Source organism: Diuraphis noxia, unplaced genomic scaffold, assembly GCF_037042655.1.
Source record: "Diuraphis noxia isolate RWA-SAM2 unplaced genomic scaffold, SU_Dnox_SAM2 contig0001, whole genome shotgun sequence".
NCBI lineage: Eukaryota > Metazoa > Arthropoda > Insecta > Hemiptera > Aphididae > Diuraphis > Diuraphis noxia.
Genome location: NW_028301711.1, coordinates 64370346 through 64514524, shown reverse-complemented (window position 1 = coordinate 64514524; position 144179 = coordinate 64370346). Strand labels below are relative to the sequence as shown.

The 144179-nt window shown below is 27.6% G+C and overlaps 13 protein-coding genes, 1 long non-coding RNA gene and 3 pseudogenes across 23 annotated transcripts; 8 read left to right on the top strand and 9 right to left on the bottom strand.

Annotated features, from left to right (window-relative positions):
- Positions 1-5629: 5629 nt before the first annotated feature.
- Positions 5630-12917, top strand: LOC107169937 (FAD-dependent oxidoreductase domain-containing protein 1-like). 2 transcript variants are annotated; one of them, XM_089218985.1, is made up of 9 exons: positions 5630-6313; positions 8536-8765; positions 8822-8935; positions 9009-9171; positions 9276-9421; positions 9626-9709; positions 10056-10209; positions 12527-12641; positions 12707-12917. In XM_089218985.1, the coding sequence occupies exons 1-9, from the start codon at positions 5966-5968 to the stop codon at positions 12844-12846; spliced, it is 1494 nt and encodes a 497-aa protein (XP_089075111.1). In that variant the 5' UTR covers positions 5630-5965; the 3' UTR covers positions 12847-12917. The 2 variants fall into 2 exon arrangements, with proteins under 2 accessions (XP_089075111.1, XP_089075108.1); XM_089218982.1 differs by having other exon boundaries at positions 5630-6343.
- PGAP5 (Per1-like protein PGAP5) lies at positions 12014-17605 on the bottom strand. Its single transcript, XM_089219020.1, has 9 exons — positions 17084-17605; positions 16871-16986; positions 16293-16363; positions 16067-16208; positions 15836-16002; positions 15680-15765; positions 14055-14177; positions 13177-13317; positions 12014-13059 (listed from the first exon to the last, which is right to left on the bottom strand). The coding sequence occupies exons 1-9, from the start codon at positions 17192-17194 to the stop codon at positions 12946-12948; spliced, it is 1071 nt and encodes a 356-aa protein (XP_089075146.1). The 5' UTR covers positions 17195-17605; the 3' UTR covers positions 12014-12945.
- Positions 17606-21774: 4169 nt separating this feature from the next.
- On the bottom strand, positions 21775-27767 carry eIF5B (eukaryotic translation initiation factor 5B). Of its 3 annotated transcripts, XM_015519911.2 has the most exons (3): positions 27614-27747; positions 26648-26739; positions 21775-24153 (listed from the first exon to the last, which is right to left on the bottom strand). In XM_015519911.2, exon 3 carries the CDS (start codon positions 24126-24128, stop codon positions 21837-21839), a length of 2292 nt encoding a protein of 763 aa, XP_015375397.1. In that variant the 5' UTR covers positions 24129-24153; positions 26648-26739; positions 27614-27747; the 3' UTR covers positions 21775-21836. The 3 variants fall into 3 exon arrangements, with proteins under 3 accessions (XP_015375397.1, XP_015375396.1, XP_089075101.1); XM_015519910.2 differs by lacking the exon at positions 26648-26739 and having other exon boundaries at positions 27614-27767; XM_089218975.1 differs by lacking the exons at positions 26648-26739; positions 27614-27747 and adding an exon at positions 27431-27581.
- Positions 27742-31832, top strand: LOC149061280 (uncharacterized). Of its 4 annotated transcripts, none has more exons than XR_016190193.1 (4): positions 27742-27883; positions 28008-28098; positions 30299-30547; positions 30613-31832. It is a non-coding gene; the product is annotated as an uncharacterized LOC149061280 (long non-coding RNA). The 4 variants fall into 4 exon arrangements; XR_016190192.1 differs by having other exon boundaries at positions 28008-28128; XR_016190191.1 differs by having other exon boundaries at positions 28008-29625.
- Positions 31833-32086: 254 nt separating this feature from the next.
- Atg3 (Autophagy-related protein 3) lies at positions 32087-38091 on the bottom strand. The gene is made up of 7 exons (XM_015519918.2): positions 37653-38091; positions 37192-37380; positions 36964-37092; positions 35949-36143; positions 34735-34881; positions 34258-34385; positions 32087-32771 (listed from the first exon to the last, which is right to left on the bottom strand). The coding sequence occupies exons 1-7, from the start codon at positions 37722-37724 to the stop codon at positions 32621-32623; spliced, it is 1011 nt and encodes a 336-aa protein (XP_015375404.1). The 5' UTR covers positions 37725-38091; the 3' UTR covers positions 32087-32620.
- Positions 38092-40663: 2572 nt separating this feature from the next.
- LOC107169939 (uncharacterized) lies at positions 40664-50269 on the top strand. The gene is made up of 10 exons (XM_015519908.2): positions 40664-40727; positions 41686-41836; positions 41907-42045; positions 42152-42308; positions 42721-42823; positions 42882-42966; positions 43037-43219; positions 43281-43511; positions 43592-43740; positions 50005-50269. The coding sequence occupies exons 1-10, from the start codon at positions 40664-40666 to the stop codon at positions 50129-50131; spliced, it is 1389 nt and encodes a 462-aa protein (XP_015375394.1). The 3' UTR covers positions 50132-50269.
- A 1616-nt stretch (positions 50270-51885) lies between these two features.
- Polr3E (RNA polymerase III subunit E) lies at positions 51886-60459 on the top strand. Of its 4 annotated transcripts, XM_089218993.1 has the most exons (11): positions 51886-52080; positions 52173-52274; positions 52954-53090; positions 53305-53492; positions 53565-53728; positions 54642-54828; positions 55596-55813; positions 56383-56546; positions 57486-57590; positions 60244-60290; positions 60348-60448. In XM_089218993.1, exons 1-11 carry the CDS (start codon positions 52042-52044, stop codon positions 60431-60433), a joined length of 1437 nt encoding a protein of 478 aa, XP_089075119.1. In that variant the 5' UTR covers positions 51886-52041; the 3' UTR covers positions 60434-60448. The 4 variants fall into 4 exon arrangements, with proteins under 4 accessions (XP_089075119.1, XP_089075125.1, XP_089075130.1 ...); XM_089218999.1 differs by lacking the exon at positions 60244-60290 and having other exon boundaries at positions 51887-52080; positions 60348-60459; XM_089219004.1 differs by lacking the exons at positions 60244-60290; positions 60348-60448 and adding an exon at positions 59875-60163 and having other exon boundaries at positions 51888-52080.
- A 4116-nt stretch (positions 60460-64575) lies between these two features.
- LOC149061279 (uncharacterized) lies at positions 64576-65179 on the top strand (annotated as a pseudogene).
- A 3724-nt stretch (positions 65180-68903) lies between these two features.
- LOC149061278 (uncharacterized) lies at positions 68904-69517 on the bottom strand (annotated as a pseudogene).
- Positions 69518-70475: 958 nt separating this feature from the next.
- Positions 70476-72682, top strand: LOC149061277 (uncharacterized). Its single transcript, XM_089230911.1, has 6 exons — positions 70476-70565; positions 70619-70725; positions 71322-71488; positions 71590-71667; positions 71751-71855; positions 71942-72682. The coding sequence occupies exons 1-6, from the start codon at positions 70476-70478 to the stop codon at positions 72238-72240; spliced, it is 846 nt and encodes a 281-aa protein (XP_089087037.1). The 3' UTR covers positions 72241-72682.
- A 7204-nt stretch (positions 72683-79886) lies between these two features.
- On the bottom strand, positions 79887-83963 carry LOC107172092 (uncharacterized). The gene is made up of 4 exons (XM_089230910.1): positions 83951-83963; positions 83391-83525; positions 83122-83255; positions 79887-80183 (listed from the first exon to the last, which is right to left on the bottom strand). The coding sequence occupies exons 1-4, from the start codon at positions 83961-83963 to the stop codon at positions 80160-80162; spliced, it is 306 nt and encodes a 101-aa protein (XP_089087036.1). The 3' UTR covers positions 79887-80159.
- A 2497-nt stretch (positions 83964-86460) lies between these two features.
- Positions 86461-87832, bottom strand: LOC149061276 (uncharacterized). Its single transcript, XM_089230908.1, has 3 exons — positions 87662-87832; positions 86890-87166; positions 86461-86828 (listed from the first exon to the last, which is right to left on the bottom strand). Exons 1-3 carry the CDS (start codon positions 87830-87832, stop codon positions 86461-86463), a joined length of 816 nt encoding a protein of 271 aa, XP_089087034.1.
- Positions 87833-100083: 12251 nt separating this feature from the next.
- LOC107169842 (zinc finger MYM-type protein 1-like) lies at positions 100084-102099 on the top strand. The gene has a single exon (XM_089230907.1). It carries the CDS (start codon positions 100084-100086, stop codon positions 102097-102099), a length of 2016 nt encoding a protein of 671 aa, XP_089087033.1.
- Positions 102100-103332: 1233 nt separating this feature from the next.
- LOC149061275 (uncharacterized) lies at positions 103333-106233 on the bottom strand. The gene is made up of 3 exons (XM_089230906.1): positions 106098-106233; positions 103683-103908; positions 103333-103539 (listed from the first exon to the last, which is right to left on the bottom strand). The coding sequence occupies exons 2-3, from the start codon at positions 103830-103832 to the stop codon at positions 103333-103335; spliced, it is 357 nt and encodes a 118-aa protein (XP_089087032.1). The 5' UTR covers positions 103833-103908; positions 106098-106233.
- Positions 106234-115528: 9295 nt separating this feature from the next.
- On the bottom strand, positions 115529-124639 carry LOC149061274 (uncharacterized; annotated as a pseudogene).
- Positions 124640-129784: 5145 nt separating this feature from the next.
- Positions 129785-131773, top strand: LOC149061273 (uncharacterized). Its single transcript, XM_089230905.1, has 3 exons — positions 129785-131088; positions 131404-131683; positions 131764-131773. Exons 1-3 carry the CDS (start codon positions 129807-129809, stop codon positions 131771-131773), a joined length of 1572 nt encoding a protein of 523 aa, XP_089087031.1. The 5' UTR covers positions 129785-129806.
- A 1123-nt stretch (positions 131774-132896) lies between these two features.
- LOC149061272 (uncharacterized) lies at positions 132897-134601 on the bottom strand. Its single transcript, XM_089230904.1, has 2 exons — positions 133413-134601; positions 132897-133338 (listed from the first exon to the last, which is right to left on the bottom strand). The coding sequence occupies exons 1-2, from the start codon at positions 134396-134398 to the stop codon at positions 132897-132899; spliced, it is 1428 nt and encodes a 475-aa protein (XP_089087030.1). The 5' UTR covers positions 134399-134601.
- Positions 134602-144179: the final 9578 nt, after the last annotated feature.

Sequence of the window (144179 nt, the reverse complement as noted above, 5' to 3'; positions counted from 1 at the left end):
TACCTACTAGTAAGGAATAGATTGTTGCTTCATTATTTAATGAAAGTATATAATTTCCAGACATTTATCTTTTAGAAGTATTTCAAGTATTGATTTAAAAAAATTATGTTTCTCATTTTAGAATCAAGAGCTAATGACATTTTATGTCAAAAAATCAGGCTTCTTTTACTGATTCCTGCAAAGTTATCTATTGATCTATCATCAAACTTTTATCTGAGACCATTATATGTGGTTGAGCGCTGACTTTTAAACAATATTTTAATTCTGAAGCGAGATTTGAGCATTTTTAATAAATTTTTATACACATATCTTGCTTGAGAATGAAAATACCGAAAAATCGTCGATGCTCAGCACAGATACTTTACTTAATAGTTTGATAATAATTCAATTTACATTAATATCCAAATTAACTGCAGCATACTTGAAACTAGTGAACAAAAAAGCCCTATTAGATATATGAAGATTTTAGATATTTTTAACTACACAATAATTCGCTTATTTTCGTGATTTTCTCAAAATTTGAACTTAATTGATTATAAAAAAAATCGTTTTTATACCTATATATCAATAATAATTTTAATTTTTAAATAGCAATTTATTGAAGGAACTTTTGAGAAATCTTATATTTTTAAACTTTTTGATCGACATTTATTAAAAAACAAAACTAAATCTAAGGGATGGGCTGGCATTCAGGTAAATAATAAGGTAACTAAACAATTATTTTAATAGCAGTATTTAAAAAAAATATTTGTTTATCCCGATTGTTTTTTAAAAATACAAATTATTTTCAATTTTTACCTCCCTAAAGTACCAACTAAATCAAATATCTTACCAGTGGCAAGGAACCCCCCACCCACCTAACAAGTATTGTTTAAATAATAGCTTAAATTGGTGGGTGATCCTAGGAGCTTAGCCCCTAATGGTCATAAGGACCTTAAAATTGCTCATATAACATAGATAGTATCATAAAGTAATATAATATAGTACAATAATAATCTTGGTTTGAATATTTTTGTTGGGTGGTACCATTTGAAAATAAATTTGACAATAGTACCTACCTACTTTTTTTAGAGCTCGGCGCCTCTGTTTGCTACCATGAAATAAAACGTCGGTTTAAGTTTATGATAAGTGCTTTTTTATTTTTTATAACTACAAAAAGTATTTTCAAACAAAAAACACACATTTTAAATTTAATACATTCATTGCTAAGCTCAGAATCTAAAATTTCAGATTTCAAATATGGGGTCCATACGTATAGATATGTCTTTAATAAGGGGCAATATTTAGGCAATATGCATTTTTTATACCACTAAACTATAGATCATACAATTTTTTAACAGAACCTATTAGATATCTCTTTACTAGTCTTATGATGTATCGAAGATCGCAGTTAAAGAGAATCTCTTCAACTATAAGTCTATAAAAAAAAGAGTAAAATTAAATTAAACATCGTAGATACAATAATAACAAAACAGTTATAATAATGATACATTATTGGACATTTAATTTTGGTCCTACCTACTACGGGCGTCCTCGGGGAGGCAAGAAGGCATTTTTACACAACTGCTTTAAAATACGAAATAATTAGTTACAACTTGAAAATATGTAAGAAAAAATACGGCAGTAGCCAATAATTCCAATACAATCATTATTATAGAATGGGTCACAGGAAAGGGCCCACCAAGCCTGTATTTATAAAAAAAAAAAGCTGGGTAGGTATCGCTCTGCTGTATATTGAGGGTGGGGTGGACCTCTGACTAGGGTAGGTTAAATTTGAATGCAATGATAGGTATCATAATAATCATAACATCCCTTATTTTATATTCTTATCATTATATTGTAAACAATGGTGCATGAATTTATATATTATACATAAAATTTTGTTCAAAAAAATAAGAAATTCGATTTTTATTATAATAATAATAAAAAAAGCGGGTAAGTTGTGGATGTCGCTCTGCTGTACAGTTGGTTACTAGGGGGTTGCTTTAATGGATGGAATTAAATTTGAATCCAATGATATTATATCATTGTATACGAAAAACGATTCTGAACGGAGACAGTTTATCTGTCTAGGATATGTTATAGATTATTCAAAATTTTCAAATCTTAGATTTAAAAAGAACATTTTCTATGAATTTCTAGCTTAAAATAATTTGCAAATTTTCGTGATTTTCGCAATTTTTACATAATATGTTGTCAAAATTCAAATTTTGAATGCTTATAAAAAAAAAAATTGTGACTAAGTGTTCCTTTTATTTTGCAACTGCTATTGTAAAAATATGTTAGGAGCCTTGTATTAAATTTTCAAATCTTAGAATTAAAAAGAAAAACTTTTATGAATTTCTATCTAAGATAATTTGAACATTGCCGTAATTTTTATGTGTTTAGTCAAAATTTGAACTTTAAATGCTTATAAAAAAAAACTATGCCTACGTATTTTTAATATTTTTTAACTGCTATTGTTACAAGTTGTTATAAGCCTTGTATTAAATTTTCAAGCTTTTCTACCGAACAAATAATTTTTATCGATATCTATAGAAAAAAAAACTAAAAAAGTTGAAAAATTAAAATGTCAGTAAACAGCTCAAAATATCAAAATATCAAAATATTTTGAAAATTTTATCAAATATATAAAATGCCTATATAAATATTCAGTCAAAATTTCAAGTATCTGCAGTCATTTGTTTTAGAGTTACACCAAAATAAGGAAATCGTTAAAAGTGAAAACCCAATGTTGTAAAAATTTAAATTTCAAATGCTCATAAAAATATAATTTGAATTTCCGGTGGACTTTTTATTTGTGATAAAGATTGAAAAACTTGTAAGGAATCTTGTATTAAATTTTGAAATCTTAGATTGAAAAGGAAAATTTTTTATGAATTTCTAGCTTAAAATAATTTGTGAATTTTCGTGATTTTTACGTATTTTGTCAAAATTCAAACTTTGAATGCTTAAAAAAAAAAATTGTGACTATGAATTTATTTTATTTTTCAACTGCTTTTGTAACAATATATCAAGAGCCTTGTATTAAATTTTCAAGCTTTTTTTCCAAACAAATAATTTTTTATCGATATTAATTTTAAAAAAACTAATAATGATCGAAAATTTCGACTGCTTATGAATAGTTCAACTTAAGTCGAAATTTTTTGAGAATTGCATGGTGGATAGAATATACTTATAAAAACAATCGGTGAAAATTTTATGTATCTATGGTCATTCGTTTTAAAGTTACATTAAAAACCAAAATCGATTTTGTCGAAAAATGAGTGTGCGAAAAATTTCCCGTTTTTCCCTTAATTTTTAGTTTGTTTTTCTCGATTATTTAGAAAAGGATTAAGAATTTTTTACTTTTGACCCCCTAAAGTACCAACTAGATTCACTTTCTGATCGAACGAGGTACTGAAGTCAAAAATCGAAGCATTTTTACTGCCCCAAAACGTGATGACAGACAAAAAAAAAAAACACACACACATCATGGTAAAATCAATACATTCATCGCTCCGCTCAGAATCTAAAATGTATATTGTTAAAAAAAAAAATATGACAAACAAAAAGAGCATATTATTAGGTAAAGACGTATAGTATTATACTAAACTAAAGTATCGACTATTACACGACGGCAATTGAAACCGTTCTTAATTGAAACCGATTTTATTATGAGTCGACCTATATTTCCTGACCTGTTTACACAATTACACGTGATAATACTAAATCGGTATGTTATAATATTCATTATTCTGAAAAATATGTTATCACTTATCAAAACAAAAGTGATCGGTTTAGAGTAGGTATGTTTACATATTGTACAAAAATACAGCCGACTTTATTTATTAAACCGATTTAATTTGGTTAAACCACATATTCAAGCATCATTAAAATAAAAACGATTTATGTTATTAAGGTCGCTTTAAAGCGTTTACATGATGCATGATTAGACCGCTTTAGATTTTAAACCAACTTTAATTGTGCATATAAACGTAGTACCTATTATATGTTTTGATGTTTTGACTTTTGAAGAACCTATAAAGCTATACATAAACTATACTATTATAAAAATTAATATATTATATTATTATTTTATTATGTTCAATACATAAATTGCGTAGCACGCATTTCTGTACGGACTACGGGAATACTAAGAATATAGAATATATACTAATAGAAATTTTTGTTATAAAGTTTTGTGAAATTATTACTCCCCCCTCCTCAAACCAAGATTCTTGATGAGCCTCCACTGATAGATCGCTTCGACTACAACCAAATAAATAGTTGTGAATAAGTCTATTATGAATTACCTAGGTACTGTTAAGCAATTAATTATTCCTTAAAAGTTAAAGTTAAATATTACTTGGCTAAAAAAAAATGTTCTTTACATTTATAATCTAGATTCTAGATTTTATCTATGAATTATGTTTTTAAGTACAATTTAAATAATAAACAATTAATATAAGTATTAGTAGTATTGCGTCTAATAAATTTAAATTAAAAAACATTTATATCCTGTTTATTATGGTGATTATAGTAAGTTACCTAAAATCAAAGTTTTAATAATGTAGGGCGCATTAGGACCGTTTGTTTTTCATGAAATAGTGGGCCGAATGCGGAATGGGTCCTAGATTCCAAACCTACTAACTTCGTGTAGAAAATGTCCCAGTGAAAAAAAATCTCGATTAGCACATAAACCATATAGCAAACAGATTCTTTAACTCACTTACGGACTCAAATGGTGCTGCTCACTATAACTTACACGAAGCCCTCCAAAAATTCGTCGTCTCAAAATAGGAAGACCCCTCGACCGCAGAAAATGACATGTACCACTAATTACCGCAATATCGAATGCATCATGCCAGAAAATTACTAGCTTAAACCTTAAACCTACTACTTAATATTTAATTATTATATCGCAATTATGTATGAAAGAAAAATTGTTAAAAAAAACTCTAAAAATTTGTATATATCAGTAGGCTTACTGGCTTATCTAGGAATGCTTTAATAATATATAAAAATAAAAATAATCAGTAAGTTATAAGATCTTTAAGTGCTATAAATTATAATAATGTTATAGACTATAGCTATATCATAGATAAATGCTAAGTAAATTCATCAGCATTGGAGTACCTAGGTGAACCAATTTTGTTTCAAAAATGTGTTCACTTTTCTAGAAATCATATACTCAATATAGTACATAAAATAACGCGAAGATAATAAATAAAAGGCATTAGAACGTCATTATAATTTATAATGGATATTTTTACGTTTGTCGAAATAATTTGTTTAAACAAAATAAGCGTACTTTAATTGAATTTACTTGGCATTTTTTTTTTATTCTTATACGTAATTTTATTTTCAAATACTTCATGTTTCATATTTTAATGTAGTGGACTAGTTTTTTTTTTTTTTGCTTGTTACTTGCTGACTAGTGACTTGCCAGTTTGCCACTTTACCAGTTGCCGACTTGCCGTTGCCTAGTGCTTTGGCTTTTGAGGCTATGGCTTAATGGCGTATTAATTGTCGTCGATCGCTTGGATGTTATCTACCTACGGACGTCCTTGATTTTTATTATGAAATGATAACAATAAGAACTTAATAGATAAGAATTCAACATGCCGGCTAATGCAATGTTTAAAGTTTATAAGGCAATTAAATTTAATAAAACTGTTTTACCACTTTAATCGCTGATTTTATAATTTTAGATTACAATAACTGTATAATATGTTTTATACTCTTCCTAATAACGTGCGTTTTTATTAATCTTATCATCAACAAAACAAAGTTAACATTATACATTCGTTTCACAAGTGCTAATTTAATTTTTCTAGTAGTATTTCAATAACAGCAATTAGTAATACCGTTTACATTAAAATATTTTGAAGATAAGGAAATGCGATGAACCATTAACATTTACATGTTAACTGAGAATACGCTTTTACGCATTTCAGTTGTGTTTTAGTCAGTACTTTCCAATATGTATACGCGTAAGGTTGGTCTTATTGTTCGGCATAATTTTAAATATTTCCTTTGTGTCAGACACAAGAGCGATTTACCCACAAGACAACCAGATAACTTTTATGATCCGGATGCTATTCATGAGAATCCATTAGAAAGATGTAAGAGGTTTATCAAAAGGGACATAAATGAATTGTGGAAAAAAGCTAATGATCCATTTGAACAGTATGAAGATAATAAAATATTCCCAAAAACCGTTGACATTTTAATTGTTGGCGGAGGTGTAATTGGTTCATCCATTGCTTATTGGCTCCAAAATAAATGTAGAGATGGATTAACTATTGCTGTTATTGAAAAAGATTTATCGGTAAACAAATCAGTTTTATCTACTCAAGAGGTATTATAGTTGATTAAATATTTGTTGCATACATGGTAACAGTATTAATTGTTTTGATATTAAGATACTTAAATTTGTAGGTATCTGCTTATGATTTATATTGAAAGTTAGAACAAATAAATCTAATAAATATTAAAACAAATAAATAATAATAAATAAATATAAACAATTAAATTTTTTAGGTATATCACATTTTTTTTTTTTGTAAATTACTAAATTTGAATTTTGATTTGTACACCCTTTATATATCTAAGTTAGTCTATGGAATAATTAAATTAATTTATTTTGATAATTATATAAATCAATCTCAACTTAAAAACCTTTTCATAATTTCCAAAGTCAAATTTTCTTTCTTTAATTTTTTTACTTAAGTAAAAGTATTCAAATATGTATTTAAGTTAATTTTAAATACAATTCTTGCTCAACTTACTTTAAATACTTACTCAAAATATCAAGTAATTTAAATATGTCTTCTTTTTAGTTTATGTATTTTATATTTTTAATTTAATCATGTAAAATCTTTTACCAGACTAGACTATCAAGTTATAAAATAATTATGAATTTAGAATAAAGTTTAGTTAAGTATTTCTTCCTTATAGTTTTTGTAGTTAGCTAATTAGGGCTATGATTTATATGAATTAATTGCAAGCTGTTTTTCTTAAGTTCAAAGTGATTGGTTGTCTGATTTGTCCACAATTCGTCTTATTATCAATAAAAAAAAAATTTTGCGTGTTTTCAACATAATGCATATAGTTGCATAATTATAGATTTGTGTAAATTTTGTAGATTTTTAACCTTAACCTTTTTTTTTTTAAAGCATACTTTTGATGAAGGCATAAAAGTTATTTTAAATGTAAAAGATAAACTGTAAACATGTAACGGGAGAGTTGTAGAATTGGTAAAAACTACATCGTTTTAGGTTCTAAAGAAGGATAAAGGATTCAAAAGATTTTTAAAAATGTGTAGCATTATAAAAACAAAGAATATGAAAAAAAAAGAAAAAGATATTACTTTCGGGATAAATCCCGTCATTTAAATATGCTCCAAAAAACATTGTGTGACATGGAAAGGAGTTTTAGTTTATAGAAATCTATTCTAAATTCAAATCACTAATTGTTCGTATTTGAAAATATGAAACAAAATGTCATAGCAACATATATTAATATTTAATGTAATAACAAATTATGATAAATAATAATTCTAGAAATAATAAAAAATTGTTTTTGCATATTTTGGTAAATGAAATGCATATTTTACAATTTTTTTTATTGCATATAAATCCTAGCCCTGCTTATAATATATAATTTGGTTATTTCAATATTTTAACAAATTATAGTCAATTTAAAATACTAAAATACAGTAAACATAGTATATGCCATACATTTTTAGATGACTGCTAAATGCTAGTTGATTTTCATTCCGAAATGATAATTTTCTCCTAGGATATTTGAGCCTTGCATATATTATTTTTCTATTAAAATGATGTAATACAGTTTCGGATAAAGAAGGTATCATCCTACTGAGCTTTAGAATTTCTAACTTTAAATTTTTATGTTTGACAAAATACAGTATGTGGAATTATAACTTACCCAGTTATCAGACCAAAATAGGTTTTCATCTATTAAAAAGTTACAGTGGGGAACTGGTCACCACCTGCACGACGAGGTACATTTTTATTCTCCTCAGAGTACAGCTATAGCTTCTGTATGGTTAAACTATTTGATTCAATTATACTTTCTTTAAAATTATTTTTGTACTAATTTTTTCGCTAACTTATAAAAATAAAATTATGACCAAACACTCATGACTTGTTTATATTTTGAGTGGCTCACCGAGATTTTTTCATTAACTAACCAACCCAATGTGGGCTTGGTATTGTGTAGTTGTGAAAACTGAGTATTATTCGTAGTTAAATTGCCAAATTCTTATATCAAAAAGACTATTATTAAAAGTAAATAATATGATATCTTTGATAGTGTTCTATTTTTCTATATCATTAATACATGTTATATCAAACAATTATTATACACAATTTTGTATAATTTATTATGGTACAAACTAATAGTTACATAATGATCTATCACAAACACAGGAACTCTCATTGATTTGTACAGTACACAATTTTAATTTTTCTTAAGCTGTGTTAAATTAAAATATGTATTTAATTAATAATATTTATTTTAATATTATAGTATGCTAAAGCATCTTCAGTACTTTCTTGCGGAGGAATTCGTCAACAGTTTTCACTAAAAGAAAACATTGAATTATCTCAATTCAGTGCTGAATTTCTTCGAGATATTAAAGATTACTTGACTATCCCAGAACAGCAACCACCAGAAATAAATTTTAATCCATCAGGCTATTTATTTTTAGCTACAAAAAATGGTGTGGATACAATGTTAAAAAATCATAAATTACAGAAGTATGATCTTTCCAATTTATGAAAATGGTTATTTTAATTTTTTTATTACTTTTTAGGGAATTGAATGCTAATGTTGAGCTTTTATCAAAAGATATGATGAAAACTAAATTTCCTTGGTTAAATGTAGATGATATTGAATTAGGAAGTCTTGGAACATTAAACTCAGGATGGTAAATTGTATAAATTATTGATTAGTTTTTTTTATTTTATTTAATTAATTTTTTGTATAATCATATTGTATAGGTTTGATCCTTGGTCCTTGTTGAATGCATTAAGAAATAAAGCTAAATCACTAGGGACATATTATATTGAGGGTGAAGTAGAAAATTTTGGTTTTAAAGTAGATACAAGCATAGTGGTAGAAGAAGATCCTAATAAAGAATATGAAGGGATCAATAGCGTAAAAGTATGTATGAGTGTTATATTTACGATTATAGTTTTAAATTTATTTATTTATATTTGATACATATTACACATTAAATATAACTTGTATAATTTTTAATTTCGTAGGTAAAATTAAAAGATGGCAAAACCCAACAAATAGTATTTGGTGTATGTATTGTAGCAGCTGGCGCTGAATCAGGAAATGTTGCCCGAATGGCTAAAGTTGGAAATGGAAAAGGATTTTTATCTACACCTTTGCCTATTGAACCTCGGTAATTAAAAAATAATATTAACTTTTTAGGATATATAAATACAGCAGGATCTTGATAATCTGAAAGACATGGTAATCCGAATGGGCTTGAGAATTATCTTATCCCCTCAAATTACCACAGATTACTGAGGCCCTAATGTATATATATATATGTTATGTATAAATATATATTTTTAATCAGCTCTTTATTAAACTTTTTTTACAGTAAACGTTTCGTGTATTATTACCATGCTCCTAAAGGTCCTTCGATGTCGCCAATGGTAATTGATCCATCTGGAATTTATTTTAGGTACCAAACTTTAAATATGTATTTATATTTTGTGGTGTCTAATGACATAATATTGTATAATGCATTATAATATTTAGATAAAAAATTTTGAAGTCAATATGTAAATATTATAATTTAATAGTGTTTAATTATTTGATGTAAGATGTATTATAAGCTATAATACATATTCTCATCAAGATAGGACTTATTTGCCTTTACTTACTAAAATTCAAAACATTTTTCTATATGCAAACATACATTAATTTTCAAAGTAAATATTTTAATTTGTGGCTTTTTGTTAACATATTTGTGTTATATTCTCAATTACATAAAATAATAATAAGTTTTTTAAACTATTGTTTTGTAGGCCTGACAGCTTTAACAACCATTATATATGTGGTAAATCACCATGTGATGCAGAAGAACCAGAAACAGCCAATTTAGATGTAGATCATGATTTTTTTGAAAAGGAGATCTGGGCAATGCTTGCACACAGAGTACCTGCATTTGAAGAAGCAAAAGTAATTAAAAACTGTTTCACTATAAATATTTTATTTCAATTAATTATAAAGTAAATAAAAAACTAGTCATATTATCAAAAATAAATTTAAAAAATAAAATAAATGTCAATATGTATTTAACACATTGAACTTCAATATAAACACATAGTTGACATTGTTGATATTCGTTAATCAGTGCCCGTGGCTAATATAAACACATTGTCGACATGCATTAACCTGTTTTGTATCAAGTCTTTATACCCATTCATAATTTAAATTTTTATTAGTCGTTCGTTATCATATTGATATTATTCAGTAGATTCTGCCTATTTTACAAATAGCAACGACATTGTTTAAATAAGAATATTTGTATTTTAAGTCATTCTCCATTTGCAAGAGGTATTTATAATTATAAAATATTTTTACACTAAGGTTAATTATGTACCTAGTATCTTGTACATGAAGTGGCTTAACTATATATCTATGATGGTCTTTTGTTGTTATTATGCTTGTTTAAAAAATATTAATAAGTTCAGCTTAAGCCAGATTCACAGCTACATACAATGTCTTGTTATGCGAGAGGGTATGTTAGGTATAGTTATAACTAGTATTCATTTTAGTTTAAAAATTAAGCTGTAATGAATTCTTAGTAATGAAACTTGGTTATTACATGATAATAAAAAAAATAACGTCCAATCACAATGCGATTTGATTGAAACTACAGGAGACAATATTGCTGTGAATTTCCCTTTATATTATTGAATGGGATTATTCATGAAATAACTGGGTACCTCATTTCCAGAATTTTTAAGTCAATTAAACCTTTAATTTACAATTTAAGAGGGTACTTAATTAAGTCCCTATAATTTGTTTAGTAGAATTGTGTACATGTTTTTAAAATAATATTGCATTGATTTTTTTAGCTTAAATTTTTTTACCTTTATTCATAGCTATGTTGTTTTGTTGTCTGTCATATTTCTCTAAAATGCAAAAATTGAGCTCTGCCCAGGTTTTGAAATGTCCTTGCTTTGTGGTCAGTGATTGAATGACAAAGAATGATACCATGATTACATCCGTCAATTAGAATACAATAAAAGGCACTCAACACAATAGGTAACATAGATAGAATCTGGCTCAAATCCTAATACTCTTTAACTATTTATTCGTGTATGATGTAAATTTATCGCAGAGTCCAGAATACCTATATCTTTATCTTTAGTCAATACATGTTAAACATGCATAGTTTTTATAATTTTCATACAATATTAAATTTGCCACCAATCAAAGTACGAGTACATGTGATAAAATTGTGTGTGTAAAGCTGTTACAATCAGTTTTGCATTAATACATCAGGAATCATAAAGATATAAATAATAATTCTGAAAAGTCCTCTTATTTTTTAAAACAGTAAAAATGTAATAAATTATAATCGTAAAAATAATAAAAATTATTAACTTGTTTCTTGGTATTTCTTATTTTAAAATTAAAATAAAACATTAATGATATAGTTGTGACGTATGCAACTATATATTATAGTGAGTTAATATTAGTTTTTTTAATTTTAACTTCACATCCAAGTAATAATTATTTTTAATTTACCTGCACACTTTTTTATTAATAAATTATGTAAATACTTAAACTATTCACAATCTAGAATTTTTATGGAATAACTAGTTTTAACACAAAATTTATGATGGAGTATTTATTTAATATTGTTAATACTTTTATAATTTATTACAAAATTTAATATTTGTTAAATATATATAATATCAACTAAAATAGAATATATATTGTAGGCTTATTACAAATTTAAAACTATTCCAAATAAAAAAATAAAGTTAAATTTATTTATTTTGATTTAACTATAATGTCGGCGTTCACATAAAACAAATCATATCTTACACTAATAAGAATACATTTTTATTTAATAAAATAATTTTTTTTTAATTTTAACTGCTTAGTAACATAATATTCTACTTAATAATTTATTATGCATATGCTGAGTTGCATGAAAAATATAATGGTTCAATAAAATTATTATGGAACTATCATGATCTACTAAATCATGTTTAAGGGACCATTGGCTCACTATTGATTCAATAAAGTGTTAGGTGATTGTTCATGCAACCCAGTAATAAAATATATTTTCTCAAGTGTTTATACATATTTAATATTATATTCTATAAAATAAAATACAATAGATACATTTACATAATGTGTTTATTTCAATTTCAAAATATGTATTATCATAGAACGATTTCACTATTTAAATTAGGTATGCCTTATTGTATGCTATCACAATTGATGATCATTTTTAATGATTAAAATTACTTCACAGGTGAAAAGTAGCTGGGCTGGATTTTATGATTATAATTGGTATGATCAAAATGCTGTTATTGGATCTCATCCAAGTTATTTCAACTTATTTTTTGCTGCTGGTTTTAGTGGACATGGTATGAAATATAAACATTTAAATTTAATTTGTTCAATTTAATCAACTTATATTTTTTAATATTAGGTATACAACAAGCACCAGCTATTGGCCGAGCTGTAATGGAAATGATTACTGAGAGTGGATATAACACAATAGATCTTTCTAGGTTAGGGTTTGGCCGGTTGATTGCTGAACAACCATTATATGAAGAAAACATTGTCTAACAGCTTAAAAATCAATTATAGTATATTAATGATTTGATTTTTATGTTTAAATAGATGATGATCATTGTTAATATGTTTTTTTTTTTAAATTTAATTATTTTAAATTTTTAAAAATATAAATATTATAATAGATGTTAAATAAATAAATACTATTGTATGTTCTTGAGGCATATTACAGGTTACAATGGAATAACTATCCATACTAAATAATGCCTGAAAAAGAACAATGTTCATATTAATTGTTAAGAAACTATGCTTTAAAACAACTGTTAATATAGTTAATTTAATTTCACATATTTATCATCACTCCCATTATTGTATTATACTTACAAGCATGTAACTTGGATTATATTTATTTCTCCAGTTAAATGATGATATGCTATATTCATGAACTCCATTTGTATGTTTAATATGACAACCATGATGAGTATGACCACCAAAGACTAGACGAGGTTGCACCGCTTTCAACAACTAATTAAATAGAAACAAAAATTATTTTTATCTAAAAATAATAATAGTTTGTGTATTTATGTTACCAACATTACACAACAATAATATTTAGTTATTTGACATACAACAGTTTAATTATGAAAATAGTTAGAAAATAATATTTTAAACCAAATTTAATTTCAGTAAATATTTAATTTAATTTATTTTTTTTATAGAATTCTTTATTTCATATATTATGACCAGTTTTACAAAATTTACCTAACAATGTCAACACAATTAATTGAAAAAAGTACTATACAAAAAAATTGTGAAAATATTTCTTAATGGGTTGTTTTTATATCAGTTTTATAATGGCCATCATTAAGTTTCATCATTTTTTCTCGTCAGCATAGAGTAGTATATGTGAGTGAAATTCTTGCCACTAATTTTCTATTTGTATGGCTATTGGAACACATAATGTTATACGACTATATATAAAAGTACTTAATTTTGAGCAACCCTGTCCCTCGAGGTATATTATAATGTATACAAAATTGATCATTAAAAGCCTATAAGAAACCTTATTAATTCTTATATTAAAGTTTGATAACAATCAGTCTGTTATATATTTACATATAATATTTATTTATTAATGTTAAAATAATAATGATGATATAATATACGAAATTAAGTACAAATATCTTAAATATGAAAATAACTTTCTAATGTCATTGAATATTTAAAAAATTTTTATAATAGAAAATAATATTTATTTGTACCTTATCTGTAGCATCTTTGCGCAGACAATCCAAGCCCTCGCGAAATGGTTTTTCTTTTTCATTTAATGAGGCTGAATCCGGTTCATTGCAAGCCATATCATTCTTTCTGTACAAAGGAAAATGCTGAAATTTAAATAATTTAAAAATGGTTTAGTTAAATTAATCCTAAAAAAAGCAGGCAAGTAAGTGGGTGTCGCTCTGCTAATATACAGTGGGTTACTGTAATGGATGGTATTCAATTTGAATTCAATGATATAATATAATTTTATACAAAAAATGATTCTGAGCGAAAACGGTTTGTTAGTCTAGTATATTTTATACTATATTAATTATATTGTTATTATTAAAAAAAAAAAGAATATAGATCAAATGAATCAAATTCATTATGTATACGACTCACTCAATCATTCACAGAAGGTATATAAAATTTATTATAAAGTAAAGAGAATGCCACACCCGCATGTGTTGTATCCGTCTTACAAGTACATAACATCTTTATTATTTAATAATAATTTATAATTTTAGCCGTTACTCCATCGACTTTTATTTTTATTTCTCTGGTTAGATTATCGAACGGAACTATTATATATTTGGTTCGGTTCGATTATTTGGAATTTCCAGTTCGGTTTTCGAACAATTTGGAAAAACGAACATTTCGTAACATCTCAAGTAATTTCATCTAAATTTGAACTTAAGATAACTATAAGAAAGTATTAACTACTTATGTGGAACCTTATTTTAAAATTTCCAACCCTAAACTATAAAAGTTAAACATTTAGTACATTTTTAACAGCCAAAGAATATGTAAATTTTCAATTAAATAAATTTTGTCAACATTTGAACTTTAAACGGTTATAAAAAAAACTCGGCAATGTATTTTTAATATTTTCCAACTGCTATTATATCAACTTGTGGGGAATTTTGTATTCAATTTTCAAACTTTTTGATTCAATGAATACAATTTTATTGACATTTATAGAATAAAAGATTTTAAAAAACAGAAAATTTTAAATTTTAATAAATAACTTAAAAATAGTTTAAATATTTTGAAAATGTTATCAGGTATAAGAATTGATAATATAAACATAATATGGTGAAAATTTAAAGTTACTACAGTGATTTGTTTTGTAAAAACAACAATATAAGAATTTCAGTACAAGAGAAATTGAGTGAATAACCGATGTTGTAATTCAAATTTTCTGGTGCTTTTGAAAACTACTGGGAATTTCAAAATTTGACTTCCTCAATGTACCAACTAGATTCACTTTCCAACTGAAAAAGCTACTGAAGTTGAAAATCAAAAATAAAGAAAGAAAAAAAATCAGAATCTAAAATTTAAAAAAATAAAGAATTATTCAGAATGTAAACATACTATAATCTACCTTTAAACTTAGCACATTTAACATATTTATGATTAAGAATTGGATACAGAAATTGATGAAATATAATAATAATGGCTTTAAAATTATTACCATGACATCTTTAAATGGTCATCAAATATTATACTGTATAAAAAACAACAATATAAAAACAATTAATAATTAAAATTTAAAAAAAATTGCCTACACAATATTGGTTGATGTATTATATAAACATAATGGTTTCGAATTTAGAGTATTAATTACTTGTAACAGTATAGGTTTACTATAATTTCCTTGTAGCATCATATTTTTTGAACATTTATTTTCACCTTGGCTGCATTTTAACCGATCTAAAATTCAGAATTTATGCATATTTATTCAATATGTTTTAGGATGATAAAATAATAACTTTTAACATACTTGAAATTTCATTTAGTTTTAATTTAGCAGAATAGCATAAAAAACATCCATCCATTTCCATAGCCATACTATTAATTGTTACAAAATGAACATTACGTCTACTGATCAATTCTACTGGACCAGTATTAAACACTTTATTAAATCTTTTTTCAAGATGTGGTGTTATGCTATACCATAAAATTAATTGGATTATTCTTATTAAGCATAAACAAATAGATGAATTATTTATACCTATAATGGAATCCGATATCATGATTACCAACAATAGCATATAATTGTATATCTGATGGTACTGAAAACAAATATTTAAATGTTTCAACGTATGAGTTGAAATCTTTTTCACTACTCCATAATCCTTCATCAAATAAATCACCTATTAAAAATACAAATAATTTTTTTTTTCAATATACCTAAGAACAAATAAATATATATTTTTAAATCAACAAAATTAATTTACCTAAAACAAAAACAAGTTCTGGTTTATGTAATTTGATAGCAGTTTGAAAAGCACATCCCATTTCCCACTCTCTATAATAATTTTAGAAATACATAATTTCTTTAATCATAATAAGTTTAAATTGCATATATATGCGTGTGAGTGTGTGTGTATTTTACATAATAACTAATATAAGGAAATAATATTTTTTACTCCCAACTTATGAAAAATCTGTCAAATACAATTTTTTTAAATAATAATCAAACATTTTGTTAAATTATACATTTTTATCGACTAAATTATGAAATCAAGGAATATTTATTTAATTATTTTTCACTTAAAATCATTGTATACACCATATAACATTAATTGACAAAAACAACTTATTAATTAATTTTAACTTAGGTAAGTTATTACAATAAATACTTGAAATTGCAAAATTAATTTGATGGTTAATTTAAGATATTGATTTTTTTATACTTTTTAACAAAATTTTTCATGAATCTGCTTATTTAATATGTTATTACTATTAATAAATAGTAAAAAAAAATTTCAAATTATACTTATTTCAAAATATTTGTAGGAACATTTTAAATTACCGTATCATTTTATCAAGCCAATGTCCTTTCCTAGTACCAAGTAAATGTGTATCAGCTATAAACATTACTTTAACAGGTTGCTCCGATAACATGTTACTATCTGACGGCCAATTGCACTAGAAATTGTTGTATAATCATTTTAAAAATGATGTGACCATAAGCTATAACTTTAGAGTAAACATTGAGTAAAACAATAACAATTTAAATCCTTACTTGAGATAACACAACGTAATAAATGCCATATTCACAAAAAAATATTAATCCAATGATACATGTTGAATATTTTATGAATTTCTTTGAAATCAGCCTATGCAATTTAATCATTATGGTCTTCCTGAATTTTCCTAACTAAAGGGTAACAATGAATATCAACTGTCGATAAACTATTAACACAGGACGTAAAATAATTTGATATTCATGCAGTTCACATAATTCTAGTAGTTTTTAAGTTTCCAAGAATCTAACGACAGCTAACTAAGAAAATTATTCGATTTTATATTATACATAATTAGTGTCGACAAAACACCAGATATTTATCAATTACCCTCAGACTACTAAATACTAATATTAATAATTAACATTTATTAATGTAGTTATTTAAAAAAAAATGTAAAATACTAAACACAGAATAAGAACTCAGGCTTAATAGTCGGTAGTCACTGTCTATATAGTCTATCTCTCTACTCTCAAGTCGAAAAGTCGATCAACACAAGTAGGTACCTAAATCTCACGTCCTTATCAATCACAACAAATATGTTATCAACATAAATGCATACACTAACTTTACTTTAGACCACGGACTAAGATATATTATATATATATATCAGTCTAGGATATATTATATTTAAATATTGTCATATTATTATATTCTGTTTTGAAACAAATATATTATTTTTCAATTAGGGCGCATTTCGAATAAGGCATGGTTAATCAGGAAACATTGCATGTAGTTATCATAATTCATAATACCTTATATTATCATAGATATAACATACTAACATACATAAACCGGGTTTGAGGATAAATCGTTATCATTACGCGATTTCATAAAAATTTAAAACTCAAACGCTCAAAACAATTTTCCTATAATGAAGCTTCAAATTTTCTCTATACCTATTTGAAGCAAAACTTATGGAAAACTTAGTGTTGAATTTTATAACCTTAGATATAACTATAAACAATATTATGAATTATGAACTACAAAATAATTTGCAAATATTCATGGTTTTGACGAATTTTTGTCAATATTTGAAATTCAAATGCTAATAAAAATTTAATTTGAATTATCGGTGGACATTTTTTTTGTGATAAAGATTGACAAATTTGTAAGGAACTTTGTATTAAATTTTCAAATCTTAAAGTTAAAAAGAAATTTTTTTATGAATTTCTAGTTTAAAACAATTTGTGAATTTTTGTGATATTTACGTATTTTGTCAAAATTCAAAATTTTAATGCTTTTAAAAAAGAAATGTGACTATGGCTTTCTTTTAATTTTCAACAGCTATTGTATCAATATGTTAAGAGCCTTGTATTAAATTTTCGAATCTTAGATTTAAAAATAAAATCTTTTATGAATTTTTATCTAAGATAATTTGAACATTGCTGTTATTTTTACGTATTTAGTCAAAATTTGAACTTTTAATGATTATAAAAAAAAATCGAGACTATGTATTTTTAATATTTTTCAACTGCTATTTTTACAATTTGTTAGAAGCCTTTTATTAAATTTTCAAGATTTTCTACCCAACAAATAAATTTTTATCGATATTGTATTAAACAATTTTTTCAAATAATTGTATATGATTAATAGGACAAAAACTGTTAAAAAAGAATACTAATAAGCTTATGCATCATATTTACTATTGAAATTAAAATATCTAATTAAAAAAAATAACTTAATTTTTATTAATATCCACTATTTAAAAAAGTTTTTAAAATTATTTATAATTGGATATTTTGTTCAATGTAGTTCAAGATAACAAAATTACATTATTGTAATGGTGATTCTCTTGGGGGCAGATAAATTAGCTAATTTTCGAGGAATTTTAGTTTAAGGTTTTATTTATTTTTAACTTGATTTGTTTCGTCCAACATTTAAAAAACAGCAGTATCAGCTCTATTCTGTAAAAAATATTTTGAGATAGTGCATTAAAGTTATTCTTAAGAGGTTGCACCTGCATGCGTTATCTCCATCTCACACAAGTACCTACTACATGGCAAATTTTCTTTCACTAGTTTCAATATATACCTAGTGTGTTGTTAGTTTTGGTATTAGAGTGAATTGATCCATTGTCAAAATTTTAGGTACGAACATTATCTGTGGTTCTCTCGTTGGTTTTTTACAATATTTTAATTTTAAAATGAGGTTTGAGTATGGCATGAATTTTAAAACATAATAAATAACCAAAAAAGTGGAAAATTGTTTTAAGAAAGCAAAAATGAAGCATATTTATTTTTAAGAAAGTGGGAAAGTGGGTGTCGCTCTGCTGTATAGTAGCCAGTAGGTTACAAGTGGGTTACTATAATGGATGGAATTAAATTTGAATTCATTGTCCCATTGATATTTTATCATTGTATACAATAAACGATTCTGAGCGGACACAAATACACAATTTCTCTGTCAAGGATATATGTTATATGTTACTATTACTTATTATTAATAAGTACTTATTGAAATATTTGACTTTCCGGTGGACATTTTTTTTTTTTTTTTGATAAAGGTAGACAAACTTATAAGGAATCTTGAATTAAATTTTCAAATCTTAAATTTTAAAAGAAATTTGTTATGTAGAATAATTTGCGAATTTTCAGGATTTTTACGTATTTCGTCAAAATTCACACTTTAAATGCTTATAATAAAAAATATTGTGACTATGTATTTCTTTTATTTTTCAACTGCTATTGTAGCATTAAGTTAGGAGCCTTGTATTAAATGTTCAAGCTTTTCTACCCAACAAATGCATTTTTATCGATATTAATTTTTAAAAAAACTAATAATTATCGAAAATTGTATAATGTGCCTATAAATAGTTGAACTTAAGTCAAAATGTATGGTGGATAGAATATCCTTATATAAACATTCGGTGAAAATATCATGTATCTATCTATCTATGGTCATTTGTTTTTAAGTTACATCGAAAATCAAAATCGATTTTGTTGAAAACTGATTATGTGTAAAAATCCCTGTTTTTCCTTAATTTTTAATTTGTTTATCGAATTATTTTTACTGCCCTAAAATGAGTAAAATGTAATGACAGACACAAAAAAAACACACATCATTATAAAATCAAATTGATTTAATCAATACATTCCTAGCTCGGCTCAAAATCTAAAAATCAAAATTAAAGCATGACCAAAATTTAACATCAATTAGTTGTTAAATTGAATAAAAATAATTGAATGATTAACCTAAATTTAAAACTCACTACCTTATAGGTATTTGACAAGATTTTCAGTAGTGAAACTGACTCTGTCCGAGTCTGTCGTCTAACATGTTTTTATACATGTAGAAAATCATACAATATAACTATTTAGTCCGTACTACATATTCCGAATTTACTTATTAATTAAATTAAATTTTTTTTATTACTATAAAATAATAAACATAATATACAAATTCCACAGCTGGAATAACTGGAAAAAGCAAAAAAAGTATTTACACAAAAAAAAAAGTCAAAATAAATTGATTTGGAATGAGAATGTTAAAAGAATTTATGTATAAAATTGAATTTCTACCTCATATATATAAAAAAAAAGTGTTTGCTTTGAAATTAAAGCCCTAGTTATGAATATCAAGTATGTAAAGTATAAATATTTTAAAATGTACATCTCATTTAAAAATTAAAATATCCTAAAAAACCAACGAAAGAACATGAATAATGTACTTACCTAAATGTTTGATAAGGGTCAATTCACTCTAAAACCAAAACTAACATCATACTATTGGGACTAGTAAACGAAAATTTGACATGTAGTATGTGTACAAGACATTGACAACATATGAGGAGGGCGTCCTCTTGATTTTCTGGGTTTAACTAATAATCTAATATCCAACTCTTACCTAAATATTGTGCCCTTGAAGTTTGTATACCTGACAACTAAAGCTATAACAATCTTATTATGAAGTCATTATGACTTACATACACACAAGATCTTTTATTAATGTAGTCATCATACATCCATTTACAGTTACTAATTCAGCAAATATTGTGACAAAGACAATATTTACAATACTATAAGTATATACATTCTTTATCCTTCAAAAATAAATTGTTTGTTCATGAATAACAAGTAACAATTAAATTTATAAATGAAACACTTTATGTTAGTATGTATTATTTTGAACAATTATAAGAAAAATTTCCAATTGAATTATCTATGTATACTTGAGTAGTTAATGTGTTGTCTATAAGTCATATTTTTTTATACTCAATTCTCAAGCATGAAGTAAAATTAATATAATTATATTTTTGTTAATACTAAACATGTTTAAAAATTAGAACATTATATTTTTCAAAACAATATTTTATAAAAGAAAATGATTCTAAAAATAGCATATTATACAATAATATGTAACAATTTAATTTTTATAAAAATCAATTATTATTTTTTTAGTCTGCTTAATGTAGAATACAATTTTTTATCACCATATTTGTTACAAGTTTTATTTAATAATCTGCTTTTACTTAGATGTTAAACTTTTAATTACCATACATTTATTGAATAATTCCTCTTGTTTTTTTTAAAAAGTAACTGCTTATGACCGTTTTAACTATGAACTATTAGTTCATCTTCAATAATTAATGGTAAATTATACTTAAATATCTATTGTGATAAAAAAATCCATTATTTATATTAATAGATAATCATTTTAATCAGAGAATAATTATAAAAAATATTTCCAATTTGGAATAATCAATTTGTTTTATTTCATAGAAAAAAAAATATATTAGCTATAAAATTTTTATCATAAAATTTCAAATAATTTCTTGAGCTCAACCATCAACTGCCAATCAGTCTTCAATAAATCATCTCTAAAATGATCTTTGCATGCATCAATCGACTGTCTGGATATTTTGCTCACCAACATATCTTTTTCATCAAAATGCCTTCCAAACATTTTTGGCGCATCACCTGGTATTGGCTCAATTTTTATACAAATTTCTTGTCCTTTTCTAGCAGTTTCAACAGCTTTGTGGTTGTTTTCTATGCTGGTCACAATGCCCAAATCTACAAATTCCTTGCTAGGGACACATATAGGAGTACCTTCTTTTACAATTCCAGACTCCACCATTACTCCCATAACAATTGGATCTCTTGAATTAAATACAAATTGTGGTAAGACTTTAAGTTTACAAGGAAATACTGCTATAGACTTGAACTGATCTCGGTTTTTCTTCTTAAGATCATCTTGATACGCGATAAACTTATCAAATAAATGGTATATAATATCAGCTTGGAATATTTTAACATTTAAAGTATCTGCTAATTCTTGTGCATCTCTCTCAACTTTAACATCAAAAGCTAATATAGTAGCATATAAAGGAGAATGTTCCAACATTATTGATGCTTTCATAACATCTTTTTTAACAACGGGACCAATTCGTATATTGCTATACGGTATTTTACTAGATCTTAAGAAGTCCAACAAAGCTTCTAATGAACCTAATGTCGAAGCTTGAACATAAACACCTCTATCTTGTAATTTTATAGTACTTAAAGCAGACTTTAATTCTTTTGCTACCACCTCTTTAAGTCGTTCTACTTCATCTGCTTTGTTAGCAACATAAATATTTAAGCCTGCTATAGCTTTTTCTAAATCTTTAGCAGCAATTTTAACACCTTGAGCCGCTTTGATTTCTTTATACTCAATATAAGCATTCTTCACTCTAAGTTCTTTTAGAGGTTGAGGCATTAATAATGATCTAATCTGAGTGACAACAGGCCCATCAGTGCCTGCTACGACAATTGTATCTCCTTCTTTAAGGTAACCATTTACTAAAATAGTATCAATAGTAGTTCCTAAGCCAGTTATAGCTTTTACTTCCAATACAGTGGCTTGAAGCTCTGTATTGAAAACAAGTCTTTTATATAAATGCGTTTGACAATTTTCAACAATAAGATCTAATAAATTTCCCATTCCTTCACCGGTAATAGCTGATGTAGGTACCAAAGATACATACGATTTTGGATCAGGATTTTCAAAGAATAAAGCAGCATTTAAACCTTGTTCGGCAAATTGTAATATAACGTTTTGGGATCTTGTTTTAAATTCATTTTGAGTATTTGAATGCTGAGAAGTCAATATATCTCTTACATCCTTACGTGGATTAGTCTGCCAATCATACAATCGATCAATTTTATTTAAAGCAACAATAAATGGTGTTTTTTTAGATTTAAGTATATTAATAGATTCTATAGTTTGTGGTTCTAAACCATGCATAATGTCAACTACTAAAATAGCAATATCACATAATGATGAGCCTCTGTTACGGAGGTTGCTAAAAGATTCGTGACCGGGTGTATCAATAATTAATAAACCTGGAACTAAAAACTTTTTATCTGCATAACCATTTACAACTTTAGTTTGTTCTTTTATAGCATGAAGTGGAACATTTGTAGCTCCTATTTGTTGAGTAATACCTCCAGCTTCACCATCTTGAACATTAGTTCTACGAAGCTTATCTAATATTTTAGTTTTACCAGTATCTACATGACCCAAAACACATACAACAGCAGCTCGTAGATCAGATTCCTCTTCATTTGACAAATCTTCATTTTGGGTTTGAACTTTTACAGCCTTAGCTACATTTTTATTGTTCTCAGGATTGTCATTAGTTTCTTCGTCTGATTCTTCAGTTTCATCATTTTCATCTTCTTTGTCTACAGCTGATGGATTTAATAATGCTTCTCTTTGTGCTTTATAAGTTTCTAAAAGTAGTTGTGCTCGAGCTCTATCAGCTTTTTGTTTAGGAGTTAAAAATTTTCCTTCAGCTTTTAGTCTTTCCTTTTTTTCTTTTTCTTTTTGTTTTTTCTTTTCTTTCTTTTCTTGTTCTAATTTTAGTTTTTCTTCTTTTTGTTTCTCAAGTTCCGCTAAACGTTTTTCTTCTTCTTCTTCTTCCCTACGAAGTTTCTCCTCTTCTTCTTTTTGTTGTTGTAATACTTCTTTTAAAGCTGCAATAGCCTTTTTACCAGGTCCTTTCTTATCTTTGACTGGGACAACTGGCTTCTTCTTCTTTTTTGCATCATTAGTCGACATTCTTTAAACAATTGTGAAATTGACACTGAAACAAAAAAATCCAATGCAACATAATGAACATAAAATATAGGTACTGATAAGCAAAAAGTAATACATTTTAACACAACCAAAATTCTAAGAAATACCTTAAGTAGATAAAAGTAGATAAGTTAAATAAAAAGTACATAATTTTAAGCATTTATGAATATTATATTTTTTTCAAATTCAAATTATCCTGTAGCATTCTTTATGGGCATTTATAGTATATAATTGCAATTTGTATGAATGGATAATAAATACATATTAAACAATTTTTAAATTTTATTAAAATCAAGACATATATGCATCAAAATTTCTCTATAAAATAAACACATATCTTAAAATGTATTTATTTAAGTACAATTATTTTTTTATTAATAGCTTCAAGTTACAACTAATACAGCTCAACAACTATGCAATAATAGAGTATAAATTAATTAAATTAAAACACAAAGATACTATATAATAAAGCCAGCATCCAAAATAAATTTAGTAATAATTTAAATAGTGAAGAGCAATAATTAGTATAGAGAATAGAGGGGAGATTAGGGTTATTAAGAGTTATAAGAGGATTAATTAAGACTTGACGTTAAATTAATGTAATTATAATTGTTAATGCAATATTTACCTATATTAATCTTTTATTAGAATTTTTCTTTGTTTTAAAAAGTTAATAATACATATTTTTTTTAAATAGATCGAAAGAAGATATCTTATTGTTATAAGATTTGACAACATAATATCTTATCCAATTACAGTAGACTCTCGATAATTCAAAGTAAATAAATGCTTGGTCACTTGAAAATCAAGCAGTAATTAGAATAAAAACAAAACAATTATATACACTCGGTAATTCGAAGTTAAATGTTGGGAAAACTGACCACTACTACTTGACCAATTCGAAATATCATCGGTTCAATGCTTGGTAATTCAAAGTATATACACCAAATGTAGTAAATTATGAAAATATGAAACTAAATTCGATGAAGCAGAAATCCATTAGAGATTTCTTCAAAAATAATAATCTTTTATTATCAAAATTTAATTTACATATAGTATAATTATTACATAGTTTAATTTACAATTTAAAAACAGTATATAACTTTAATATGTGCTACCTAATTTGCTGATATAATTAATAATTATGTACAATAACAAAAAAATTTTTTTTTCTCTCTCGTTATTTTGAACTTTTGGTGATTCAAAATTTTTCAGCAGTCCTGTTAATTTCGAATTATCGAGAGTCAACTTCATATTTTAATTATTTAACAAAACATATAATATCATAATATGGTGAATTTATAAATATTATTTACCAAATAAAATAAATCTTATTCAATGGATGGTCTTAGATAGAATGTAATATTTTGTACAAATATATTTGTTTACATAAATTAACTAAGCTTATTCATAAAATAAAATGTAAAGAATTAACTATACATTGTTAGGAATATTCAAAAAATAATATCTTAAAGGTAGTCAAGTATAACCAAACATATATAATATTAGTTTTTGTTCAAAAACATAAATTATAATTTTTAGGTAGTACCTATAATAGAATTGCAAATTAGTATTGCTTTAAAAATGTTTTTAACTTAATTGAATTATTAGAAATAAAAATATAAAAGTATGTTTTAATTATTTGTTATCAATATGATTGGAATAGACAAGTCACATTTATTAATAAGTAGTCATAGTTAAATATTTACATACGGGTAAATTTTTGTAAAATTCATTAAATTACAAAAGGTATAACAACATAATATAAATTATATTTTGAATGTACAGCATTATTATTAAGGATGAAATTGAATGTTATATCTATATTCTATATGCAATTGATCAATTCACATAAGTTCTGAATTATTAATTAAAATATCTGATATCTGACTAAATAAAACAGCAGTTTTTCGTGTAAATGAATAGAGTTCATTAAACTAATATCATTTATCAATAATATCTCATATCTGTTATGTTTGTTGAACATATTTAATTCTTTTATTAAATACAATATTACAAATAAAAAATAATTTATCGATTTTCAAAGTGTAAAAGATAAATGTTTCAATAATATTTTTCAAATATTTATACAGATGTTAGATATTTAATGTAAAATACACATTGTACACACTATACAGTAATATTTTAATATAAACTTGAGTAGACAAAAATTATATATATTTTTAATGTGACATTCATTTTATAATTAGTGTTTATTGTAATAATTTTGAAGTTAATTGTATACACATATTACTGTCAATGATGTACATAATTTACAATAATAATCTAAGTTTCTAGCCAATAACATGAATAGACAATAAATAATGCATAAGCATTCTTCTGAGAAAGTTTCAATTATTTACTTCAAACTAAATGTACCACTCTCTTACCTAAAACTATTTTTATTTTTTTAATTTTCGTTAATTTTACTAACATTATATTCAGAAACAAACTTATTTTTATTGATGATTGTTAAATATGGCTGAATTTATAATCATTACCTAGGAAATTTTTCCTAATGTATCATTACATTAAAATCATGTCCATCAGGCGCATTAAGGTTATATCAAAGTCAACACCATACATCACCAAACTTAAACAGAAATGTTATTATTAATTAGTAATTATGTTATAATTTTATTTTTTAACAGTAACATATTCTAATGAGCATAGGCGCAAATAGACAAATTATTTTGGGGGGACTAAAGCCCCTCCTATAATATTTTCTAAAAATTATATATGCTCATATGTACTAATTACTGACTTTTGAACTGGTGAGACTTGCGCCAATGCTAATGAATATTTTTAATTGATAAAGGGATTTAATTTAACCTAGTAAAAAATAAAACAATAAACCATTTCTATGGTATTGTCATATTGTATATTAAACCTAATCGATTAGTTTCATTTACCACAGCATTTACACTGATTAAAATACAACTTATTAAGATGAAGTTTGGTAAATTGAATTAGATGGTTGTTTTAAATAGACAGTGAAATCCACTGAACTGCTATAAAAAAATACATCATGAAATTAATTTTCAATATGTCAGTCAAGAAATTTGTTGAAACATAAATCATAGAAATTAAAGTTTACTTAGATATAAACCTATAATTTTATTAATATTGCATTTTGTAAATGATATGAATAGGTAATCTGTATTATGTATAATCCACGAAATACAGATGATAGTTATGACCAACCTAAGCTCAGCTGAGCTCACATTTAGGCACCGTTGGACACATTTTGAGATTTACGTTTTGGCAGACGGTCTAATACTGACCATAAATGTACGCCAAATGGATACTCGTCGACCCGGGCCACAAGTCCAACGTCAGAAGGCAATCCAAAAGCGTGTGGCTATGTGGCAGAGCAACAGCATTACATAACGATAGTGTACGTGACGGATGTTGTGCGAGACACGATCGCATGCGATATACGATATCATACAAAACAATTTACTCACCGATGTAAGTCCAAGAAAAATCAGTTGGTATGCAGTCGTAAGAAACGATTCTGTTTTGGAAATTGTATGTAGGTGCAAATGACAAGAACTCTGGACGCAGACAATAAGATTATCGCTATTCGCTAATAGCCGTGTTTATCTCCACCCGTCACACGGTACTTCTTATCACATGCTGTTATCAACGGACGTGGTGGTGCCATAGAATATATTATTATTATTAACAAATAGCGCGTACGCTACGTTGCGACTGTACGAGTGTACGACACCCCAGTAAGTTCTTCACATCGGTTATCCCCCCCCCCCCACCGACCACAAACGGCTCTCGCCACCTTAGGGCTTAGACGTATAAATAAATATGTAATAATATTGTTATTTGTTATTATGTATTTAATAGATATGCTCAGGTTTCAAGTTTCAACTTCAGGTGTTGTGCCTTGTGCGCCGCCACCGCTCTCGTTTGAAGACGTGACACCTGCCACCTGCGGGTACTCGTTTAACACGGACTGACAATAATTGTATATTTTTATTATTATTATTATTAATTAGTAATTGATGCTGTGGCTACGGATTGTGTAAAGCTATAGTAAATGGATAATAATTATTAATGTTTATGATTGCAGTAGGTTATTATTAATAATATATTATTGGAATGCACCAATGTGTAATTTCAGACTGTAAATGCTGTTGAGGAAGGTTTCGAACCACACTTTATGCTCAATTCCAATAATGTCACAAAAATCCATACAATTTAAAAATCATAGCCATATTATATAATTATTACCTACACGATCAGTGTGATATTTCCGGTAAAAACTATAAGAACGTGCGACGTGCTTACAGCGGACATTTTTTGGTGCAGAAAATACGAATTCCTAGGCATACAATAATATACACCTGTTTTAGTATTTTTCTCGTGCACAAATTATATATTTTATCAGCGAGTTTTATTTTCCTAGAAATGTATCTTACCTATGTGAATCTAGGACAAAATATTCAAATGTATGCGTTTTTCCGAAAATAAGTCCATTACACTTTATTTTATAATAAATATAAATATATTTTATTACAATACACAAACTGATAAACTAATAAAACAATATGAAATAAAATGTTAGATTAATTAATCAATTTTTCCGAAAATAAGTGCATTACACTTTACTTGCTATAATAAAATTAGCTAAAATACTCAAATAATATAAGCATTTTGACAAGAAAAATAGAATTCTATAAGAAAAAAAAAATGTATAATATAATAGAAAACGATCTAGGAACAGATCCGGTTTCTATATAATTCCATATATAGCTCACCCAATCCACCCCTGAGTTGAGCTTTTAATTGTTGTTACTTGTTTATATATATAAATATATCAGGGGCGTATCTAGAAATGTCTTATTGGGTGTGGGGGGGGGGGGGTACAAACAAAAGGCTCAAATTTGCGTAGTAAAATATCTTATATAATAAAAAAATACGCCGTTGTATAAGCATAATATATTATATTTATGACAATATAATATTAATAAAGTTCGCCAAGCTCAGTTCATGGATTGACGCGCTGTATACATAGTAACATACACGCATCTACGAATTACGATAAAGATAAAATGTAATAATACACATATAATAATAATTGTATTTCAACCTGGAAATTTCACGAGATGCTAATACGCTATGCTATATATAATATTACGTATCTTATCGTTAACATTCTCGATAAGACAAGTGTGATGTGTGAGTGACTATAATTATTTTATCGGATTATTATTTATTACTTATTAGATTTTGTTATATTGTACCTATACGGCTATACGGACTATAAGCTGTGACTGTACCTATATTTAGTGCGTCTGTTTTCCAAACTCCGACAAATTACAGTTATCATCGCCTATAAATCTAAAATACGTCATTATTGTCTTCATCGTCGTCAACGTTGTTCGGTTTTCGTGTTATAGTGAAATGCAGTTTATAAATTTATTAAAAATGAATAATATGGAAGTAACGAGTTCAAACAAAGGTGGTTTGAAAGTCTTATTTAGTGGGCATACATATATATACTATTAGCTATTAAATATAAAGGTATCAAAAAAATATCGTGGCGCTGCGTGAAATCAAATGTACCTATTAAAATGTCCAGGAATTTTACAATCTGAGTTGGACTATTCTGAACCACACGTAATAAAAAATTAAAAACACATCTGATGAAACGCACCAAAAACACAGAGAAAATCAATGTAGCAAAATGTGTAAATGAAAAGCTCCAACTTGCTAAAGATAGTGAAAAAAAGCCAGTACATATAATTTATTAAAAAACTATTTAAATTAAAAGTAAATTTGAAGAAAGTAACGAGTTAATTAACTTAACGTTTTAACTTTTAACTCGTTTACTTATTAAATAAATATTATTTAAAATTAACAAGATTCTCAACAATAATAAGTTATTAATTTATTATATTATATTCGAGGCTCGTCTTTATAGAAATTCGAATTATGTCACACAAAATTCAATACATATATATAGAAAAATTTAATTTAGCATTTTTTTTTTCGTTTTTTGGTCATTAATCCTTACTTATGAGTAATAACATTGTATTACATTTTTAAACTGAGTCGATGAATATTTTTTTACGGATATTTATAGAAAAAAGAATAAAAATTGATTTATTGAAAAATCATTGATTTTTTTCAAGGTTAATCATATTTATAAAATGCCATGCCTGTATAAGCCACAGATTTGGTCGAATATTTTGAGCGCACGTATATAGGGTCCTATAAAAGAGTCGGAAACGGGCAATCGGAGACACGTATAAAATTTCGAAAAACATCTCCTCATTTTCCACCATCTGTCTGGAATGTAAATGATGCAACATTAAATACAGAGATCGGTTTAACAATGTATGTGACTCTGTGAGGGATGGAATAATCGATTTTCAAACTTGGTAAGTGTTTATTATTAGGAATTACAATTAAATTATTCAATATAATTTATTTAATGTTGAATTAGGTGAATCACAAGCACCCAACAATGTGGACATTAATAACCAAGATGCGGCATGAAAATGCTGCAGACGAAACTAAAGTCGCACAACGTCAACTGGGTACCATTGGACCACCAACGAAAAAGAAAAAAAAAGATTTATTAAAACATATTTGTGAAGAATTCAATGATGGCACTAAGGATATTATTCCAAATTTATTAAATGCTATTGCTAATTTTATTCGACAATAAGATACAATTTTCTATTTTAAAAAACATTTCTAAATTTTTAGTTGTGATTTTAGTATACTGTATTACTATATATATATATTTTTTTTATTTGACGAAACATTATATTTACAATCTGTATTTACAGTTATACAATAAGTAAATGTGATGGTGATTGATTGGCAGGAAGGGGAAGTCGCCCAGTGAAGGCACCCCGTAAAATACTGTATATATAAAAACAATTATTTGACATTTTATTTTGTATTATTTTTATTATTTGACTATTATTGTGTGTATACTAGCTGTATTTATAAAAACAAATTATATTATATTCTTTGACTAATGTGTGTGCAATATATTTATGTTCAGTATAATAGGTATATTTAAATTTTATTAGATTTATTAGAAAATAAAGTGTAATGGACATATTTTCGGAAAAACGGATACATTTGGATATTTTGACCGATTACCTACCTATGTATGTGTTATGTCAACAATATTATCCAGCAGTTGGAGTTTAGATTACATTAAACTTAGTTAATACACGGATGATGTAATCGTCATAGGCTCACTCTCAACACCGTTAAAATTATTACTACTACATTATTTGTAAACACAGTAAAAATGAAATGAAATAAGTTTTTTTTTATATAGTATATTTGAAATAATATAATATTTGTGTCTAATTCAAAACACAATCGTACGCTGTCGTGTTACATGTTATTGGAAGAAGGAGCTTCGTTTTTTAACACAATTTAACATCTCTACTCATTTTTTTATGTAACAACTCGATGTTGGAATATTTTAAAATCAAATTTTGAACAAGGTAAGAACAGTCCTAAAGCTCTGTGGTCTGCTTTAGCATGAATTATGCGATAGCTGGTCCAAAAATTGGTACGGTATAATGAAAGTTTTAAACATTTTAGAAGAAGATAATTCAGAGAAAAAAAATAGTACACTATGAAGCATTTGGATTAAGATGTCAATTTGGTCATTTTGAAATAGTTTTTATAACAATATTGGATCTATTTATTTCATCATGTTTCATTGTATATTTAAAAAATCTTGCAAGCCACATTTGTAATAAAAACCTGTATACATGCAAAAATACATGTTATGTTTAAAATGTGTTTGTGTGGCTTAAATAAGAACAATTCAGGCCCATTGCAAGTGTAGAGTATAAATTGAAGTTTCTGCAGTATACAGAAGTTAAAGCAACTATTTGTTTGGCTAGGCCAACATTGACTAAGATAAAATTAATATAAACAAAATATGTGTTATTATATTTTATAATCAACAATAGATTAAAAATAGACTATAAACAAATGGCATTTATTTCAACAATGAAAACTTAAAAAAAACATAACAACAAGGATTTTATAGAAATATTTTAAATAATTTGTAATTTTAATTAAAAAGTCAACCGAAAAAAAATTAAATACATATTATGTCATAGTAAATATCTTTTACATAAATTGAAATCTCATAAATTATCAATTTAAAAATAAGTACAAATAATATTTTCACCTTTAAAGTAAAAGTAATAAATACATTAGTAAAAATGTTTTCTTTTACTGTTTTTTATTGCTAATAAAAACTTTCCAATTAAAATAAATTTTTTTGCTAAAAATTTGAATTTATATTTCTTCTTATTAATATAAATTAGTAACTTAAATAATGATGGCTTATTAATTTTAATTGGATCAATTATCAATTAATTGTTTGTATAGAATTAATTTTGATTTAAAATAAATTTTATACTCTGATAGTTTCATAGAATCATATTAATTGAACAACTTAACTCTAACTATAAATTAATATTTTGAGTGTAATCATAATCTATAGTCGGTATGACTGATTGAACAAATTTCAAAAATATAATTAAGTACATGTGTACTCCTAAATCTCCCCCACCGTCAGTCACCATTTGGATTAGCTTTTTCATAATATCTGCATGCCTGTAAATATTTAAAAATCATTATTTATTTGCTAAAAAACTTTATGTAATAATTGTGTTTAAATTATACTTTCAAATCAATATTAATTGTTATTTTATGCATATGTACATGTCTACAGGGAAGATACCATGATGGATTTTTCACTCCAAATTCAGTGGTCCAAAATATTAATTATCTAAATTCAATGATGTATTTATCAGAAGAAATAAAAATGTTCTAATTGATATTATCATTAATTCATGAAATCCAATTTTAATGATAGGTACACAATAGAAAAATCTCTGAGGTCACCATAGGAAAATTAAACTCTGCCCCGTGTCCACTAAAAGAACTAAAAGAGATATCATTATATGTATATTAATGCAGTGGTATTTAGAAATGTCTGCCAACTAGAGGTGTCCATAAACAGATGTTTCACTGTATTATATTATTATGTAAATGTAATTTTCATCAAATTCATTTAAAACATTTTATCGAATGGTTAGTGTCAGACACAAGTGTATTATAATTTAAATTTTTTTAAGTTGGCCAGTATCTAACAATTTCAAATCATGATTCCACTATAATATCATTTACACTTAATAGTTATTACTTAACATAAACATTGTATTATGAAAAAGTTGATAATATATGATCCTATTACCATTGCATATACATACTCATTTAATATTTTCTACATATGCTACTATTTGTAATATACTAATATATAGGTATTGTGAATAAAAATGTTATGCTAATATGCAGATAATAATCATCATATTTTTTTTTTATTTAGCATTCATTTATATTTTATTGAGATATTTAAAATAACATAACATAAATAAAATTATAAAAAAAGTTTTAAATTTATAAAGTTTAGAGGTTTTATTTATTTTGTTATGATAACCAAAATTGTGATATCTTACAGTTTTATAGGTAATGTATAAATTGTGAACCTAAAATAATTTGAACCTTTTTTATTTATTCATTCTTTTTTTAAGGTTTCTCTGATTATGATGTGGACCCCAAAAGCTTTAAAAAATCTGGATAAATCATTGATATTAATGTAGTCTCCTTCAATATTTATAATGTAAAAACATTGTTGGGATTTACAGTATTTGTTAAATAATAATAATAATATAAAAAAAGAAATTATAAACAACTTATTTGTAAGTGAAATAATTTTTCATAGGTGTATCTGATTTTTACAATGCCTCTTTTCAATTTCATTAACAACAAAATTTTTATTATTTTTATAATTCTTGATCATAAATACTATTAAGCATTCATTTTATTTTGTCAATTTTGTCAAGTCAGTATGCTGGTAGCACATTAAAAGCATGACCAAAGCATATCACGCTAAATTGTCTATCGGGCAAATATAGTTATATAGAACTAGATGTTATGGATATTAATATGAAAAAATAAAAATGAATAATAATCAAACAAATAAAAAGACAATACCTTCCTTATTATGAAAACCTAGCTCAATTAAAAATTTACATACTTGCAGGGATGTATTGAAGCCATAGAAGGACCTGGAACATGTGGGTGTGATTCCATGGTAACAGTTTTCTTTGCATAATCTTGACTTACATCTTCATACATTTCTTCAACACTTAATGGTCCTTGATTCTAGAATTCATAAACAATTATTTTTATTATAAAACAAGGAAAACTAGTTGTATAATGAAGACGAAAATATTTTAGAATATTTTAGTGGAAATACAACTTAATAATTATCCAATTATTTAAATTTAGACAGTATTGGCACTACATGTTATATTGTGTTAAGACTGACATTTTTTAAATCCTAATATGAACCTTATAATATAAAAATTATACTTAAACATAGACTATGTTAACAAAAATGAAATGGTGTTAATTTAATTTTATAAAAACATAACAATTTCACAGAAAATTTAAAAAGTTTTAAAAACAACTCAGTTTTATTTTGAATAAAATACAATTTTAAAATACTTACTTCATTATAACCATAAAGCCACAGTCTTGGAGTTTGGTAGAATTTGTCATAAGTAATATGTAAATCGTATGTTCTGGTTTTTAATATTTCATCAACCGATGAGTTTGATAACTTTTTATTTTTTGTATGTTTTGGATAAATAGTCACCTATAAAGACAAAGCAGTTGCAAAATTCAACTTCATATTTTCTTTTTTAAATCAATCAAAACAGTTACCTAACCATTTGAAAATTAAATTATAATTCATAATTTACAATTCTAAAATAATTTATTTCAGAATTTAAATTCTTTTTCAACTCAAAGTGTAATTTATAATAGCAAAATGTATAAGCAAACAATAGAAGTTGTTGAAGTAATGAGTGTTGTTCGATAAAAGAATCACATGGTATAATATACTATTATACTAATATTAGTATTTATTATTATATTTTCATTTTATTCTATACATATTTGCACATTTAGATAAAACATTGCAATTAACTATTTGTAATTTCATTTTCATTTTCCCACATTATTTTGGGAATTTTGGAACCTACTCATTGGCTTTATGTACTTAATGCAAATTAAAAGGTATGATTAAAAAGTTTGAAGAAATCTGTAATGGTTTTCTACTTCATCGAATTTAGTTTCACTTTTTCATATTTTCTTACAATAAAATATACTTTGAATTACTGAGCGTTGAATGGAAGATACTTTAAATTGTCACGTGTTAGTGATTAGTTTTTCCAAAATGTAATTTAGAAACACCAAGACGTATACTAAATGCATTATTTTTATTCGAATTATCGCATGATTTTCAAGGGACTGAACATTTACTTAGAATTACCAAAGGTTAGGTTTCGTATGATTTAACTTTTGAACTAATGAGAGTCAACTGTATTTACATACTATAAAAAGAATAGTGAATCAAATAAATTTTCAATAGAAAAACTTAAATTAGAAAATTTCAATATGTATCCATGTTTAACCAAATTTTTTTAACTTATTTGATATGAAAATAGTTGTTAGTTCTTGTCTTACAACCTAGAAGAAATTCTCATAATTTAAATAAATTTTATTTTTATTTTATAATGTCATATTTGAATATTTTAAAGGTTTTATTTTTTAGCCATATTTGCATGCATATTTAAGAGTTTATAAGATTAAAAATATCCCAACCCTACAACCAAAAGAAAACTTTAAGAATAGATATTATCATGTATGAAAAAAACTAACCGAATCGTCTTCAAGCAAACCACTTTCTACAAATGCATCCATATCTACAGCATCGCCTTCTTCCTCGTCATTTTCGTCATCATTATCATCCGTACAATCATTAATATTTCTTACATTTAAGTTTTCATTAGTTGCACTGTTTAAAGCATTATTATCCTTGTTAAGACTTGTAACATTTACATTGTTCAGGTTTACCTACAAACATTCAAATATTAAAATTACAAAGTAGAGCATTTATTTAATAAAAAAATAAAAATATTTTGTATTAAATTAAACAGTTGATTAAACCATATTTATGAACTTCTTGATTAATATTAGAAGAAAAACTTAGCTTTGATTAAAAATATATTTTTGTTATAATAATAACATGTGCAATAATATAAAACTAAAAACATCATGGTCACAGATATTTTTTATTTGGAATTAACTTTTAATTAGCATTTGGGATGGAATTTAAATGTAAATAAATTAATAATGATTAATGCGGCTTTGTATTTAGAGTTTAAATTATTATAAATCACACAAGATTGTACTAAAACTAGTAATTTGAACAGAGGTGTTGCTAATGCACTAAAACCTTAAAAGTTTATTAATCCAACAACAATAAATAGTGTGAATATATGTAAGGAAATATACTCTTAAAGAATCGACTAGCAAAAACTCTCAATTATTATTTAATAAATTGGACCTATTCAGAAATATTGAAATCTCATGGGTAGTAAAACACTTTAAAGAATTATAAATACTATGGCTACTAAAAAGTAAAACTTAGTGTATGATGTTAAGGAAATTCATATAAGCAAATCTTTCGATCATCAATACATGAATTACTTAAATTCTACTTATTTAACACTAAGCATATTAATACCAAAAAGAATACAATAACAAAAGTCCTGATAGTTATTGTTATTAGGAACTTTTATGACTTCATCATGATTTTGTGTTTAAAAAATATTTTTGAGTTACCATCTACTTATTTGAATACTAAATTATTTTAAGTTTTAGTCATATATACTTCTAATGATATTTCAGATATTTTTTCACTCAAAGATGAGAGTACACAATCAAAATGATGTGTCTCAACCCATCCTTCATTTCCATCTTCAGATTCCACAATATTTTCTTGAACTTCGCAGTTCTCAATCTAAAAGAAAATTGTTTTTATAATCTAATTAGGTATTAACTCAGGTATAATAACATAATATTATATTTATTTTGAAGTCAGTCATATCAAATTATTTACTTGTTTACATCGGCGTACACATGGAACATTTCTTGTAATTAAATATTGTTTGTTTTTTGGTAAATAAGATTTAGTCTTGCACTCATCACCACAAGCCCATTCCCATGTTGGACATGTATGAACCAAGTGGTCACCAGCAATAATAAACTCATGTGGAGTCACTACACCAGTTTCTTTAAATTTTGATTCCTATTAAATACACAGATAAACATACAGAATAAATATAAATTTCAACAGTCATTGGCGCGATATACTTTAAACGTTGTAACTATTACAAATTTCTCAGTAAATACTTAACCATAGTGCACTCAGTAGAGATGTTATATTATTATGCTTTTTGTATATCACTCATTCAAGAAAACATGACAAAAATTAAAATTTGGAAGCAAGGCATGATTCCATTAAAATATTTATTTAAGTCCATCGAAACATCTATAATTACACGAAAAAATAGTAAATACCTTCAAGACTGGAGTCAAAAATCCGGCAAACCCTAACGCAGTGCCCTTCACGCTGTTGATAACGTTTTGCATGGTAGTATTTGTGCGGATACAACTTTCAATTTGATGACTAGATGTACATATGTGCTGAGTATGAGATTGAAATTAACCAGTTTGATTCAAGTCGCCAAAAAAAAATTGCTCGGGGTAAACAAATACGTAAATTATTGTGATAACTGATACACTACACAGAAACGCAAACAATTAACAATAAACGAACGGAAACATACAATTCAATGAATCTCTACAAAAATGCGTAATGCTATTGTTCGATAATTCGGCAGTTGGTCAGTGGATCCTTTATATAAAATACGTAGTAATTATAATATTAGATAGATGCGAAACAGTACATCAAATATTGCGAAAACTTTTGTAATGCGATTAATAAATAATATTATGTGATAACTGATAGTATGTGTCATGTGTGTGTGTGTGTTATAACTGATAAGGAATAATATTTAAAATACGTTTTACGCAATAAAAGTTCAATGACCCTGAAAAAATAATTGTAATAACGACAGAATATTGTGTAACTAATTACTACTCGCAGACACAATTAAAGATAAACGGATAATATTGCATCTTGCGCGTGATAGATTTCAGTGCACAACACGGCATAACTTCATAATAAAATAATAGTATCATTAATCGTGACCAACTGACATTGAACAATAATAAATGATGATATAAAATCATTAGAATCTATATCTAAATCTACAATCTTCATTTATATCTATATCTTAATCCAGGGGTGTCCAACCCGCGGCCCCTTGTAGATTTTGATGCGGCCCTCACTTCAATATAAAAACCATGAATTAATTGTATATAATAATATTATATTAATATTACGAGAACAAATTTATTTTAAGAATATAAAATTATAAAATATCAAATAAACTGTAAAGGCCGATGCACACGTTTATTATAAATAATTACATTTTTCTGTGCTCTTATAATTAAATATTAATACTTGTAAAATAATTTCTGCTTATTATTTGCCATAGTAAAATTACTTTAATTCTAGATAGCATATTCCATCATTGATTGCTTCGACGCGTTTAGGTAGAAGTTGTCGCTTATAACAAATCCAATCCCTGCTTGATGATCCAGTCCACCACTGTAAAAGTAGGTCCAATTATTTGTTTTTAGGTTTCCTTGCCCTGGCCCAGTGGCGTCGAAGTCCTAAAAATCTAGTAGGGCGAAAAATATTTCAAGAGGCCCAACATCTTAATATGGGAAAAAATGGCATGCCGCGTTGAAGAAAATGATCAATATGAAGCGGCCCTATCTTAAATTTTCAAAATATGTCGGGCCATGGCCCGACCTTAACATAGTGTTCGGCGCCACTGCGGCCTGGCCATCTAGTTTCTTGAATCGCAGCTATATTCAGTTCATATCGTTCAAGAATCGATATCATTGTCGTCAAATGTCCGGCCCTATACAACGATCTTACATTCCACTATTCCAGGTTCCCATCGAGAAGTCCTTTAGCTCCACATAATATTTCATCCGAGGCGATTTTAGTTGAGTCGTAACGATGTGTTTTTCCGTGTAGGGTTGTTAGCCCTATGACAACCTCCATTAATAGAGGGCCCTACAGGTTTGAAGTTGCTTCTGATTTTCTGAGTATAGGTATACACCTTACTGACCTGAGACGTCAGCTATGTCTATGTGGCCTTCAGGCTGCAACCTCAACTAACTAGGGTCCGCGAGTTCGTTGGCCCGTTCCTCTTTACAGAGTACCCTTGCGATAAAAGTTATGAGGTTGCTGAAATGCTGACTAAAAATGTATTAAGAGTATAAAGTTTAAAAAATGGAGTTTATAAGTGTTGGGCTTGCATAGACCATAGTATATGGTTGCAGGTGTTATTGATATTAAGTTTGTAAATGCGAGTTGATAAAGCACAAAAACTCGGTTGGCCGAATTTGTCCAATCCTGCCTTATTGTGCGATGGTAATAAATTATGGAGAGATAATGCCTTTTGCGATTAATGCATTTAGAACTGAAGAAAGAAGTGAAATTAATTGACTAATAAGATTTGTTATAAAGATTGAAAAGGTATAGGTAAGACGTAAGAGATTTGGTCAATATTCATATTTTAACTGTTGGTGGCTTCTGCATATGATTTGTTTCTGGGTTGAGTATAGAGATTAGGGCTTTGACAGGTTGAATGCTGGACATTCCTTGAAGTTCGTGGTGTGGTCTAAGGTAAATAGATTTAAACTCATAAATGTTTATTTAGGTATTAATTTTATGTAAATAATAACATTATTTATGTTTTATAAATAAAATGCAATACTTCATTAGGTAGATAAGCAATATTATCATAGGTAATTAAATAGCATTGAATAATACTAATTTGTAAAAACAATTTAGTATGCTTAGTATTTGTGTTTATAAAAGAATTTGTTGAGCAACCAAAAATAAACGTTTCTTATCCATAAAGAAATTTCATTACCTCTCTATGCAGCTGCCTGTTTTTATTCCATACATTTGACACTGGCTTTAGCATTAGCTACATGAAATAGACATTTTTAATTTCAGGATTTCTTATGTAGAAAATCATGTTGCCAATTAATTTTATAAGCACTATATTAGTTGGAACAAATAAGAAGCATTATAATTTTATAAATCACTATTAATTTAAAAAATGTCTTCTTGCACCAAGTACCTGACCTATAAATGAGTTGTAAAAAAATTAATGTGTTTTTGAAATATAAATACTGAATTAAATAAAAAAATTGTAATTTAACATTGTGGCCACTAATAATATAATGTATTGTTTATTCAAAGTTGATGCATTATCTATCATGTAGGTATTGATATTAACAATAATAAATTCTGTATTTCCTAGTGATATAAACATTTAATTTTACTGTATGATATTTACAATCTAGAATGTAATGTTTAAATAAATATAATTCAATTAATTTATTAATAGCTATAATATTCTGAAACAACAGAATTAAATATGGATAATCAACTTCAAAGTTTGAATTGCATGGATAAAACGATAACTTTACAAATAACATCAGGTTTAAACATTGAAATATAAATTCTAAATCATATTATGGAGTATAACAAACTGAATTGTATATTATTATTACTTGAAACTTGATTTCACTCAACTATTATTACTATAAATAATATTACAGCCTACAGATTAAAAAAAATGATAAATAATTAATAAATTTGTAAAAATAATATGTGGTAATTAGAAAAAATAAATATGAGCTGAAACATTATGTTATTTTGTTGTTATGGAAACTACTAACACTGAAATATGCGGTAACGTAAATTTCTAAAAACCATGAAGTTAATAAATTATAATATGACATAACTATAAAACTATTTAATTAATATTATTATTATTAATATATAAGTCATCTTACCAAGATATATATTATTACATAATTGTTGATTTAATAAAAGAGTTTATTTATTCTGATAGTCTGTTTATAACATATTGCAACAGTTTTGAACCTGTGGTCCAAGGCAGCTTTAACACTTAACACAAGTCAATACCTACGTGATATGAGTGCATTATCACAGTATTTTGGGATTATTATTATTATTTTATTTATTTTTTCATATAAAATATATCTTATATTGTAAGAGATAAACCTATGCCTACTTCCTATAACTCGTAATATAAAATAATAATTATATTTTTATGATAGCATACAATGTTTTATAAAAAAAACAGTTATTAGACAAAAAATTGGTAGGGGTCCACAATTTCTAAAAACCTTTTACCAGGAGTCTGTGTTCTACAAAAAGTTAATAACTACTGACATATAACAATCATTGAAATTTATTAACATATTTTAGTTAATAATTTTTTTAATGTAATAATTTAATTTATGAACAAGAAATCTGAAAGAAATTTATCATAAGATATTTAAAAAAATTATTAATATAAATAATAAACATCAATTACTCATATTTATTATTATATCTATGTAATTATGTATGTACAATTTTATTTTTAAGCTTATGGATTCGGTTTGCTTAAAGGATCTATTGTAATACATGCAACGTTCTTGAATAAAAAAAATATAACACCAGAAATTCCAATAAATCAAAATGTATTGAAAATTACCTCAGATATTATATGGTACATGAATAATGCTACTTTGAAAAAGTAAAAATTATTTATTGATTTGCCTACATAATTCTTACTAATAAATTAATATTTTTTGATATTACTTTAGGTCAAAAATGTCTAATACATCGATAAAAATTGAATGTTATAATGTTCCAATAAACAAATCTAGTTCAAATAAAATGCTTGGTTATCTATTATTAAAACTGAAAGGGGCACAAACTATTAATCCAACTTCCAATGATCGAGTAAGTAATAGTTATTTCAGATTTCCATACATGAGCATATATTATTATTTAATAATTTGTTGCTCATTAAATACCTATAGTTTTAAAATTAATTTTTGAATTTTAGATTGAAAATAAATCATACAAATTAATAGGATCAAAAACTGGTAGTTATCATTTAAATTTATCATTGCGAATTGAAGATAACAATGTTAAATCTGTTGACAAATTTACAGAAAAAAATAAAAATTTAAATCCAAAAATTAAAGAGAATTTAAAAAAAGGTACCAACTATCAATTTAAAAACAAAAAATTATATTTATTGTTTGACAGTTATTGTCATATATAGCATTTTAAAATAATATTACAACAAAATTCTAGACATTCCAAATATCCGTATAAGTAGAAACTTATCATCACTACTCCTATTATAACATTTTTTTTTGTGCCGGTATCGTAACACTGTAGAGGAGAACTTTTCTTTGTCGGTAATACTACTATAGTATTTAACTATAATGATAAGTAAATGCTTACATAGATTTAATATATTATAAAATATTGATATTTAACACCGTTTAAAAAATGGTCTGGCATTACAACATCTATCTATACCTAATTCACAAATACAATAAATTAATTTTATCAGTATTAATATATTAAATGCCATTATATCTTTATTATTTATTTTTTTTTCAGAAGAAGAAATTAAATATCATGATAAAAACGTTGAATTAGTTTTACCAAAATCTGTTAATATCCCCTCAGAACAAATAAGTTTACCAGAAAATGATAATCCCCAGTAAGTTTTAAATATAATTATCAAGATATATAAATTATTATATAATATTTTGCTTTAGAAAGATATTCACGAATATTCAACAAAAATTAATTGAAGAATTAGAAGACTGGAAAGACAAACAAATGCTATTATTTAATGAAAAGGTTATTATTTTATTGATATGGTCCATTATATTTACATTACAATGTATTTTATTTTGTTTAATTTACACAGATGAAAACAAAAGAAGAACAACTATTAAAAGATTTTAATGATAAATGGTCAGATAATAGAAAACAATCCGAAGAGAAATTAACCAACGCTATGTTAAAGTGTAAAGAATTAGCTAAAGATTTGGAAAAAAAGTCTGATATGTTAAAAGAAAGGGATACTATAGTTACAGCCAAAGAATTAGAAGTATGATAATTGATTTCATATTTTTAATTTTTTTTAAATAAAGTTAATTGAGGTTTTGTAGTTCACAAGCCAAAAAGATAATATGGAAAATAAATACATTGATTTAGTTCAAAATATGCAATTTTCAAATACGCAAACAATTAATGAGTTGAATAATAAATTTTCTGAAGTGGAGGCTAATTTGCATACATCAGAAAAACTTAATATTTTATTAAGAAAAGAAAATGAAGCGTTGAAATATGATATCGATACCAATTGTGGCTTTCAAGTACAAGAATTAGAAAAAAAAATTGTATGTTTATCAAATTATATAAGTTATAAAGATAATTTTTTATATATTTTTTAAATAGTATAAATAAGTATAATTTTTAGGCAAATTTAGAGTATAAAATTGAAGAAGCTAATAAGTCTCGTGTGTTCTTCAAAGAGCGATGGATAGCATCTGTAAAAAAAATTAACCAAATGTACACCAAATTTCACGAAACTAAAATCAATAAGCATTTATTTAACAATAAACAAAAGTAAATAATTAAAATATTTTTGATATTTTAAAAATTAACATAATATTGACTTCCACGCAATACTGTCGCGTCTACATATAGAATATAGTAGGTATAAAAATGCAGAGGCGCTCGTAGATAGGGGCCAGTGGGTGCCATTGTACCTGAACATACTCATCCACTGACACACCGTTTGTCTGTATAGTGTATTTTGGACTAAATGTCAAACGTTTATCATTTCTATAATACTATTTGATTCATATTTCATGCATATTAATATATTATGAATAATACCTATATGTTTAAAATTGTATTATAATTTGTATACTTGTATTATAAATTTTTTCGTATTACATTTGGAGTTGGCCCGTATAAATCTGGAATTTAAATACCTGGACCACACAATTCTGGACAATACAAATATGGATAGAACATATTTGGACTGCACAAATCTGGAATGTACAAATCAGGAACTCCAAATTTACAAACCTGGAATGTACAAATCTGGATTTTAAAAATTTTTAAAACTGAACTACACAAATCTGGAATGTACAAATTAGGAACTCCAAATTTCACAAGTAAAATCATTTAATGGTACTTAAATTCTTTCAAAGGTACTTCGGAAATATTCTAATTACAGACAATATATATTACATTATTGTTATAATATGTAATAAATAGAGCAGAGTACTTGTAGCATTTGCATTTTTTTTGTGCACACTGTGCACAGCAGTCATAAAAATACCGTTGTTTCATGTTTCCACGAAGCTATAGTTTTGAAATTTTATTTGCATATAAACGCATATTTTGAGTTATTTTAGTTTTTATGTCATATGTCTCCCATTTTGTACTTTTTGATGCGTATTCAAAATAATTTATTGTTTCATCAACATTTTTATTTGTTTATTTATACAACCAATGAACCAAAGTAATATTAAAAACACCTTATTATTCAATTCAACTTCCAAGGTGAAAATGTGTGTTAATCATTTAAAATTTGAAACTAAATTTTTTGTCAATTAAGTTTTTGAAGTTGAAACATTAATTTGTAGAAGGTTCTGAATCCCATAAATTAAAATAATTCAATACTTATTGTAATTTTTTTTTTTTTTCATAAATATTCATTTCAAAATTTTTATTTTTAACTCTATTTTGCTTTAGTGATTTTCAAGATTTTTTAGAGCTACAAGGGTCATCGTAATAATTAATAATGCATGTTTACATAAATACACACATGACACATCTATACTATGATAATATTTAGGTTAGGACGGTTAGGTTTTTAGTTCTGTGGTAATAATCTTAGATAATTATATAATATAGATATATACATTTATGTTACAGCTAAAGTGTTGAATTCCGATATTTAATGAAATAACTAGGGGTACTTCATGAATTACCTACGAATGTTAGTTAGAGTATGAAATAATACATGAACATTTTACTTTAACTATTTATTTCATAGAATATCTAGTTATTCTATACAATTTCAATTCGACATCCTTATAAAATACATTATGTAATTATTACACTACTAGTGCACTTAAAAAAACCCTGACCAGTTCCCAGTGACTGCGCAGTTGCCGCAGATCTTAATGCATTACTTTCATTTGGAACAGTTTCTACAGCTAACAAATTTTCTGAACTTACTGTGAACTAGGATCGAGAGTATAGTAGTTGTTTTAACACTCTTGTGATTATAATGTGTAGGTGGGTTCTAATCTGATTTAATATGTTATATTAAATTGTTGAAAATATTAGAACTATATTTATTTATTATGATATTTTGTTATTTACAATTTGACACATTAACGATGTGATGCCAGGGAATGTATAAAATAACTAGTTAAAGTATAAATTATAATAATTATATACATTACCTACAAGCTTTAGTTATTTTATAAATGACCTAATTGGCAGAGCAGCAAAATTGTTAATATTGCTAGAAATTAGAAATAAGGTAGTGTTTATGCCTCTACAATTATTATTGTTTTCTAACCTATTTATTTATAGATATTTTTTGTATATAATATCTGGAATATTAATAGTTATCCACATTGATGTACTAATGACATAAAAATAATTACTAATTATTATATAGCTATTAACAAGTTTTATATTAATAAATATTATACCTAACATATTGTATTCCTTTCACCTATATAATTAATAGATACTACCAGTTTCCTGTGTATTATATTATTATTCCTTAATTTAAAGACATTTAATTGAACAAATATTAGTGAAGTATAATATTAAACTTAGTTGTGTCAAAGTATTTTAACTTTTTAACTTAAAATGATATTAAATATTATACATTATAAAATTTAATTTATGTGAATAGAACGTTTTGTAAAAAATTTGATCAAAACATACTATTTGTGTTAAAGCAAAATGTACTATTTGGTGCAAATAGTACGTTTTGATCCAATTAAAAATGTGATAAGCTGTATTTAAGTAAGAAAAATACATGTTAAAATACTTTTGAATACAGTCTAATACAATCTCAATTATTGAATGCACAGTAGAAAATGACCTCCTCTGAAAAATATGTAGAACGCAAAAAGTACATTTCGCATTGTCAACCCACAATTGGGTAGTGAAAAAGGGAAACTGTGCTCAATCAGGTTACAGCCATCAAAATCACACCGATTTTTTGTTGATTTAACATGCTTCTTCATTACCTACTTCACTGATATTTTTTTCTTGGTGAGGGAGAGAAAACGTTATTTCATGGTAGGATTTTTTTTAAACTGGTATTTTCCCAAAAATTTGAATCTTAGGTGGGTTTAAAATGGTTAAAAGTGGTAAAAAGGGGCAAAATATTTCGATTAAATATGAAATCTTGAGAACTACTTGCCCTATAAGCTGAAGTTTGATAGGTATATGGTAGTGTGTAGGTAGGAAATATCCTCAAAGAACGGATTTTGAAACATTCAACCCCCAAGGGGGTTAAAAAGAGTTATGTGGATAAAACAAAAAAGGCTTTACTACCAATATTTTTTAATTTTGGTATACACACTTTGTAATACAAATAATGAAACGTCTTTCACCGCTTTTTTCAAAATCAAACACCAAAGGGTATAAAGCGGATAAAAATGAAAACGATTTTTTTTATTTGGGCGTAAATACATATTTTGTATAAAAACCACTTTCGTTGTCAATTACCTATAATGTTTAGTTCAGATATGATTAGAAACAAAAATGTGGTAATAAATTAGCCTATTGGCTTGAAACCGTTGAAACCGAAATCCAAAATTGAGTATGCTAAACCTTCACAAGAGAAAATTTGAGTTCATTGTACAATTTGGGTTAAATCCAGATACATCCAGGTTTTTAAATTTGGAGTTCCTGATTTGTACATTCATGATTCGTACATTCCAGATTTGTGTAGTTCAGTTTTAAAAATTTTTAAAATCCAGATTTGTACATTCCAGGTTTTTAAATCTGGAGTTCCTGATTTGTACATTCCTGATTCGTACATTCCAGATTTGTACATTCCAGGTTTTTAAATTTGGAGTTCCTGATTTGTACATTCCAGATTTGTGTAGTCCAATATGTTCTATCCATATTTGTATTGTCCATAATTGTGTGTACCAGGTATTTAAATTCCAGATTTATACAGGCGTCCCATTTGGAGTTATGTTTATTACGTAGATGTATAGCCAAATACATAATAATATGAATATATAAAATGCATTTAATTTTTCACCCACTGGGCACTGAGTTGATTTTAAGCGGGCGCCTCTGTCAGAATGTAAAAGTATATATATGCAGCAGCTGTTGAACCTATTTACAATTTTTTGTTTGTTGAACTAATGATGAATATTTATGGTTCGAATTTTGCATCAAATGTTACGGTGACTTACTTACGGATTGGTTCAGTGAACAACTCTCCTCTTTGATATTTTCATACTTTATGTATATGAATACAATTTTAAAAATATTTGTATGTATACCTGTACATACAATTTTTTTATAGGAACGGAAAAAAGTCTCAGTGGAAAAAAAAATTATAAAATTTAGTACATTTTAAATAAAACATCTTTACTTTTTTGATAGCATTAACCAATAATATTTAATACTTAAATTAAAAAAGCTGGTAAGTAAATTTTGCTCTGTTGTTAAATTGTTAAACATTATATGTTCATTCATGCATAATGAGTATCATTCTACAATTAGAATTAATTTAAATAGCCACACACTATTCACTATTGTTTAAATAAAATGACAAAATTAAACTAAAAACATTTATAACCTTTATTAAAATATTTAATATACAAAAGAAAAATAATTCTTAAAAACAACTTAATTATTCCAAACAAAAATTTAACCGCCTAGATTTTGTACTCATCTCATTAATGACTTCATCAGTATTTATTTTAATGTCTCGATGAATGTTCATCAGAGCTAAGCCGTTTAATCTTGCTTGTCCAATAGAATATATAAATGTTTATAAATGTCTATGGTAATATACTAATATCTAATAAGTTGAAGTCAACAAAAAAAAGCGGGTAAGTCGTGGATGTCGCTCTGCTGTACAGTAGGTTACTGTAATGGATGGTATTATTTCAATGAATTCAAATTTAATTATAATATTATTGTATACGAAAAACAATTCTGAGCAATATAGTTTTATACTATATTAATTATATATTGCTATTATTTCGACAAAAAAATGTAGGTTCTTATAAAATAAATTCTTAATTAATTAAATTAAATTTATTATGTACCCGACTAAATCAGTCATCCATCGGATTCGTATATTATTATTATATACAATTTATTATCAACTATCAAGTATTAATTTACATATAAGTCATTAACGAAATTAACTATAACTTTTAGAATATAAATAATACTCTAGAAATTTTAAGTTCCCATGAATAGTATTTTTAAACTACAATAATATAACTAAAATTGTTATTTTTGGTTATTTAATATATAATTTCATCCAAATTTGAACATAAAATAACTATAAAACAAAAGTGTTAGTATAGGTTTTAGATTTTTTTTTTACTGCAGTATTACCTACTTACGCGGAACCTTTGAAAGTTTAAAACAATTGTTTTAAGTTTTTAATCCTTAGATATAAAAGTTAAACGTTGTATACATTTTTAACAACCAAAGAATTTGCAAATTTTCAATTAAATACATTTTGCCAAATTTGAACTTCAAATGGTTATAAAAAAAAAAACGTGACAAGTATTTTTAATATTTTATAATTGCTATTATATCAACTTATAACTTTATAAATAACCTTGTATTCAATTTTCAAGTTTTTTGACCCAATGAATAAAATTTCATTGACATTTATAGAATAAAAAATTTAAAAAATGGATAATTTCAAACATCTATAAATATTAAATAACTTATGAATTTTTGTTGAAATATTTTGAAAATTTTATCAAATACCTATAGAAAATACCAGTATAAACATTCAGTGAAAATTTCAATGGCTACGATAATTTGTTTTAGAGTTACACTCATATCAAAATTCGACTTTCTCAAAAATTGATTTTGCATAAAATTTCCCTTTTTTTCTTATTTTTTTTTTTTTCCCGGTAATTTTGAAAACTATACTGTGAAATTCAAAATTTGACCTCCCCAGTACACCAAATAGATTCACTTTTCAACCAGATAAGCTGCTGAAGTTAAAATCGAAGTATTATTTGACAACCTATCGTGTACATATGCAAAAAAAAACAGTACATTGTAAAATTAATACATTCATTGCTCCGCTCAGCATCTAAAAACATAAAACTTATATAAGATGATAACTTTGACTTTAAGTATTAATGACATTAATGTTATCAAAAAATAAAAAACTGTTGCACGGATAAAGTTTTTTCCTATATGTTTTATGGAATTTTTTCAGTTTTTGTAATCCTATACTATTAACACAGAGAGAATACAGTTGGTGTCCCGTACATAGTAGTTTTTGCTAAGATGTAATTTTTAAAACAGACAACACTTTAAGGTTTGGATTTTTGGCGTCCTCTTAATCTTAACTATACACTTAAAAATGTATTAAATATTATAATACAAATTATGTAACGATTAAAAAAACTTATTTATTTCACAATGCATAATACTAAAATTAAAACACTGGCATATTGTATGTAAAATAGTCATCTGCTCATAAGCAATCACATAGCACTATAGCAGTCAATGTATTAGAGATTTTATTAACCTTAAGTTTTTTTTATAATTTAATTTTAGTTTTTACATTAAGAACAAAAAAAAATACCTATATTATATTGTTTTTTTTTCAATATTTTTCAGGATTCATAACGTATTAACTGATAAATTAGAAGAATGGCAACAAGACAAACAACAAATAAGATCACTATTAAATGATTTAAGTAAATTACGGCAGGATATGACCAACATTAATTATTTGGACTTTTGAAAAACTTATGTTGTAGAACAAATTATTAAGGCCTTATTATATTGTTTATAGAAAAACAAATTATTTAAAGTTTATCATAACTTTTTTTATTGATAATCTGGGTTTTAATACATTTTGTTGTTTTTAAATATTTTTAAATTAAGCACTTTTTTAAAACAAGTATTCAATCTTCATATAATTTAAATATCAATCAATATTACAGAAATATATTATAGTCCTTGAAGGCCTGAACAAAAATATGTAAAAGTATTTTATTTCTTTAAAAGTTAATAAGATAAATATGTTGTGTAATGCTTCTATCAACATATTCTATTCTTATCCAATCATCAAGAGCTGTTCAAAGTAAATATATGCTGAAAAACTTGTATTTGTGGTGTAAAAGTTAAAAATAAGTGAGTAAAATTTGCTGTAAATACACAGGGCATAAGTACAATTAATTTCTGTTTTAATCATTTTATTTATATTAATGTTTGTTGCAATTTCCAGGGCTAACATAATACAATAATATACACCTTGTTAAAAATAAAAATGTGTAACTTATACCCATAAAATAATATCAGTGTTCACTGTTTAGGGTCTGATTTGAAGGTGATATACATTGATAATTCCTATAAATCTGCTCATCTGCTGTAACTAAATTATCAAGGTCAACAAATATCATTATCTATTAGGATAGTGGATACCTACCTTTTAAGATATTGTAAGGGCAATGCACATGAACTTAGGTACTGTTTAATGATTTAGTTTTTAATTATTAGGTTCATTAATATATAATTGATGCCATATGAAAACTTGATAGGTACTATTTTTGGACATAATATATCAAAATCACTTTGATTCATATGCATCATAGATGACATATGATTATGTATAATATACATATAATGTAGGCTACAATATTATTCAATAGTTTTGACAACTTCTGTAATAAATTAATTTTTCTTTATAAATCATGTGTTCCAAATAGATAACACATTATTAAAATAAAAATTTTCAATCACAATATGTATTGCAAACAAGTAATAAATAAGGCTATTAACCATTATATGTAAAAATAATTAAAGCGCAAAATTAATGCATTTACTGTATTTGAATAATTTGAATAGAACAACAGATTGAAAATTTTCGTACTGTTGATTGCCCCGAGTAATGGTTGTAACCATAATAAATTAGTAAATTTGCATAAATATAATATCTTAAGCTACATGAAAAATTCATTGTATACCTACTACATATTGATACCTGGCTACCTGCTGTTTATTGGTTCGACAAAAATTTGTTTTGAATATCATGATAAAGCTCCAGCTATATTATGTTGTAGGTATCGTATCGTACATTATACGCATATGAAGTATAATAGAATTATGGATATTATATCATGATAAAAAAAATAAAGTTACCTATTTATTTATTAGCAATTTTTAGCATTGTCCATTTGATACAACTTGCTTAATATTTTTGTTTAAACTAATTAGACAAATGTACCTATATGCATTTATGAAATATAGATATTAATTGACATTATTATAATAATAAGTAGGTAAACCAAAAAAAAATTAAATTAAATTAAATTAAATTTTTTGTGATATGTTCAACTCAGTTCAAGTGGTTCAAGTGATATGTTGGTTAAAAGTCGAACCCAGATAATATTTTTTTCCATGATAATGATATTAACTGTAATTCTTTTAGTTCTTTTTTTATTGTTCTGTGTGTTTACCGTCTGGTTCTTTAATGATGTGTCTGATAAGTGATTACTCTGATAAGGAATTTAAAAATCAACAGCCGGCTGTAGAGTATAGACTACAAAGAACAAGTTACAACCGATTAGAGAGTTCTTCAATTTTGAAAATCGTTAGTTTCTACTATCTAATTATTTTGAATCTTCAGTTGAGTCTTGAGCTTCTGTTGCGATGAAGAGTGAACAGGATGACGATGAAGTAATTAAAGAAGTAAGTGTAGTGTAGTCCAAGTCAACATTATTAAAATACCTATTTAGTGTCTTATGTTATCTGATCTAATAGAAATTAAATATTTTATTTAGATACCTGTATTTCTGAGCGATGATGCAATGCAATTATTGTTGTTACACTATCCTACAAGATTGTCTAATAATGATCAATTACTGTCGTCGAATGTCACCCAGGTATGTTCATTAATAGGTATCGGAACTTGTTTGTTATTGCCTTACTACTGCACTATCCATCGTACTCAGACATTTTTTTGTGTTCCTAGCTTAACAAAATTTTCAATTTTCAATTAAATGAAAATAGTATGTTGTCTGCAATATATTGTAACATAGTCGATAATTATTATTAAATAATATTTTATATTTACATGTTAATTATCATAAAAATATAAAACTCTAATTATCACACATTTTATTTGTTTAAACCATATGTTTTTGTTTAATCAAATCTTAACAGTAAATTACTCATTGAACCTAATTTTTAGCAATATTTTTAAGTAATGTGTTATAATATAGGTATGTGTTTGAGACAGTATTCCCCCTGAATAAATGAAACTTTCCTTGTTTATTCAAATCTTATTTTATTATTCAAGTTAAATGTTATATATAAGTAAAATAATTTACCAATGTAATTAAGTAGTACGCATTTTATAATTTTATTCAATAGATATTGGTAATGTTTAAAAATATAGTGTTCTCCTTTTTCAGATTACACTACCTAATTTTTTAGTAGTAAGGGCATAATGAGTTTATAATTTACATTGTATGGATCTATGGTCAGGGGTAACAGGGGGTCAACTAATTGTAGTATCTTAGAATTTGTTCTGTGTTAATCTATGCGTGTTATTTTTTATAGTGCAGATATAAATCAGAATGCGAAGAGTTGGAGATATCTTACGCGCTTGATACTGATCAAAATTATGACAAAGGCCATGGACAAGATTTAGCTATCGAAATAGATAAAACATCTAAAGATAAAAGCAGCTATCCAAGGTTTAAACATAAAGTTTATTGTATATTATAATATAAAAACATATTATGTATTTATCCAGACAAATATAGATTAATATTGAAATTGTAAATTGTAATAGAGTTTTTAATTAGTCGAATAATTTATATGTTATACATTCATTGTGCTTGTTTAGCCTGATATATTATTTTAATTGTACAAGCTAAACTTGAAATTATATTTGTTTTATTAATCTAGCGGTATGGTTGATCACTTAAGCTTTGAATCCCACAATACATCATCAAATACAACTGATATGATAATGTATACATCCGGAAAAAGTATTCATTTATGTCCATTGAAGAAAACAGTGAACATGCTCCCTAAATTATCTCACATTGATAAGATTGACCCAAAGGATGAAAATAAAAAATCTACTCAAAACGGTAAAACAGCTATGAAATCCTTAATCTTTAAAATTGTGTATTCATTTTTTCTAAAAATCATTATTGTTTTAGAGTCTGAAGAGGAAGAAGAAGAAAGTGAACAGATTATGGCAAAATTTAAAGATAGACCTGGTAAAAAAAGTGAAAAGAAAAAAATGCAAGAGATGGTTCAACAAAGAGCAATGGAACCTTGGATTGATTTAAATTTTGTACCAAATGGACAATACTTTTCTAGGGTAATAACTTATAACATTGATTCTACTCAAATATATTTTTTAAGTTATCATGACTTAGATACATTTAAACCTAGTACTAATGCATTACTAATTGATTTATGTTATATTAAATAGTATATATTATGTTTAATTTGTGGAATCTGGTCACTATTCAGCATTATTAATTATGGTGGTCTGTGTATAATATGAACATTGCTCAGGCATAGTACACAGAACAGATATTTTTTATACTTAAGTGATTTTATTATTTATTTTATCATGACTTGCTTTTTATTTGTGTGGCACTAATCAGATTTATCAGTTATAAAAATTATATTATTTGGTGCTTCTAATATATTTAAAATTGGTTTTTTAATGGTTGATTAGTGGTATTTAATAATATACATTTTAACTGCATATGCCGACATAGTATGAAACATTTAAAACTGACACGGTTCTCTTTGCCAATATTTGACAGCACTACATATTGACTATAGCATATGCGGAAATATTATATCATTCAATCCAATTAACATATATAAATATAATACTTTACATTTTTTGTAGTTATCCACAGTTTTATGTTAGACTGACAATAATATTCTGTATATTGTCAAAAATGAACAATTGCTTTGTATTACTGGTATTAAAAGATGGAGTAGTTAATAGTATTTATGGTTTTAACTGAGTTGCTAATATTTGCTGTTCTCAAAATTATTAAGATTTAGAATAAATTGTTCTTTTGTAAAAGAAACAGAATAATAAACTGCTACTATTTTAAATTCTCAGACTTAAAAATAACTAGCTGATGCAAAAACGATTTTTTCTCTGTATTTACTAAATTTTATATAAACCATCTATAACCGGTTTATTTTGAAATTATTATTCATCATAATTACTATTATTTTTACTGTTATATTTTTTTTTTTTTCAGGAAGAATTAGATAAGTTTATGTTGCCACATCATGAAACTGATCAAAAAGATCCTGATATAGTAATACCTAAAGTTGAAAAAGAAGTAATCAATGAAAATATTAATGCCATTAGAGCCCGTCAGTTATCTCAAAATGAAATAAAGTCATATTCACTTGCAAATAAAATAAAAATACTTTTATTTAACGGTAAGTTATTATTTGTTATTTCAGATTTTGAACACTTAAATACAAATTAAATTTCAGTATTGTGATATCTAAAATATGATAAACTATGCATCACAATATGTTTATATTGAACACTTGTGTGTATACTATAATTTAGCATTTCCAGATGTCCTGTGCTGACTAAAATAGTCCCAGTTTCATGGGCACACCCAGTGTCCCAATTAGTTGTCAATTTTTTTGTGGCCAAAATAGCATAATAATATTATATTATATTTCATTCACCTTGAGTTTATCTTACTATAAAGAATTCCTTTCAGCCCATAAAATGTATACAAATGAAATATTAAACATTTTTACAACAAAATTAAGTATAAAATAATGATTAAAAAAAAAATCACAATAAAAGTTATGAGTTAAAGTAGTTGTACATGTTTATTAAGTTTAAATTAAATGTAATTTAAAAAAAAATATATTTTTTTATTATTTAATTAATTTAAAAATACAGCAATCTAACTACAATGTTATCTAGTTAACTTGCAATTTCATTATTTTAATCTATCATATACTTAATAAACCAATTAATTATTTACAAATCAAAATACTTTTTTTTATAACCCCATTAATGATAACTGTGATATAAATCCTATTATATAATTGTCATTAATTTATAATGTGAAATAATTCAGTATATATATAAAAAAAAACTTAACTTAAATATTATTGATTACATATAAAAAATACTAATATATGTGATGTATCGTTGGATTTAACTTATATAATATTTTTAGCAAAAATGATATCTACGAAAATGTTAATGAATCTACTGCATAAATGTGGTGTGCCAAATGATGAAAGTGTAACAACAATTTTGACTCATTTAAAAGAAATCGCCGTTTTAGTTAGTGGTAATTGGGTCATAAAGAGTGAAGAACTTTATCCAGATAATACTATATCCTCACACTTTGGCTTGAGTTTTGAAGTCATGCGCATTTTAAGAGATTATGTTGTAAGATATTATATAAATATTGTATTAATCATTTTATATATTAGTTAGAAATTATTCCAATATATCATTTTCAATATACACAAAACTAATTAAATATTATAATGTAATATATTTCAGTGATAATTATCTTGTCTGTTTATATATAAACTGTACATACACAATGTATGTATAAGTACTTGTATAAAATACTCATTTCCACTTATTGAAAAATCATTTAAAATAATTATATAATGTTAGTAGTTAATTTTCTCTGACGCGCAGATGTAAATTTTAATTTGGTAGAGTCATAGATGTTTTATAACTTCAGATTAAAAACTGCTATTTTTTGTCTAATATAACATAATGTCTTCATAAATATTTTATTATGTATGATAAGAACAACAATTTTGTCTAGTTATGAACAAAATATGTTACTTTTTTTGTAGTATGTTCTTTAATCTTTAACTTACAACATAAACTACATATTACGACATAATTTGTATTTGTCTACCCAAATTAACCTTTAATACATTAAAATATATTAAATTATAACAATATTAATTTATGCATTTATCCGTTATTTTTTTAAGATTTACTTGTTGGATTCTGGCCAGATTGTCAATCGTAAAAATATTGGGAAAATGTTTAATGCACCACCAGAAGAAGTTAAGGATGTTTTGACCTCTATAGCAGTACTGGATCAAACTAAAACTTGGAAACTGCTTGTTACCGACAATGATGGATTTTTAGAAACGTATGCCCAAACAATTTATCAAAGAATAATTAATTTCAAACATAAATTTTGATGTATGCCTCAATTCAAAAGATGGGATTCATAAAATATAATAATTAAAATTATTAGTAGTATTAAAAGTTTAGACAGTTAAATAAATATTGATGATTATCAATTTTTTTTTGGTAGCAAGAAGTGCATTAATTGTATCAATTATTAGACTCATTACAAGTTAAAAATGATTATAACCAGGTCTTGGAGAAATAAGCAAATATATATATATATATATTTTAGAGGAGAGGGGGTAAACCTTATAACATTAAAGTAAAATATAATTTGTTTTAAACTTCCTTAATGTTTGAAACAAATTTTTATTTTCCTAATTTTGGCATATTAACAGTTTTAGTGCTATTTTAAGTGTATCATATACAAATGGAGTTAAACACTTAATTGAATTTTTTATATTTGCTCATATTGATAAAATCAATAAAATTAGAATTTTAGTTCTTGAAAATTTATCGTAAACAATCATTTATTGAAGTGAATTATTATTTTAGTCAAGAAACAGCCAGTACCTAATTGTTGAGTTATGATCACTTTTTATCTACAATATATTTAGGGTATAATATGTTATGCTATTATACTGATATACATAAATTATGATTACAAAAAGGTATTTAAAGAATAAAAATGAAAAAACAGAAATGGTTTTTTTAAATTATATTTTCCAATTTTTATTTATTTCAACACATATTTTGAATTTTTTTTAGTGCTATAACTTCCAAGCCGCCCTGGTTATAATAATGTATTTAATGTCTGTACAGTATTTAGTTCCCTTACTGGTTTGTTTATGAACTAAGCTTTGTAATTTTAATTTATAATTAATTAATAACTAATAACTATTGTTTTATTGATGACCTTAAACTAATAATTTATATTTATTTTTTTTTTTCATACCAGTTTGGACAATTATAATGAAATATGCAAAGAACAAAGTGATTGGTGGACAACAAGAATAAGGCAAATCAATACCTGGCTTGAACAGAAACCAAAAAAAAATTCAATGTAAATTGTATTTATTAAATACTATTATGTTTTGTTTTTTAAAATTAAATATAAATCTTATTGTAAGTGTGTACCTAATTAACTTCATGGCGATATAGCGATTCAATAGTTTTATCTTAGTCATAACTTCATAAGGTTAAAAATTAAATTGATAGTTATTTTTACTTTATAAAATACTCGTTCTTAAGTCTTAGTTCTTACAATTTATAAAATATACAATTGCTTAATATTTCAAGCCTTGTTCTAGACCAACAGAAGATATCCGCTTATTGTATGTTCCAAGTGGTATGCTATTTCAAGCTATCTGGTACTTAATCGATTTGCAATAATAATCAAAGTCGAAAGACCTTTAATAGAGTAAACAATATAACACCCACCCATCCTCTTGGCTACTTAAGAATTAATTTAGCAATAATTAACCTACCAGATAAAACGTACTACCAACAACAATGATGTTGGTCCCCAATTTTAAGAGTTTATAAATGTTGTATTTAAAATAACATTATTTATTTAAGGTGATCATAATGTTAATAAATTGTATAAATATAATATAATAACAAATAATATTGGTTACCTATATGCAATAGCCATCAAGTGTCAATTAAATGATAGGCAACATAACACGTGGAGCAGTGAAACATTTTAACAATTTTTAAGGGGGGTTTCAGCAATATACCGTGTGTCCCAAAAAACAGGGGCCACTTTACCACTCATTACCATGAAAATATTTTTCAATTCTGTTTGCGGGACATTAAACTAGACTAATGGATCATAAATTTCTATGACTTACAATTTTTTTAACTCGTGTATCTTGTGCATAATATCATTATAATATACAGGGTGATTCTTTTATCAAACAACACTCATTATTTAAAAAAGTATTGACTTTTTTCAATTTTTTTTTTTTTCAAAATTGTAGATTTACACTCTTCTTGAATTGTTTATTATTTTTATATTTTTCACCCTTATATTTATTATATACACCACCATCAACTTTTGATTTTCAAATGGTAACCTATACTTCAAATTTCATAAATTAATAAAGCTATTTTTTTAATTAATTATTACGTTAAAATTTTGAATTTAGCACTAGTAGTTTATGAGTTATAGGTATTTAAAGTTTAGATCGGCAGAGTGGAGTGGTACGGGGTTACCCCGCAAAATGTTTGTCCACTACTCCGCTTGTCTAAACTTTAAATACTTATAACTCATAAACTACTAGTCCTAAATTCGATTTTTATGTATCAAAATTTTTAGAAAAATATTCTGCTTTGGAATATGAAATTAAAAAACTATGTTGCCATTCAAAAAAGTAAAAAACTTAAAAAATGATAAGGATAAAAAATATAATTTTTTAATAAAAGCGTTGGTTTTTTAACAACTTGAAACTATGTAAAACAATATTTTGAAAAAAGTCAATACTTTTATAAATAATGAGTGTTGTTTGATAAACGAATCACCCTGTATATCATAATAATTCATAAGAGACCATTCTTCAAATGAAAATTTAAAAGATCCTTCAAAACACTTAAAATCATGGTTGTCATATTGTTTTGGAAATTGATTTTTTGTTTCCAAAGGTAGTACAACACCAGACTTTACAGGCGTTTTCTTATAGAAGGCTTTCCTGAGCGGGCTTGGAACATGTTTTTTGGTAGTTATTTTACTCGGGGTAACAAAAACAGATACATCGGTTATGTTTTCTGGTAGAAATATAGATAATACTACTAGGTATTAGTGGATCTCTTTTAGTCTGAATGAAATCAATTTCTGGCGATCCATGAAACATGAAACATTGTCACTTTGTAGAAGTTCAGACTCTGTGTGCACAGAGTAAGAAGTACAATTTTCAAAAGTATCGTTATCATTAACAGAATTTTCATTAAAACAAAAACTATTGGAATCAATTTTTTCTGTGTTATCCATCGGTAGAATATGCCTGAAATAGTAATTTAACAACACTTTAGTATGCCTGAATAGTAATTCAACGACACTTTTGTATATCTTAGCCGTCTACAATTAACTTTCTTAACCTTAGACAGCTACACCTAACACTAAAAAAAAAGAAAAGAAAAACAATGTTAAAAAATGATCTAATAATAAAACAACACTATAAAAAATGAAAACTAAAAATAATAAAAACACAATTAAAACCAATAAAAAATGTAAATTTCTAACAATTTAATGTTTAGAATTAGCACTTTTCAGAATAACCGTAGAAAACAAAAGTAAATGCGCTTGGAATAAATAGAATAATTAGTATTTCTAACAATTAAATGTTTAGAATTAGCACATGGTACAAACACTGAAGTGAGTGCGCAAGGAAAATGCAGCGGAAAACCGAATTGAAAATGTGAAGAAAAACGCGAATCACTTGCGCCTGAAAAATACACAGTTTAATTTTATAATAACCTATAAATATTAACATATTCAATAATATTCTACACTTTTAGAAATCATCATTAAACTTCTGACAATGCCACTATAGCTATATATTTACACAATATTGTAGCTGTATATTATTAATATATATATAATAGTATACTATTAAATACCATAAGTAATGACAAAAACATTTATATGTAGTTTATTATTTATAAGTATGAAACATCCAGTCACAGTTCTATCATTGAAGAAGTGTTCATGTTTTTAGTATTTCAGCTCGCAAGGTGTTGATGACTAGATTTCATGACACGATAAGTAAATAGAACTTTCTCTTGTACTTCCCATTGTATTTATTTTCCCATCCATTTTCAGGTGGCATGCAGTTTACATTTACTGTTGTACTCAAGATTGGATTATTGCATTTATTATTGAACTCAGTATTGTTGTATCCTTTTTAGACTTAATTTAATTTAATTATTAAAATGATACATGTGTAATATTTATTGTTTGAATATTTAATATTTGGTAAGTGACAATCGTCAGCACAGGCTACAGGCATCATAGAATTAATAATTGTTCTACAAAAAATAATTATGAAGAAACTAAAGATTAATTTTAAAATTTAAGTTCGTTTTCATAATAACATAATTTTATAACAAGTAATACTTTTTTTTTTTAAATTTAAAATTATCATGTCTTTAATATTTTTGTTCTCTTAAAATAATATCTTAATTTATTATCCATGTGTGCCAGTAATAAAGCTATAATGTTGTGAAAAAATATATATACAATATTGTGGAAACGTTTTATGTCCTGCCAAAAAATATTTTTTAAATTTTTTAAAACATTCTGACCATCTAAATAAAATATTTTAATGTTCGCAAAAAAATATTTACACAATATTTTGAAAATATAATTTTGCTGTGTGGGTAACGAATACTCAATTAAAAAAGACATTTTTTTTTTACCCTTTTATTGAATGAAATATTTCAAATATAAACCATTATAGTATGTATGAATATGACTTAAGTATGTTTTAAGTTAATACTGAGGCCACTTAAGACCTAGAATCTGAATAATCAATTACATTAACTATTTGAATAATATATTTTAAAATTAATATCTTATAATTTTTTTTTTATGTCAAGAGAATCTCAAATACATTTAATAATTAATATTGAAAACTTAAATACTTAGAACTTTAATACAATACTACCTTACATATAGAAATAGTTTCAGTTATTCTAAAACCTATTAAAAACTATTTCTCATCATGAAAATTATTTCTTTACCTATATGTTTTTACAGTTATACAAACAAGTAACAACTTTGATATAAGTCATAATTTGATACATATTATTATTTATTATATATTTTACTTACAAAAATAAATAATTGTATAAACTCCAAATGTCCATCCATCTTTTTAATGTACCTAGAATATTTCTAATACATAATAGTAAAATATTGGGTAGTAAACACATCCCTACCAAACTAACTGTCACATGTGTGTAACACAAACATATTTTACTGTCTGTATCATAATATTTATAACAGCTAATTAATAAATGTATAAAAATGATATAAACACAATTAAAATATAATATAATTTTATTTGATATTGTATATTGTGACATTAGATACCTACTAGTCGGTATTAGCTCTGTACGTTACCTTAAAGACATGAATATCACATAGTCTCCACATACTATTATTTTTATAGGTGTTGAATTTAATTTTTACATTTATGACAAATAAATGTATTAATATTAATTATAACTTAGGCAATTGTTTCTACAATACATATAGTTTTTTGAAAAATGGTTGTATAAACTGTAATGTTACAATCGATATTTATTTTAAGGAAGGTAGGTCACTAAACAATAGTGTCTGAGCAATGAGCATAATATTATGTATTATATGCATAATAAGTATTTCTTAAATTAATGATATTATACACAATTAAAATCTACCTACAGAGGAGCAAGTTTATTATTTCAATAATTACATGATATAGTGATGATCACAAACGAGATTCAAACATTAATTAAAATTTACCATTAAATAAAAACAATTAACATAACATAATTACATAATTGTTAAGCTGCAGTATGGTGTACTACTACGGTAGTTAACTTACCTTTTTCCGAAAAGTGTGATCTCTAACAAATGATATCGTTAAACAGTTTAAACTTTTAATTAGTTATGTAAACTGTAAAAGTAATAATGAACTATGTACATTTGTTAGAACGTGTGTTCGAATTTAGAGAGATTTATAACCTAACTTTCAATTAATATTGGTTTGTCATAAGCATAATGTAATTATGACAATAATATGTTCGGTATAATTATCGTGGTAACGACGCCAATATAATTTAATATTTATTTATATACTTTTGAAACAAATTATTATTAAGTGACATAGAGCGACATCTACTTTATAGTTTCGATGCAACATAAACTAACACAAACTAGGTTTGGCACCCTTGAAATTTAAAGAACGCAACTCAACGTACAAGGTTTTTTTTATCACTACCCGCCCGAAAAGTAGTCACCTCATAGACCTTAAGGTGGATTCACACACGAGCGTCTGGAGACAGCACCCTCGGAGCAGTTTCCCTTATCACAATACCATTATCACATAACCAACCAAGATACCGGTTACAATGTTTAATACCATTTCTTTGGTTAATACTTTATCAGTATAGTTGATATTAAATTATTTAAATTATTACCATAACACAGCGATTCCCAACCTCGGGTCTCGACCCAAATTAGGGTCGCAGAGGTTTTTATGGAGGGTCGCGAAATTATGATTTTTTTTACGGGGGGGGGGGGGTCACCAAAAGTTAAATTAAAAATATTAGGGTCACGTTTACAGTGGCGTGCCCGTGAAATTTCAATGGGGGGGATATATTTTATAAATTTTTTGGTAAAAGTACATTTAAATTAACTATGGTTATCCAAATACAAAAATTGTTAAACATTATATGTTCATTCATGCATAATGAGTATCATTCTACAATTAGAATTAATTTAAATAGCCACACACTATTCACTATTGTTTAAATAAAATGACAAAATTAAACTAAAAACATTTATAACCTTTATTAAAATATTTAATATACAAAAGAAAAATAATTCTTAAAAACAACTTAATTATTCCAAACAAAAATTTAACCGCCTAGATTTTGTACTCATCTCATTAATGACTTCATCAGTATTTATTTTAATGTCTCGATGAATGTTCATCAGAGCTAAGCCGTTTAATCTTGCTTGTCCAATAGAATATATAAATGTTTATAAATGTCTATGGTAATATACTAATATCTAATAAGTTGAAGTCAACAAAAAAAAGTCAATGGGGGGGGGGGGATATAACCCTTAACCTCCCCCCCTTGGGCACGCTACTGCACGTTTATAAAAGGTTGGGAACCGCTGGCATAACAGCATAACTTCTATAACAAAATATACATAATTATTTTGTCATGATTATTAGTTACTACAAATTACAATACAATGGCAAAACAGGACACATTAAATTTAATTTAATAAGGCACGTTTCCCTATATTTTTACTATGAAATACATAATTATATACATAATTTAATTTTATCCCTCTGTGTTGAACAACTTTAGTAGATGAGCATATTTATTCCCTCTCTTTCCAATCATTAAATACTACAATTAATTAACAAAATATTTATATATAATTTTAATACTTCATCGTAAATATAATATACATTGTCAAAAATAATCTAAATTATAATATTTTTGAAATAACACATACCTATTTCACACTATCCAATAATTTTTATGGCACGTTTCCCTATATTTTTTCTATTATTACCTAAAATAGTTATGTACTGCATTGTCTGCAGTCTCAAATAAGATTACTAATTTAGTAATTTAAACAATTTTAATTTTAGACTTCAATGAAGAATAATTATTTTTTATATTTTTTTAATGAATTACCATATTTATTAATGTGAGTTTAGTGTTTAGTAAAACAATGTTGAATTATTATACAAAATTGAAATAAGTATTGTAATTTGTAGTAACTAATAATCATGACAAAATGACAAAATAATTATATAATATCAATAAGTATTGGTATTTTGTTAAAGTCGCTAAAAACGTTAATATGCCCTTATGGTAATAAATAATAATTTAAATTTAATATCAATTATACTGATAAAGTATTAACCAAAGGAATGGTATTAAACATCGTAACCGGTATCTTGGTTGGTTATGTGATAATGGTATTGTGATAAGGGAAACTGCTCCGAGGGTGCTGTCTTCAGACGTTCGTGATTCACACTGCTCCGTTAAGGTGGATTCACACTGCTCCGTTATCCGTGATCCGTGATTTCCGGAAAAACAATATCTGTGATTTCTCAAAACTAAATTTTTCATTTTTGAGGTGAACATAACGATAAGTAGTGGTAACTGGTAATTTGTTTATTGTTATCACAATCACACCATCTTTATCACCTATCTGTTATCAGTTATTGATATTTAAAAATATAATAATTATTATTACATTACAATATTAAAAAGTCACTAAAATAAAGACATTGCACTATATACAATAGCACAGAATAACATATGAAGAGTGAATACTATTAGAACAATTTAGCTAACTGTTCTGTTGTAAATAATATTATAATGAATAGTAATTATGAATATGAAAAAGCCTTGTGGAGAAGAAAAGTGTTAATAATTTGTGCAATGAGACTACTGGCAAAGAGGCATGTGTATAATCTAATAACTATACTTTAAATACTTGTCTGATTATTTATCAAATATTATAAAATGTAAAATAAATTTAATTTGATAGGAATTCCAAAAAGAGATGGTATGTGCGGCCAATTTTTCAAGAAAGAAGGAACTTGGATCACCACACTTTATTAATTAAATAATATCAATTAAACAATTCTGCTAAATTTTATAATTTTATGAGAATGAGTTCTTCCAATTTTGAAGATTTACTTAGTATGGTTGGTTCATTAGTGTACCGAATTCCAACACGACCTGATGTTTTGTCTCCAGGTGAAATTTTGTCTGCAACTATAAGGTAATTGCTTCATATACATTGTGATTTCTTATACATGCTCACTCCTATTTTTCCCTTAATATTAAGTTTATTCAAATTCTGATTTTTAGCATTTTTAAGTATTGGTAGTAGGTTAAATTAAAGTTCTAAAAAGTAGTTTCTGAGTTATTAAAATGTTTGTAATTAGAATAATATTATATTATATTATTATACGGATAACGGAGCAGTGTGAATCCGCCTTTATCCGTGATCCGTGATTTCCAGAAAAACAATTCCGCACTGTGATTGGCTGAATCTTGTGGTTACCTAGCGGTTAACCACAATGTTTATAAGTAAATACCAAGTTATTTTGCAGATACCAGATAAAAGGATCAAATCCTATTCAAGTCAAATGTTTAAAATTTTGTGGTTACTGGTTACCAAAACAATTATCAAATAAAAATATTAATAGAATGCCGAAATTAATTATTGTTGTTATTATTTAATATTTATCATTATGTTTTAAAAAACTTATATTTTTATTTTAAAAATTAAAAATATAAATTATAAATGTTATTCGAAAACATGAATTCTCGAGCTCAAGATAAATCCCAAGTTGTAGTTAGTATTCGGCGATACAATCATACAAAAACTACACAAATGTCATGAACTAATTCACATTCAAAATATGTATTTATTTTAGGGCCGGATATGTGCGCTGTGCAAAATGTTTGTTTTAGCTACAAATGACAAACATGTCTGCCACAACTCTGCATCGCCTAAAGGTTAGTACTAGTTAGTAGTCATAAAATATTCAAAATTTAATAGAAAAAAACTTCTATTTTAATTATTTTGAACAAAAAATAATCAATAAATACAAAACTGTTATTTTGTTATTAGTTGTGACTATCTTTAATATTTAAATGTAATAGTAGTAGGTAAGTGTTAATATCTTTAATATATGGTATTATTAATTTTATTGAATAGAGATGCCAAAATGTCAATCTATAAAGCCTCGGACCGTTGCCACCACAAGCTCCTTTAGACATTTGATGCAAGAATTTAATGATGAAGCGGACAAAGAGCTTGAAATACAAAATACATCTGTTGTAGAAGAGGAAACCAAACTATTAGATTTTAGTACTCAATTGATTATTGAAGTTGAAAAAAGAAGACCTCTTTGGGTTGGAAGGCTTCCAAAGGCTGACAGATATCCTCAAATTATTCACAGATTATGGATGGAAATAATAAATGTACTGAATTGTAAGTATTGAATATTAAATTTCAATTTAGTTTGATTTAGGCTGGGATTTCTGTACCTACTTTTTTTGTCTGTAATTTTTCCAGTGGAATTATATAATATGATGATTGTATAAATGTTAAAAATATTAAATTTATTACTTTTTTGTTTAATCATTGCATATTTATACAATTATGAAAACTTCTTTTTAACTGACATAACCTAATATTTTTCTCCACAATAATTTCAAACATTTAGGTTTAAACATTGTTTGTTAACTATTAGCTTATAGTTTAATCTTGATGTCCTTAATGTTTTTTTTAACTTAATCAATTCATATTAATTTTTTGCTTGAACCCTTGTAATACATGTAATATTTTAAAGATTTTGTATCCTTAAGGTGGTTCTCTTTATAAAATTGTACTATTTCTAATATTGAAGAATCTGAACCAGAAAATAATGCCATCAACAACACAAATAAGGACAATGAATCTTATACTTCAACCGCTGGACTTAGCTCAAAAAAAAGTAACAAATCAATTTAGATATTAGAATGTATTATGTTATTTTATACCAATATCAAAAACTTCAGGAAAATCATTAGTTTGTTCGGATGTTTTTGGAGAATCGTTGCTTGAAGAATTAAAAGCATCAAGACCGAAGAGCCCACCACCCCTTCAAAAGCTTAGTAGCGATGAATCATTCTGTTCGTACTTGGGAAGTCTGATGTCCGACTTACCAACAACTTCAAAAAGAAGGCTACAAGGTGAATTTATTTCCACAGTCATCAGTGAACTCAATTATTAAATTTTAAAAGTAATACATTTTTAATTAATAAAAGTTATGTTTTCATTTTGTTAATAATTTTTTTATTATATTCTATCATATTGAAATTCCACATTGCCTTCATTCATAAGATGAAACTTTAATTTTTCCCTGACTTCTTTGGCATCAATCCCATAATGGTTAGATCCTACAGGACCAATTGGCTCCAAAGCTCCATTGATTTCAAAAGTTCTTGGGATATTATGGTCATCTTGTGGTGGAGGACAATACATAAAAATGCCTATTAACACACACATTTTATATTGCTATATATTATTAGTCATTTCACAAGAAGAATTTATTATTTATAGCTTATTATACCTTGGGTTTTCTCATATTTTTTAATATAATTGTATAGTACAACTGTTGCTTGTACTATAGCAACTACTGTTTTTTCTCCAGCTATAATTGGACGACGAAAGATCCGCCATTTGGCAGCCATAATACCAAATGTGTTCTCAATACATCTGCGAGCCCGGCTTAATCTAAAGTTATAGATTTAACTTAGTTATTTATATTTTAAATAGAGAATTGGGTTACATACCTATAATTAAAAATTGCTTTGTCGACTGGTAAATTTCCTTTAGCTCGGCCAGGATAAGGTCGCATAACATTTGGCAGTAGCATAAAGGCTTCATCTGCCACTAAATAGTAAGGTATTGGTCCAACTGCGGTATCGATTGGCGTGGGGTTTGGAAATTTGATATCATTATTAATTATTTTTTTACCCAAAGTACTTTGCCTAAATACACCTCCATCACTATTACGACCTGGTGCACCAATGTCAACTAATAAATAGTTGTAATCGGCATCACAAACAGCAAGAAGCACTATACTATGGACACCTTTATAGTTGTAGTACACAGACCCAGTATTAGCAAATGCCTTTTAAATATAAGTATATTTTTAATATATAAGATAATTTTAAGTAATATTATTATTTAGATAAGCACCTGGTGGACAACATGTTTTCCATCCATAGCGCCTATACAATTAGGCATGTTCCAATTATTATGGAATTCATTTGCTTTTTGTATCCAACCTTGTTTACTTGGGGTAAATAAAACCTAGATTAAAGAAAAAATATATAATTTAAATTGTAAAAGATGTAAGGTTATATACGTCTATTGTCTAGCTAAAAAATAATATAAATTAATCTTAAGTTTAATTTCAAAATTGTTTTATAGAATGTTGACAACCTAAATTTCATTAACTGACAACTGTTCAACCAATGAATACATCATTTTTTTTAATGGAATATTATACTTATAGTTTATTGTTTTATAAAATAGAATTAACTTTTAATTTCAAGACTTTCCATATTGCCAAACAACATTCTCTAACAATAATTGACACTGTTGATTCTCCTATTCGGAAAGCATACATAATACTTGACATGCTATCACCACTAGCCAAATACCTAAGCACAATTAATAATTACAAACTTTTTGAACATTAAAGTTATTTTACTGAGAGCAATATATTTATAGTGATAATTTATATCTATACAATATATACAGGGTGATTCTTTAAGCATGTTCACCTTATTTTTAAGCTTTTTTTATACATTCAAATTCTGATTTCAAATTTGAGCATGTAGTTTTTGAGCTGTATAACTTTGTGTATTAAGGACAATATGTCTATGGACTATGGCAATGGGTTAGGCAGATTTGGGGCTTAGATGATTAGAACATTGATCTATCAATCAGGCACACAGCCAGTAAATTTCTATTTGGGGGCCCAACAATATTGGGCCCTTGTGTCATTTTTCATAACTATTTATTAATATATTAATATTATTCTAATTACAAACATTTTAATAACTCAGAAACTACTTTTTAGAACTTTAATTTAACCTACTACCAATACTTAAAAATGCTAAAAATCAGAATTTGAATAAACTTAATATTAAGGGAAAAATAGGAGTGAGCATGTATAAGAAATCACAATGTATATGAAGCAATTACCTTATAGTTGCAGACAAAATTTCACCTGGAGACAAAACATCAGGTCGTGTTGGAATTCGGTACACTAATGGACCAACCATACTAAGTAAATCTTCAAAATTGGAAGAACTCATTCTCATAAAATTATAAAATTTAGCAGAATTGTTTAATTGATATTATTTAATTAATAAAGTGTGGTGATCCAAGTTCCTTCTTTCTTGAAAAATTGGCCGCACATACCATCTCTTTTTGGAATTCCTATCAAATTAAATTTATTTTACATTTTATAATATTTGATAAATAATCAGACAAGTATTTAAAGTATAGTTATTAGATTATACACATGCCTCTTTGCCAGTAGTCTCATTGCACAAATTATTAACACTTTTCTTCTCCACAAGGCTTTTTCATATTCATAATTACTATTCATTATAATATTATTTACAACAGAACAGTTAGCTAAATTGTTCTAATAGTATTCACTCTTCATATGTTATTCTGTGCTATTGTATATAGTGCAATGTCTTTATTTTAGTGACTTTTTAATATTGTAATGTAATAATAATTATTATATTTTTAAATATCAATAACTGATAACAGATAGGTGATAAAGATGGTGTGATTGTGATAACAATAAACAAATTACCAGTTACCACTACTTATCGTTATGTTCACCTCAAAAATGAAAAATTTAGTTTTGAGAAATCACAGATATTGTTTTTCCGGAAATCACGGATCACGGATAACGGAGCAGTGTGAATCATAGAGTATATACTAGTATATACTCTATGGTGTGAATCCACCTTTATACTCATAGACGGAGCAAGCTAGTAGTTCCCGCGGTAATCGGTGGCTGCGCTGCACACGTTGTTTCATACTTCTGCGCATGTGCGTAGGACAAACCAGGTTGTGCATAAAACGCTTATTATTATCGTATCGTATTATCAATAGTATCGTGATAATAAAATGTCAGCAATCAACAACAACAACATTTGAATAGTTGTCACTTGTGACTTGTCAGACGTAAGTTGTTTGCTTGTTTGTCAATACTCAATTGTGAATATGTTAATTGTTTTTACTTTTTAATATTATACTGTTATTATACCGTGTATTAACAATGACGAGAAAATGTGTTGTTTGTCAAAAATTGTATTCTAAGACATCAGAGAAATCGTTTCATTCGTGGGTACAATCTGTTATGGCTTAATTTAAATTTATTAAATTCTCCAGCCGTGATTATATGTTATTTTATTTGTTAAATGTATTATTTGTATTATCTTTGCTGCGTGCAGTGTTATCAATTATTTGGCTCAATTTATATTTTATAGTATCTCTATAACACTGTACGTACCTAAAAGTAAAAAGGCTGGACGCACCAGCTCCGTTTTGTTTTTTTTTTTGTTCCTTCTTCTTCTATATACTTCGTCGGTGTGAAGACGTTTCATCGTCTATTCAATGTTTGTAAAAAGCACATGTGCTAAGCAATTAAGATTATTTGCAGCATCAAATATCAATTCATTTTGGCTAGTCTTATTATTAAGTAACGTATTGTTCCAAGAATTATTATTTTCATTGTTGTAATTTATTTTCCCCAGCAGGGTGATCAAATCATTATTAGTATTCAAGTTGTGTGGTGCTTGTTCCTGTGGCCCTATGGTTGTGATTTGCGCGTCAGCGGTTACAATAAAGCGGTCGCACGTGTGCGGTTGTTATATTATTATTTTAGTATTATTATTATTATTATTATTATTATTATTACATACGTCACCGGCACGGTCGCGTGGGAGAAATCCACCGCTTTATGTAACCGCCTGTATCATGTATTGTGATTTGTGAGTAGTCTTTATGTATTATTTATATTCTGGGCTGAGTGCCTATGTAGTCTTTTTTATTATATTCATTGTATTATTCTAGCCAACAGACAGATATTGTATCACCTTTTTTATTATATTCATTTGTATTATTCTAGCCAACAGGCAGATATTGTATCACCTTTTTTATTATATTCATTGTATTATTCTAGCCAACAGGCAGATATTGTATCACCTTTTTTATTATATTAATTTGTATTATTCTAGCCAACAGGCAGATATTGTATCACCTTCTTTATTATATTCATTGTATTATTCTAGCCCCCTGAGGCAGATTGTATTAATTTTATATTCACGAAATACAGTCCACTTAAAATAAAAACTCAATCAAAGCAAGCCTAACCGCTCTTTGTAATTAAACACAATCATTTGTATTAGAAGATTTAAAATATTCAATTTGCATTAAATGTTTGGTGTTATATTATTTTAGTTTTCCTAAAAATGAAGATCGTAAGCTATTGTGGTTAAAAGCTTGTAATTTAAAATTGTGCTTACCATCTTACAAGATATGCGATGATCATTTTTTGCCAGAAAATTATCTACCAAGCGGGTATCTAAAAAATAATGCTGTTCCATTCCTAGCATCTGCATGTACAGGTTTGTATCAATATATTCATTATAAAACATTATTTGCAATAAATATAACATAACAGTCTTAATGTATTAATATTATTAAATTTAAGATATCAAACTTTTAGACTATCATAGTACATCTAGCCACTGTCCAAGTCCTATGAAACGGCCATGTGTTGAACCCAAAGCTTCTACGAATACAGGTATGCATAAATTTATTAATTATCCAACATTATTTTCATATATAACATAACAGTCTTAATGTATTAATATTATTTATTTTAAGATATTGAATCTTTGGACTATCATGGTACTGGTACATCTAGCTCTTGTCCAAGTCCTATGAAACGGACATGTGTCAAACTCGAACCTAAAGCTTCTACGAGTACAGGCATGTATCAATACATTTATTATCAAACATTATTTTAATGCATAACATATCAGTCTAAATGTATTAATTGAATTATTTAATTTTAGATATTGACCATGATTATTTAAGTCATTGTCAAAGTCCTATAAAAGGCAAGGTGTTAAATGCCAATTCAATTGGAGTTTTATCACTAAGTCATTTTAGAACTCCGAGAAAGGCAAAGCGACATTTAAACATGGTAAAGAACAAATATAGGGAAAAGCGAATTGAAAATGAAAACCTCAAAAAACGATTAAAAAGACTAACAGAAAAACTTAATACTTACGATGATCTTGTTCTGAAATTACATCAAAAACAATTTTTAACTGAGGATGCATCTGCAGTCCACTTGCAGGTAAATTGTTGATCTACTTATATATACAGTGTGTTCACCAATTAAGGGACCACTGAATTTTTTTGGAATTAATCGATTTTTTTTACAAACTGGTGGTATATAAATACACATTTTTCGATACATTTCAAAATTTTTAAAATTTGTATTTATATACCACCAGTTTGTAAAAAAAAAATCCGGCCGAGAAATTTAGTGTTCCCTAAATTGGTGAACACACTAAGGGCGCACCCAAGGGGGTGGCTAACGGGCTTTAGCCCCCCCCCCCCCTAATGGCTAGCCCCAAACATTTTGATAATTTTATTAGGTTTATTGACAATTGATATTTGACTTTAAATTATTATAAAAAAGAATTATCAACTATTGAAATTGAAACATTTATAGCAACCGAAAAGACATATACATGTACCTTACAATTGTATAAAATGTTATAATAAATATATAATATAATAAATAATTTTGTTTTTATTTCATTCTTTTATTTAGTCTATTGGTTCTGAATCATTGCGTACTTTAGTTGAACTTAATATGAAGGGTAAAAAGCTTCCATTTACACCAGAAATGAGGAAATTTGCCTTAACTTTACAATTTTACTCAAATAAGGCTTATAATTTTGTGAGAAAGAGTTTTATAAATGTACTCCCACATCCCAAAACAATAAGTAAATGGTATAAAGTTGTGAATGGGGACCCAGGTTTTACTCAAGAAGCATTCCAATGTATAGAGGAGAAAGCAAAGAATGAGACTGTAATTTGCAACATTGTTTTAGATGAGATGAGCATAAGAGAAAAAATTGAATGGGATGGAACAAAAATGCATGGTTTTGTTGATATGGGTACTAATATTGACACAGAGAACGATAACTCGGTTCACGCAAAAAATGCACTAGTTTTTATGGCTGTAGGAGTTAATGGACACTGGAAAATGCCCATAGGTTATTTTCTTGTTGCGGGACTAAATGGAACTGAAAGAAGTAACTTATTAAAACAGTGTTTAATTCTCATGGGTGATACGGGTGCCAAAGTTCATTCAATCACTTTTGATGGAGCTTATAGTAATGGTAAAATGTGTTCAAATCTTGGTGCTTCATTTGATATGAATGACGAATTAAGTTTTGAAAATCCATATAATAATGAGCCTATATATATATTTTATGATGCTTGCCATATGATCAAGTTGGTTAGAAACACTTTGGGAGATATGGGGTGTCTATTTAATCAAGAAGGAAAGAGAATAAGTTGGGACCATATTAAAATGTTGTACTTCAAAGAAAAAAAATGAAGGTTTAAAAGCAGCCACAAAATTGACGAATAAACATATATACTATTACAACGAGAAAATGAATGCCAAGTTAGCAACACAGGTGTTGAGTTATAGTGTTGGAAATGGTCTGAAATTTTGCAAATCTTTAGGATGTGATGAATTTAACGATATTGATGCTACAGCAGAGTTTTGTTTGATGATGAATGATGCATTTGATATACTCAATTGCAGAAGTAAATATTCTAAAAATTCCTACTGCCTGGCACTTGATGAAAAACAATTTGAAAAATATGAACATTTTAGCAAGAAGTTTTATAACTATGTATTAGGTTTATCGTTGCCCAATGGCAAAAGGGTAATAGAATCGGGAAGAAAAACTGGCTTTGTTGGACTTATAAAAGCATTAGATATTATATTAAAATTTTATACTTGTTTACAAAAAAAATATTCTCTTGCTTACTTATTGTCTTTTAAATTGTCTCAAAACCACACAGAGACATTTTTTAGTTCAATAAGACAAAGAGGTGGGTTTAACAACAACCCATCTTGTAAACAATTTAAATCGGCTTATAAAAAATTACTGGTCCATAATGAAATTAACGGTTCACAGTATGGCAATTGTGTTGCAATACTTGATAGCACTCAAATGTCTGTGGTTAATGTGGGCCCAGATTCTATCATAAATAATGATATTGAAGAAGATTTAAATGTAGTTGAACAAGATCATGATTATTTACAATCTTTAAGTAGACTGACACCATTTTTTGATGAGATAACAAATTATATTGCTGGTTTTGTGGTAAAAAAAATAAAAAATAAAATAACTTGTGATATATGTCACCCATTTTTAATTGATTGCTTAAATCATAATTTCAAATTAATAAAGGAAAAATATCGAAATAACGCTTTCATAAAACCCAGTCAGGATGTAGTAGAAATATGTCATGAAGTAGAAAGAACTTTTCGATCTTTTAATGTTTTTTTACCAAATATTAAACACAAAATGTTTAATAAAATAAAACACAAAATATACCAGAAACCAAATATTTTCAATGAATTAAATGACCATTGTAAAGGCCAACAATTATTTAAAACACATAGGGATCAAATAATAAGTTTGGCTATTCTCACATATCTAAATATTCGTTTTCACCATGCTGCTGCATCAATAGAAAAAAAATATAGCAATTCTATGAGGAAAAAATTTACAAAAATTGTTTTATTTCGAAATGAGTAAAAATGTAAAATTTAATACATGACGTGTAAATTGTAAATAGGTACCTAATGACATTAGTTTTTTTTTTATTATTTAACCTATTTTAGCAGAAGATATCTGCAATTTTGTTTACATGTATATATATTTTTATGTTGACTACCTTTATGTAAATTGTATAAATTTAAATTTTCTATAAATAAGCATTTTAAGTTTGAATAAAAATATGAATTTTTGAAATATCAAAATCGGATTACACTAAAATTTCTTACAATCAAATACCTATATAGCTATAATACATGGATTAAATTTTAGTATAACTATACCTACACCACTTAAAATTATAACTTGCGTTAGACTACAGACAAATATATATTCAGTCTAGACTATTTTTTATAATAATTAGCAGGGCTTTGGACTTTGGACTATGTGCTTAAAATCAAAAATATATGTACCTATTTAAGCATCCAACAATATAAAATGTGTGTTAATGTAAGTTATTCACAATTTATAGAAGACATAAATCATGAGTATGCTTTAAATATCAAAAAATCTATCACCGTTAACTTTTTTTTACTTTGGTTAGGTATAATATAGGTATTTATAATGGTTTTTGTCTTTAAGTATCATTAGTTTAAATGCTGTCCTTAAAAACAAATACTTATACAGAAAATTGAATTTCATAATTGTATTAATAATTTTTATGCATATACAAAATGAATTTATTATGTAAATAATTAAAAAAATTCCAATTTATAAAAAAAGATAAAATATGCAGTATAAATTTAAAAAAATATGCATATATAGGAAAAAGTTGGAAATAGGTAGGTATGCTTAAATATGTGCAAAAAACTTTTAAATTTCAAATCCAGACACCCCAAAACAAATTTATAATGAATCAGATTTATTCTATTTGCTTTCTGGACAAATGTTTTGCAAATTTGAAATTTGCAAATGCATAATCCCGAGCCCTAATAATTATGTTACAACATTAATATCTTAATAATATAAATAAATAAACATATTTTATGTTATCAGAAATGACAACACTGCTAAGGTGATAGCTATGACCGCCCCACCCAACCCCGCCAACCAGTGATGCTCCGTCTATGAGTATAAGGTCTATGAGTCACCTAGCTTTGGTCACCCAACTTCACACACATATTTGTTCAAAATATTTGAATTGACATTTGGCTCGTCGTGTTGTAAACAAATTTTTATTTTGTGGACAATTTTAGAGTTTTTTGAAACCAAGTGTATGAATTTGAAATTTTATTTTAAGATTTTAAGATTTTTACACCAACATGGTTTTTAAATAAATATAACAGATTATAAGTAGGTACTCCTAATTCGTATTATATTATCGGAAAAGGTTTGAGTAACTTTTTATTGTAATTTATACTAAAATTATTAAAAATTAAAAAATTTGTAGATTTATTGCCATTTTTTAGGGCATTTTTCGGGGTTTTTAGGGCATTATTTTGAGTTTTTAGGTCATAAAAGCATTTTTTTTAGGACATTTTTCGTGGTTTTCGAGGGCATTAAAATCCCAGCCCTAGTTATAGCACAGACTATAGGAAATATAGTATACTATACTATAGGTACTAAACTATTTTCATATAGCCTTTATAGTCATAGAGTTTAAAAATCTAATTTCATGAAATTTAATATTGAAACAAAACTTTCGAAATTGAGTATATAATATTATATACTCAATGTTAACGATTTTCCAACAAACAGATTTGGTTTTTCGATTGTAATTCAAAAGATAAATACTGTAGAAAGTACAGGAAACATATCCCCATTAATATTCTTATTTACTAAACACAAGCTAGTAGGCAGGCATTTGCATTGATTACACATAATTCATAGTACTATATTACTTTGTATAATCAATGGTAGTACTAATAGATAATAATAAATATAAACATAAATAATATATTTGTAATATCATTATTATGTATAATAAATGATATTAGATAATATTAAGCCATTTACAAATTACAACTAAGGTACTTGATATCTTATATTTTGTTCAATTTTAATTTTTCAGATTCTAAGGTAATGAATCAGGCATGTATTACTCTTGGTCTGTTCAAAATTAGGAATATTCTTGGCGACTACCACCAACATTCTATTACTAATTGTATTTTACATAAAAATATTTTAATCTATTTTTTTTTACTGTTTTTTAATGATAATTTAATATACTTATTTCTTACAAAGTTATAATTACAAATATGGATTTTATAAAGTTCTAAGGTTCTGGAGTTAATCATCGTACACATTATTCATTGTAAATAGCTGATCTATTTGCATATTTTATTACGATTCATGATATTATTATTAACTTATAACTTAAAATATAAAACAAATCACTGGGAGAAAAAGAAAACAGAATTGTATTTTATTGAATAGGTACCAATATAATATTTTATTCAGTTACACTCAGGATTTGTTTCTGGGGGGAGGGAGGGGGGCTTAAACTTCCATACTTAACTCCATAGGAAAATAGGATATAATTTTAAAACATATATATATATATATATGCTATTTAATGTATTATGCATTTAATACATTTATGTAAATTGTCACAATTTTAAATCTAAGTTCACTCGTCATTGTTATTATATTATATGATATGAACCCTTCATTACTAATTACTAAAAAATATATTTCACCCAAGATTATATGACAAATAATGAAAAATTTTAATAATTGGATTCACAGCTATATTTCTTCTATCGTCTTATTTTTGTGTATTAATATTTGTAATCTGTATTATAAGGTAAGTAGGCTTCATATGCGTAGGGTGATCAAATATATCGGGGGGGCTGCAAAAATAATAATACTTAATAAGAAAAAAAAAACACTAAACTAAATGAAAATAAGACATTTATTTGTTTTCAACTATAATTCCAAGCGTCTAATAGTTTTTGAATAGATATTTAATATATCATTAGAATCAATATTATTTGAAATATCTCTTTCAATATTTAGTATTGCCAGTGAGGAAAAACGGTCTTGAGTCATAGTTGACCGTATATATGTATTGATACGTCTCATTGTCGAAAATGACCTCTCACACGATGCTGAAGAAATTGGTAAGGTCAATAATTACAAGAGTGATCATTTTAGTATTATCATTCATTCATTCGTCACAAGTTCAATATAATAAGCACAATAATTTATATTTAACTATTTTAACTCGACGAAATAATCAAAAATAATACAAATAATTCTGGGGGGGCTAATATTCGCACTGGGGGGGACTAAGCCCCCCAAGCCCCCCTAGATACGCCTATGGTAGGCTTCAATGTCTTTTTTACATTATTGGTGGCTCAAAGAACTAAAACTTTTAGAAACATTTTAAATGCCATAAGAATATTGTACATAAATGGGACATCCAGGCCCGTCGCTAGAGCATAAGCAGGTTAGGCTATTGCCTAAGGGCGGAAACATTTTCAATGAAACTGGGGCGGCATTTTTTTATGATGGAAAATTCGTTGTATTAAATTGTTTTAGTTGTTGGCAATCAATAATAAATCCGAAAGATGGATATCACATTTCAAAACAATACTATAGTGACATATAAAAGCAATTTGAGTAGTGAGTATCTATTATCAGAGCCGTGTTAAGGGGGGGGGGGGGCAAAGGAGGAAATTGCCCCCGGGCGCCGTAGTTTGTAAAAAAATGGGGCGCCTTTATTTGCGCTTAATATACTACCTGTGACTCCGAAAACCAAATATGTTATAATTTTATTATTATATAATATATTTTAGTATTTTAAGGTCTATTTTAAAAGCATGTGCCATGTATAATAATATGGTACTGTCTGTGCCAAATATAGATTACCTTGGCGACGGCGCGCGGCGAGTGATAAAGAAAAACCCATTTCTCCGTATTTAGATATTATTACCGATTATAGCTAAATATTTTTAAATTGATATTAGTGATAATATTTTTATATTACCATAGAACAATATGTCTGTTCTAACCGTTACTAACTGACGACTATATACACAGTGCTCAATTATTCACTATTGGACAGTTGTAGTTATAAGTTGTCACATTGTGCGCGTTTTATTTTTATAATTGACGTAGGTAAATTACAATTGCTAATAATTTGGTAAGTTTTTACAGTTTAATTTGTATTATAATTATGCTTTTTTATGACTTGGGTAATTTGGCTTATAAATTATATTTTATTTATATTGGCTAATGGCTTGTTGATAACTACTTATAGTTAAGTATTTGCACGTTGAATTATTCCTAATTTTCGTTATGAAGTCAGTAAATGAAGTTGGAAAAAAGAAAGCTAGTGGCTGTAAAAATAGGAAGAGAGCAAAAGAAAATGCTCAAAGAAATGATTTGATTGTTTCGAAAATACCTAAATTGCAAAATGATTTTTTTAAATTAAAGACAGGTGGGTACAAAAATATAATTTAATACATCTATAAAGTCTACTTAATAAAGTCATATTTAATTTAATTGTGGACCTATATTTGTTATAATTACTTAATTTATTGTTTAGTTGAGACTGAATGTTTGGGAAATAATATTGATGATCCAGATCCAATTTAAATTTCTAGTTTTTGTGGAATGTACTATGACCTACCTTATATTGTATGAATATTCAATTTTTTAATTTTATAAACATTTTTAATTTTAATTTTAATCTATCCGTGTTATGCATTGTAAAAAAAATTGTAATCCTGTTTTTATTTTTAGTTGATACTGGATTGAGAAATATTGATGATCAAATGCTCATTTCTGGTTCTGGTAATAATTCATTGAAAAAAAAATTTATATTTAATTTTTTTAATTAATGCCCCTAATAAAAATAAAGAGTTGGTGAATTTTAATGTACAAACATCAGAATTTAATAATCTAGATGAGATTGACATACACAATGTAAGTATATTTAATAATTGATGTGTTTAATGCAGCGGTTCCCAACCTTTTTGAGACTATTACTCAAAAGTCAGGTTAGATATTCCCAAATACCCCCCGACCCAAAAAAAAGTTGAGTAAAAAAAAAAACAAAAACAAAATATATATTATGATGATAATTATAATTTATTTAATTTTTGCAAACAAAGAAAATTAGTTTTTATTACGATTTAACATTAATGAGACGGTTGATATTGTTTTTTTCTAACAATTTCTTTAATGTTCGGTTCAGTTTCGGCCAATGCACATCTTAGGTCGTGTTCCAAGTTTATTCGGTTTCTTGCTTTTGTTTTCATTGTTACCATTGTTGAAAATCCACTTTCACACCTGTACGTTGTGGAAAAAGGGATCAGTATTTTCAAGGCTTTTTCTGATAATAATGGATACTCGCCACCAATTTTTCGCCAAAATGTTGCTAGTTGTGTGTTTTCAAAATCTATTTGAGGGGCGCGAAAAAATGTTGCCCCAGGGCGCTGGAAAGCTTGACACGGCTCTGTCTATTATCCTATCTATTGTTGTATATTATATCCTATTGTTGTACACAATATATTATTATTCTATATTTATCTATATATAATACCAGTGGCACCGAGTCCTATAAATTTAAGTGGAGCAAAATCAAATTAATTACACACCCACCCACCCACCTACCACAATAATATTTAAGTTTGATTACCTATTTCAATTCCCATGCCAGTTTTTTAATATTTTTATCCTGTAGTGGTAGCTATTATAATTATATTACATTTAATATTTTTATCATAGGACCATAAATGTTACATAACAAAAATGTATATATAAATGATTATTACATTGAAAATAATAATAGAAAATTTAATAATAAAAATTAATTGTCAAACATAACATCAAAAACTTAAGTATAACTAAGTATATTATGTTAAGATTTTATTACAAAATACAAAATACAAATTACAATAACAATTTTGCAGTGCAGAACTGTTGGATGCAAACATATTAATTACAGTTCCAACATCAATAGGAACATTTAATTCACAAGAAGTTATCATTAATGCTTCAAGTCTCTCTTCATTCATAGTTGATCGTAAACGATTTTTAATTAATTTAAGCTTTGAAAAAGCACGTTCCGGAGAAGCACTAGATAGCAACGTCACAGCTATGCTTAAAGCAGTATACATGTGAGGAAAGATTTCTTTTAAACCAAACGACCGACATATTTTGAAAATTTTTTCTATTGATTCACAATTTTCTTCCTTTTTATTTTGACTTGGTACATTAGGCTCTTCATCGCTTTCTTCAGTTTCCTCTTCAAATTCATTTAGTAATGCATCATTGAGTAGATTTTGTGGTAAAATCATTATTTTTTCAAAATGAGAATAGTAACTGGAAAATTGAATATATTCTTTTCTTAATGTATCCAAATCAACAAACTGACCGTAAACATCACAAAATGCTTTAAATGCATCATCTGAGATATAAGATGTTTTAGCTACTTCTTCAAGCCTTTTGTGTGAGAACAGGGATAAATCTTTAAATAAAGGAACTGAATAATCATTAAATCGATCTGATATTTGTGTTGATACAATATCTATGATTGTAAAATAGACATTAATTTTAAAATTTTGGATTGGATTAATTATTGGCTCATCAGAAGATATTTCTCCAGCTATATTTTTTACACGGCGCACACGTTTTGAAGGTAAAGGAATAAATGCTATATATTCTTTAGATTCAATGAAATTTTCTTTTTCATCTAGTAGTTTGTTGAATTCTTCATCACATCGGAACTTTTTAATTTTTTCTAGACTATTTTGCATATAATTTATAGCAGCCAATAAATCAATGTCTACATTTTGAAGACATTTACTTAAAATACTAGTGGTATCAAAAATATTTTTAAAACATAAGGCAGTCAACAAAAAACGTTCTTGAAACAAATAATGAAGTAATCCTCCAGCCTGAATACTTGATACTCTATCCGTTGTAGAATCATTTTTTAATTCATCTAAAGCGTCAACTATTGCTTCATAAGTACAAAATACAGTCTTAAGTGCACTTGAATGAGACGACCAACGTGTAGTTTCAACTCGTTTAAGTCTACGTAAAGGTTTTCCTGGATATCTCAATTTCTGATGTTTAGTGAAGCAATGTGAACGTTTCTTACTACTTCCCATAAAAGTGTACAAAATTTCTAAATTACCAAAAAGATCTCGAGCTTCTGAGCAACAACAAACCGCATCTACAATAACTAAATTAAAACGGTGAGCCCAACACCAAACATATGTGGCACTTGGATTTTGCTGTTTGATCAAAGCCTGAAGACCATTATAAGACCCTCGCATAGATGCTGCGCCATCATACGACTGTCCAATGAGGTTGGTTTTCCAATTTAAATTCATTCCTGAACAAATGCCATTGAACATTGTCAATAAATGCTGTCCAGAAGTTAGAACAGTTTCACGTATGCCAATTAACCTCTCACACACATTTCCATTATCTTGATTTATGTACCGAATCACTAAAGATAACTGTTCCTTTTTAGATAAATCAAACGTTGTATCTAGTGAACAACAAAAAAAAACTGAATTTGTAATCTCACTTTTTATAATATCTTGTATGTGCTTTGAAATGGCTAGAATCAATTGATTTTGTCGCTCCCATGATATAAAGTTCACTATTTTCCTACCTTTTAACTTGAGAGTTGATGCATATGATGATAACGCAGGGGAATACTTTGTCAACAGTAACACAAGATCTTTAAAATTCCCTTTATTATTTTCGTCCCAGCCTTCTTTATGCCCACGAAAAGGCAAGGAATGACGTCCTAAAAACAATGTTACATCAATCAAATGTCTGACTACTTCTTGGTTAAATGCAACATTAGCAACAGCTGCCTCCTTTAATGATGGTATGATTGGAAACGCAGCTTCTCTGTAAGCAACTTTTATTGAAGCCAAAATATGTGGTTCAGATGTTTCATGTACAGTTATACTGAATGCTCCTTTTCTAAAATTACAAAATCCGATTTTTGACCAATTTTCTTTACATCCACGACCAAATAATGCACAATAAAGACAATACAATTTGTTCTCAGTTATAGTGTAAGATAAACATTTTCTACGTGTTATTTCACCACTAGGTAACTTTATCCAATACCAGGATTCATGGAAACGTCTGCCTGATTTTAATAAAAATGTTTTTATAACATATTAATTATTATGATGGTTTTTAAAATTAATTTTTATTATATAATTCTACAGTGTTGGAGATTTATATATTTAGTTTATTTGTATAACTTATATTGTCCTATCTTTATCTAGGTACCTACTAACAATGTTAAAAACAACTTTTCTTAAGAAAAAAAAAACATTCAAGTAGAATACAATTAAATTTAAACTTCAATAAGGTAATATCAACAATGTATATAAGTACAAAAATTCTAATTAATTCAATGAACCATTAAATCAATATTTTATTTATTTAGTTACCTTTATAGGTACAGACGTTTTATTAATGCCATTTTCTAAAGAAATGCTGAGTTGATCACCACCATTATTTGTAATATCATAGTTTAAAGGTTCGACACTAACTTGAACTGCACTTCTTTCTGTTTGATTATAATCTTTAAGCAAAAAAAAATCAATATTACTTAAAAATATACACCTATTTAAGTAATTTCAATTGTATATTTAAGTACAAAAATTCTTATAAGGTCAATGAATCATTAAATTAATATTATATTTATTTATCGAGTTACCTTTGGGTACAGATGTTTTATTAATGTCACTTTCTAAAGATTTAATGTTGACTTGATCACCACCATTATTTGTAATATCATCGTTTAAAGGTTTGGCACTGACTTGAACTGCACTTCTTTCTGTTTGATTATAATCTTTAAGCAAAAAAGTTTAAAAGTTCATATTCTGGTTTGTAAAAACAATAAAAAAAAAGGAATATTTATTAAAATTAAACAATCAATATTACTTAAAAATATACACCTATTTAAGTATTTAAGTAATTTCAATTGTGTATTTAAGTACAAAAATGTAAAAATCTTTAAGCAAAAACACATTTTGCTATTATAATTTAAAAATACTAAAAATTTAAATTTGCCTTATTAGTTAATTCACTTACCATTGAATGCAATTTGTTTGGAGATAGGTTTCTTATTGAAGAATGATTTAGGGCCGTATTTATAATCGATTCTTAAGAATAAGTATTGCTTAAGTCATGCTTATGACTTAAATGAGATTCATAAATAGTACTCGAGCTTAAGAAAATGAAAAGTATGACTTATTCAGAAGATTTTAAAAAGACTGGTCTTGACCATGCTTAAGAAATTCTTTTAATAATAATGATATTGTATACGAGGTACGTTCATGATTTTTTTTTGTTTTTGATCATATCACATTGATTAGTTTTATAAAAATTGAAAATATGGATATAATACACTTTGTAGAATTAGTTAATTTTTACAACCGTGCTGAAGAAAATAATGAACGTGTTCCTAAACGATATATTAGAGACATGCAAAATCCAATTGATTTTTATGACGATAAAGAATTTTTTAACAGATTCAGGTAAGTGAAATAATTTTCAATAGAAATCACCATATTATATGGTCATATGGAGGTCATTTATTTTATTTTTATTTATGCCTAAAGCCTAAGTTAAAATAAAAATATTCCAAATGGTAATTTATTATCATGTGAGTAAATTTATTATAATAAATAAAAATCAAATGATAACCTACCTAGGTATTAATAAAACAATATTTTTTTTTAATATTCACTTTTTACAGTTTAATTTGTTGAACACATTTTATTAATACGAAAATATTCATAGTATGAAAAAAAAATTGTAGAGTAATAAAGTGCTTATCCTAACTACCACATAAGCATGCTTATGAATAGCATATATTATAATATAATATCCAAAAAATAATTAAAATGCATTTATACAGACCGATTATTTTTAGCTATGGACATAATTCTACCTATATAAATTAAAATATTTACAACAGAAATTATAATTCATAATATCATCTCACTAAAATGCAATTTAAATTTAAATTTAATAGATTTTCTAAAACTACAGTATTGCAAAGTTTAATGCTCCTCGTATTTAATGACATTGAAGCCGAATTCAATGACTATTCAATGAGAGGCCTTCCAATTCCACCATTATTGAAACTACTTGCAGTGTTACGGTATTATGGAACTGGAAATTTCCAAGTGAGTAGGTAAATTGAGTGAGTAATGATAGTGATCTACTCTATTTTTCATTACAGATAGTTACTGGTGATTTGGTTGGTATTAGCCAACCAACTATAAGTAGATGTGTAAAAGATATTTCAAGAATAATAGCAAGTAAGTTACCGACTTTTGTAAAGTTTCCTGCTACCCTAGAAGGAAAAATACATAATCAAGTGTTATTTTTAAATATTGCTGGTAATTTCAAAATAATTTGTTTATTATGCTTTAAATAAGTATATACACAGTTGAAAAATTATTTTTATTCAGGATTTGTTGGTGTTGATGGTGCAATAGACTGTACCCATATACCAATACTAAATCCTGGAGGTGACCAAGGGGAAAATTTCAGGAACAGAAAAGGGATATTTTCAATAAATCTACAGATTGTGAGTGGACCTAGATGTGAAATACTGGATATTGTAGCTAGGTGGCCAGGATCTGTTCATGATAGTCGTATTTTTAGGTACAAACATGTTTTGTTATAATAATTCTGGGTATATTTTTTTAACTCTAGACTTTTTTAGAATAAAGAATGTATTTAAGTTGTAAAAACTGAAATACTCAAAATATATAAAATATATTCCTTAAGTAATCACATATTATATGTTGTTTATTTATAGCAACAGTAATATCAATATAATTTATGAACAAAAACAATTACCAGGACGTCTCTTAGGTGATGGTGGTTATCCACAATTGGGATATTTGTTTACTCCTGTGCGCAATCCACAAAATAGAGCTGAAGAAAGATACAATAAAGCTCATATAGCCACAAGAAATACCGTAGAACGACTAAATGGAATAATCAAAAGAAGATTTAGTTGTTTATCTAGGAAGTTAGCTACTAAACTAAGTACAACATTGTTAATAATATCAGCATGTGCAGTGTTACACAACATTGCAATATTTAGATATGAAAACCTACCACACACAGATGAAGTTTTGAATAACAACCAAATGTTTCATCAAGAATATAATGGACCACCTAATTTGTATGGAAATATAGTTAGATCAGAATTCATAAATATGCATTTTTCTTAGAATATTATTTAATGATATAATTTGTGAAAATCAACAGAAATACAGCTAATAAACAAATTATAAAACTTATTGAACAAGTATTATATTATATATCAGTCTCATAAAAAAGTATATTAAAAAAAAATGGTTACCTTTTAAAAAATTGACTGAAAAGCTTAAAAAATATTTATATAATAATAGTCATAACTAATGCTAAAATACAATTTAATATAGTATCATAACTTTTGATACTAGAGAAAACAAATTTTAACAATTGACTGTAAAGCATAACAAATATGAAATATTTATATAATAATAGTCATACCTAATTAATAAAATATAATTTATACTTTATACTTTATAGTATCATAACTTTTGATAATAGAGAAAACAAATTTTAACAAATTAAATATTTAAAAATTGATTGTAAAGCACAACAAATATTTATGTAATAATAGTCATACCTAATTAATAAAATACAATTTAATACAGTATCATAACTTTTGTTACTAGAGAAAACAAATTTTAACAAATTAAACAATCTTATCAAGTTTAACAATATACAAAATATATTAGGTATATATTATTTTTAATAGTTCTTTTTAATAATTCCATTTCTGTTAAATGTTTCTCTTTACGAAAAATTAAATCATTAGAAGCGACTTCAGTTTCAATTTTTCTTCGTTTCAGAAGTTCTCTCTCATTTTCTATTTTTAAAAGTAATTCTTCCTTTAACAAGTTATGTATCTCTTCATCATTAATTTTTTGAATCTCAACTCGTTGAACACGGCTTGTCGCTTCAGCTGACAAGTTTGATCTTTTGTTTTTTAAATACTGCCTTGGTAATTCCACTTGTTTTTCTATAGATTTACTTGGGACAGCATTTGTAAAATTTGCATCAGTATCATTAATATTTGAATCTATAAAATAATTTTGTTTTTGAATTTTTACATCTAATTTTAACATTAATTTTGTTATTACCAAATAAATTATCATCACTAGGTTGGATATTAAACTCCAAATATCCATCAGATGTAGTTACACATGTAATATTGTGACTAGCGATTGTATCACTGTCAATGGCCCCAGGAATTTCACATGCTATGTTAGCAAATTCATCGATCAATGGATTCTCTACTAATTTTTCAACTGCTGGTCCACCTCCAGTTCTCAAAACCGCTTGTTTATCAGAAGTTATTTCAGATTTTCTTTTTGTTTTGATGTTGTGCCAGCATTTTTTAACTTGACTTACAGTTCTCTATAAAATTAGTAAATAGTAAAAAAATTGAAAATATGCTAATTTTACTATAGTAGACTACTAACATATAAAATGTAACAAAAATGTTGGAAGTTCCTAAAATAATGTATTATTTGTATATGCAGTTTGCAAGATTGATTCCAAAAAAATTATAAATAAATAATAAATTGTTAAAATCAAATAAATTAATAATATAATTGTTTTAAAATAATGATGGGGTGTGAAATTAATTTTAACAAATTGTTCGTATCACTAATAGAAAACTACCATGGTTTACCATATTATATTATATAAATAATTGGTAACAAATTAATCTTAGAAGTAGATACAACAATTATATAATACCATCAATAGGAACTTAGCAAGCTGTCTAAATATTATTTTTGATAATCAAAATAGGTATAGTCCCTATCTAATACACGTCTTCTACTTCAGAATACTAAAAACGTTAAACAATGATTAAACATAAAATATAATATTTAAAATTCAACTCACTTTTGGATGATCACCACTCGCATTGAAAGTTTTGGTAATACTTTCCCATGCTTTGTTTTTATCGTGAATGCTAAATGCATCGGTTTTCTTATTTTCCACCACTTTATTTAATTGTATCAATTCAATAATTAAAGATTTTTCGGATGCTGAATAGGCAAGTCCTTTACCCATTTTGACTAGTCGTATTTAAAAAAATGATATTTTTTTGAAAATGTATTTACATAAAAACGAATATCGTATAATAATATACAATTCGTGAGTGATAACAGTGATAATGAGTGATAACAATCTATAACCATGTGTGACCATGACTTTGGTTATCAAAATAAGAATAAGAATTACTTTTGCTTATAACTTTTAAAAGTATGACTTAAGCCTGTTTATGAATACTTATGATTAAGCATTACTTTTAAAAGTAAAAGATAAGAATAGACTTGGGAATTGATTATAAATATTTAAACACTTTTGTTTTGACTTAACACTTTTACACGCTTGAATATGACGCAACCAATTGGTAAGATTTATCCCAAGTTGTTTTTTGCCATACACGCATACAATATTTTTTGGTGAAGACATCACGAAGTAAAAGTACTCAGAAATTTTATAAGTCACTGACAAAACTCTCAAATACAACAGGTAACTGCTATTTTGTTTATGTGTTACACTGTAACATCAATAACGAACACGTACTTCGTACACGGAAAACAGAATAAAAACATTAAAAACAAAGTTCATAAAATCGACCAATAACGTATTAACGTAGGTTACGTATGGGTATGACTCGTATAATAATCGCGCCGTGCTGTAGTGAGGGTTTGGCGGTGTCATTTCACATAATATACACAATCTCATTAGTTGACATCGAGCACGGCGAGCATCGTCTAGTTCTAAAAATAAAATGGTTTTTCATAAGGTTCCTTCGGCGGGCTACGGCGAATTCGCGGATAAGAAGATAACAAATTAGAGCCGATAGAATTATAGAACTCCAAGACCAAAGTCAAAATAATCCATAATATTAACATTTATTAATTTATTTAATTTATTAGGTATAGTGTTATAAATAAATATTTGTTTAGTATGTTATTGTTATATGTAGTACCTATATACTATGGCTAGGATCACACTATGGCACTATGCGTTTTATAGGTTGTCGATAAAGGGTATTACACACTATAGGCGATTCGAACGCGCGTGTCCGCGTTTTTAGAACGTCGCTTTAAATCGTTCAAAATTAAACATAGTTTTATAAGGGTGTATTCACGTGCATAAATGAGACGCGCGTTCGGTTGTGCCGAAACGCGCATGTTTAATTTTGAGCGTTCGGTTGCGATTTTCAGCAATAATTAAACAATATTTTCCCAATGAATTTCTGATTTTACATTATACACAGACGTTTTAAACGTCGCGATTGCCCGCGTATATTTACATTCATTCATATTTCATAATTCGTCTGTCGCAACCGATCGGTAAATGACTGCAACATCTATGATTATATAAAAACGTGTTATCGGGGCCAGACTAGACAACCCGATTTAACCCGTAGTCAGAGGCGCAAACTAATTAAAATTATGGGGGGCAAAACAAAAGTATTCAATACCCACCTATTAAAAAAAAAATTTTCACTGTGCTCACTTACATATAAATAATAATATTAAAATATATCAAATAAAAATATAATATAATATAATTACATTGTGAGATAACAGTATTCACCAAATTTATTTTAAAAGAATAACCATTAAAATGCTTCGATTTTTGACTTCAGTACCTCGTTCGATCAGATAGTGAATCTAGTTGGTACTTTGGGGGGGTCAAAAGTAAAAAATTCTTAATACTTTTCTAAATAATTGAGAAAAACAAACTAAAAATTAAGGGAAAAACGGGAAATTTTACGCACACTCATTTTTCGACAAAATCGATTTTGATTTTTGATGTAACTTTAAAACAAATGACCATAGATACATGAAATTTTCACCTAATGTTTATATAAGTATATTCTATCCACCATGCAATTTTCAAAAAATTTCGACTTAAGTTGAACTATTCATAGGCATTTAAAATTTTTGATCATTATTAGTTTTTTTAAAATTAATATCGATAAAAATTTATTTGTTAGGCAGAAAAGCTTGAAAATTTAATACAAGGCTCTTAACATATTGTTACAATAGCAGTTGAAAAATGAAAGAAATCCATAGTCACAATTTTTTTTTATAAGCATTCAAAGTTTAAATTTTGACAAAATACGTAAAAATCACGAAAATTATTTTAAGCTAGAAATTCATAAAAAATTTTCTTTTTAAATCTAAGATTTAAAAATTTAATACAAGATTCCTTACAAGTTTTTCAATTTTTATCACAAATAAAAATTCCACCGGAAATTCAAATTAAATTTTTATGAGCATTTGAAATTTAAATTTTTACAAACATTGGATTTTCACTTTTAGCGATTTCCTTATTTTGGTGTAACTCTAAAACAAATTACCACAGATACTTGAAATTTTGACTGAATGTTTATATAGGCGTTTTATATATTTGATAACATTTTCAAAATATTTAGATTTGTTTTGAGCTGTTTACTGACATTTTAATTTTTCAACTTTTTTAGTTTTTTTTTCTATAAATATCGATAAAAATTTATTTGTTCGGTAGAAAAGCTTGAAAATGTAATACAAGGCTTTTAACACATTGTAACAATAGCAGTTAAAAAATATTAAAAATTCGCAGGCACGATTTTTTTTTATAAGCATTTAAAGTTCAAATTTTGACTAAATACGTAAAAATTACGGCAATGTTCAAATTATCTTAGATAGAAATTCATAAAAGTTTTCCTTTTTAATTCTAAGATTTGAAAATTTAATACAAGGCTCCTAACATATTTTTATAATAGCAGTTGCAAAATAAAAGGAATACATAGTCACATTTTTTTTTTTTAAGCATTCAAATTTTGAGTTTTGACAACATATTATGTAAAAATCACGAAAATACAGAAATTATTTTAAGCTAGAAATTCATAAAAAAATTTCTTTTTATATCTAATATTTGAAAATTTAATACAAGGCTCATAATATATTTTTACAATAAAAATTGAAAAATAATATAAATGCGTATTAACAATTTTTTTTTTACAAGCATTCGAAGTTTGAATTTTGACAACATATGTAAAAATCACGAAAATTCGCAAATTATTTCAAACTAGAAATTCATAAAAAATTTTCTTTTTAAATCTAAGATTTGAAAATTTTTAATAATCTATAATATATCCTAGACAGATAAACCGTCTTCGCTCAGAATCGTTTTTTGTGTACCATGATATAATATCATTGGATTCAAATTTAATTCCATCCATTACAGTAACCCACTTGTAACCTACTGTACAGCAGAGCGATATACACGACTTACCCGCTTTTTTATATTTTCATTTGATTATAAAAAAAGTATAAAATATTTCTATACAAAATGTTGATATCTAAAATCTTTATTTAAACATATATTTAGATATTTTCATACAGGTAGCACAATACTTGTTTACGTTTTATTCTGTTACGTTGTTACGTACTTCAAGTCGCCAATTGATTTTATCACAGTATAATATAATATTTAAGTTTTAATATTAATGTTTTCATTATAATAACCAATAGGTTCAACGTTGTACCTACCTAACAGTCACGCAGAACATTATAAATTACGTAGTATAGGTGTATTGATGCATGCTTATTGTAATGTCTGAAAATTGACCATCGAGTATCAATCAATTGCGCCTCTGCCCGTAGTGTGATCCGGGTCTATAATATATCAGTATTCAGTACTAGTGTTGAGATAGCTGCATGCAACGTGTGCGAACGCGCACGTAGATTTGTCTTACACGTCAAGTACGTGAGGCAGTATCTTAATCAGTGATTAATAATCACTAATTAATAATTGCAAGGAAAAGTTGATTTCTAAAACTATTGAAGTATTAGGATGAATACTTAAAAAGAGACCTTGTATGACACAATAAGATCCGGTTGGTGTATCATATATAAGGGTACTCTACAAGCAATCACTTACACTATTTTTGTATGACGACTAGTTGACGGTACTCATGCTAAAATAATTGTCTTAAGTTGTAATCGTTACTCTGAGTGTTTAAAAGTGTTAAATACTAACCAAGTTAAATACAAATCACAATTAACAATTAAATTCAAAACCTTGAGTTGTTCATTTGATTTGCCTACTTGTCAACCGTGTTCCATAACTGGATCACAACACTAGTACTAGTATTATCATTTTCACCCTAAACACTTTAATGACCTGGCACATGACCGACCCACCCACCCCCAATACAAAGAATTGGAGCAATCGCTCCACTTGACATATATATTCGGCGCCACTGTATAATACACGGGTTTTAATGATAACCGGCTGGCGGCGGCTGCGCGCTAGTCTGGAATTGCCATGATATTATCTTATCGCAGTGTCGTGTCGGGGCAATCGGCATTCGGCAGATAAAATAGAAAACCTTCATAATTACAACAACGTTTATTGATTTACTAACATTCGTAGTTTGTTTTTGACTGTCGGTCGTCAGTCGTCACTCGTCAATAATCAATATATTTTTTTTTTTTTGGTTTTCGGTCATTGAGACCATACCGCCAAACAAATTTCTCTCCATCTATCTCTATTTTCTGCCACTACTCTCCATGGCATCTCTGGTTCAATGTTTTCCACGTCCCTTTTTACACAGTCTTCCCAGCGTAACCTAAGGGTCTCCTACCGACCGGGTTCTCTTCGATTGTTGTTCTGACTATGGATCCTACTTTCCGCCATGCATGTCCTGCCCAGGTTAATCTTCTTTTCTTGATTTCATTCGCGATGTTCGGTCTCTGGAACAGCTCTTCGAGTTCTTTATTATGACGTTTACGCCATTCACTTGTATTTGTGTCAAAGCATGGGCCGTAGATTTTCCGTAAGATTCTCCTTTCAAATACTTTTAGTCTGGTTTCTTCTGCTTTCCTAAGTGGCCATGTTTCCGCGGCATACAGTACTATGGGTCGTATCAGGGTCATGTACATTTGTATCTTCAGGTTTGTCGATAATGTTCTTGAACTCAGTACTTTTCCAAAACCAAAAAAACTTTTGTTGCCTTTTTGTAAGGTAAGGTAGGATTGGAGATAAAAGACGAAAATAATCAATATAATACCAAATATTAGTTATTTTTTACGAATAGTACCTATCAAACATTCAAACGGGCAACGACAAAGAAATACAAGTAAGTAAGTACATATAATTATAATGATTTATATTATGATATTATTATAATACATATTTAATTCGCAATTTTTCTTATAAGCGCTTAAATTTCAAATTTTTACGAAATATGTCAAAATCGTGAACATTTTCAAGTAATTTTGCAGTTAAAAATTCATAAGCATTTTTTTTATATACCTATAAGCTTAAAAACTTCAATACACAATCCATAAGTTTTTCTTCAAATAACTATAAAAAAACTTGCGCGTCATTTTAGAATTTTTTTTATAAAATTGTGTATAATAAACAACGATTTATCTTCAAACGATTTTAAATATTTGTTATTATTCTAAAATTTTAAGTCATAGAAACGTATAAACAATTTTGTATAAAGCTAAGAATTGAAAATTTGACACAAGGTTTTCGTTTTGCTTACAATAATTATATTAAATATAGCCCGTAGCCCGTAGGCATATTAGCATTCCATATATGAGCTCGGCGCACCTGTGTTAAAATCATCCACGATTGGCTTATTTAAAAATACCACCAAATATTTTTTGTTAATTTGTTATCACTATATTATCAATTACTTTATTATCAACTTTGTATATTTAGGTTTATTGTTATAAATAGATTTAGAATATTAAATATTAGATCCATTGACTATCACCTATTGTTTCGTGTATTTATTAGTTTTTTTTTTTTGTTTTTGTTTGGTTTTATGCCTGTATGGCTGTATGTTGGTGCCAATAATTTGTGAGTGCCTTTTGCCGTTGCATTGCACTAGTGTTGGCAGCACTTAGTTGTTATCGGCGGCGGCGATAGTGCTTACATCCATATTCGTTATTTTTTGATATGTTTTTCTTTTTAAATTATTCTCTTTTTCGTCCGTCATTAGGACAAGTCGACTAGTTTTTCCTGTCTTAGTGGTAATTACCCAGAAATTATATTATGTAACAGCCTTTTTTTTTGTGAGCAAAACTCGTGTATGGTGATCTTTTATATTGGTTATTTTTTTTTGCTGTGATCAACGCTGGTTTCTTGTTCCTATTGTCTGGTAATTATGGTTCGGCAACTCTAATTTGAATATTTTATTAATTTTGTGTTGTTAGCCTAGGGTTGTCACTTTACCAGAAATAGAGCAACTTTGACATTTTTGTGTCTGTTGGTCCAGCATTTGCGAATTGCACCTGGTTCCTTTGTTTTTGCTAGCTGTCTTGTGTCGGTACCATTTGTTCTATGTGGCCACTTAAGTGAATTATATATTTTTGTATTTGTGTGAGCTGCAGCTCAATATTTAATATTAGTAATTTAGTTACCTCATTGTTGTTATATTATTTGTACAAAGGCCACCTGAGGCGCCATTGATATTATTATATTGTTATAAGGGCCGTTTAAGGCAAGATTGATTATAACTATTATTTGTATAACTTACTATTATTATTGTCAATTGTTTTATTTATTTCTCCTTTTGGAGTCAACTTGGCTGTGATTTATTATTATTATAATATTATATTGTTTTGTATTGGACCAAGTGGTCATTTGTGCTATTTTATTCATATTTATATATATATACTTATTATTTTATTATTGAATGTTTTAATTATTGTTGATTATATTGCCAACCAGGCAGTTTATTTTATCATTTTTTATTCTTATTTATTTAATTATATTTTTCTTCATACAGTCCACTAAATCTTTTCTTTATATAGCGACAAGGCTCTTCCATTATTATTGCGGTCACCTTATGCGCCAAACACAGGCCCGGCGTTAGGGGGGGCGTGGGGGGGGGGGGGGGTGCAATACCCCCCACCAACGAATAACCCATTTATATAGTCGGCATATATAGCCATACGCTGAATAAAATTAAATAGTCGGCAAAAATTTGAACTATAGAACTAGATTGCGCTAGCCGCTAGTTGGTATTACAAAAACATTTTTCGTGTACGGCTACGGCTAAAATTCCCGAATCATAGGGCAACGAATGTATTTATAGCCGTAGTCGGAATATACGTACGTCGTTATCTTAGTCTTAGATATTTGATTTGATTTATTGATTATTGTGTGATCGACGATCGTACTTCACTGCTACAATAGTACAATATATTATAATTGATAGTAAATAATAAAGATTGTCTACAATTTATTGCCTATTGCTATTCTGTACTTCTGTAGTTCTGTGACGACTGTGAGAGTGTTATACCGAGTTAACTTAACACAGTTTATTTATTCGTTTGTGTTTTATTAATTTGTTCGTTATGAATTGCACAAATACGATAAAAAGAAAACGAACGAAATTAGAATGTTTGGCATGTGGAAGTATATTTGATGATGATTATAGAAAGAAACATGAAACTAAACAACATGAGGGTAAAAGAGTTTTAGTGAAGCATGTTGGAGCCCCAGAAAATCCATTTATAGCTGCAGCTAGGCTAAAGCAAGTGACAGAATCGGTAAGTGTTAACTTTTTCATTGTAAAAAAAAAAAAATAATAAAATTTTTAAATATAAAAATCTGCTTAGATATTTTTTGTGTAATTGTGTTTATAACATAATAGTGACTCGTTCAAATTTTTTTTAAAGGATTCGCTTCAAACTACAGAATTACACTTGGAAGAAATTATCACCGAGGATAGAACACATATTTTGGATCCTGTAGTAATTACTTTTATTATAATAATTTTTATACTCTCATGTTATTTAAAATTACAAGTTTAAATTATATATTTTATTATAATTGCTTACATCAGAATGAATTTCAAGTTGAAAAATCAGTTGTAAATGACAATAATATCAGTGAAAATAAGCATGCAGGAACACCAGAAAATCCGTTTACAACAAACATTAAGGGGGACAAGGAAGAAACCTCTACGCGGTGTCCCCTAGTAACGGTGTTCCCAAACACCGGCTAATTCTTCCAAACCCAGGCGCGACCTATCTCTCAGTATAATAACAATGTCTGGCGGTCATAAAAAACCGCGCCTAAAACGGCCCTTATCAGGGCCAGCATTGACGATTGTATCGATAAACATCGAAGGTATTACGAGAGTAAAGGAAGAACTTATATCTACCATTTTTAAATCAACATCATGCGATATTATGTGCGTCCAAGAGACCCATCGAGACCAGACTCTTAATGCACCAAGTATATCTGGAATGAAACTAGCAGCGATAAGGCACCATAGAAAACACGGTAGTGCCATCTTCACAAAACCTAATATGATCATCCAGTCAGTTAAAATATACGAACAAAACGACATCGAATTTATCACAGTGCACTTACCGAACATCTCAGTCTCTTCAATATATAAACCATATATAAATTCTCCTTTCATAGCCCCTAGTCTTAAATCCGAAGACAGCCTACAACATAAACCTAACATAGTCATAGGTGATTTCAACAGCCAACGTTCAAGCTGGGGCTATAAGGAGACAAACGATGATGGCGAAGCAGTAGAAATCTGGGCACAAGGCGAAGATATGGTACTGATTCACGATAACAAATTACCTCCATCCTTCAACAGCGGTCGATGGAAGAAAGGATATAACCCTGACCTTATATTTGTCAGTGATTCTATCAGTCAACTATGTACCAAAAAGATGGGAGACCCCATTCCAAACACACAACATAGGCCCATAATTTGCCAGATTGAGGCTGCAGTGAGACCTAATATTGTCCCATTCCAAAGGAGATACAACTTCATGAAAGCAAAGTGGAACCTTTTCTCAGAAGATCTCGATTCAAGTATAGAAAATCTCGAACCACTACTGGAACACTATGAATCCTTTGTAGAAAAAGTAAAATACATATCCCGGAAACACATACCAAGAGGATGTAGGACACATCATATACCTGGACTATCAAGTGAAATCATGGACAATTACAACACATATATCAACCTGTTTGAAAATAATCCCTTCGAAGAACAAACCAGAAATAAAGGGGAAGAGCTCACGAATGCCATTGCACAGGAAAAAAGGAATAAATGGCATGAGCTTTTAAATAAAACAGACATGAAACATAGTAGTAAAAAGGCATGGGGCCTAATTAAAAGATTAAACAGTGATCCTACTAGCGCGAAAGGACTGTCTAACGTCACTCCCGATCAAATCGCACACCAATTACTACTAAATGGTAAACCCCAAAGACTTAAACAAGAAGATAAACCTAATAAAAGAATAATACGAAACAAAGAAAAAGAAGGAAACCACCTCAGCCGGCCTTTCGAAGAGGATGAATTGAACATAGCTATAGAGACAATGAAACTTAGGAAAGCAGCTGGACTAGATAATATTTTTGTCGAACAGATCCGCAATTTTGGGCCGAAAGCCAAACGTTGGATACTCGCTCTATATAACGAAATAAGAAACCGGAAAAACATACCGAAAATATGGAGGAAAACAAAAATTATAGCCTTATTAAAACCAGGGAAAGATACGGATGATCCAAAGAACTATCGCCCAATATCCCTTCTGTGCCACACGTACAAACTTTTCGAGAGAATGCTGCTTAACCGCCTAGTCCCCTTCGTAGACAGCACACTAATTAAAGAACAAGCTGGTTTCCGCCCAGGAAAATCATGTACAGGACAGATACTCAACCTGACCCAAACAATCGAGAACGGTTTCGAGAACAAGAAAGTCACAGGCGTGGCGCTCATAGATCTAACGGCAGCATACGACACGGTGAACCACAGACTAATGTTAAAGAAACTATATGATATTATCCTGGATTACGAGTTTGTAAGAGTTTTCGAAGCCCTTTTAGGCAACAGAAGATTTTTCGTAAATCACCAAGGCAAGAATAGTAAGTGGAGAATCTCCAGAAATGGTCTCCCTCAAGGAAGCGTGCTAACCCCCACTATGTTTAACATTTATACCAACGATCAACCAATATCCACAGATAGCGACGTAAAACATTATATTTACGCAGACGACACAGCAATCACCGTACAACACGATCAGTTTGAAAATGTAGAGGAAAAACTATCGACTACTTTGGACATTCTCGGAAAATACTATAGACGCAATTACCTAAAACCCAATCCAAGCAAAACACAAGTATGTGCTTTCCACCTAAGGAATCGATGTGCCAACCGTATCCTTAACGTTTACTGGAATGAGACGAAAATCACTAATACACAGTGTCCAAAATATCTCGGAATAACACTAGACCGATCTCTCAGCTACAGATTCCATTGCGAAAACACCAAACATAAAATAATGACAAGAAATGGCATATTGCGGAAGCTCAGTGGCTCCACATGGGGCTGTAATCCCCACGTCCTAAGAACTACGGCATTAGCCTTATGTTTTTCAGCGGGAGAATATGCCAGTCCAGTATGGGGTAGGTCAGCACATACTAAAAAGGTCGATGTCGCACTAAACGAGTCCTGCCGACTCATAACTGGTTGCCTAAAAAATACGCCGGTAGAACAATTATATATACTTTCAGGAATAGCCCCTCCGCCAATAAGAAGATCCACGCAAGCAGACTGGGAGAGAACGAAAATAACAGCAGATCCACGACACCCTATGTACGGTATAACTCCACAACTCCCTCGCCTTAAATCCAGGAAGAGTTTCATGAACCATACAAAAGCCATCTCATCAACACATCCTGAAGTAGAAAGAACGACCAGATGGAGAAATGAGATAAGCAGTACCTCCAGCTGGGTTCCGAACGAGTCGCTCCCATCTGGTCATAATGAAACATGGTCGGTTTGGTGAACACTAAACAGACTTAGGACAGGAATTGGACGAACGAAAGACAATCTAATAAAATGGGGATTGCTAGATAGCACAGACACCTTGTGCATATGTGGAGAAGTACAGACAATGCAACACATTATCACATGCACAGCTTGCTCCCAAACCTGCACCACAGAAGACATTCACAAAGGCACAAGCCAAGGAATTAACGTAGCCCGCATCTGGGCAGAAATAATATAAATCCACCATTAACGTACCTTTCTATTTTACCTTATTTATTAATATTGTGAATGTTTATTTTAAAGTTAATTTTATTTATTTATTTGTTTATTTTATGCTATACAACTTATATCATTATTATTATTACTGTTACACTATGCGCCTGACACGAATAAAAAAAAAAAAACAAACATTAAACAAAAGCAAGTAACAGAATCGGTAAGCATTAACATTTTTATTGTTAAAAATAAAATATTACACTCTAAACTTATTGATTGTAAAAATATGATTTGAGTGGTTTTGTAATTTTATAACATAAAAGTGACTCATTCAAATTTTTTTTTAAGGATTTGCTTCAAACTACAGAATTACACTGTGATGAAATTATCACCGAGGATAGAAAACATATTTTGGAGCCTCTAGTAATTACTTTTATTATAATAATTTTTATACTCCCATGTTATTTAAAATTACAAGTTTAAATTATATATTTTATTATAATTGCTTACATCAGAATGAATTTCAAGTTGAAAAATCAGTTGTAAATGAGAATAATATCAGTGAAAATAAGCATGCAGGAACACCAGAAAATCCTTTTACAACAAACATTAAGCAAAAGCAAGTAACAGAATCGGTAAGCATTAACATTTTTATTGTTAAAAATAAAATATTGCACTCTAAACTTATTGATTGTAAAAATATGATTTGAGTGGTTTTGTATTTATAACATAATAGTGACTCATTCAAATTTTTTTTTAAGGATTTGCTTCAAACTACAGAATTACACTTTGATGAAATTATCACCGAGGATAGGAAACATATTTTGGAGCCTCTAGTAATTACTTTTATTATAATAATTTTTATACTCCCATGTTATTTAAAATTACAAGTTTAAATTATGTATTTTATTATAATTGTTTATATTAGAATACATTTGATGATGTAAATGATAATAATAGCAGTGAAAATAAAAACTTTGATGGTGAAGATGCAGGTTAGTAAAAATCATTAAGTAGTAACATAAGTAGTGCATAATAAAACTATAAAAGTGGACCTTTTGATTAAAAAAACATGCATGTACCATAATGGTGTTGGTATATAAACATTATAGAACTTATAGATACTAATCGGATAAATTTAAAATCTTTTTATTATTAATTATTAAGTGTATATATTTTGTTATAATTAAAAAATGTAATAAAGAATTATTTCATAATATTTTCAAATATAATATTACATGTAATGTAATACAATATAATATTTATTATGTTATTCTTAGGAGAGAAATTCTTTGTTGGTAAAGAAGACAATTATGATTGGATAGCTTGTGCAGGAATGCTTGAAACAATTATTAACAGCTTTCAAGAATGTAATGCTTTATTAACAAAACTTAAGACAGAAATATCTCCAAACCCTATATCTTTTTTAGTTAATACATCTGAGATTGTGTCTTCTTTAAGGATAAAATCAGAAAAGTATATAGAAATTACAGAAAAAGTTATAAATAATTTATTAAAGCCTTTACCAGAAAGAGAGAATGATAATATTATAGATCATTTTCTTGAACATGATCCTGGAAAGAGAAAACGAGTTGAATCGTTATCACAAAGAAAGTATCTTCTTAGTCTAGGACCCTGTCAACCTAAGCTAGCCAAATACCCTAAGAATTCCGATATTTCACCAAAAAAGCAAAATCAGTTCACTTCAGTATGGTTTACTGAATATCCTCATTTGGAATATAGTATAGTAAACGATGCTGTTTATTGTTTTATTTGCACATTATTTCCTAAAGGTCCAAATAGGCAATTTGCTGATCCAGCTTGGGTTGAAAATGGTGTTAGAGCCTGGAGTAAAATGAAAAGCCGAGGTAAGCAAAAACCTGGAAAATTAACTCAACATTTTACTTCGTTATCTCATAAATCTGCATTAGATGATTTTAGCAACTTTTTAAATAGTTCTAATCATATTGACTGCTTGTTGAATAAATCAAATCGTTTTCAAGCAATTGAGCTGGACCATAAAAAACGTTTTCATCAGGACATTTTATGTATGTTATTTGATATAACTCGTACTCTAGCTCGACAAGGTTTGGCATATAGAGGAGACGGAGATGAACAAAATAGTAATTTTAATCAAATTGTTTTGCTATTATCTCGGCATTCACCGGTGATGAAAAGATGGTTGGAGGAAAAATCGTTTCGAAATCATAAAACTACATACCTTAGTCATGATTCTCAAAACGAATTTATTAAGTTATTAGCTGATGATGTAAAGAAAACAATTATAAAAGATGTCACACATGCTGGTATATACTCTGTTATGGCAGATACTACCCCGGATATTTCACGAAGTGATCAATTGTCAGTTTGTGTACGTTACATAGATTCATTAGGGGATGTATCAGAAAGGCTATTAGATGTATGCCAGGCAAAAGATAAAACTGGATTAGGTGTTGCGGAAAAAATTTATGAAGTTTTGGTTGAAAATAGTTTACCTGTAGATAATATTGCTTTTCAATCTTATGATTATGCTAGTAGTATGTCAGGTAGAATAAATGGAACACAACAAAAATTATCAGAACTAGCTGGCCATATGATTCCTTTCATACCATGTCAAGCTCATAGATTAAACACCTTTCTTGAGCATAGTTGTGATGCTAGTATTTTAATATGCGATCTTTTTTCTACACTTGAAAATCTATACGTTTTTTTCTCGGCTAGCACCAAAAGACACATTCACCTTAAGTCAAAATTAGCCACCATAGAAAATTCATTACAACTCCGTAATCTTTCAAAAACTAGATGGACAGCGCGTGCGGAATCTATAAAAGCTGTGTGGGTTTCATTTGAAATAATAATTGAAACTTTACAGGAGATAATTAATTTGCATAACATGGACAAAAATACACGAAATCAAGCACTAGGACTTGTAAAAAAACTTCTTTCATTTGACTTCGTTGTTTCCTTATTTTTCATGAAAAATATAATGTACAAGACCAAAATATTAACGGAAAAACTTGAAGCTACTGAATTGAACATACTTGATGCTTTAATGTTGATTGATTATTCAATAAGTAGCTTAAATGAAATGAACAGCGATGATACAGCAACGAACAACCTAGTAAGCAGTGCAATAACATTTTCTGAACAGTTAGGTATTGATCCAGTGTCAGATTTTAATCGCCATCATCGAAAAAGACTTTTGCCAAAAAGAATTGACCAAAATCCAAACACACAGTGTTCGATTGATTTACCTACCTACTTTTTATCGAGTAGAATTTAAAAAAGTTCTAAATACTTTGATTGTTTTATTGAATGAACATCTAAAAAAATCTTTGGTGACATTTGAACCAATGATTACTTTGTTTAAAATGCCATGGAAACAAATTTGTTCAACAGAAAATGTAAAAAAAGTAATCGAACTATTTCCACCGGGATGCAAAGATTTTAAAATTAATGACTATGACGGAGTGATTGCCGAATTGAAAGTTTTAGATCATCAGTGTAACGTGAAAAAATTGGATAGCTTGACAAAAATATTTAAATTATCTGAAGATTGTAAAACTTGTTTGCCAACTGCAAACAAGCTATGCAGGCTAGTACTTAGAGCTCCCGTAAGTACTGCGTCAAACGAACGCGCTTTCAGTAAACTGAAAATCGTTAAAAACTATTTACGATCGACTATGGGAGCAGATCGTCTTCAACATTTAATGTTACTTTATAGTAACAAAGATATTTTGGATTGTATAGATTTAAAAAGTTCAGTGAAATCATGGTCACTATTAAAGGAAAGAAGGATTAAAATTTAATTTATTCAATTACCTACCTATTTATAATGTTGAAGTTGTTGTATTTTTATATAATACGATATTATAATTTGTATTATATTGTTTAACTTTGTTAATATCCAATAAATTATTAAGACACCAATTATTGACTATCTTTTACACACGCGTTATATTACAAATTTTGCGTTTAGTATGTATTTCACTCTAGTATCTATTGTTTTTAAAATTAGAGTAAATTGATCAATAATTTAATTTAATCAAATAATAAAATGGATTATTTTGAACGCAAAAATTTGCCATGTTATTTGCGTGTAAGACAGTCGACCAAGACAACACTTGTGGTTCATGTTTATAAATGTAGTCGGCAAATTCGTATATTTATACCCCCCCATCAATATTTGCTAGCGCCGGCCCTGGCCATGTATAGATTTATTATATCTACAATATTTTTAACAGGCATTAACGTGAAATATTAACAATAACTAATACCAGCAGTTAAGAGAGATTTAATGAAAATGGTCCCAAGTTTCAACACTTCCCTAATTATAATCATTTTTAAATTAATTACTTTCATTATCAATATGAGGTCTAATTGATATAGGTTCGGCTTCTAATATGGAATGATCGCCTGCAGCTAAATGTTCTAGATCGTCACACTACAATAAAATAGGATTTTACATTATAATAAACGCATGTACTTTTTTTGTGGAATATCACTATTTCAACCATTATAATTCATATTTTAATACTTGATCGTCTGGAAATGAATCAGGACAAGTTGTGCCTTCTACATATTCAAAACCCATTAGACCGAGAACTTTGTTTTCTCTGTCGGTCAACTCTGGAATGGTTATTACCTTATTGCCAGTCAGTCTTTTGGCATTTCGGAGAGCAGAATGTTGTTTAGACACTTTAGTTTTCAGGTCCCTCCATGACTATAATATAAAAAAAACCATTTAAAAACATATAGCATAATTTATACAATACAGCATAAAAACTATGGACACAATCTTATGATTTACATTTTTCTATAAGAGAAAACCTTACAAGTTACAATATAATTTAAATGAATACTAACCTCTTTCCACGATTTCACGTCATTTTCCTTAACCCCCGGGTTTCGCAAGTTATTCAAATTTACAACCAAATCATCCCATGAACCTCTCAAGTCATCCCTCCCGTGAACAGAATTAAATTTTCCTGTGGCTACATGTGGATGCTGGACCATGTAGTCAACTAAAAAAGATAGTTGTTTTTCATTCCTTCTTCCCTGCCTTGATCTTTTGCAGTTCTGAACTTGGCTGCTGTGTGACAATAAATAATTCAATATTTATGAACAATGGAAATTAATACATTAAACAAATAACTAAACGATTATTTACCTGCTTTGGGTATTTATGGTATCCATTTGAGTTGGTAAATATTTACAATTTTAGTTATAAAATGAAAAACGTTTAAGACAATAAGTTTCATTTGTTTCAAATTTCAATTTATAAAATATAAATTATATTAATATATTAATATTCAAATCACGAATTAAAATATACTGGATACCCAACGACCTATATTAACAACTATTTTTCATGGACCCAAACTGACTTGTAAGAACAGCTGTTGCAAACTACACCTAGCGATTGTTATCATATTAGTGGCAACTTTTACAAAATAATTTACCGCCAAATTTGTAAATATTTGGAATTAAATAAATTACCACTACAAAATATATTCGTCAATTGGACATATTAATTACTATCATTGGACATTGTTCATAACCAGGAATTAAAATAGACGTCTATCTTAATTCGTGTTTATAACTGTAATAGATTTCCCATTATTCATTAATTCAATAATATTTTTTTCTTTAAAACAAAAATGAGTTGTTGTGTTCCATTTTGTGATTCTAAAAGAAAAAAAAGTACTTTTGGTGTGCCTAAAGATTTAGATTTATGGAGAGTTTGGAATGAAGCTTTAGGTTTTACATTAAAATCTAAATCCCGGATTTGTGAAAATCATTTTAAGCCTCAGGATATAACAAGAGAATGGATATCGGGCCAGGGATCTAATAAATATACGGTATATTTTTAATTGGTTTTCAAATAATTATTGTGTCATGTTATGTGAAATTTCTATAAAAAAAAAAAAAAACTATAAAATACTTTTAAGATATGTCTAAAACAACCAAGACTTAAAAATGGAGCTGTCCCACCAAAAGTGTTACAATTTCAGCAAATAGTCGAAAACAATATTGAACCAAATATAAGTCTGGATATAATGAAGCCTACAAGTACAATTTCTGACATAAATTATGTACCATTAAACAAAATTCAAAAGGTTTTTATTAATATTAAATTTTTTATTTATAATTCATGATGTGTAGGTAATAATAATTAATGATGAATGTTGTAGATCACTAATCATGTTAACGTTGAAAATGATCACTGCTATTCCAAGAATATCACAGTAAATAGATGATTAAATGTGCATTTTTCCTTTTACTACCTATTAGTTAATACTATATAGGTAGTAGTTACTTACCTTCCACTTAATACTTTATCAATCTATTTTGTGATTTTGTCATAGTAGAATATTGAATTATTAAAATGGTGCCTATTAATTATTATATTGTAGATTACAGTAATAAGGAAATCTGGAAATGCTTGAATGTTTTAAATTAATCATTCGAAAAAAATCATCATATTATTTGTTATTTATGCATAATATTTTAAATTTTGAATAGTCAATCCATTAGTATACATTTAATTCCCTTGGAGCGCTAGTGCTCCTTTGCACATTGAAAGTCAGTTTATGAGCGGCTTATCATGTGTTGTTGGGTATCCAGTATATTTTAATTCGTGATTCAAATATTGAAAATCAGTTAATGATAACGATACCGGAGGTGATAAAACCAGATGTTTAGAATCTGAGGTTTTCATTGGCTACATTTTACAATATCCCGTTGTATAATATTATTTCATATCGAAAATTCGATAACCTTTTATGTATCAATGTTTGTCGATAAAGAGTTTTATAGAATCGCAACTTTGATAACGATTTTCGATACATTTAGGGATACTCGTTAACGAATTCTTATCGATATTATTCGATACATTATTATCGACTTACAGAATCGATCTACTGTTAAGCTTATATAGAGAAATTGTAATATAAAAATAATACGCGGCCCTTCTGGCACGACAAAATAACAATAAATAAATAATAATAAATTAAGTCCTTTTGGCTAAACAATATAATATAATAATCTGGCCTAACAGAATATAAGTGATTATAGATGCTCGGCCCTTATGGCACGAACAAACCAAATAATAATAACAATAAATCAAGCCCTTATGGCGCTAAGCAAGATAAATATACAATTATAAATGTGCAGCCCTTATGGTTGACAAATAAATATATAATATTTTGACCCTTCTGGCCCAACAGAGTAAAAATAAGTTTAATAATTAAATAAATAGTAGTAATAAGAAAAACTCACTATTTGTGGAGCGCAGACTGGCTGGTCCTGTGCTAAATAATATAAAATAATACACGACGGCAATAACAACAAATTAACAATAATATAATAATATACTACACGAGTACGCTACGAGACAAAAAGTCACGGCGCGCGGCGGCCGTGTTAATTATATTACGTAGCCGACGCGGCGGCATGCGATAACTCGCTGTGTAATCTACATATATTATATAATTCACGCGGACAATTACTACCAAAATAAAACAATATAACAATAACAAATATGTGCTGTGTGTGCGTGTGTGCGACCAGCTATTCTCCGTGACCGATATATTAGTTTACGTTTATTTATAATTAAGCTGGGGCGGCAACATTCTCTCCCGCGTTGAAAATTTATTTTTCAACTACCTCTTCGTCCGCATCTATATTTAGGTCTTTGTTGGGAGTCGGCATAGTTTAACTATGCCTTCAAACTTTGAATGCTTATAAAAAAAAAATTGTGATTATGAATTTATTTTATTTTTCAACTGCCATTGTAACAATATGTTAAGAGCCTTGTATTCAATTTTCAAGCTTTTCTGCCTAACAAATAAATTTTTATACATATTAATTTTAAAAAAACTAATAATGATTGAAAATTGCAAATACCTATGAATAGTTCAACTTCAGTCGAACATTTTTGAAAATTGCATGGTGGAGATAGAATATACTTATATAAACATTCGGTGAAAATTTCATGTATTTATGGTCATTTGTTTTAAAATTACATCAAAAACCAAAATCGATTTTGTCGAAAAATGAGTGTGCGTAAAATTTCCCGTTTTTCCCTTAATTTTTAGTTTGTTTTTTTTCGATTATTCAGAAAAGTATTAAGAATTTTTTACTTTTGACCCTCCAAAATTAACTTTATTATTATTTGAAATTACAAGGTTTCTAACATAAACTAGATCGTAATTTACTTAACGAAAATATTTATATTTAAACATTTTTTAAAAAATCAGCCATTTGACTTAAATAAGTGTTTTTACCATATAAATTTTTCTAAAAATCAGATTTACAAATTGGCTATATTGAATATTTCGAAAAAAATGTTTATCAATTTTTAAGTTTTTTATTTTCAGTATTAAAAAATAAAAAATAAAAAAGCGGGTAAGTCGTGTAGGTCGATCTGCTGTACAGTAGGTTACAAGTGGGTTACTGTAATGGATGGAATTAAATTTGAATCCAATGATATTATATCATTGTATACGAAAAACGATTCTGAGCGAAGACGATTTATCTGTCTAGGATATATTATAGATTATTAAAAATTTTCAAATCTTAGATTTAAAAAGAAAAATTTTTATGAATTTCTAGTTTGAAATAATTTGCGAATTTTCGTGATTTTTACATATGTTGTCAAAATTCAAACTTTGAATGCTTGTAAAAAAAAACTGTGACTACGCATTTCTTTTATTTTTCAATTTCTTTTGTAAAAATATATTATGAGCCTTGTATTAAATTTTCAAATCTTAGATATAAAAGGAAAATTTTTTATGAATTTCTAGCTTAAAATAATTTCTGAATTTTCGTGATTTTTACATAATATGTTGTCAAAACTCAAACTTTGAATGCTTAAAAAAAAAAAATGTGGCAATGTATTCCTTTTATTTTGCAACTGCTATTGTAAAAATATGTTAGGAGCCTTGTATTAAATTTTCAAATCTTAGAATTAAAAAGGAAAACTTTTATGAATTTCTATCTAAGATAATTTGAACATTGCCGTAATTTTTACGTACTTAGTCAAAATTTGAACTTTAAATGCTTATAAAAAAAAAATTGTGACTATATATTTCTTTTATTTTTCAATTGCTATTGTGAAATTATATAATGAGCCTTGTACCTAGTAGTGCAACAGACGACTGTAAGGATAGAAATGAACATAAAATGTTTAATTATAAATTATAATGATATAAGAACTAATAACAAAAAAAAAAACAACAATGTATAAATACCAAATAGCAAATACTATTATTAACAGTTGTATTATGGATTATTAAATATTTAAAAATAGAAGTCGAAAATAATATTATTCAAACACATTATGCTTTATTATATTATTATCGTCCATACATGTTAAAATAGAAACTTTGAAACGCAAATTAATAAATATCTCATATTATTTTATTATAAAATCAAAAATATACAGTTCTAGAATTATTTTAAATATTTTGTTAAACTTATTGATAATAGACCGTAAAGGTAGTTTGGCTCGGATAAATTTATGAAGTGAACAGATAATTATTTTATTTAAAAAACTCAATTTAAAAGGGCATTAAAAATAAATTATTAACTTACAAGAAAGGCAAAATATTTTACGATTTTATTCGTATGATAAACACTAAAAATGTTTTAAAAGAACTGTTTACACGTAAACTATTATGGTATGTAGTTCCGAGGTACCATATTATTGATATTGCAATTTTAGTTAATCACAATGATATATCATTACATTTTAATATATGTAACTAAATAATTATTATACTTTAATGTATCATATTAATTCCCGTATATAATAGTAAGTAGAATTTACATATAAAATAAATGATCTATGAATAATAAACATATTATGTACATGATTTTATCATAACACTAAATTATTCACTGATATAATATAAAGTATTTTATTATGAACATCTTTAACTTACGGATTTCGGTCCGGTTCAATTCGGACGATATGGTGGGACTGGGTCCTATTTTTGGAATTCGCCAGAGGGGAGGGTTTGACTTACAAATTCCGGAAATCAACTTACAAATGCTGACAAATGAAGATCTTTAACTTACAATCGGTCCGGTTCAATTCGGACAATATGGGGGGGGGGGGGGCTGGGTATGATTTTCTAGGTCTACACATGTCTTAGTTAGGTCCAACTTACAAATTCCGGAAATCAACTTACAAATACTTACAAATGAAGATCTTTAACTTACAATCGGTCCGGTTAAATTTTTTCAATATGGGGGGGCTAACTTCACACACGTTTTAGTTTATCCATTTCAACTGAATCACATCGAAAAAGCACTAACAATATTTTCTTTAAAAGCTGTTTGTTTAGGTGGACCCAGTGAAATAAATTACCCAGGTGAATTACAGGTTACACTATGTTATTTATTATAATAATAGTTTTCTTTTAACACATTAGTTGTAATAATTATTGCATTGTAATTCATTTTTTCATTTTTTTTTTTTTTATAAAATAATGATTTTAAATTATTTTGTTAAGGAATAACCGAATAATTGATAAAAATGGATTTATAAATTCAAATAAAGTTTGGCATCATTTGAAATGTAATTTACTGACAGACCGTAATAGAAAGAGATGTGTTCTGTGTGAAAATATTTGTTAATATATTTAGATTAAAAAAACACAGATATGATTTATCTAAAACCAAACTTAATCCATATAATATATCAAAAGTACTTACATCAAATAAAAGAAGTTATTGTGGTATTTTAAAACAAAAAAACTATATCAGGAATCAAAATATAAGGTACCAATCTATAATGCTGTTGATGCATATTTAAAAATGTTAAAAAAAAGTATAATATTGGTATACAAATATACTTATATAGTTATATACAATATTTTAAATTCAATAAAGTTGAGATTTTAATTTAATTTAATTTCTTTACTATTTGAGGTATAAATCAAGAATTCTCAACCTTTGTCAAAAACTTGGAGATTTACAAGAGCGGATGGGAAAAATAGAAATTAAAACTTTTGAGTGTATTCTACAAAATAGTAAATTTAATGACTCACAAAAATCTATTATTAATGAAATTTATATATCAAGTATTATTTCAAACTCTAAAAATAGAAAATACTCTGAGAATTGGATTTTGTAGTTATGCATTCTTTTTCGTATTAGGTATAAAGCCGTTCCTTTGAGTAAGTATTAAAAAGAAGAGATTATATGGATGTATTTTTCATTTTTATTAGATCACCGTCTGCATATGAATTCCTAAGAACACAGCAAATTCTTCCATTGCCTTGTTTTCGTACTGTAAGAAGATGCCTTTCACAGGTCAAATCAGAATGTGGGTTTGATTAGAAATTTTTTCAATTATTAAAAAAAAAATTTCTATTTTAAGCAATGAACAAAAACACGGAATGCTTTTATTTGACGAAATTATGCTTCATGTTTAGAATGAAGCATAAATTATCAAATTATCATTCATGTTAACTCAAGTACTCTGACATACTCTGGGTTAGAAAATATTATCCACAAGACCAAAATACAAGTTTAAAAGCAAATCATGGTCTTGTGTTTATATTTCAAAGTCTATCAGCAAATTTTTGTCAACCAATTGGGGTATTTGCTTAAAAAGGAACTGTTTCAGGTTTAAAATTATATCCTATGATAATATGTTTGTGTCACAGACTAAGATATCTTAGTCCGTGGTTTGTGTATTATATTATTGAACTTAAAATTTGTTTGTGTAAACTAGTATGTCTAGTATCTAGGTATGTGTTTGTGAAAAGGTGTTTTCCTTCATGTATAGATTTTATTAATTTAAGTAGATTGTTTTATTGTGTGTAACTACTAACTTTAATAGGAACTTATATTTCACTAGTTACTATAAATATATTCATCAGACATCTATGTATTAACAGAAAGTTTTTGTATATGTGTAAGTGTTTTGTCCTCTTAATTATTATAGTATTTGAGTTTGGTATGTACATTTATATTTTATTTATTGACATTTAAGGAATTGGCTCAACTAGTTATCAAAGCTATTTCACTACTAGAAATAATTGGTGCTAAAGTTGATGGAATAGTATCAGATGGAGCTCAGACCAATCGTAAAATGTGGACTGAACTAGGTATTACTGGTGATAAATGTAAAGTTCAAAATTATGTTATTCACCCAATGGATGATACTAGAAAATATACATGTTTTCTGATGCTCCTCATTTGATCAAATGTGTTAGAAACAGACTTTACGACAAAAAAGTTCTCTGGGTAATACATTTTTAAAATACTATATTATTTTAAATTTCCTAATAATTATTGTTATTCCATAGGTTGATCCAAAAAAACCATATGTAAGTTGGTGGCATTACACTTAAACATTACAAAAAAATCCATGACCTTAATGTGTCACAAAATATGTCAATTCCTACTAGAATATTCCCAAAAATAACAGATCGTCATATAAATTTAGATAATTTTTCTAAAATGTCGGTAAAATTAGCAACACAGGTATACTTATCTGGGAAGTTTTCAATTATAAATATTAGTATATTACTAAAACAAGTTAACATTGTCATGTTGTAGGTCTTTAGCAATTCAATGGCATGTGGTATTAAATTTTACAGAGAAAACCAAAATATTGAATCCCTTAAAGACAGTGAGGAAACAGAAAAGTTTACATTAGTGTTAAATAATTTGTTCGATGCTCTTAACTGGAAATTCCCAAGTGAAGGAATAAGAAATAATAGTTCAGATTTTAAAGTATGTTTATATATTAAAAATGTATAAATATATATTTTTTTTAATTTCTTAATTTTAAACAGCATAAACTATATAGGGAGTTATTATTATTTTAATTTAAAGGTTTTAGAAGACAGTCTAAATTGGCTTGATGAATGGGAAAGTTATTTTGACAGTAAACATATTACACAAGATGAATTTTTGACTAGAAGTACGTCTGAAGGGCTCCGTGTAACAATTAAATCAACTCTTGAATTATCCAAATATTTATTAAATGATTGTGGTTTCAAATATGTTCTTACCAATAAAATGAACCAAGACCGTTTAGAGGTAATTCTAGGAAATATACTACTATTATAGCGTAATAAATCATTGATTTTATATTTACCATGGTTTTTAGCAATTTTTTGGAACTGTTAGACAAGCTACTGGCCCAAATGAGCATCCAACAACAAGGTTATAAATTTATTTATTTTATATTCCTCCAAGTTTATAAATTACTATCCATCTATTCTATCTTGAAGCCGCCCAAAACGGGTAATTGTCAAATTTTGGATTCTAATTCACCTAAAGTGACCTATAGTGATCTAAAAGAAATATTTAATGTAACACAGTCAGAAAGACAAGTAAAAATTAATATATTAAAAGAAAAATTAGTTACACTTGTACAAGAAGAAAATTGGGACCCTATAGATAATGTCTTATTACACGATCATAATTATAGTACTGAAATAAAGTCAACTGCTAAGGACTGTGTAATTTATTACATATGCGGATACTTAGGTATGTAGAACAGTAAAAAAATATACAAAATGTGATAAATGTTTTTGGCTTTAAAAGGTAAAATGATGTATTAATATTTAAAATCTAAATTTACATATCTAATAAAATATCAATCATATTCTTATAGGAACAGGTACACAACCACTGGCTTCACTTACAAATATAAAATCTAAGGGGTTTCTTGTGCATCCCAATTTTCAATTCTTTAAATTGATATCAGTCATTGAAGCAAGATTGAATAGATTTGTGACCACATCCAATGTTTTTAACAATACTGTTGATTATGTTATGGAAAATTATCCAGAAATGCTTAAATTTCAATGTTTTGAGTATAAATCTGAAATTATGACAGATATTGAACAAAATTACATTGTTATGAGAATGAAGCAGTATACTCTAACTCATAATAGAGAATTAAAGAAAAATAGCTCTAAAAAAAAAGCTCTCAAAACTTCAATCTTCATAATTAATAATTATGTTATATTTGAAATTATTAAATACAAAACCTATTAGTTAAATATGAATTAGAGTTTAATTGTAATATTATTGTAGGTATATTTAATTACCTATGTAGCAACATTCTAAAATTGAAAATGTAACAGGTAGTTACAGATGTTACAACTTACATCACAGAATGAAAGTAGAAATTATCCTGTGGACTGTGGTTAAAGCGTTACAAATTTAATTTAATTTGTCATAAGTTACAGATTTACATGGTACATTAGTATATTACCTGGTTATTATAGTACATATAATTTATAATAATTTGGATTTAAAAATATTCGTAATATTTTATAGTAAGCACTATATAAGCCCCCGAGTCTCACAGTAGCTACTTTATTTAATGTATAATACTATTTATTAATATAATATATTTTATAATATTAAATAGATTTATAGTACATATAATTGCTTAGTAGATGGCGTTAGTGTTGACAAGATCAAGTATCCCCGTACACCACCCACTCAATATCATTTCATGGACATGATTAAATGTTCGTGTCCAGTTCTGTATATCTTAGTCGTGATACAACGCTACCTATCGGCAGCTATCATAATTAAAATTGTAGTCGCCGAAAATCTCTATAGCATGGTCTATCTGCCTATTCTATAATCAATGGTAATACCATAGATTATAGAACCCATAGACCTAATACTCATAGACGGAACGTGGTTGTAATTCCGGTGTCCAAGCGTGAGGGCGCTGATCAACTGATCAAGGTAGTACACCGTACACCGCACATGCGCACAAGGCCTATCGTATTGTACAATAATTTTTAATTCTGTTGTGCCTGCGACTTATCAACACACACCGTACTATCATAGTATATTACTGTTATATTTCTGGTTCTGATTTGAAATTTTCAATTGTTTCAATGAGTGTTTTTTTACCTAATATTAAATTAGATATATAATGTACCTATTAATTATACAAATGTATTTTTACTTTTTTTCTTCCCCTTTACTGTCGAATGACGATCCTATTTATGTTTATATTCATTATATCATGATTTATACAAAAATATTATAACATATAATATCAATAGCATAATATCCAGCTTCTTCTCTAAGTGCTTCTTCTTTTTCAAGTTCTTCAACTTTCTATATTTATTATTATAAAATGTTCAGTTAGATAATATTAAATATACTATATAATATAGTTTGTCGTCCAAGAGCTGCTTTCTTCACCATTTTTATAAAAAGCATATATTAAACTTATTTTATACTAGGTACTACTTACAAATTACAATATAACTATTATAGTAATAATAGTAATATGGTCTAGCTGATTATAATCTATAAGTCTATTTGGCTTTGGTCTATGCAGTATACAATAATGAAGTTGTAATTATAAAATGGTATGTGTTAATAACAATGTTTTTGGTCGCAAGGAGTGGTATCACTGCTGGCACGCTAGGAAAGACCGCACCACCCACCCGCATCCCGCCTGGATGTTCCGTCTATGAGTATAAGGTCTATGATAGAACCTTAATATTATGTCCTTTCGATTCTTTTAATATAAAATATTTGTAATCACTAGATGACGCTTTTTGACATTGGCAATTTTTAATCACCTCTACTGGCACTACTCAGGGTTATAATTTATAAACACAAACATTTTTTTTTTCAAATTTACTATTTAGATCAGGGACTGGAACCTTGATTATTTTTACGGTTCCGGTTCCGGTGAGGTTCCTAGTAAAACTAAAATTTCGGTTTCGGTTTTTTTTCGGTTTTAAAAAAAACTAAAATTTCGGTTTCGGTTTCTTTTCGGTTTTAAAAAAAATCATAGTTTCGGTTCCTTTTAGGTTTTTATATTTAGGTTTCGGTTCTTATAAAATTAAAATTACGTTTCCTGTTTAGGTTTTATACTTAAAAAAATTTAGTTCCATTTCATATATAAGTAGTTTCAGTTTCAATACTCAATTAACAATTATGACAGGTCAATAACCTCACCCTGACATCCTACCAAATGCTTAGAACTAAGAAAAAGACTAAACAAGTAAAAAAAATACTCACCACTATCACTTAATTAGCATAAGTATTTTTGTTTTATTTTTATTTTTAAATTTTTATACCTAGTTTATAATTTGATTGCAATGTATCACTTACTAATTAGTAATTACCAACTATTACATCCTGATTCAGTGTTTAAAATTTTAAAATATCACCAATTTTCTTTTTATTATTAACACATATTATATTTTCTTAAGCCAGAGCTCTGCAGTTGAGGATTCCAGTAGATATTTGATTAAAAAGTCTGTTCCACTTTCACATGATTTTAATAAATCAGTACTTAACCTCGTAGTCTTAGATAAATAATAATTATAAATTTTTACATTAAAATAATCTGTGATACCTATGTGAATATTAAAAATTTAAAAAATGTATGGATACATCTTAATAATAATACAAACAATTGAAATTCTATTAATATTTAATGGCGACTCATCCATAAAATTAATTTAATAGTAATTATTATAACAAAACAAAAGACATTTGAATATTTAATAAAAAGGTTAACTTTAACGCCATAATTAATAAATAACAATAAAAGTATTTAAATTTTAAAATGAAAAAAAAATCCTTTATAATTTAAAATTTTATGCAACTTATACATAATATAATAAATAACAAATAATAATTAAAAAAAAAATAAATTAAAATTATAAAAATGTAAGATACATAGCAAAATCTTACTCTTTTGATATAATTTTCTTCTCAAACAATCTATTTGTACGAATTATCAATTGATTTTCTAAGTTTATCGATGTTATATTACTCCTGTAAGGAGATAAAATAAACTTAAGTCCAGAAAATAACCGCTCAACACTGACTTGAGTAGAAGGAACAGCAAACACTAGTTTGGAAAGTATATACAATTCTGGATATGTGCTTTCCATTGACTTCCAAAATTGTAATATGTTGATTTTATGATCCAATCTTTTTTGATTTAAATAATATGTTTTAAGTACATTTTCAATAATTATTGAAGTAGTATTTTGACTTGAAGAAGATACTTCAATGCTTTCTTTTTCTTGCAAAAATTGTTCGATAGGGTCAGGATTTTGATTAAAATCAGGATTATCACTTTCAGGCATTTGGTCTTCCATACTTTCTTGATTATCTTTTGTGTTTATTTTATTATCCTTTAAATAAACCCAAGTAGAAATTAAATGATTAATAGCTAAATTATACTGTACTTCATTTAATGTTACTTTGAAACGGGGATCAAGAAATATTGCTGCCAACAACACTTTGTTTGTTATTCATAATAAATTGTTCCCTGTTTTCCATACATTTTACTAATTTATTAGAAAATGGATTCTCCAGTAACCGTGTTTCAATTTTGCACGAAATCCATGCGCCATAAAAATCTGACAAAGTCAATTGTTCACTTTGAAGTTTTTTGGTACAAATTTTGGCTGGTAATAAAGTTTTTGCAAGAATTTCAACTTGCTGCCAATCAAAATTATTCAAACTAATTTTTTTTAATTTGGGGTCATTTGCAACCATAATTTGTATAAATTCTTTTAAATATTGTATCCTCTCTATCATATTATCATTGTTGAATGCCAACGAGTCAAACAGTCTAGAATTGGCAATTTAAGTTTTTCTTTTTTTATCAAATATATGAAGGTTTGATTACGCAGTTTCTGAATTAATGTTCGAACTTTATTTAATAATTTATCCACACCATTATCTTTTAAGCTGTCTATAACTGCTAGTTCTAGAGTATGCGCTACATAACGAATACCTGTAATAAATTTAAATTTAATTAATCTTCAATTAATTATTATTAAAAGAATTTATGGTTATATTATTACCTATTTGTATTGTTTATCATAATTAATCACTAAACCAAAAAATTGTAATAAAATTACCTGTAAAAATTGAACCACCTCCTAAATTTTGTAATTGAATTTCATTTAGGATTTGTTCTGTTTGTTCATATGTTGAATCGACACATTCAATATTTTCATTTAATAAATTTTCAATTTGTATGTCATCAATTATAGAATGATCTGCACCAGTTTCACTAAGTATTACAAAAAAAGTATACAATTTTAATTATAGATGAGTTACAGGAACTATTACGCATCTACATTAATGTAGGTATGTATGTATAATAGCTAAACTTATGTCTTTGTCTAAACTCATAAAATGTAAATTTAACTTCAATATTATTTAATCAAAAATAATAGTTTATGGAAAAAATGATCATTTACCTATCACTACATTCATCATCTGAACTTGATAAATTTGAGTGTATTTCAGCTACATCATTTAAAATGTCATTATCTTCACCAGTATTATGATATTCATTAGTTGTTGATATATCTTTTTCAACTAAATTTATCGCTTTAAGCATGTTTGCACCATTGTCAGATGTAATTGTATACAATTGCTTTGGTTCAATTATAAACTTTTTTAATAAATTTAAAATTGCTTCTTTTAAATAAATACCTATAAGTGGAAGCATGAATAGGTAACATAAAATGTAAATTAACAAAAATGTATCTTAAAGTTATTATTATTCACCGGTATGCGATTCAGTTAATTCTATTAATCCCAGTGTTCTGATTTGAATAGAATCATCCACTATCAGTGGCGTAATTACGGGGGGGGGGATTTGGGTGTCGTATCCCCCCCAGGGCCATATTTATGCAAGGACAAATGGGACATTTGCACTGGGCCCACTCGAAAGAGGGGCCCACCGACTTCAGCCTTATAAAATTAATTATATACCATTTTTATCATATTCTGGGAATTTTACTTGGATATTTTTGTGGGTATAATGTATATTGTATAATGAGGATTTCGCGATAACTACTGCTTTAACCAACATTGACGATAACAAAATCTAATTGCCGTTATTATCGTCGTAATATCATATTGTAATAATATATTAATAATAATCGTAATATAATTCTATTGACGTTGTCTTGCGTAGTTGTGTGGTGCATTCAGTCCCACGTTTTACGTCAATCGTTTTTATTGCATATTTATAATTTAAAATGTCAAAAAAATATTTAAGTGGTTCAATGAAAAGAAAATTGAAAGATAAAAGAGATCAAAAAACAAAAAAATTATAAGGTAGTTTAGATAAATTTACATTTAGTACTAATTTATCTACTAGCGCACAATCTCCAGGTAATACATTTTTAATAAAAATATGAAGTCATACTCTTATATTATTATTTTTTAACTATTATTTTTATAAATTATCACAAATTATTATTTTTAGAAACAGACGTTACTGGAAAGTATACCAACGAAAATGAAATTATTAAAATTGAAAAATCTGTTGAAGTCTGTGGTACTACTAGTGCTAATAATTCCGATGAAAAATGTGTTATTGATAATACTAATGTGACTGTTACAACTGAGGCAAGTTTGATCGATAATATTGATAATAATGACATAATATTAAACCCAGATTTACCACCAAACAATTTTGCACGATTCTCCGATGATATTTCAACATGGCCACCGAAAATTTCGGAAAGCTTTCGGGAATACTTCACTTTAAATACTCCAAAACAAAATATAGATTGTATTCATAATTCAAAAAAAACTATTTGAGGAGTTCTACGAAAATTAACTAAAGAACATTTTTATTTAACTAAAAAAAGTGGTCATGAAATACATAGAAGTTGGTTGATATATTCACCGTCGGCTGTTAGTTTATTTTGTTATATTTGTAAGCTATATTCACCGAACAACACGCTGTTATGTAAGGAGGGTTTTAGTGATTGGCAACATACTAAAGAACGACTTAGAGAACATGAAAATTCATTTATCCATAGAAAAGCCATTTGTGATTTTTCAAACCGCTCTATAGATATTAAACGTATTGATTGTCAACTAGTTTTACAATACAAAAAAGATGTTCAGTACTGGAGGGACGTTTTAAAACGAACAGTAGCAGCTGTTCAATTTTTAGCTCAACGAGGATTAGCATTTTTTGGAGAAAATGAAATTATAGGAAATGGGCATAATGGAATTTTTTTGGGTATTATGGAGTTAATAGCAAAGTTTGACCCATTTTTAAAAGAACACCTCAATAATTATGGGAACGTTGGTAGTGGTAAAACAAATTATATTTCATCATACACAGTTCGTGAAATCATAATTTTAATGGGAGATAAAGTTTTAAAACATATAATAGAAGAAATAAAATTAGGCGTAGGGAAAGTGGCGCGCCCATCGCCCAGCACACCAAAAAGTGTGCTGCAATAGCCCCACACTGACTTTAACTAGTCGGTGTGGTCTGGCCCTCCAGGTTGGGGGTTGAGCGTAGGGCTGACAACCCTACCTCATAAAAAAAAAATAGTTGTTAAGAAACAACAACATAATAAGCCTCGGATCAAAGATTTAACGGACATCAATATTGGAACATTGAACGTGCGATCTCTGTATAGGGCTGGAGCTTTGACAACATCCCTATCGTGTCTTGAGCGATATGGGATGGATATAACTGCGATTCAAGAGGTGAGATGGACAAACTCAGGTAGCTTGAAATCTCAAGGAAATACATTATTATACAGTGGCGGAGATAAACATGAACACGGAGTAGGTTTCGTTATAAGGGATAACATTATGACAAATATAGTGAGGTTCCAACCAATAAGTGATCGGTTATGCTACATAGAACTCAAAAGTAAATGGTACAACATGTTCCTAATTAACTGTTATGCACCGACAGAAGATAAGAGTGATGACATAAAAAACAAATTTTATGAAGACTTAGACCTGGTGTGTGACACACTACCGAGTGATAAACCGAAAATAATATTAGGGGACTTTAATGCGAAGATCGGAAAAGAAAACATGTACAAACCTACAATTGGATCCGAAAGCCTTCATGAAATTACGAACGACAATGGAAACAAACTAATCTCGTTTGCCATAGCCAAAAATATGATAATAAGTAACACGTACTTCCCTCATAAGAACATACACAAACAAACATGGATATCCCCATGTGGGTTAATAAGAAATCAAATAGATCACATGTTAGTGGACAACCGGATAAAATCATGTGTCAAAGATATAAGAAGTATGAGAGGGAGTAGTGCGATGTCGGACCATTTCCTTGTGAAAGCGAAAATCAAACTCAGAATATCAACAAAATGGAGAAAAAAGAATAAGTACAGAGAAAAAATTAATAAGGATATGCTGAAGACAACAACAGCTAGAGTGTACCAAGAAAAAATATCGATAGAATTACGAGACATACAAGAAATTGTGAACCCGAATGAAGCCTGGGAAAAAGTAAAGCAAGCAATCAAAATAACAGCAAAGGAAGTACTTGGATATGTACCAAAAAAGACAAAGAAAAGATGGTTTAACGAAGAATGTAAAGCTGCTCAAGAGGAAAAAGACAGAGCAAGAACAAAAGTTCTACAAAACCCTAGTGAAGACAACAAAAGGCTACTAGCACAAAAACAAAGAGATACAAAAAAGATAATCAGAAGGAATAAGAGATTATGGGAAAAAGAACGGATACACACCATAGAAAACAACAGGAATAACAACTCCAGAATATTTTTCGAAAAAGCAAATGAAGTTAAACGTGGATATCAAACTAGGCCAACAGCTATGAAGAAACATGATGGATCCTTGCTAACAGAGAGTAAAGAAATTGCGTGTGAATTTAAATATATGTTCGAAAAATTGTTAAACCAACCAAATGAAAATAACACCATACTTCAATACTCTACTGTAGAACAGATGCTTGAAAAACCATCAGAAGACGAAGTGAAGATGGGACTAGAAATGCTAAAAAACGGTAAAGCACCGGGAGATGATGAAATAGTATCTGAATGCCTAAAAAAGGGAGGCCCAGGTCTACTGAACCAGCTACACAAACTCATGAACACAATCTGGGAACAAGAGGAGATACCCGAAGCATGGCGTATATCCATCATATGCCCCGTACACAAAAAAGGAGACATCATGGAGTGTGAAAACTATAGAGGGATCTCACTACTCAATACTTCATATAAACTATTGTCCAACATACTACTGAATAGAATTAACCCATATATCAAGGAAATAATTGGAGAATACCAAGCTGGTTTTATGTTAGGAAAATCGACAACAGATCAAATACACATCGTAAAACAAGTCGTTGAAAAGAGTCACGAATACAATAAAGACACATATTTACTATTTGTAGACTTCAAAGCAGCGTATGACTCAATCAACAGAGACCAACTATGGGAAGTCATGGAATCGTTAGGAATACCAACCAAGTTAACCAGATTAATATAATCGTGTACATTTAATTCAAAAAGTAAAATTAGTTTTGGAGGAGAATTATCAGAGGAGTTTCAGGTAACGACTGGCCTTAGACAAGGTGACGCTTTATCACTTGCACTGTTCAACATCGCCTTAGAGTCAGTCATGAGGACAGTTATATCCCAAGCTAAGGGCATAGAAATAAAAGACAATCAACATCTAACAGCAGTCGCTTACGCGGATGATATAGTACTATTAGCCGAAACAGTTGACGACCTAAAAAACACAACAGATATATTGCTGAAGGAGGGGAATAAAATTGGCCTAAAAATTAATGAGACAAAGACAAAATACATGATAATATCTAGACAAAACCACAGATCGGATTCCTTGAAAATCAATGAATACACATTTGAAAGGGTGAGACATTTTAAATACTTAGGTGCAGATATTAATGAAGATGCTAATAGCCACGAAGAAGTGAAAAGACGATTAATCGCAGCAAACAGATGCTACTATGGACTATTACCATTGTTCAAATCAAAACTACTATCAAGGAAATCCAAAATAACATTATATAAAGTTCTAGTCAGACCAATAGCTCTGTATGCAAGTAGTACTTGGGCGACGACAAAGTCAGATGAAAAAAAGTTAGAAGTATTTGAGAGAAAGATATTGAGAAAGATATTTGGCCCAAAGAAAAACAATGAAGGAGAATATGAAATACGTAGCAATAAAAATTTAGAGGAATTATATAACGAACCCAATATTACTGGGATCTTGAAAAGCGCACGAATAGGCTGGGCTGGACATGTGTGGAGATCAAAAGGACTAATCGGACAAATAACTACATGGAAACCAAACGCAAAGAGGCCCAGGGGACGTCCTAGACAGAGATGGGCAGATAGAATAAAAGAAGACCTAAAGATGCTGGGAGTAAGGAATGCTGAAGAAACGGCACAAAATAGAGAAGACTGGAGACAATATGTTGTTGCGGCAATGGGCCTAAAAGGCCTGTAAAAAGCCGAAGAAGAAGAAGAAGAAGAAGAAATAAAAAATTCAAAATATTTTGGAATGATTGTTGACTCTACACCTAATATCACTCACATTGATCAGTTAGCTATTGTATTGCGATACGTTAATTGTGATGGACAACCAGTTGAACGTTTTGTAAAATTTCAAGATATTTATGGGCATACGGCTGAGTATTTAACTATTACTATAGTTGAAATAATTAAGAACTTTGGTATAGATATTAAAAACTGTGTTGGACAGTCATATGACAATGCCAGTAATATGTCTGGAAAGTACTCAGGATTACAAACGAGAATAAGAAAACTAGCTCCCTTAGCACTATTTTTACCTTGTGCGGCACACTCGTTAAACCTGGTCGGTGTTCATGCAGTAGAAAATTGTAACGGTGCAGTTGAATATTTTAGTATAATTCAATCTATTTATAACTTTTTTTCGTCTTCAACTCATCGTTGGAAATTTTTATGTGAACATCAAAAATGTAATGAAACGCTAACTATTAAATCGTCTTCACAAACACGGTGGTCCGCAAATGCTGATGCAGCTAAAGCATTACGACAAAACTACGCTCATATTTTATCTATTTTGTTAGAAATATGTCAAGATAATAATGAAAACGGTAATACTCGGTTTGATGCAATGAACATTTTGAAAAAATTGAAAAAAAGGGAAACCGCTATATTAACTATAGTATGGGATGTTATATTACAACGAATAAATATAACTTCAAAAAGTCTCCAGAGTTCAATAGAAAATTTGTTTTCAATAGTGCCCTTATACAACTCCTTAATAGATTTCATACAGTATGTTCGAGAACACTTTGATGATTATGAAAGCAAATCTATAGAACTTTTAAATAAGGATATTGAATATCAGAGTTCAAGAAAAAAAAAGACACCAAAAAGTAGACACTTAGATGATACTGATTCTGAAGAAAGACAATTAGATCCAAGAGCGAAGTTTATGAGTGATATTCATTATGTTATTTGTGATAAATTTATAGCTGAATTGAATAAACGAAAAATGGCCTATATTGAAGTAGAAGAAAAATTTGGATTTTTATTCAATAAAAATCCTGATAGAAAGGAAATTAACAACCAAATAAAAAATTTACAATCAATGTACACAAATGAACTAGATTTGGATCCCGATAATTTTGCAGATGAATGGTTTCAATTTCATAGTTTAATTTCTTCTCATCAAATATCAAGAAATCCCGCTGCCCAATTTAAATTCATTAAAGATATGCAAATATCACATGCATTTCAGAATGTAGAAACGTGTCTTCAAATTTTTCTTACAATGCCTGTTACAAATTGCTCCAGTGAACGATCGTTTTCTTCATTAAAAAGAATTAAAAATAGATTACGATCTACATTGAGTCAAGAAAATGTAGACGCTCTGGGAATATTATCTATTGAAAGTGATATCACAGCAAACCTGAATTTTGATGATGTTATTGACCAGTTTTCTAAGCAAAAAGCAAGGAAATGTTTGTGAAAACTGAAATAAAATTAGATGTATGACATTAAACGTAAAAACATTTAATTTGATACCTATTATATAAGTGTAATATCTAATAAAAAATGCTAATTTAAAAAAAAGTTTGTTTTTGTGTATGTTAATTATTTTACTCGAATAAATATTAAACATAATAGTCATATTTTTAACAATACATATTTATTCTATGATCCAACTACTCATATACTAATTATATACAGCATTAATTTAAAAATATATTATGCGTACATTTTTATTTTAGCATTGAAGAAAATAGAGATGGAAATTTTGGGGCCCAAAATTGTTAAATGTACTGGGCCCACGAATTGGTAAATCAGGCCCTGATCCCCCCCATGACCTTTTTTTAAGATTGATTAACTACATACCTATGTACTTCTTTGTCTAATAATATTATTATTATTTTTTTTATATAAATGTAATGTATATATTGAAATCAAATACCTCGGCGAATTATTATTATAAATAGCCTATACATATTTTATACTTTATAGAAATAATACAAAAAAAAACAAATCCTTTATGCTAGTTTTACATAAATACTTCGTACCTAGTTCATTTTAAATGCAGCCACGCAAGTTTATAAGAATCACTATTGCAATATGAATATGTTTTGTGTAAGTTTTGAGTTTGTTTATGCATTGTGTAGTGGTACAAAAATAAACCACCGAGCAGTAAAGTATTATTTTATCGTGGATCGACGACGATCGAAAGACTATTGTCATATCTGTCCTATCTTATCCTATCCTAATATTTTTCCGTAGTGCTATTGAACTAAAAATAACTGATCGATTTGTACACTTAATCGGATTTTATTCCATGTCTCATGTGTACATATTATATTACTCTGAATTCTGAAAGGTGCTTATAATAAATACTTTTTATTTTTTTTTATGGGAAGGGGGTATAGCTGTATAGGTAAAATGTTGAAATATTTTATCCCCCCCCCCCCACAAACATGGCCAAATTACGCCACTGTCCACTATATATTGCATATTCACTCCTAAAAATGACCTAGGTATTCAGTCGAGTAACTGCATCTAATTTGAGAGAAATAAGTCTAGAACTAGCTTCAGTTATCATATCTTTTTTAATAAGAAGTGACTCTTCGTGTACATGTTTTCTAGAAGAAAAAATGATATACTATCAATTATTACACAACGTGCTAAATTTAGTTAGGATAAAAAAAAAACAATATTTTTACTTAATGGAGTCTGAGTTAATTTTCAGTTTCTTCTGAAAACCATTTAAAACTGGATCGAGTATTCTACGAAATCCCGAATCGTTCAACATGCTGAATGGCCGTCCATTAATGGTAACGAGATCAACACAAGCATCAATAATTGATTTTTCACTTAAGTTAACTATAACATAATATTTTGAATCTTTAAAATTAAATAATTGTTGCTGAGCTTTTATCTTCAAAACACCAACTGTTTTTTTATCTTTTCTAGATTCTTTTAACAGAAACTCTTCATAGAGTTCATTATGAAAGCTTGCAAGATGTTTTTTTAAATTTGTACCATGATTATCCTATACAAAATACAAATAAGACTTTAATTTGAGGCAGTCAAAAATTTTGTTTAGGTTGACTATTATTAGAATATCAACTAATTTTTATTATTATCAATAATAAATAATAATAATAATAAGATAATGACAAATAAAAATTTTTAACCATAAAATTCAAAAATAAAAATGAAAATATACTATTTCATAGTAAATACCTAAATCTTCAAACATTAAATGTATGCAAAAAAAAAAATTAAAGATTAATACTTATATTGATGATTCATTTTTATTTATAATCCTCAATCATCACAAAAATTTAAAAAATAGTTAAGAAGTATATAGATACTCAACGTGTAATGAAGAAAATTAATTTAAATAAATAATAGTTACTTAAAAACATTTTAAATTAAAAAAATTATTTATATATACTACCTATAGGTCATACTATGTTATTATGTTATTACACAAAAATAAATCTAAGATTTTTATGATATTTGATATGAATTTTATCTTTAATAAAATATGGTTGTCCTCGTGTTTGTTATTGATTTAAGTTTAAACAATAAATATTGTGTATTAAATATATTTCTTTATACATGTTGAAAATCAAATTAAACACAGAGGGTGATACAATACAATTTTTCCATACACTCAACTAACAGTACCTATTCACATTTCATACTATTTTTTTAATAATAACTTACCTAGGTACCAATTATAATAAATTATGTAAATACATAATAATCAGGGCTCAGATTTTATAGCATTTGCTAATTTTTATTGGATACAGATAAAAATAGCAGAGTAAGCTATAAATTTGTTTTGTGCATCAGAGACTCCAAATATGAAATTTGATTTTGCTATTTTTTGCTTATATAATGAATCCTTACCTTCTAGTGCTATTTTTTAAGTTTTGGTGTCATTTTCGGCTAATTTAACTAATTGACTTTAATGTCGTATTTTCATAAATCTAATTTATATTATATGGTATAAAACTATGGAAAATAGAAAACGTTTGTTATTTATCTTAATTAACAGTTGGTCATTCAGTGTAGATAACTCAAATAAAATAATTTAGCATATTAATATTTAATTAATAGGTAAATAATAATTACTTGAATAGTACCTATTATTAGTTACAGAAAATTTTGAATAGTTGCCATATTCAGTTTTTATTTAATAGTTAGGTGAATCAACAAATTCAATTAATATTAATATTTAAAAAAAAATGTATAATATAAATTTTTTATTATTTACAATTTTTTTTATATATATACATACATTTATATAGGTGATAAGTTTTTTAATTTGTGAACAGAATAAATTTTCTTTTTCGTGATTTTAGAGCATATAATAGCGCTTATTTTAAGATTTTAAAGGAAATAATATAGCGTATATTTAAGTAATTTTTAGTGCTATAAGATCCAAGCCCTGGGGACTTAAAATAGTATAGTATACTTAAACTAAATAGTAAATAGAGAGTTGAAATCTTATATTTTAAATAGGTAGATAATATTCTTAATATTTGTTGAAAATTTACTTACTTTAATTTTGCAAGTACAATGCTTACACGACGACTCACGTAAATTACAATCATATTTATAATACGAATGTATTATTGAGGAATTAGGACGACCCATAATCACTTTTAATAAAACGTAGTTGAAATAAAAAGTTTAAATTCGAATCCTTGTGCATCAAATTATAAATTATACCAAAACTCAAGACACTAAAAACTAGTGTACTAGTCCAGTAAACACTAAGACACTATGAATAATGAATATTGACAAAAACACATTTACCGCTTTTAGGCGTGCTGTACGTCAGATAAAGATATAAATAATATCCAAAATCATAACATGCCTAGTTATTTATAAACATATTTTATGAATTTCTTATTATTGTGGTAACTAGAAGTCTGGAAGACCTATTTGTGTATATTGAGACTATTGAGTAGGTATTACATAATGGCTGATTTTTGTTGGAAATTTCTATTTACATTATCAGTTGTTACATAGAAATATTAATACTTTACATCTCAGACATCTGAATTCTGTATAAATACTTGAATGATTATTTTTGATTATTATTAATCCTCGTAATAATAATAATCATAATATATCTACATAGATATTTGTTTAGTTCATAATTCTTATTACCTATTTATTAATGAAAAATAAAAATAATGAAATTATTACAAAACCGACACTAATCTTAAGAACCTATACTTAAAAGTATCGGTACCGGTAAAGTTACGGTTTTTAAATTAATTTAAATAAGGGTTCCGGTGAGGGTTCGGGTTTTTAATTTTATCGAAATTAGGGTTTCGGTTCCCAATATTCAAAGGGTTCCGGTTCCTAAACCGGTTCTTTTCGGTACGGTTCCAGTCCCTGATTTAAATATAATATAAAAATAATAAAAAAAGATATACAGAATACGTATTCGAATATATATTTTTAAATTGTCATTACTTGCGTGATTCGTTGAAATTCAAATCTCAATAATACCTGCCTTGGTCATTCAGATGCTATATTCGTGATTTGTTTTACATTGTGAACGTCGAAAATATATCGATTATTTACAATGATGTCGCCTAATATATAATATATGTATATATTGATTGGATTCAGTTTTTACAAAAAATTGCTTTTGAGATGTCATTGGGGGTATTACATTATGTTACAAAATAACAAAAAAAGTTTGAAATATTAAAAAATTTTATATATCAAATCCAACCCATGTTCAAAGTCGAAAAGAAACATTGAATACAACTTTTTTGTCCTTACAATTTTATTTAAATTATGAATTTTAACTATTAAACATTATCAACAATATTTTGTTCCCATATAACTACGATGTTTACTGTTTGTTTAGTAATTCTGGGAACATTTTGATTGAGGTTCGTTATTTTTTATCAATGGGAACATACTACATAATATACAACAACGAACAAAACAATAGGTAAAATTTAAGTTTTGAATATATCTTATATCTTATCGTGAGAATATCACATGAATATATAAATTACTCTAATAGTTATTTGAAAATTCGTAGCTTATTTATCTTATACATTCCGAAATACGATGCTATCCACACTATGTATACATATGTTTTTTCATGAGGTTCAAACTACAATATAACAACAAGCAAAAACTTATGAACAATTGGTAAAATATGCATTGAATTGAATCACCTTGAGGGGCCTCTTTAAGGTTATAATTTGACGATGTCACGACGAGGGAAGAATATGGAATACCAATCTCATTAATTATATAATATAAATCAATTGTACACAATACATTATCATTATCAACCCAATGCGCAATGAGAAATTAACATCAGGTATTCAATTTAAAAAGAAACAAATAGTTTTACGCGAATCTGAATCGATATGTAGTTGCAGTGGGATCGCGGCGAATTGGTCGCGAACATTTGATCGCCGGTGAATTGATCGCGGGTGAATTTATCGTGAATATAATTGATCATCAAACGAACAATTTTTATTTATTATAGTTATTACATCCAATTATAATTATATAATATAATATATAATTATATCCAATTTACAATGTGCAGATTAACAGATGTAATAATTTTATATAGGTACTATTGTATGATGTACACACGAGATAATTGAACTAGCGTGGCAATAACTTAGATAAGCTTATACGATCGTTATCGACTTATCGTCATCTATATTCCATGGTCGTACCAATTTGTCGTTACATACTTGCATTTGTTAGTCCATGCTAGTACGATATTGTGTGTGTTTACTGTTTTTTTTATTTTATAATAAAGGAGTTCATTAAGAGTGAAAAAGGCAATGATAAATGAATTTATAACGGCTATATGTATACTTTTGAAAAATTTGGAACCGAAGAAAAGTCAATATTATATATTAAAAAAATATATTATAAATATTATAAATATATTATATTATCTATACTATTATATAAAATTGTAAGGGTTTTTCTTAGACCGCGCTAACCGAGAAAACTACTGAACCGATTTGGTTGAAATTTTTTTTGGCTGAAACCCGACACTCCGCTGAAGGTTATAGTAACACTTTTGTCAATAAAAAAAAAGTATAAAGTTCATACAAAATCAAAAACAGAATCAAAGTAGTGGCGCCCTCTTTCGGCCAAAAAATATACTAAATATTTTTAGTTGTTACGGTTCTATAGGTTGCAGATCCAAAGAGGATGAGTTGTTCTTATATAAAATGGAAACATATGGTAAACTTATTGTATGACATATAGTTACTATTGGTTACTGATAGGACAAGGTTATTATGAAAGAATATTTTATGAAAATCCACCCGAAATGTAGGAAATCTGTATGTCAAAAATACAACAGTGGCGCCATCTGTCTAGAAAAAAACAAACTAAATTATAAAAAATTTAGTTTATTGTTGCAGATTAAAATAATAATAAGTAGTGTATTATATAGTGGTTGCTATTGGTTTATCGGGCATGTTTGTATATTATAATATTACTAGCCGACCCGGCCACGCGTTGCTGTGGCTAAAGTTTTTGTAATATTACATTATAGTAAACAATCTAAGAGAACATCAGTCACTGGCATCAGCACACTGGCATAATTTGTACTTAGTTTTTTTACCTATTTTTCTTACCCAAATTTTGAGTAAGTGGCCAATTCATTATCATGCCGAGAGCGCAAAGAGCACGCATTAGCAGAAGAACTGCCAATGCATCTCGAATGTATAACAGAAGGCAACAAAATAACACACCAGAACGTTCTCAAACACGTGCTCAGGAGCAACGTAACGCTTTGAGTATGAAATCAGCGTTTAATTATCAATCCGAGATTGATTATTTAAATATTAAAGCGCTTCAAATTGGACGAATGACTATATTATGTCCTAAGTGCCATGCAAAAAAATGGAAAGATGAAACCCATGGACTTTGCTGCGCTGACGGTAAAGTTGTTTTACACCAATTTGAGGATCTTCCAGACCTAATTAAAAGTTTAATTGATAATTCTCACCCTCTATCAAAACATTTCTTTGATAATTCTAGACGGTATAACACTCTGTTTCAAATGACATCGTTTGGAGCAAACGAAATAAGTGAAGGGAACTTCATGCCCTCTTTTAAAATTCAGGGTCAAGTGCATCATTTAATAGGTAGTTTATTACCCGAAATTGGAAATAATGCTAAATTTTTACAAATATATTTTATGTCAGAGTCGGATCAAATATCTATTCGAACAAATATGATTCCAAATATGAAAAGAGGTCTCATTGAATCATTGCAAACAGTTTTGCGTGAAAATAATCACCTCATACAGAGCTTTAGATCTAATCTGGAGTCGAGGTCTTTTGATGAGTTGCAAAACTTTAAGTTAATTATTCATGCTGACAGAGTTCCTCAAGATGAACACAGAGGTCAATATAATGCACCTACCATCGATGAAGTAGCTGTATTATTAGTTAATGAAGATAAAGGTCCCAGAGATATAGTTCTGCACGGTCGGAGTGGACAATTGAGTCGAGTTTCCGAATTGAATAGATCTTATGATGCACTGCAATATCCATTGATGTATACTAGAGGCGAAGACGGTTATCACATTAATATATTACAGGAAAATAACCAAAATCGAACCAAAACTGTATCCTGCATGCAATTTTATTCTTATAGGTTTATGGTTAGAGAAACAAGTCTAAATCATCTACATTATTACAAAACATTATTCAGCCAATTCGCCGTAGATATGATGGCAAAATTGATTTCTGAAAGACTATACTTTATTCGTAACCATCAAAAACAACTACGTGCGGATGATTATGTTCACCTCCGAGATGCTGTTAACAATGATGCAAATATTAATGATAATAACGTTGGGCAACAAGTAATTCTTCCTTCCTCTTTTACTGGCTCCCCACGTTACATGCATGAAAAAAATCAGGATGCCATGACTTATGTTCGTAAATTTGGCCGTCCAGATTTATTTATTACTTTTACATGCAACCCGGAATGGCCGGAAATAAAAAATGAATTATTTCAAGATCAAAAGTCGTTTGATAGACACGATATAATCTCTAGAATTTTTCATCTCAAACTAAAAAAGTTTATGCATGTATTAAAAAATAAATATATTTTCGGAGATGTAAATTGTTATGTTTACAGTGTTGAATGGCAAAAACGAGGTTTGCCACACTGCCACATTCTTTTGTGGTTACAAACGAAAATTCAGCCAGATGAAATTGATAAAATTATTTCTGCCGAGATACCAAACAAAGACAGAGATCCTATACTTTATGAAATAGTTTGCAAGAATATGATTCATGGCCCATGCAGCGAGTTAAATATTAGATCGCCATGTATGAATATTGGAAAATGTAGTAAGAAATACCCTCACAAATTGGTCAAGGATACTCAAACTGGAGATGATGGTTATCCGACTTACCGACGGAGATCACCAGATGATGGAGGTTATACTGCAATATTAAAAGTTCGTGGTAAAACAGAAATCGTGGTTGACAACCGTTGGGTTGTACCGTATTGTCCAGTGCTATCTAGGTGCTTTAATGCGCATATTAACGTAGAATACTGTCATACGGTTAAAGCGATAAAATACATATGTAAATATATTAATAAAGGATCAGATAGAGCTACTTTTTCTGTTAATCGTGAAAACGATGAGATTACAAATTTTTTGAATGGTCGATACATATGTACTTCTGAAGCGTTTTGGAGAAATAAAAAATTCTACATATCATGGTCCGAAGGCAAAATAAACAACCAATCACGGGCGAAGCTGTGACGGGTCGGCTATATATTATAAAAAATTATAAAAATATGTGACGACTATCATAATAGGAGTAAAATAGACTTTTTAAAAGGAATAGCCCATAATTTTCAGCTCCAACTTTAAATAATTATAAATTAAAATGTATGATTATTAATATTATTATTATTTTTATTTATATTATTATTATTATTTTTTATACTTGACGACTATCATACTAGAAGTAAACTACAAATAAATTAAAATGTATAATTACTAATATTATTATTTTGTATTATTATTATTATTATTTATTTATTTATTATAATTTTAAATTTACTGTGAGAAACTTTAAAAACATAAAACTCGGATGTGTACCTATATTAAATATTAACTACCTATGTAATTACTATAATAAAATAACAAAAAAACTAAAAATGTTCGTATGACGATCAATTATCTTAGCGACCAATTATCGGTGCATACTACTTGCGTCCGAAATAATTAACACTAGGTAAGTTGCGTCCCCCAAAAAAAGGTTCAAAAAGGGTCATAGCCTATTTGCGTCCCGGTATACCTTTTTAGACAGCCTAGATGCGTCCATAGCCTATTACAAACTAATGAGTAGATTAATTGCTTATGAGTAATAGGTCATTATGCATGGTTAAAAAAATGTTTATTAATTATATGCATTTGATTATATTCATTACATTATCACATCATATTTAAAAAAATAAAATTATACAAACTATTAATAGATTATGAAAATACAAGTTAAAAGAATTATGCATACCTATTTAAAAAAATATTTTATTATAAAATCGTCAATTGTCAATTTATTAAAGCTATAATCAAATTAAATATATGCATTTTTAACTACAACATAAAAAGACATAAATTATTAATTACTGAATTAAAACAAGGTTGGTTGAAATTTGAGTGAAACGTTTTTTAAATATATAAAAGCAGAATTGGTTTTTTCTCTGAATTTTTTTATTTCTTTGTTTAAGTAGTCAATTTTTTGGTTTTTTTTTTTCTATATTCTTTTTTAGGTGTATTTATGCTATTCATTAACACATAAGTATTAATTTGAAATGATTTTAAAACATCGATAAATTGATAAATATTTGGATGGCTTGAGTAAAAGGATGAATTAAATTTGGAATGAAATGCCTCACATGCGTTCGTTGTTCGTTGTACACTAGATGAACATTGTGCCCATATACTTGGATGAAATTGAGCATTTTCAGATATATAATTTTCTAATATGTAATCAGTAAAATCTAAACATTCTACCGGAATGATTGGAATGATTTCATAGGCAAATACGTCACTTAACATTTCTGGAGGTAAAAATGGCAGTCCAAAACAAAGTCTAAGAAATAAACCTATTTCTGTTTTATTTTTATATTCATTTGCCAATCCAAGATTTTGTATTTTTCGCCACCTACAAAATTCATTTGTGAACCGTTAATCATATAAATATTTATTATATTTTTATGAATGTTAATTAATACATACCACGATTGTCCCAAGTGGAAACGACAACCTTTTATTTCCGCTTCTGTCCAAACTGTACACACAGCTTTATGAATTGCAATTTCAAAATCAACAAACACGGTATCAGGAGCAAAGGTAACATTATACTTTGAACACGATTCATTCAAATACGTAAAAGCTCTTTCGTATGTTTTATTTTCTTTGTTAGGTAGTAAAAAAAATGCCAGTGGAATATAATAATCATTCATCAGACCATGTATTGTGAACATTTGTAGAAAATATTTTGGGCAATATTGAAAAGTCCCGTCGATATATATTGTTTTAAGGTTACTTAGAAATCTTAAATTTTTTTCACATGAAAATAATATAATATTTGTTTGCTTATCGTTTACCATAACAAAAGTTTCATTTTCAGCTGTAAATATTTGGTTTTGTTGTAACATGTTGTGTACCTCTTCAGAATTTGTTGGTAATTTTGGCAAAATAGTTCTCCGAGCATTGTACATATTTTTACGTACTAGGTTAATATCTGACGCAGTAGAAGTAATGCATCCGCCACTCAGCTCAGTACAAATAAGTTTGGATGGTTTCATTGATATGTCTGTAATAGCTTTTCGTTTAAGTCCGTTGCTTAATTGTTGTCGTTTAAGGTGTGCAAGTTCATTTGAATCGTGATTATGTGACGTTGGTTCACATATCATATTTTCTAGAGCATCGATCTTATAAAAACTTTTGCAATTTTTATTTGTGCACTTCCACCGTTGTACTTCATTTTCAAGCATTTTATGGTAACTGAACTTATAGCCATTAATTATGAACAGTTCTTTTTTCGCGCACAATTTGGAACTAAACATTTTTTCCATTTTAACCACAAGCACTGTATAACGGGACGACTGGACGAGTGAACTTGTACTGAGAAATGTACAGCACCGTGCAAAATACTTTATGTTATTTTGATCAATCATAATGATATAAGATATACCTATCAAATGGTGACAATCAGACATCTCCTAGTAATCAATTTTATTACACTAACCCGCTGTAATGATATTAACATTTGTATTAGTGGGAAAATGCTGATAATATTTTACTGTTCGTCGTAGACATTTCATGGACAATTTACACATATTATTGTAACGCTTAATCGGCGTTATCGCATAATATTTATGGACGCAACTAAGTAATGACTTTAATGGCAGGTAAGAAGAATAATATGGTTGAGTTGCGTCCACAAAATGGGACGCAAGTTACCTGTTGAATTTACTACCTGTAAAATTTACCTTTTTCGGGGACGCAAGTAGTATGCAGCCCCAATTATATTCACAATAAATTCACCCGCGATCTATTCACCGGCGACCGATTCACCGGCGATCAATTGTTCGCGACCAATTCACCGGATAGCGTTGCAGTGTACAACCTTATTGTTTATCGCACTGAAGGTTGAATTTCAATATAATTCACCGAAATTCATTAAAATAATTATATATTTCTATCTAAGATTTGAACCCTTAGTACATGATATCTTGTAAGTTATTAAGTTAACAATAATTTGAAAATCATTTATTTTTTCATTTTTGAAACAGTTTAGAATATTCAATCGAAAATTCCGAGAAGTGCGATAAATGTACTAGTTTACATTGATGTGTGTGTGTGTTTTATGTCTATGTGCAAATGGTAGGTTAACATAAAACGATTACCTACATAAAAATAATGTATGTGCTATACACCTGCTATAGCCTATAATAAGTTGTAACAAGCGTGTAATTTTCGAATTTCGACAAAAAACGTAATTATTAGAATTTGAAAAATGCAGTTTCTATCAGTTTATAGTGTTTAAATATATATTTTTATTTCGGTTACCCGTATTCTAGGTAAACATTTTTGAATAAATTATAGATAATTAAATGAAGAATAACGCCAATCTACTACCAAAAAATGTTAGGTAATCATTTTTTTCTAGGTACCTAATTAAAAAAACACCGTACACGGAGACTAAAGTTTAAGTATTTTAGTACCGGAAATGACAAAATGTTAAGGTTAAGTTTCAGAAATATCAAAGGAAAATAAGGTTGACATTAGCGAGCATCAAATTAGGGAATTTTTTAGAATTACAGAATTGTCATTACTTGCGTGATCCGTTGAAATTCAAATCTCAATAATACCTGCCTTGGTGGTTCAGATGCTATATTCGTGATTTGTTTTACATTGTGAACGTCGCAAATACATCGATTATTTACAATGATGTCGCCTGATGTAATAATTCATAGTAGGTACCTATACAAGATCCTTAAAAATGACAAACATTTACTATTAAATACATATTTTATATGCATTAACGTATAATGTATTAATGCATTATGGCATTATGCAACTAAGTTATATCAACGATAGATTAAACTAGTTAAGTTAAAAAATCAAAAAATAAACTTCTTAACTTAACTTTAACTTGTTAACAAGTTAAGCCCCTTTGAGTATTTACTTGTGTATTGTAAACACATAATTTATCAACACTTAATGATTGTTAATAACTTTTTTATAGAATTTTTTTGATTACCTGAACGTTTTGAATTTATAAAATCAGAGTTCAAATTTTGAAAATAATCAGGTCTTTTTTCTACACAGCACTCAATAAAAGATTTCTGCATGTTTTTTGGCCAGAAAAAAGGATCTTTGTATAAATTCCAATCTGCACTGTTTAGTTCAGTAGTTGTTTCTTCAATATTAACTTTTACCATATTATCTAAAAATTAAATACAGTATTAATGTCAAACAAGAGCAAACATGAACTAAAATATATAATTAGGTACCTACCTTCAGTTAATTTTTCTTCAATTTTAAAGTTTTTGCTAATGTCCAACAAATTGTCATGTGGCGCAATATCACTAAGGATCTCAGCTAAACCATTGGCTTCTTTGTCATAATAATAATATAATGAAAATACAATTTTTAATAAAAACTGGTATACAACAAATTTGCAAATAAAATAGTTATTTGATAGAAAATGATTTAAAATATATACAGTCTCATCAGCATTAAACACATCAGAGGGTGAAAATTCGGAGATGATTGAAGGCCATTCATTTTCTAGCCAAAAATGTGCACTCGTAAAATCTGCGTCACCTTGTTCTCCGTGCATTTTTTGGAAACAAATGTTTTCTCTTTTTTTCCACCGATGGAACCACCCCTCTGTCGCTTTGAAGTCAACCTTTCCCATTTTTTCTGCCAATTCTTCAGCTTTTTGGCGAAGCAAAGGACCTGACACGCGAGCATCTTTATTTCTACCTTTTACAAACCATTCTTTCAATGCACGTTCAACAGTATCATCCTTTCCACATCTTTTCCTTTTTCGACTTTGCGACTCATTTTGTAATGCTTCACATTCAATGTCTTCCCTATTCTTCAATATTCTACCCAATACCGATTGTGAAATGTTCAGCCTAACTGCTGCATCACGTTGTCCCATCTTTGGAAGTTGATCATATTTTCTTAAAATGTCTAGTTTGTCATTCAAACTAAGAGCACGTCGCGTATTGTCACTCATGTTAACAACAAGAAAAGCACGCGTTGAAATTCGAATACCGACTGATCGTTTATTGACTCATTGTACAACAATTATACCGTTGACTGCAATGATAACTGAGTATGTACATGTGCACGTGTACGTATGTGTATTTATGTACCCGTAATTACGATAACTGTGCAGCCACCAGATAATCAGTATACTATAATAACGATAATCGTTGCGATAAATGTGAACTTTTATCTGCGATAAAAATTATTATACGTTATTAGGTACCAACAGAAACTAGAAATAATCAACACGAATATTATTTAATTTTTCAATACCAATTTATTTCTAAATTATAACCAAAAAAGTTTGTTTTCTACTATTTATTTTACGAAATTTGAGTCTTATAACCGAAGTGTTGAGTCTTATAACCGATTTTTTTTAAATGTATTTGGACACGTCCGGACCGTTCCAGACGATTTTGAGTCTAATAAGCGACTGAACCTTATATCCGTGAGTCTTATAAGCGGCGTCTACTGTATTTAGATACCAAAAAATTTGCAAATAAAATACTTATTTAATAAAAGTATTTTATTTTGAATAGTTAATAAAAGACTTGTTTTTTTTTTAATTCATTGATTAAAAATTATAACATATCAATTATTTCATTCTTGTTTATTAAAAAGATAATTTCTTTTTAAACAAATGGCCAAGTTAATGGTTCAAAATATTATTGATTGATAAGTATATTATATACTAAGTTTAGTTTTAAAAATGTTAAGCTTTGAAAATAACATGTATTGATGTAGGTATTCAATAATAACTATAATAATTTGAATGCTTTGCACTTACCAGGTCGAATGCATCTAAATAAATTGTTGATTTTTTTATTAGTTAGTAAAATATTTTTTGTTTGCTGCTCTTTCTTCTTTCTTTTCGCTGATCCACTCAAAACTTTTGATTTCATCATTTTAGAAAAAATTAAGATAATCCGGATATTTTAATGTTAACACAATATGAAAAATAATACAACACACTGCACACGAAAGAAATGTGAACTGTAAAGCTTGTAATAATATTTAACCGAAAATGGCAAAAATATCCGACTAAATGAATATTATTAGTTCGTAGTCACTAGTCTTGTATTTGCAATAGTTTTATAAAATGATACAAGATCGTATAGATTAATATATCATAAGCACTACGGGTTACTATAAATAACTTAAATGCATCGAGAATCGAGATAAGATATACTCGTACAATACTAGAGCGCGAGCGATTTCCCGTATTCCACCAATACTGGCAATATTACCCACAGACTTGTAATTATTTTCTAATTATATGTCTATGTTATTACAGAAATAAAAATAACATAAATTATAACCACGGACTAAGATATACATAATATATATGTCTTAGTGCGTGGTAAAATGCATCTTTTCTACCATTGTGCTTTTGTAAGTATTTACTATTTAGTTATTTTTGTCGATAAAAAAAATGGTTTTTAAAATATAGAAAAACTATTTTTTTTAAATCACTGAAAATTATGTATCGGCTTAAAATTGTTTGGGCCCCTTTCACTTGGGTATTTGAGAGGGCCCCGGGACTGCCGCCCCGGCTAGACCCCCCCTTAATCCGGCCATGAGTAGACTATGGGGAGTAGAGGGTAGCACTATAAAAGGGACCCCGAAACGGCCTGTATTCAGACGCGACTTGACCAGACTAGCCAGAGCACCTTCACGCCAGTCTGTTGTTTAATTTAATTCATTGGACTTAGAAAATTTCTTATAAACAATATTTTGAGCTTAGAAAATATTCGAGTCAAACCGAATTTATTCTATCATTCAGAATACTTAATTTACATTCAGCTTTCATGTTATAAATAAATATATGTTTTACCACAATAAATAAACAATTAATCTAATTAAGAAGAATTCTACGTTGTGTAATTAACTCAAGAGTCACCTTCCAAACATCATCCTTGACTACTGATACCTGTAGGCGACGTGATCACTACAAGCCCAAGGTAAACGGTACGGTCGTATATTAATTGGTTTTGTGCATCACGGCGTGTTTATCGTATGCGTTATGACATCGATAGCGCTTAAATAGTCACCCGGTAAGTAAAATAAATCCGCGTAATCGCAACAGAGTTGTAAAATATTTTCACGTTCCTCTTGATTTAAATCGTCCATTTTAATTTTGTTATACGATCAGTTTGTTTATCATCTACGAAAGATGCTTTAAGTACTGTCTCGTGGTATGGCTCCCAATCAATATGTTGTATGGTTAGCTCGTCGATAACAAAAGGTTCTTCAGAAATATTAATAATGTTACTTATTATAGTATTATCATTTACTGGGCTAATGCTATTAGCAATAATAACGTTTTCGTTCACGTCTTGTTTTTTTATAGTTATCGCGTCGTGTTTAATTTTATCGTCGTTTTTTATTAATAGTACACAGTTACTACGCGGCGGTATTATAATCTCTTTAAGAGGACGTTTCACCCGCATGTGTTGTCTCCGTCTTACAAGTGCGTAACATTACAAAAACTTTTACGCGCGGGAAAGAACCAAGAAAGATACAGTTATAACTAAGAAACGAAATTTTCATCACATAAAAAGGAGAATTTTGTCTGTGCAATATCGTTTTTATTTTTTCGATATCAGAACTACAAAAAAAGTTATTCATGCTTAAAAAACGCAAAATTAATGTATTATAAAACAATAAGAATTTTTGTTGTATAAGTGATATCGAAAAAATAAAAACGATATTGCACAGACAAAATTCACCTTTTTATGTGGTGAAAATTTCGTTTCTTAGTTATAACTGTATCTTTCTCTGTTCTTTCCCGCGCAAAACAGTTTTTGCAATGTTACGCACTTGTAAGACGGAGACAACACATGCGGGTGAAACGTCCTCTTAAGACTGGTTTGTTCGGGTATCGTTAAAATATTCTGACTGTAGTCCATAATGACCTTATTTTGTTTCAAGAAGTTACGTTCGATTATACCGGATTCGGTTATAGGAAAATTGCCGAATACGACATCGAATTTACGTACGTTTCCCCAGCCCCCCACATATCACTATCCCAAATTTTCTTTTGCCAACATTTAGTACGTCATTTGATTGTATTTGTTTGACCAAATTCAGAATTTGTTTGATGTCGGCACGCCCCGGAAAATCAATTTTTAACAACAGTATTTATTATTATATATTATCTATCTATAAGTATATAATATATTATGTTGTTGAAACCTGATAAAAATTAATACAATTCTTATTTTTATAGTACACCTACTGATTTGTGTTTATTTAATGTAATATATTCATTATAATTACATTGACACCAAAAAAATTACTTAACATTATATGTATCGGGAACATTTTTAGTTCGAAACGTTTGACATGTTATTATTTTTTGCTGTTCATACATTTTTTGAGTACGAACTATTTTAATTTTCGAACTTTTTTGTTCGAGTTCGGTTCGGGTCAGATTTTTTAAGACTTGGTTCGAATTTCGAACTTCGAACAGTTCGGCCCACCTCTAGTATTGATTTTACCATGATGTGTGTTTTTATTTTTATTTTTTTGTCTGTCATCACATTTTAGGGCAGTAAAACTAGTAAAAGTGCTTCGATTTTTGACTTCAGTACCTCGTTCGATCAGAAAGTTAATCTAGTTGGTACTTTGAGGGGTTCTTAATATTATTATATAATTCATAGTCACAATTTTTTTTTTATAAGCTTTCAAAGTTTGAATTAACGATTTATCCTCAAACGAATTTAAATATTTGTAATTATTCAAAAAGTATAAGTCGTAGATACTTGAAAATTTTACAAGTTATTTAGATTGGCATTTTCTTTACATGATTCAATTTTCAAAATATTTTGACTTTTTTTAGATATTTTTTGACAACTGAAAATTTTCTTTTGAAGTGTCGATACATTTTTTTTGGCCCTATAAAAATACTTGAAAATTTAATACAAAGTTCCTCATAGATTATTCTTATAGTAATTAAAAAATTATAAAAATACATGGGCACAATTTTTTTTATTAGCTTTGAAAGCTTATAAAAAAAAAATTGTGACTATGAATTTCTTTAATTTTTCAACGGCTATAGTAACAATATGTTAAGAGCCTTGTATTAAATTTTCAAGATTTTCTACCCAACAAATACATTTTTATCGATATTTATAGAAAAAAAATTAAAATGTCAGTAAAACGCTCAAAACAAATCAGCATATTTTGAAAATTTTATAAAATATATAAAATGCCTATATAAACATTCAGTGAAAATTTCAAGTATCTGAGGTCATTTTTTTTAGAGTTACACCAAAATAAAAAAGAAATCGCTAAATGTGAAATCCAGTGAAAATCCAAATGTTGTAAAAATTTAAATGCTCATAGAAATTCAATTTGAATTTCCGGTGGAATTTTTATTTTTGATAAAGATTGAAAAACTTGTAAGGAATGTTGTATTAAATTTTTAAATCTTAGATTTAAAAAGTACATTTTTTATGAATTTCTAGCTTAAAATAATTTGTGAATTTTTGTGATTTTTACGTATTTTGTCAAAATTCAAATTTTGAATGCTTATAAAAAAAAAATTGTGACTATGAATTTCTTTTATTTTTCAACTGTCATTGTAACAATATGTTAAGAGCCTTGAATTAAATTTTTAAGCTTTTATACCTAACAAGTAAATTTTTATCGATATTAATTTTAAAAAAATCTAATAATGATCGAAAATTGCAAATACCTATGAATAGTTAACTTAATTCGAACATTTTTGAAATCTGCATGGCGGATAGAATATACTTATATAAACATTCGGTGAAAATTTCATGTATCTATGGTTATTTGTTTTAAAGTACCATCAAAAATCAAAATTGATTTTGTCGAAAAATGTTTATGCGTAAAATTTCCGGGTTTCCCCTTAATTTTTAGTTTGTTTATCCCGATTATTTAGAAAAATATGAAGAATAATAATATATAATAATATTAAGAACCCCTCAAAGTACCAACTAGATTCACTTTCTGGATCGAACGAGGTACTGAAGTCAAAAATCGAAGCACTTTTACTAGTTTTACTGCCCTAAAATGTGATGACAGACAAAAAAATAAAAATAAAAACACACATCATGGTAAAATCAATACTAGAGGTGGGCCGAACTGTTCGAAGTTCGAAATTCGAACCAAGTCTTAAAAAATCTGAACCGAACCGAACTCGAACAAAAAAGTTCGAAAATTAAAATAGTTCGTACTCAAAAAATGTATGAACAGCAAAAAATAATAACATGTCAAACGTTTCGAACTAAAAATGTTCCCGATACATATAATGTTAAGTAATTTTTTTGGTGTCAATGTAATTATAATGAATATATTACATTAAATAAACACAAATCAGTAGGTATACTATAAAAATAAGAATTGTATTAATTTTTATCAGGTTTCAACAACATAATATATTATATACTTATAGATAGATAATATATAATAATAAATACTGTTGTTAAAAATTGATTTTCCGGGGCGTGCCGACATCAAACAAATTCTGAATTTGGTCAAACAAATACAAACAAATGACGTACTAAATGTTGGCAAAAGAAAATTTGGGAAAAGTCAATAATTAACGGGGTGAGGGGCTATGGAAACGTTTCCACAGCCCCCCGCACGGAAAACCGATTTTCCGAGGTGAACCGACATCAAACAAATTCTGAATTTGGTCAAACAAATACAAACAAATGACGTACTAAATGTTGGCAAAAGAAAATTTGGGAAAAGTGATATGTGGGGGGCTGGGGAAACGTACGTATCGAATTTTACAAGGACGTCTACGTCATTTATCTGCATAGTCGTAACTATGGTTCCTATCGTAAATATAGGTATCTCGTTAATACCTTTGATAGTGCGTTTTTCCTGCTCGCTAACAATAACCTGTCCGTTTAATTATCATCATCAATCATTTGTTGTTATATTGTAGTTTGAACCTCATGAAAAAACATATGTATACATAGTGTGGATAGCTTCGTATTTCGGAATGTATAAGATAAATAAGCTATGAATTTTCAAATAACTATTAGAGTAATTTATATACTCATGTGATATTCTCACGATAAGATATAAGATATATTCAAAACTTAAATTTTACTTATTGTTGTGTTCGTTGTTGTATATTATGTAGTATGTTCCCATCGATAAAAAATAAAGAACCTCAATCAAAATGTTCCCAGAATTACTAAACAAACAGTAAACATCGTAGTCATATGGGAACAAAATATTGTTGATAATGTTTAATAGTTAAAATTCATAATTTAAATAAAATTGTAAGGACATAAAAGTTGTATTCAATGTTTCTTTTCGACTTTGAACATGGGTTGGATTTGATATATAAAATTTTTTAATATTTCAAACTATTTTTTTAATTTTGTAACATAATGTTATACCCCCAATGACATCTCAAAAGCAATTTTTTGTAAAAACTGAATCCAATCAATATATATGTTACGGGTAAAGTACAAAATATGGTTAGTGTTCACATTATCCGTGTAATGTGTACACTACCTGTACCTATTGGATAAAGTAAAAATACAGATTTCGTAAAATTTAGAACTATAAACGCTTATAAAAAAAATTGTGAATTACGATTTTTAATTTTTTTTAGCTACAATAAGAACAACTCATAAGGTACCTTGTATTAAATTTTCAAGTTTTTTTGGTCGTCAAACATTTTTTTACCGACACTTCAAAAAAAAATTCTCAAAAAAATTGAAAATTTCAGTGGTCTATAAATAACTCATAAAAAGTCAAACATTTTTGAAAATTAAACTGTATATAGATAACACTAACATAGACATTTGGTAAAAATTTCAAGTATTTAAAGTAATTAGTTTTTGAATTACAACCATATAAAAAAATTGATTTGGTCGAAAACTGATTTTGCGTAAAAATTCCCGTTTTTCTGTCATTTTTTTTTTTTTTTTCTCGATTTTTTTTGAAAACTATTGGAAAATGTTTACTTTTGACCTTTATATTGCACCAAGGATCTTCAATTTTACATCGGAAACCACCCCCAAAGTTTGAAATCGAAGCATTATTTCGACTAGTTATGCTGTACACAGACACAAAAAAAAAACACACATCATTGTAAAATCAATACATTCATCACTTCGTTCAGAATTCAAAACTTGTATGCATTTATGACAGAAAAATAATTATCTATTACCTACATATATTGTTTTTATCTTTTTTTATAACTTTTTATTAAATATTTTG

Coding starts and splice junctions, on each gene's coding strand:
- LOC149061273 (XM_089230905.1), top strand. CDS start 129,807: ATGCCGAGAGCGCAAAGAGCACGCATTAGCAGAAGAACTGCCAATGCA. Junction 131,089..131,403: donor GGATGCCATGACTTATGTTC/GTAAATTTGGCC, acceptor TACCAAACAAAG/ACAGAGATCCTATACTTTAT.
- LOC107172092 (XM_089230910.1), bottom strand. Junction 83,256..83,390: donor TAAAACATCTGTACCCAAAG/GTAACTCGATAA, acceptor TTTTGCTTAAAG/ATTATAATCAAACAGAAAGA. Junction 80,184..83,121: donor AAACGTCTGTACCTATAAAG/GTAACTAAATAA, acceptor GTACAACAATAG/GATATAATATACAACAATAG.
- LOC149061275 (XM_089230906.1), bottom strand. CDS start 103,832: ATGGTCCAGCATCCACATGTAGCCACAGGAAAATTTAATTCTGTTCAC. Junction 103,540..103,682: donor ACGTGAAATCGTGGAAAGAG/GTTAGTATTCAT, acceptor TTTATATTATAG/TCATGGAGGGACCTGAAAAC.
- Polr3E (XM_089218993.1), top strand. CDS start 52,042: ATGAAGAGTGAACAGGATGACGATGAAGTAATTAAAGAA. Junction 54,829..55,595: donor AAAAATACTTTTATTTAACG/GTAAGTTATTAT, acceptor TAATATTTTTAG/CAAAAATGATATCTACGAAA. Junction 60,291..60,347: donor TAGATTTCATGACACGATAA/GTAAATAGAACT, acceptor ATCCATTTTCAG/GTGGCATGCAGTTTACATTT.
- LOC107169939 (XM_015519908.2), top strand. CDS start 40,664: ATGGATAATCAACTTCAAAGTTTGAATTGCATGGATAAAACGATAACT. Junction 43,220..43,280: donor TTACAGCCAAAGAATTAGAA/GTATGATAATTG, acceptor GAGGTTTTGTAG/TTCACAAGCCAAAAAGATAA. Junction 43,512..43,591: donor AAGAATTAGAAAAAAAAATT/GTATGTTTATCA, acceptor TATAATTTTTAG/GCAAATTTAGAGTATAAAAT.
- LOC107169937 (XM_089218982.1), top strand. CDS start 5,966: ATGTATACGCGTAAGGTTGGTCTTATTGTTCGGCATAATTTTAAATAT. Junction 9,422..9,625: donor CCTTTGCCTATTGAACCTCG/GTAATTAAAAAA, acceptor CTTTTTTTACAG/TAAACGTTTCGTGTATTATT. Junction 10,210..12,526: donor CTGCATTTGAAGAAGCAAAA/GTAATTAAAAAC, acceptor ATTACTTCACAG/GTGAAAAGTAGCTGGGCTGG.
- PGAP5 (XM_089219020.1), bottom strand. CDS start 17,194: ATGATTAAATTGCATAGGCTGATTTCAAAGAAATTCATAAAATATTCA. Junction 16,003..16,066: donor GATATCGGATTCCATTATAG/GTATAAATAATT, acceptor TTTATGGTATAG/CATAACACCACATCTTGAAA. Junction 13,060..13,176: donor ATAATCCAAGTTACATGCTT/GTAAGTATAATA, acceptor GTTCTTTTTCAG/GCATTATTTAGTATGGATAG.
- LOC107169842 (XM_089230907.1), top strand. CDS start 100,084: ATGTTATTCTTAGGAGAGAAATTCTTTGTTGGTAAAGAAGACAATTAT.
- LOC149061272 (XM_089230904.1), bottom strand. CDS start 134,398: ATGTCTGATTGTCACCATTTGATAGGTATATCTTATATCATTATGATT. Junction 133,339..133,412: donor TTCCACTTGGGACAATCGTG/GTATGTATTAAT, acceptor TGAATTTTGTAG/GTGGCGAAAAATACAAAATC.
- LOC149061276 (XM_089230908.1), bottom strand. CDS start 87,832: ATGGGTAAAGGACTTGCCTATTCAGCATCCGAAAAATCTTTAATTATT. Junction 87,167..87,661: donor CGAGTGGTGATCATCCAAAA/GTGAGTTGAATT, acceptor CTAATTTTATAG/AGAACTGTAAGTCAAGTTAA. Junction 86,829..86,889: donor TAGTGATGATAATTTATTTG/GTAATAACAAAA, acceptor ATTATTTTATAG/ATTCAAATATTAATGATACT.
- LOC149061277 (XM_089230911.1), top strand. CDS start 70,476: ATGTTTGTAAAAAGCACATGTGCTAAGCAATTAAGATTATTTGCAGCA. Junction 70,726..71,321: donor AAAGCGGTCGCACGTGTGCG/GTTGTTATATTA, acceptor ATATTATTTTAG/TTTTCCTAAAAATGAAGATC. Junction 71,668..71,750: donor CAAAGCTTCTACGAATACAG/GTATGCATAAAT, acceptor ATTTATTTTAAG/ATATTGAATCTTTGGACTAT.
- Atg3 (XM_015519918.2), bottom strand. CDS start 37,724: ATGCAAAACGTTATCAACAGCGTGAAGGGCACTGCGTTAGGGTTTGCC. Junction 37,093..37,191: donor GTGTACGCCGATGTAAACAA/GTAAATAATTTG, acceptor ATTTTCTTTTAG/ATTGAGAACTGCGAAGTTCA. Junction 36,144..36,963: donor TATCTGAAATATCATTAGAA/GTATATATGACT, acceptor GAATGTTTGTAG/GTAAACCTGAACAATGTAAA.
- eIF5B (XM_015519910.2), bottom strand. CDS start 24,128: ATGTCGACTAATGATGCAAAAAAGAAGAAGAAGCCAGTTGTCCCAGTC.